The sequence below is a fragment of the Glossina fuscipes genome, unplaced genomic scaffold (genome assembly GCF_014805625.2).
Source record: "Glossina fuscipes isolate IAEA_lab_2018 unplaced genomic scaffold, Yale_Gfus_2 155, whole genome shotgun sequence".
In the NCBI taxonomy this organism is placed as follows: domain Eukaryota; kingdom Metazoa; phylum Arthropoda; class Insecta; order Diptera; family Glossinidae; genus Glossina; species Glossina fuscipes.
Window position 1 is genome coordinate 1,225,452 of NW_023998498.1, and position 109,416 is coordinate 1,334,867.

The window sequence follows — 109,416 nt, forward strand, 5'->3', positions numbered from 1 at the left end:
AGTATGTAAATGTACAGTATCGGAAATTGTTTGATCGATACTTTACGAGAAATCTATCAGTGCAGCCATCTACCTAAAAAATAATGGATTTCTTTTTCCCCAAGATAATATGTCACAATTTAATAGGATGTGCGGCAGTAAACCTACTATTGTTTGAAAAATTTTATTTAAAATTAACATACGTCAGATCAAATGAAAATTTCTGTTAGATGGTTTATTTTTTATGAGCATTTATGTAATTGGTTTTTCTTTCAGAATGGAGACTTCCAATCAATATTTCATGGACCTTTAAAAGTCCCTAGGTAAGCAAACTTAAAAGTGTTCTTTTTTCGTTTTGATCAAGCCACGTACATATTAAGAAGCAAAAGTGTTTGGTTGGTTCTCTCAGACATGTTTGGCCGCAGCTTTCTACACTTCCGACTTTTATCACCTACTTGTAATGGACAATGAAACATAATAAAATAAGATTTTAAATTATTGTTATATTTTAAGATGTATAATCTTTATTTATTTCGTGACTAGATTCAAAAAGAGTTTTATGTTCACTGAAAATATAATCTGCAAAATTATTAAATTAAATTTGCTTCTGTATGTCTTCTAAGTATATTTGTCAAAACCGTTGCTTAACATGAATGAAGGGGCTTCATTTTCTTAATGCAAAATTTTGTAACCATTTTCTTAATGCAAAATTTTGTCACAATAGTAAAGACAAATTTTTTCTTGTGCATAAATATTTTTTTTTTATATATATAGTGAGGTTTATATGTGAAACGAAAAACAAATCCTTTACGTAATAAAAATGAATTTACATATTTTGGTTTGCGGTCAGACTAACTAGTTTCCTATTTTAAGTACATATAGATGAACAAATGGACAGGCGTTAATTGTTAAACATTTTTTGCTGGGTATGTATATAAATCATTTCTCGGCCGCAGGTGAGCTTTTGAAGAATCGGGACTTAACCCTTTAGCATTAACAGCATTCTAACAGTCGCAGATTGATTAATCCGTCCGGTTCGCACTATATTTCAACTTAATCTCATAACAGTAAAGTAGAAAACGAAAGGTGTGATATCAAACTTTTTCAACCGGCAGAATAAGTCGTATTTATAGAAACTTTGATGGCATTCACTTTGATGCTTCAGCTAATCAAGTGGTATAGTTGTAGATGCTTTATGTAGCATACTGTTGACAATAAATATGTAAAATATTTAAATCGTCCCTTTTTACGCTTGGCCTCTTAACAAACAAGTAAACGGTGGAGTAAACGTAGTTCGGAGTACACATGGCATTGAAATGTTTTTAAGAGCATCAGCCGAAGCAATCACAGATGAATCCGAAACAGTACATAAGTTTAAGGGAAGAAAGCCTTTAGAATTCTTATTATTAATGAACTTTAAACAATTCTGTCAATTACACGAATTAAGAGAAAAAGCGACTAATGTCACGTTGCGTTGGCGAGTAGAGCATGAAAAGCGTTATAAAGCATATTTGCGATTTTATTAGTCAACATAATAATTCATTTAAATCAAGAATTCCACTTTGATAACATGTAAAATAATCTGTGCTCAACAATGCTACCTGCTGTTGGTAAATTGGATAATAATATTGTCCTATGTGTCGTTATAGTCTTTAGGTCTTACATTCGCTCGATGTTAGAACTTCAGCTTGTAGTAAACCATCCAAAGTAAGTAAAAGAAAGAGCAAGCAATCGCTTAGAAAGAGATAAGACTACCTTAAACAATCCCTCTTTGTCTCTATCTCCCCACAACTTTACATTGGGCTTGTCATGAATCTTTACTGAGACGGATGACGTTTTAACTTAAAACTTAGTTTCCTATAATTCGTGGTCGTGCTGTCGTATCGTACAACGTCTCCTTTCTTGTGTCCAACGTTTCAGAATCTCTCCATTTTATTCATGATTTCTTGGTTCTTCCCCTTTACTCGAACGTTACGCCATTCTTCTAATAGACATCCCTATGTAAAGATAAGCCTCCATTACCGTGAGGCTTTACTGTGTAATTGCAAGCCCAAAATGATATTATTTGTGGAAATTTCATATATTTTAATACAAAAACTATAATAGTTGTTCTTCTTCAATAATATTTGTTTTGCTGAGTTTCGAGAATTTATATAACTTTCTGCATAAACGTCATGACTATAGGCAAAGTTTTCGCATAAGGAAATAAACTGAGCGTAAAGAAATTTTAATAAGACAGCAACAACTAGACGATGGTGATAATATTGACGTTGCGGTTATAAAACTTACTCTTAAAATGAAATACTTCACACGGTTGCAAAAATTCTTTGGTTGATACGCAAAGAGTTGGTTAACGTGCTTGCAAACAACCATGCAGATGAGAAGGTGTTAACTAATATTGTTTTTGCCTGAAAATATTGTTTGCATTTGATAAAAGGAATTAGAGATTAACTTAATTACATCCAAACTAACTGATTGTATTAAAAAAAAAAAAAAAAAAAAATTGAAGGATAATAAAACAGTAAAGAAAAGTGAGGCTTTTGCTGATTTGTTCTTTCGAAAAAGTGCTAAAAAGTGTGGAAGAAAGCGGATGGATTTTATCGAAAATGTTTTCGTATCTAGCCTTTCTACCACTAGAAACGTTTCATTGCTAATAGTTTTTGGTATTTTAATAGGAGTAAATAATAGGGCGACCATGAATAATCAAATTATTTTGAAGTCTAAAACATTGTTTGTAGTAATTTGAAGTTTGTATACACTACAGACATTGTACATCCCACATTTTTTTTTGTTTTTTTTGCCCTACACTACTTGTGGCACAGGGTACATTAAATTAGTGTGGATGTATGTAACTCTCAGAAGATTTTCAAAATTTCTCGGCACAACTGGCTAAGTAGTAGTATATCGGCATTCCAATTTGGTTCGAAAACTTTAGACGGGCTAAGGCAATTTTTCAACCGGTTCTCACATATTTGTTTCTACGGAAGTGAACCTTTTATATGGAATTTCCAGAACTTCATGGTGAGAATTAACTCATAATAGTAAATCGACAAAAAATCTACATTACGGAATTTGGACCACGTAGGTTTATTTTTTGGATACCACTGCAATATAAGGATTGTCATGAAACGTAAACCTTTGCCAAGAAAGCCTAGTTAAGTGGATCTAATTGGATTCATATTGGTCCACACTTTGGCCTCACTCCATATAATATGCCCCATGAGTAGTAAGTCCTTCGGAAAATGGATTTATTTATAATATTGCATGATGAAAATTAATTCATAGTAGCGTTTCAGCAAAAAAATTACTGGTAGCGAATGTGGATCACGTAGGTCTATTTTTTTGGACTCCGACATATAAAAGCGCTATCGCGAAACGCAAACTATTATATGAAGGGAAAATCTAACCTTCCAATATGCGGGCTTTCATGACAATTACTGCTTCGCTTCAAAATAATGGGTACTTTTTGGAATATTATTACCAAAACGAGCGAATAACTGTATTGGGCGAAGTAGTGTAGGGTATGTAATATTCATTTTTGGTCGACTGTAATGTTCTTGCTTGTTATTTCTTACTTTATCATATTATTATCCACCATTGTTTCCACTGATGTATATTAATGACTTACCAGTAATAAACGAGCAGACGCTCCACATTCTCGGGCTCACGTTTTCCAACAAATATCGTTGGAAAACACATTGTCTTCGGTTAAAAAATTCTATTTTAATAAGAGTGAATTTCATACAGTACGTTACTTGGAAAAGCCATGCGCACATTAACACTGTCGCTTATCTTACTAAAACGCTTGTTTTAAGCACGATTGGCTATGCTTTGATAATTTATGGCAATAGCTGTAAATCTAATATCAACATCCTCAAACCGGTCTATCACCAAGCCCTATTCTCAGAGCAGATTGTTATGCTTTTCGGACAACGCCCATAAATAATATTATAATTGAGACTGGTCTCCCAACTTTAGAAAATAGACTTTGTGAGTTAAAAGATATAATAGTCCCCAAGCTTCTTAAATCAAACAAATCTATTCTCGGTGATGACGTGAGAAAGATTATTATTGCCAAGAAAATTCGAAAGTCACCATTTGCAATTGACTATTGTTTGTACGTCGCAAAGGAATTGGACATTTCCTAAAAAATTTCCCGCTATTTTTGTGTTAAACCTCCATGGATTTTGCTCTTTTGATATTTCTCCATCAATGCACAAGAAAGAAAATACTCCAAATTACGTCTTCAGGAATCTAATAACTGAAAAAACCCAACTACTGGAGAGTACCGTTTGGAATCTTTTATACACAGACGGCTCAAAATCTTCCGGTCTGCCACCTGCTTGTGCCGTGGTAGATGCTTCAGGACAGGTTCTTCTCAATCAGATATTTCACGAAAGTACTTCAACTTTCACAACTGAAGCCAGAGCTATCTTTCACACTGCGAACCTTTACCATAAAAACAAACTCAAAACAGTCATTATTACGGACAGTTTGTCTGCATTAAAAGCTATGCGGAACCGTTCGACTTCGAGATGGAGCACAATCGACAAATTAAGGAATATCATTCCAACACCCGGCGAAAAAATTAAAATTGTTACCTATTTATATTGGTTTACTGGGAAACGAGCAGGCTGATCGAGGGGCGAAGCATGTTGCTTTTGCACCTTTAATTATGGATGATGTCATGGAAAAAATGGATCTTCAAAGATGCATTAAAAGAAAAATTGAAAAGAAAATTACAGAAGCAAGTCTACAGTACCATCATCAGTACTACTCTTTTATTAACCTTCAATTAGTTCCACCTTTATATCCAACAAATGTTGAGAAAATCAAGATCCGAACGATTTTCGAGAATTCGCCTTGGCCATACAATTTCAACTCACCAATGGATCTTAAAGAAGTCTTCCTCCACAATCTGCATTTGCGAACAAATTCATACTATAAAGCACATTCTCTGTGACTGCCTTAACTTTTCCTTGACTAGAAGTATTCTACAATCAGCTACAGAACAGAATATGAATGCAATATATTACTTTATTAAAACTACTAGGCTCAATAGGCTCAATGTACTTTTATAAATTAGAGCCGACAGCCTGTGTTGCTAGTGCTCAATGTCCTGTTTTTTTAGTCTAAGAATTTATTTTATTAGTCTAAAATTATAATAATAATAATAATATCCATCATTGTTAAGGGCAGCTTGCTTCCTGCAAAGTTTTAATCGCCCTCTTGTAGGAATAAAGGCATCGTGAAGGCAAATATGACTCAAGGTGTCTCTCTTACAGGCTAGGCTCAGGAGTTGATGTTGAGGTTTGATTTGTAGAAAGCTATTGCTAGCAACGGCTTATGTTATCATTTTTTTTCTTCGGTGCCGATTCCCCTAAAAAGTGTATTCCCACGAAATGTGGATAGGGATGAAATACAAATTGATCGACAATGATAATTGACATATTCGACATATCCCATACTCCTTGCCCATATATGCCTGTCTAATCCCGTGTAAGTGCCTTTATATATTATTTGAATGAATTGTAAATGTGAATTATAAATTCAGACAAAGGAAAAGCGTTCACAATTCTCTTTACACTGACGCGCAGTCATTGTAGGCGTGTTCCTTGAAAAGGTTAAAAATGTATAACTTTGCTTAATTTTGACATGTTTAATGATGTTTAATAATGTTTAATGAAGTTAAAAATGTATAACTTTGCTAGCAGAGAGCACATTTCGTGAAAAGGACTTAAACATTTCCTAATCATTCATTTAGAGTATTATGGCTTTGCCTGAAGCATTTACAACACTCTTCGATTATTTTAGAAAGAATCTAAGTATTTTGGAAAAATATGCTTCGATCTATTAAGATTCATACTAATTCATTTCTCCTGAAGGTTGGAACACTTGAACAAATGCAGCAAACTTCTTGAAATTACTTTACGCAAATCGGTAACAATGAACTGAATAGTTTCCCATTGATTCATCAATCTGCCAATGCTTTAAGAATAGAAAAATTAATGAAAATCTTAACAAAGAAGTCAGAGCTGCCGAGCGATACATTCTCGTGGATTTTGGTGCCGATCTGGATTATTTGAGCGAAATATTATATGAATTCAATCATAATTATCGTATATTGCGTTTGAAGACGAATTCGTATCGTATAAGAAAAACAGCACAGCGTTTCCAAGAGACAAAAAAAATAAGTGAAAGCAAAAGTTCAATAATTTATACAAAACATTACATATCCGAAGGGTCTTCAGTTTTCATTGAAAATGTTATTATGGAAAATTTCAAATATAATTATATCATGGCGGATAACTTGAAAGCTGGTCATAATTGGTTTACACGCTTGCGCCGACTTGACTATTACTCCGAAGAAATTATTTTTTAAAATGCCGCAAGTCGACCATTTGATAATTATGCCCTGTTGTTATCATAAGCTGGAAATGTGTAATATAAGGTTTAAATTTCGTAATTTTCCTTTAAGTGAGGCTTTTAAAGATGCTCTGCACAATATTCAATCGCATATAGATGTTGCCAAAAAAAATTGTTACACTATTCGATATGGAAACAAAGTCGACATATTAAAAACATGAAAAGAAGGCGAAGAGCAAGTCTGTAAGTTGTAATATAGAAACCCTAAAGCGATGAACTCAAGAACACATCTAAAATTAGGAAAGCGGTTTGCTATTTTTATGAAGTATCTCTAACGCGCGATGTTAAGAATTAGTACACCCTCGTGTGTATATACAATACATATATAATAGCTAAAAAAATTATCAATCGAACGCAGTAAGGAAAAAATTAAGGAATTAAAAATTGCACATTAAAACATATACAATAGAAATTAACACACAATGCAAGAAGTGACTTTGACAGATTATTTATTTTTAAGAATATATATATTGTTTAATGTTCTTTTTATAATTTTTTTTTTTTTTTGAGTATGAATAAACAGATATTATTTAAGTGGATGTTTCTTTCCTTTTGAAAATTCTTTTTAAATGACTTCCTTTTTTTTAGTTTTTCTTTGCCAAATTTTATTTCAATTAACTAAAATTAAATTTTGTTTTTTTAATTTTCGTTTTTGTTTCATGGAAAAGAAAAGCAGTGATAGATGTTTAAATTTAAAAAAATCGGTGGCTGGGTTATGTTTTAGACATTTGACATTGGGAGGTTCCCTTTACTTTTTGCCCAAAGTGTCACGCCATTCATTGTATTTCTCCATATCCTCATGCAACTGTAGTGCTTCTATGCAGGCATTGAAGAACGGTGAGCCAAAGCAATCTTGTCTACATGGGAAAGATTGTTAGAAAGAAAATTAAAATTAAAAATTTGAAAAAACATTTTAGAAGTTTTGTGCAAGTTTTTATTTCAATCAAAGTTCAAAAATCTACAAAAAACTTTTCGTAAAAATTCAAGAGAATTTTTTGAAAATTTCACCAAAAAATTTTTAATTTCAAAAATCCATTAATTAATAAAAAATATTTATTAGCTTGACTTTGTGAGAGATTATAAATAGTAAAAAAATGAAATAAAAAGAAACATTCATTTATTTGCAAAAATAGTCTTGCTATAAGGTAAAGAGATAAAATATTCACAAAAATAAAACACTAGATCTTTTTACATATTATGAAAATAAAAACCGTTCCTGAAAAAATGTTGCTGACTTATTCATTGTCTATCGGCGATGATGGCTAACTATCAATTGTTCGTTCCCTATTCTTTCATCTCACCCTACTTCTTTCTAAAAGTCACCAGTGCGTGCACATTTTCAATATAATAGATTCCTTTTCTTTGCACTTGTTTCCCATTTTAGTTACAATATTGGTTTTTTTATTCCTGACTGGTTTAAACATGGTTTTCACCTTTTACTAGAGTGGTTTTTAACATATTAGAGTCGATTTTAACATAATAGAAGACATCCCATGCGTTTCGTCATCAAATAAAAGAAAGCCTTCGCCTCAAAATGGGTCGGCCTTTTTTTTTTTGTTTTTAATTTTCTTAAAAATGCTATGCAATGAAATAACCAGAGCTCCAGAAATTCTTCCAAAAAGAATAATGATAAACATGATTTGCAATATTTCTGAACGTTTTATTCATTTCTGATCTTTCAGCAAGAGTTACGAAGATGAACCTTGCTGAACACTTCACATTCATCTGTGCAGGAAACGGGGCATAAAAATTTAATGTTTTTGATAAAAGAGCATACATGAGGGCTCATAAATGTTCTTAAAGGAGAAACTCCTGCTTCCATTGGTACGTACGATCTTCCTGTCAATTTAATGGGGGCTATTGTAATCCAAATGTGGAGTTTCTATTGCCGAGGTACAAATTTCTCTACTCTCTTTTATCTCTTTTATCTAAGCGGCCTTTCTGGCCTTTTAGTCATCCACCCGAGACGGAAGGCTATACTGTGATCTGATTTTAGGAGAAGGCGATGGAGGTAATGGAAATAACGCACATGGATAGATGGGGGTAAAGAAGAACGTGTTTAACTTTGGGAAGCTAAGCCGAACTTTGAGACATCTATTCCTGGCGCGCTTCATTGAAAATCTTGATCGAAGCTTATCCTCTTGGCTGTCAGATTTAAACCTTCAGAGAGGAAGGGTTAAAGGTAGCATTTATGGCCAAGCAAGAGCCACTGCACTTTTCTGAAAAGTTGCGTGTTCTGCTTCATTGTTTTAAACTGTTTATTAATTATTTGCATGTGAGACCCTAAAAATATCAATAAGATTTGGGCAACAATGACTATAGTTTTGTACATTAATAATAAAAACACGCACTTGTGTTCAAAATTCAAATTGAAATTCTCAAAAAGGTTCCATTTAGGAAAAACTTTGATTTTTAAAAATTAATGAATAGATAATGGATATGTAAAGAATAAAGCAATAAAACATACCGCAATAAAATCAAATAACGAATGCGAGACAGCGCAATGCGTTTGCGTCTTAATGGGAAAGGAAAATTTTTTCCTACAAGCCATACTTAATCATGTGGCGAGAGCACGGCATGTATTGGTGTACTTTGCAAACTGATTTCGAAATCGTTTGCCTGATGATGAGAAAAGACATTTTTTAGCTTTGCCTGTAACTGGGTTTGCGGTAAAAATGCCTTGTGATTTATAGCGTTTTAAGTGAGAGAATTTAAACAAAATTTTCATCGTTGCTTTCATTATTTCATGAGAGGCAAAAATTGATGAGAGAAATAAGCACATATGCGACTTAATTACGACATAAAAAATTCACCCCTCATGACGTAAAATTTAACTAAAATTATTAAATGTCTCGTTATAATTCGTTATATTTTTCAAAGTTTAATAGCATTTTTTTATAGATTTTTTCTGTATATTATATTATTATGATAAAAAAAATTATAATTTACAAAATTTAATAATATTTTTTTAATATAAAACAAAATTTTATTTTGTTATATAGGGGAAGTGTGTGCCTACTTTGTATCTGTTTTCTTTCTTTTTTATAGCGTTTTATCACAATACTTGCATCAGTGTAGATTTATTATATTATATGCAATATGAGAGCGTATAAGTATAGTTTTGTAAGAGTATGAGAGCGAGTGTGTACATGCATTTGTATCGATATCAATAAACAAATTTAAGCCTGATCTCTTAGGTTTTTTTATTAAAAAAATCTTTTTTTTTTAAATATTTAATAATATATGTATATATCTATATGTATTTTGCAACTTTTTTTTTTGTGGGTAAATACTTCAAATAGTTTAAAAAAATTGTTTTCCTTAAACACGAATGCTTCGTCCATCTTGTCGGCTCATGTCTGTGATTGTTTTAATATATAATTGTTTATTTGTTGTAAGTGTGTTACGTGTTGTATATGTATGTATATATACCGCAATGATTCATTTTTTGTTTTCTGTTGCCACTAAAAAGTAAAAACTACATAATAACAATTCAATACTTGTCGATTCTAATATATAACAAATTACAATTAAATTAAAAAAAAAAACACAATAAATTATTTTACAACATTTAAATAAATTAAGGAAAAAATTGATTACAAATACACAAAAAAAAAAGAAAAACTATTAAATATAATATAATTATACAAATTAATTATAAAATAAATAAGTACAAATTATTTAGCAAAAAAATAATTTAAGCTCCATTAGTTAGTTTATCAATGTTTCTCTATCTTTGTTTTTTTTTTCTTCTTTGCTTTTTTTTTTTATTATTTTTTGATTTTCATGCAAAATAGAAAACACATTTTAACACTTTGGCGACCAGAATCTTAAATATGAAGCAGTTATGTCGGTACCGGCGGCATATTAAATGTTATCGGTGAACCATTTATAACTTTGATGAAATGTTGTAATTTTGATACTTCTTCGACCGGTATTAGTAGAACTTTTAAGCATTCGCCGAACCACTTCGAATCAAAACAGTCTTTCCTGGTTTATACGAAAAAAAAAAACGAAAAAAAAAAAATTAAAAAACTTAAAAACGTAAAAAAAGAATAAAATGCAAAATAAATTATAGCAAAAAAAAAGAGATCTTCAAAAAAAGATTAATTTTCATTTTATTCGCATATCATTGATGATAATGTAACTTATATCGTTTCTCGTTACATTTGCATTATTAATTTTATGTTAACTATATTTAGATTAATTGTGAAAAATCAAAGGGTACGGGTGACCCGTTAACGACTTTAAGAAAATATTTCAGTTGTGTAATTTCTTCTTCGGGTATTAACAGCACTTTCAAGCAATCTCCAAATGTTTCGTTTGTAAAACACTTGTCCCTGTGATGTAAAAAAAGTCAAACAAAAGTGTTTCGTGTACAAATGATATATTTTAATGTATGTACACTGCATTTTATATATACGTATGTAGAGAAACTACTTATCTTGCTAATACTAATCATATCATGCTATACTATAGAGTGTGTAAAGAATGGCATAGATTTATAATATCTTGTTTGCTAATTGGGTCCAAAATAAAGCGGTTTTAAAAAAAGTTCGAACTTTCAAAGAATTCTTTATATTTTACAATATCACTCTGCCGATGAGTACAACGCTTTGCTTTTATATGGCAGTATTGTACAATTTTCTAAGACCCTTCATGGCAGATGTAGGTGCGCGATAGCCACAGGATAACTAATTTCATTTACATTAGACGCTGATTCACGTTTTAGGTATTCACCTTTTTATAGGCACTTCAATGAAATATATGTCGTTATATGAAAGTAAGGGTTAATTTTTCGTATTTTACCACAAAATTAAATAAAGGATTGTATTGGGAGAAATGGTGTAAGGTATTCACTGTTTGGCTTTGCTCGACTTCACTTTTTGCTAAGTGTTCCTCGAATAATCTGAAAAAAGCAAGAAAGTTGTACTTAAGTCTTTCTTAACTACCAACCAAAATACATGTTTATTGAATGCCAATCGAGTTTCGAACCGTTTCCGGGATTTAGAAATAGAAATAGAAATAGAAATTTTTAGACGAACTTTTGTACATATTAACATGACTCAAATTGCTAATTCATATTCATTATAGGGCGCATATTGCGAAAATATATTGAAATTTCTGACTTTCGAGGTTAACTTTTCTAGCTGTGTTGAGTATATTTTCAAGTTTCATCTTTCTACTTTATTACCTATTGTTACTTCGAGAATTCTGATAAAGAAAGAAACTCAAAGTACTTTTAACCATTTTTTATATTTATTTCGAATTTCTAGTCGAAACAAGTATTAATGTGAAGGTTCTTCGTTAACTATACAGAGTAAGAAAATGCACTCTCGATATTCAATCAATTCGCTTTAAACACTTTTGAAAGTTTGCATTTGTACAAAATTTTCTTCAATGTAACGTGATAAGAAAACGTAATACTTTTGATCGATCACGTAGAAAAAATAAGCTAAATGGAGGGGTTTGGTAAGGTTTTTTGGATGTATGCAACACCCAGAAGGACTTGAGATAGACCCGTCTTTTATTATGCCGATCAATTCAGACCCATTTTCCCAATTGATCTAAGCTTGTCTGCCCTCTACTCTTCCTGTTTTATTGCGTTGAACCTAAGTGACGATATTTTTGAGATACTTTGATGAAATTTCGGGCAAGAACGGGCGCTATTGAAAATGGTTAAGATCCGATCGCATTCCGGAAAACTTCTCATATAATGCGCTTTTTTTAAAAGTTGTTTTGCGAATGATGTTCAGGATAATGTAGGGGATTTGATGTCGGGTTGGGCGGCCCCCTATAGTGCTTTTTCTTGCTTTATGTGTAGTTTAGTGGCGGCGCTAACACAATTGGCGAACGTCGAAGTTTTTCGTGACAAATAATAAGAAAGGCAGTGTTTCGATCTGTTTCTACCAAGATATAGGTCTTGGATTTACACAATTTAAGTCATTGCGGGATACTTTAAACGTTTGGTTTGAACACTGGTTACTTTGAAATGATATTTCGGTAATCTCAGAAAGAGTTATTATTTACTTTCGCTATCGCGCATGATGTGTGAAAGAAATAAGAAAGTTTTTCAACAATCGAAATGACTTGCTTTTCTCTATTACAGATTAAATATTTTCAATGCTATGACCTCTAAGCACATGCACATTTCTTTTTGTATGAATTGGTTGTATAAACATAATCGCTACCGATTAATTTAGATAACTATTTTACGCGTGCTGCAACGTGAAATACAAAAAAAAAAAAAATACAAAAACAGTTCGACATTGAAAAAGCTCATAACTGGAAAACTGCAATGATGTGTAGTGATGTGATTACAACACCTTATTGAAAGGTTGAAAGTGAACTTGGTTTGGTCCATAAGATGCTAATTGTAAAAAAGTCCGCTATGGCACTGGCTCGCACATGCAAATCCGGTCTATTACATTTTTTACGATTAGTGGATGTAATACAATAATATTGATCCTAAAATTACTTGGTAATGTTCAGTCTTGATCAATGTTCAGTTGCGGATGAGACGTCATACGATGAAGTCTTGCTTTTCACCTTTTTTTTTTTAAGAGTTTCATTGACGTTTGATCGAAAAGAGCGTGATATCTCTTTAGCAATGAAATTTTCCGGTCCTCGCTTTTGATATAGAGCATTTTCACTGCAACTACAACGAACACTATGGTCTTACTCGAAGTCATATTGTAAAATATAGAGAATTTCGACGGAATTACTTTTTGCTAAATTAAGAAATGTCTTAATGTTTTTCTTTTTAATTGTTTACTTTTATATGCCGCTTAGCATGGTTTGATAAAAAATCTACTTCCTCGATGCATTATATCGATAATTATTTAAGTGCAAAGGATCTTTGTAAAAAAAAAGACGTTGTGTGAATATAAATGCATTAAGCGAAAGGGTGAGGTTATTTAATGGTGTATTTTTAGTTGTTTTCACATCGAAAAACGACTGAAAAATTTTTGTTGGATTTGGATTCGTTTTTCAAAAGATTTAAATAAGCAATTACTTTATTGTCTTACAAGTTTGCTTCAAGTGAAGCTAGTTAAAGAATAGAATAGAATAGGCTCTATAGGTTCTAGCAGAACAATGTCTTCTGCCATCAACCTGTTCGTATATACTTTAACTGTAAATATATTACGGAATTTATGAAGCGATCGACGATAGATATTAATTAATTAATGAGTTACGAATCGATGATTGACTTAAACAATATACAAATGCATAAAATATTCAGCATACTCGTAGTATTTTAATCTGCCGGCGGTGACAAAATAGACCAATACCTTGAACTTTGATATTATGTGTGTAATAAATTTTCTTAGACTTGTTAAAAAATTGAAGCATGTCGCACTGTACTGAATTAAATATATATACGGACGGTATTTATGTATGTATATGTGTGTATGTGTGTGCAATTATACGGCTTTTTTTCTCTTTAAATAAAAATGTGCCAATTTTATAATAAATTTCAATTTTAAATCGTTTTTTCTTGTTGGTGTCGGTTTTTTCAGTTAATTGTATATAAACAAAAATTTTACATACATTTCCACGAATCGCGTCGGTTGTAGACGTAAAAAGAAAAAAATGTAATAAATAAATAAAATAAATATTTGAAATAAATTAAAAACACATTTTAGATGTGTATGTCCGCAGACCGATATGTGAAAACTTGTGCGGGATATGTTTTTATGCATCGCACGTGTATACTTCCGTTCAATTTTATTATTATTGTTATAGTAAATCAGGTCAATGGTCGTTGACTTTGGTTCACTCTAACACATGCGTGCCTATTTGAATTTGATCGATAAACTGACTGGCGGATTGATTGACTGATTGGCTATTTGTTTAAATATTTTTTTTTTTTTATTTTGCCAATGTATACGATTGCTTGAGCTAATGACTTACTTGCAAAGTCGATGTATACTTGTTTCACGGAACAACTGATAACAATCCTCACAGATGCGATCCAAACGAAAGAACATAGTCTTGTTAAAGATGCCCTTGCATTCCAAATCGAAAAAATTACTTCTTTTCGACAGATTGTGACTGTGAGGCAGAGCCGTGAATATGGGAACCAAAATAAGAAACAGCGCTACCGAGATCTTAATATTGCGGGAACACATCTGAAAAAATTGATAGAAGCAATTTTTATTAAATCCAGTTTGGTTAATAAGCAATTAAGTTTTAATAAAGTAATTAGTAAAAGTATTTAAGTGCTACTGCCGGCGATATCCATCCATTTTTAAACTTAAAACATTTAGAGACCCTGTACTCGGGCAAAGTGCTGAACTATGCAGCCCAGTCTGGGTTGACTTAATTTTTATGATACGCCTGACTCAACTCGCTCACATCAATACGCCATATCGAAACATTCCGCTTTTATTCCGAGATCTTTCTCGACCAATTTTGAAAAAAGTAAATTCTTTTCATATAACGAGCTTTTCAAAAGAAGTCAATATGTATGGAGGCATGATAAAAATGGTTTGATACATTTAATTATCAATAGGAGTCGTCCTTGGGCCAAAACTCATGTCAAAACAAATCAAGAACTATAATTTGTTGGTTGAACAGAAAAATACAAGACGAACAGAGAGACACGTTCAGAAAATAGTTCTCAATAAATCGGTATAATAAATGGGGGACCTTTCTGAAGACGTTCTGCAAGTCATTGACATTCACCATCTACACTTAATATATATATTGTAACGCAAGTGATATAGAGTATAGTAATCAAGCAAGTGCGCGCTTAATTTGCAAACCAAAAAAAGACGAACAAATGGGATTAAATTCGGCCAAATTGTTTTAGGGTGTATATCTACATCTACGTAGAAGTTCTGTGTCTTACAAAAAGGATACAAATTTACCATATTTGCATCTCTGAGTGGCACTGTGGAAAGCCATCACAGCAATCACAAAATTTTATCCGTTAATTGTGTGTGCACCAGTTGATGATTTGGAAGAGAGAGCTTTTGCTCAAACTTTCTCTCAATACTTTATAGATGATATTTGTTGTATCTTATGGAAAATTTGAGTAAAATTCAATCTTGAACTGTATTATATGGATCGTTTAAATTTTACCTATGACCAGCACTTTCACAATTGTTTAGATATTATCGTTATAAAATGATAAAGTTTTGATTTTGTTCCCCTATAAGGGTTTAACTTTTAATGAGAATATTTATATGAGAAAGTAAAGCCAAGACACAGGTGAATGTGGTTCAAATTTAGCTATTGTGTTTGAATACTCATAATAAATTACAAAAAATTAGACCTGTTTGCCATAGAAAAAGAGAGAAAGTCCGAAAAATGGCTCTACTCTGTGGAAGATTTTTGTGTCTTTTTGATTGGTCAATGCATTGATTTTTATGGGGAAATGTTGACTATGGAAAATTTTTATGCCAATCACCGAAGGATGACAGGTCTATTTATTTTGTCTAAACTCTTGGAATAACCAGAAGGAAACTTCAGAGATTCTATAAAGTATACATATTCTTAACCAAGCATATCCGTCTGTCTGTCCATATGTGTGATGCCTGTGGTAAACATTTTCTTGATCGCGTAAATGAAGCAGGAGCTCTGGAAGTTTTTTCCGGTTGTCATAGAAAAGGCCGATTTGGCTAAAGGCTAAGTCTAACAGTACGTGTGTACAAAGTGTCAACACCTTTGTCTCCTAAAGCAAATAATTACGAGTTTTGTTTTGCATTACCCATACATTATAACAATAATTTATTTCGTATTCTATTTAAATAAAAAGATGCTGGATATGAAAGGTTGAGCCGAATATAATTTTCTTACTAGTTTTCATATAAAGACTTTTTTAAAGTAGGGCATTATATGTCACCGTATGTCCATAAAAATGATGCGATGCAAATCATTTTAAAGAGAATTCATTTCTGCCTCGAAAACTTTCCGTGTATTAAACTTTACCAAAACATCTTAAAAGTTGCGAATAGGAGGCTGAACAAAGAGAAGCATAGATAGCCGCCAAAAGGAAAAGCAAATAGATTTATAACGCGTGGTGGCGTTCTTGGTATTACATACAACATCAAAGAACAGCAAACTTATGATTATAAACGAATGCACGAAAATCGTACTACATCAAGAGCTGAGTTTATTAGGTGGAATGATACAGAGAGAGATAGATAGATAGATGGATCGATAGATAGATAGAGAGAGAAAAAAAGAAAGAAAGAAAGAGAGAGAGAGAGAGAGAGAGCATTAAAATGTTTATGCATGGAATAACTATTTTAACTAGTATTGTTCAAAACTATTAATAAGCCATCTCTTGGACTTAGTTCTTCAACAAGTTTTTTCTTTTTTAATTAAATAAAAAAATCAAATCAAATAAATTGGTTGCTTAATATAAAACAAGTAGCGGCATATTTGCTTTTATAGCAATTAAAATATTAAACGATTGAATTGCTCTTATTGATGCTGTCACCGGTGCGATCTGCCTGAACGATACTGTTAAGTATTATGAATAAAATGTAAACAATTCGTTTATTATAATTTTGCAAACAATTGAAAAAGAATCACAATTTAATGTACATATAAAAGCAAAAATTGCAAAGAATAAAGAAAAAAAGAAAGAGACAACAGCGTAAGGACGCAAAACACTTCTTTTTAGTTTAACATACACACGGCACGGTCCAAAGTTCTTTAATTTGATTGAAATGCTTGTGATATTTATGAAACGCAGGAAAACAATCACCTATGCTTCTTATTCGATATATATTTCTAGGCCTTAAAATTCAACTTTTCTGTTTATGTTATAGTCTCATCTTCAATAGTTTTGAAACAAATAAAGTCGTTACTCGGACACTTTACATTTCGTTATTTATTTAATGTTGACATCAAGCGAACATATGCTTTCAATAAACTCTTGTTGGCTTGCCTTTCACTCGATTGTCCAAAGCCGAAGAGGAAGTAAGATTGCGTAGTCAAACCAGACTATCACCTGAATTACCATGCAAGCTAAATCGTGCTACAACAACATTTGTATATATTTTTTAAGAAATATTAACATGAACATGCCACACACAAACATATACGCACTAATGCTTAGTATTTGGTAAACCACTGTTATTGTCGTTGTTTTGTTTTATTTTAATGATAATGACCATGTTGATGATCGGCATTATGTGAACGCTTAAAATAATGTTAAACCAATATTTCCAAATATAAATATAAACACAGTTGTAGGTTTTTCCATATCTAGCTTTTAGTTATTTTTTATTAAGTAGTCAAGCTATTTACGTTCATTGCACAGAGAGACAATTGCGAATAGTTACACAATAATTTATAGATATTATAAGAGGACTGTTTCAGAGTTTGCCTATCTGCCATCCCCTTGATTGAGGTTGAAATTCGAAGAGGATTAATATTGCAGACATTTCCGTAAACGAGCGGGATCTGTGAGATCTTTAAAGGTTTAAATATCTACCTACTGTTATAATAGGAAATTAAGTCGCCAACAAGAAAATACACTGTCGTGGTCAACGGCCCAGTCATACAGTTAAGCATATATTAACTTTTTAAAATAAAATGTTATATGGATCGAAAGATGTCAGTGACTAAATTTTATCAAAGTATCTCAACACGAAAAAATCAGGCGGATAGACAAGCTTAAATTGATACAGAAAGTGATTTTGAATCAATCGAAATAGTAAAAGTGGTGTCTATCTCAAAGACTTTCTGGGTGTTGCATACTTCGGCATAAATTTAATATGCCCTTATATTACAAATGTGGTGTACTGTTATAATCTCTTATAGCTAAGGTCTAAATTATTTACAATAATGGACGAGGTTGCATGATATAACTAAAAGACGTTCGGAGAGTCAGTTTTGAAATAGAGAAGCAGCCCATTTCAGAAAATAAAGGCCTTGTTAATAAATAGTGCGATGGGTCATGGTAGACATTTTATTCAATCTTAGAGACTAATGCGCTTGAAAGGGGAGAACCGATGAGATTTTACTCAAAAACGGAAAATAGAGTTTTGAAGCAATAAAGGTATGTTATGTATGATGTACCTTCCTTAAGTGTAAGAGGGCGGACCTTAAAAAAGTATCTTCACGAACAGTATCGTCTCAATCCAAAAATGACAAAAAAGTATTAAGAAATTGAATTAGCAATAGCGAGCAAAGACGATTTTCCGTTGAACCTCGAGAAACGCGCTGAAATGGTTAAAATTCGCTACAAAATTTGAAACATTTCTCAGGGCCGTTCGTAAAACATATAGTGGTTTTTATCATCATCTATGATAAATTTAACCAAAAAATTTGGACAGGTGGGGCAAGTTAGTGATGTGAGGATTCTGCGCCAAACCTCTTAACAAATAAAGAGAAAAGACGTGTAGATTTGGTTTAGGTTTTTTATTGAGTTATTTTGTTGCGTGTATATTCTAACATCTTATTTTAATAATCAGTGTAAAGAAGCGCATAAGACACATGCTTAAAAGAAAAAAGAGTTAACGTAACAGAGGAACTAGTGAGTGTGCGAGAAATTTAAGACTTCTTCACTGACCTTCACATATGTTGACCTACGTCAGAGTTCTCCTAAACGAACGAGCGCGTTAATCGTTTCAGTGGCAAAACGAAAAGGGAAGAAGTATCCGATTTTCTATTTCTGTATGAGTTACCAAGGTTGTTACTCGCTCGTCGTACCTCCAGTTTAATTGAAAATAACTCGGGTACAGCTGAGAGTGCGGCTAAAAGCTGAGGATTATCAATTTCGAAACAATCGCAGCCGCAAGGGGACGTATTATACTTTTTCATGAAAATTTCGCGACTCAGGTATGCAATAATAATAGAATGTTGGAGCAGATACCTATGACACTATATTCATCAAAACGATAACGGCATGTAAGATGTGCCAAGAGAGACATTCTGCAGATATTGTGCTCTATTAATAAACTAACAAGTTTGCATTTTGGTTTAAAATCAAAATATATCCGCTCGCCTGTCAACAGCTGTTTTAATCTTTCCGCCAATTACTTATGTATTAGTGAAAGACATGTTTTATTCACTCACTTTTCTACTCATTTGTTATATTATTTCGCGGCATAGATCTCTTTGTTGCTCATATGATGATGGTGTCATGTATAAATCACATAACTGATGCATAAACGATATTAAAGTCATTGCAAATTTTTGTATTTTATATAGAGTAAAGTTGCGCATACGATATAAGTGAATAATTAGTATTCAATGTATAGGAGGAGTTCGAGGCATTCAATATTTTGATAACAATAAATAATATTATTTTGTGGCAGCGGATAAACTAGAATCTTAAACCAAGCATAGAAAATTTCTTTAAAATGAAGGGTTTTCGAAACTTCCTATCAGATATCGCATAAGAGCAAGGCGAATAAAGATTGAACACAAAGGTTAAGGCGCCAAAGTTTCCAAAAGAATAATTTGATATCGCTCCGTTTTATTCCAATAATTTAAATATTCAAAAAATTCAATTTTAATTCTTGCCATTGTACCCTACACCTACACAATAGTCGTTGCAGACCTTATAAACTGTTCTTGATCACTTCATGCACCGTATGAAGGTTAAGTGTTCGTCGAAAGAGATGTTACAAGTTTTCCTAAGGTTAGTAAGCAAAATTTAAAGAAATCAAAAATCTCAGCTTTAAAATTGCTTTTGTAATAATCTCAGTTTTATTCTAATATCTGTTTGTCAATACGTATGCGCTTGGGTGTGTATGTGGATCTCTGCAGGTATATTATTCTTTTTGGTTAAATTATTTTCTATATACTCTTATAAGTGTTATGTTTCCATCGCAGTTGCTTTCCCACGCCTGAATATGGTCAGTGGGAAGTGTTTCTCTGAGTTTTAAATCGCATATATGTGATAGCATGCTTACCTTGTAGCATAGCGTGCTGCGATGTATTAAACCGATTTGATATATGTCGAATATAATTTCTTTTTCGTTTTATGTATGCGTTATATCACAGGTGGAAAATCATATTAAAGTGATATTGACCATAAGAACAAGTCTTTGGAGAAACGGCGACAGCAACAAAACTAGCCGGTTTTTTCTTTTTTTATGAAAGTTGAAAACAATACCTTTATAAGCGTTTACACGTTATACGGTGACTTTCGTTATTGCGTTTAAGGATTATAGTTTTCTTTTCACAACTTGTTATTGCGTCATTTTCTTTCCATTTTTATGGTACCAAACTGTCTGCGTTTACATTTTTTTTTTCCTTTTCTTCTTTTTAGTATATATGATAGCTATGAATAATTTTATAAACTGTTGCAGAGTTCTGTTAAAGAAGATCGACATTTTTTTTAATTTATCCAATAAAAGGTGAACAACTTGAATTAAAATATGTGCAAAGGTTCACTTTCATTTCGCTTTAGGATTAACTAACGCTATTCCTATCACCCTGGGCACCATATCTTTCAGCCTACCCTTCAAAGTCAAAAATGACTAAAATAGATAAATGAAGTTTCCATCTTATAATGTGAAATAAAAAAACAACTTTCTAACTAAATAAAAACTTATTTTATTTAATTAAATAGTTTCGACTATATATGTTTGTTTGTACGTAAACGGATAGACGCCGTTCTGGTTATTACATACGCTTTTTACTTAACAAGTTTTGATAAATGTGCACATTAATGCATTTATAATACAAACATGATTCAATATATATTAGGTTGGCAAGAAAACTCTGTCGCCTTCTGAATAAAATATTCGAATTTCAAAATGTATATCGCATTATTACCCAGAACTCGAATAGTGGATGCTTAGGGATTATATGTTGGATTACCCTCTAAAGTGGACCCCAACATTATCGCCAATAGATGGACGATCTTCTTTGAGGTTAAAAATTCCGAAATGAAATTTGGCAAACCAAACAAGATCCTGTTAGATCCAAGCGTTTACAACAGTCTCACAAGTTTCTGCAAACAACCGATCCATTGCTTCCTATAACCAACTCTTACTAAGTGCGCCCTTTAAAATGTAGTTTATGTATTGCGCACTTTATTCAGTCGGCACTTCGTACTAACTAACTGATGTCGTATACCAAAAATAGTTCTACACACTGCATACGCAACTGATATGCACTAAATAATAAGACCCCACATGACGCCACAATTGCCAGGTCAAGGCTAGTAATATTATCTGTAGGTAGTAGAATACGATAGAATTTTCCCGTCATCCTAATATTTTGTGTGTTTGTACGCTTATATATTTGTGTAAGTGTATACAGAGTAGACAGGCCCCCTAATATTAGTTAAAAGCAATCGTTGATTAACAATTTTAATTAATTTGCGCATTCTTTGTTTTTTTTTTTTATTACATTGAATTCAATTGTATCATATTTTTATATATAGATTGACAACGAATATATAAGGTTGTTTATGAGTACATTTATGCCGTTCTAACTATTAGTTATTTAGTTTGTAACACACCACAAATACATTAATTATGTCTACCTAAACTGTAACTACCCCATCAAGATGATGCATTTAAATAAAGCAAATTTCTTGTAGCAATTTGAAAGAAAAAAAAATCACTTTTGTTATTAACATATAACGAGTGGATCACAGCCTCCTACAGTTAATATAAATACTCTCCCAATTCTTTTTATTTATATAAGAAAATATCTCAACAATTTGCGATCTGTCGATTGAGCACAAGAATGCTAGACGGACAGACCGATAAACCGATAGAGAAAATGATTCTGAATCGATCGGTACAATAAAAAGTGTTTCTATCTCAAATCCTTCTATGTTTTGCACACATCGTACAAACTTAATATGTCTTACTATTACAAATGTTGTAGGGCATAAAAATAAGGAATTTAGTAAACAGATATGATTTTTCCGTGAACTGGCCTAATAGATTATAGAGACCTCTATAAATGTTTCCTCTGCTGGATTTTAGTAATCGGATGCGAGCAGAATCTACTTTTGTTCACTCTTAAGATGAAATAAACCCTTCGCCTGCTTTTCCGCAAATTATTAATGCAAAAATTTATGCATCTAAAGCTGTACACAGTAGGGAAAGGAAAATAATAGCGGTGGATCGTACTAAGTTTGGCGTACTAAAGCCCGCGTTAAATGTGGTAACTTATCGGTCAAATTTATTTAAATCTAGCTGTTGTGGTTTCTGAATAACGCGCACAAAACTAATTTTTAATTTTTTTTGAAAAACTTTCAAGGTTTTTGCCCAATTTGAAGTCGATAGTTTCAAGCCAAGAGAATTTTTAGAAAAGATATCGCACGGATGGAAAAACAGTAATGCTCAAATCGATTGGAATTTGATGTTGGTCGAGAATATGTATGACTTATGCCCTAACGTCCTTCTGGGCGTTGCAAACGTTTAAAAATGTTGAGCTGATTCCAAATTTCGTGGACTTGTGATACCTATGGCCTAGTCATAAGGACTTGTAACTGGATTTGCTTATAATCACTATTGCGATTTTTGTTCATCACACTTGGCATTTATGCTTGTAATAAGACTCCCCAATATCAATGATAAGACAGGTTTATTAAAAAACCTAGAAGAAATTCATAGAATTATAATATAAAAAATATATACATATTGAGCTCAGCAACTTCTTTTACTTTCGATGAGGTATCGACAAGTGGGGAAGGGGAAACTTGCTGTGTTTGCGCCGAGGAACGGCTTAGCACGCATTATAGTGCAACCACAATGTACATTTGGCGCACATGTACATATTACTAACTAATTACATGCAAGTAAAAGGATAATATGCGACTTAATAATATAATCAACAAGTAAGAACACATATAGTAGAACGCGTCTCACAATAAATTAACCTATGTGACCCTACAGTTATTCATATGACGGCTTTTTAAAATAGGGAATTATACGAGACCGATCAATTTTAGTTCCCGTTCGGCCCCGACTCAAAACACATCACTGCACCAATTTTATCGAAATGTCTGAAAACTTATATGTCGGACACAAGACAACAAAACGGACAGATGAGCTTAAATCGTTTCCCGTACGAACTATGACATCTCGGTGGTGAGAAGCGATTATAAACTTTTTATAAAATATAATGGGTCTCCTTATGAGAGTAATTTAATTTAAAATTTATTACTTTCAACTCTACTGTGATCCATATAAAAAGTATTTTCATGTTTTCAAGCATATTTATGCCATCGTTGTAGTAAGGACGAGATCGTTTAGGTAATCACCTCAATGTTAACAATAACATCGGCCAGGATCATTCAGAAACACTCAAAGCATTAACTTTAACAATTAATAGCATTGAGTTTGTCTGCTTAATTAACAGCTAGTTAAGAGGCTTCAGAAAATAGTTCACACAGATTAACAAAAAAAAAAAAAAAAAAAAAAAAAAAAGCCGTCAAAGTGTTCACTTATTTTTAGACTTGAAGCGAATACAATTCAGTTTTTGTTTTTTTCATTGAGTATTTTTAGAACAGAAATAACACAGTTCCCAAGTTATTAACCTGTTAATGGAAGGAGCGAAAAACATAAAAAACAATAAAAATCAAAAAAAAAAAAAAAAACAACAGCCCAACTTAATGTTGTGTTTTTAATGCATTCAGTTAAATCTCAAGGTGTTGCCTTTTTAATGACTACCTACGGAGAGAGACCGGTAAGCAGATAAAGTGATAATACGTGATCGCAATTTAACGTAAGCTTTATATGAATTTTCACATTACGACTAACATGGCTATGACAAATTCTCGTAAATCTAATAAAATTAAGTGGTTGACATGCATACACACATACATAATGATCTGATAACTCAGATATATTTCATAAAGCAGCATTTCTGAATGAGACATTGGAGAAAATGCAAATTTATATATATATATATATATATATATATATACGCAGATGTAACACGGTCACTGCGGCGGGCTAACGCGATTCCTGCTGTGCAGCTATGCTGTGCACGCACATACATAGTCATATTTAATGTTTGTGGTGAAAATTGAAATTTAGTATATATGTAGGCAAACAGCAACACACAACCTACCACCGCAAACTTGGATACATATAAATTTAAAATTTAATATCAATTTTCATATCGGTCGAAGTGAAAATAGAAAATAACTGCTACTAATTGGAGTCATATAACAAAATTAATGACATTTCTTTATGCTATTTTTACATATTTTACACACTGCACTACACTACTACTTGAGATTTGTCTGAGATCATGTTCGTGTGTATTTTTAAAATACCGGCCGGTAACAAATTGAATAAATCTAAGTGTATGCGTGTGGTTAGGTGGGAGTGTCGAATATAGAGAAATAAATTTATTTCTCGAGATATTATTAATATTTTTATTATACCGTAAAAAATAATTACTAACATTGTGTACTATTAAAGCAAAAAAAAAAAAAAAAAAAACAGTAAAATTTTTACTTTTACACTCATGACCGATGGGTACGAAAAGATGCAGACAACGTAGTTGTGTCATTTCGCTTGTAATACCTAGAGTAGTGACCCTATAAGGGTTTTTGAAAACAGAAAAAATTAACTGCTCCCGCACCATATTATAGAGCATGGAAATTTTTTTTTTTTATTCTCTTCATCTTTTTCAGGTTAATGGTAATGCGTAGAAAAGATTCGGTCCCGACGGAATTTAACTTTCTTACTGGTTTTTCTTTTAAATAGATGAGAAATTCGATTCAGACCTAAGATGAAGAATGGATTGCAAATTGGAATTATTAACAGGCCAATCAATTAAGAAGTGGGAGGTATTTTTATTTGCTTAAATTCTTTACTTAGTTTTAAGATAGTTGTTAGAGATAAATATCGAAGAGATGTCGCATGAACTAACCAACTTTTCTTTCACTTTGGTTGTAATTTTCTGACATTTGAAAAAAATTGTTGTTATTTTTAATGCGCTTCTTAACGGTGCACGGTAGGCATTCAAAATATGCTGAGAATACTGTATTAATCCATTGTCGAGATACTTGTGGGGGATATTATTGAAATCTAAATGAATTTTTTCCCCTTTTGTTTGGTGAAATTTTTGCAAAGGAAAACTATTCCAGATGTAACTTCCCAAGTATACACATCAGAGATATTCTAAAATGTATACATTCTTAATACGCATAAGACGCGAAGTCAAATTAATATTTGTGCATTTCTTTGTTTATGCGACCTGCTTTCTGTTAGCCGTTGTTACGACGGATGCATTTGCGGTAAATAAGCAATGGGATTGGAAGTTGGAAAATTGATACGATACGCTAAAGACTACAACCATAGTAGACAACAACTGTATTGTTTAATTTACAGCAACTAATAATAATAATAACAATAATAAAAATAATAAGTTTTTTGTCGAAATCATTTGAAACTTGCCCTACAGAAGAAATAAACGTGTTTCCGATGAATTTCGAAATAAACCTCTAGATTGTCATCCGAACATTTACAACAGGCATTATACTGTACAAATATAGTTCAGCATAAATTCTGGTAAAGTTCATGGTTCGTAAAGGCATTATTAAACATGATATTGAGTTTATGGTTCCGAAATAATAGCCAAGCAGGTAAGAAACGCGAGTATCAAGTCGGTGTCTCCGGCTTGAAATCTCAGTGCGGTAAAGTTTATCTTGGTCGTGGCTATAGTGAGTGCTCAGTCGGTAAAAGCACAACACTTGCCGATTTACTCTTTCCTCACAATGGGGGACATCCACTGGGTGATTATTTATATAAAAAATAAAAAGAATGCACAGGTCTTCGGCCCACGTTTGTTCCAAATTTTGATACGATTGGGTGGTGTGTGCCCAAGGTATGAGATTCCTTTGATTTGACTGTGACAATTTGAAGCTACTCAGCGTCATGATTAATTAAATTTACAAATTTTTCTTTTTTTTCGTTAATTGTTAATTTACAGTAAAATAAAACTAATAAAGGTAAAAAATAAATAAATTAATTAAGGAAAACGTTCAAAAGTTCAAATGAGTCTTAAAGACTCAATTTTCACGTTAGGGTTAGGATTACAAATAGTCTCAAAAATCAATTGAGAATACATACACGAAGTCTCAACTTTACGTAAATTAACAAATTTGAAAATATAAATATTAGCAGGACGGGAACAAATGAATGAAAGTAAATCGATTTAAAATCCAATCTCTAATTATCAAAAAATACGTTCGCCTTCTGTTGAATAGCTTAGCATAATTTCCAATATGATTAAGCAAATGCTTATGTTAAGTCTTACGCATGTTACTTGTAATGCATTGCAATATTGTATAGAACAAGATACGACTGAGCCAGGTCCGCATTCTTATATGCTATTTAATTGAAAAATATTTAAATATTGGCCACAAACCTATTTTTAACAACACAATTCGAATTTTCTTTCTTTTTTTAATTCTTAGACATTAAGCGAATAAAAATAAAATATGCACCGCTACCTTAGATAAAACAAAACAGCATGCATTCACACATACACACATTCGCAAATGTACCTGCGCTCATAGAATTATATACGATATATATCTTTAAATATATTTTTGTTTATATGTGCTTTTGAGTGTGTGTGTGTGAGCGTGTGTGCGCGCACATATGCAAGCATTATAACGTACACTGTCAATGTTGCCAAGACTATTAATGTCCACCACGTAAAAAGCATTGTGAATAATTTGTATTTAAATCAGACGACTCCAAGTCTAGCAAGTGCAGTGCATATACGAGATCGCATGCAAGGTGATAGCGTCGCATGGCCGCATGGCTGCATACATGTAAGCCATATGTGTATATGTTGAGGAAATAAATTTGGGTGCAAATAACTGACGGTATGAATAAAATGCATTTCGCTTATTATTATTATTATTATTATTATTATTATTTACTTAATTTCAACTGAAAAATGCGTTGTTTTTTATGTTTTCTTAGAAGAATATTTACGAAAATATCACAAAAAGAAAAAATGGAAATTTGCATAAAAGCATAAAAGTACACTTTGGCGTATACGTCACGTTCATATAAAATGTATTTAATAAATGCTGATTAATACTAACATCTTAACTTTAAAATTATAAGCAATTACTTTTGAAAATAAGCACACACGCACGCACACACACAACTCTCCTTCGATAAGATCCACATAAGTCTGCATCGTACATAGTAGGCATACATCATCAATGTGCACAGAGCTATGTTTAGTTAAAGGCAGGTAAAAAACAAGCATATGTATATGAGAGCGGCACCACCACAGCATCGCGGCACCACCACAGCATCGCGGCACCTATCGGATCGGTTTGCTTATAAATAAAAGCAAAAGTATGAATGGTAACTGGCGGCTTACCATACCCGCCGCGAGCCAACCAGTCGGCCCACCACCGCCACCAGGCAACCAGCTAAGCAATGAACTAAACAACAACCAGCCCAAGTAGTTAGTAAGTTAATCACATTGTGTAAGAAATTAATGTATGCATGTGTACGATGGTGTATAGCATAGCATCGTGGAGGTATTGTTTGCATATATATATACACACATATACATATGTATCGGTGATTATGGTAGTAGAGTAAGCTTAAATATATACTCTATCCATGAAAACGTTGCAAGAATTTTTAATGAATTTGTTTACCAGTTCATGACGAGAGAGTTATGCCAACGATCAGTTCAGTTCAGTTCAGTTCACTTCAGTTTAGTTTAGTTTAGTTGTTTTGCTACAAGTTAGCCGACAAACAACAGTCACACATGTTGATTGCTTGGCTGCCTGCCTGTTCGTCAGTTCGGCTTGTTAAATGAGTTGCATGTATCTATATACAGAGATAGTTGTGTACATTCACAAGTTAATAACTTTGTATCTTATAGGATTGGGTGTGTTTTTTATTATGTTTTCTACCTTTTTTTTTTCCAAAACATTATATTTTGAGCGCAAGTTTAAGAGTTTACCGGCATAAACAATATGCACACGCTTACATACATAAACGTATATTATAGCCTTCTACGTATATAATAGCGTGCATTTATTGTGCGTGTATTGCGATCGCGCTAACGATATCATTGTTTAGTAAGTTGAGCTTGAAACTTGATTTGTAACCGAGGTTTGTCTTTTTGCCAATCCGTTGATTTATTTTTGTCGTTATTAACTTCATGGTGGCATGTGAAACACGCCACTAAGCCGTCGCTACACCATCAGACACATGTGAACATATAGCTGTATCGTAATAAACTTATGCATACAAGCATTAAGTATTAGATGATGATCAAGATGATGATGACGATGATGTGGTTCTGTATACTTAACTGTTGTGCAGTTGACTTGATTCACACACGCCTTTATCAAGCCTATCTGTCAGTTAGTTTTTAAGTGAGGTTTTAATTTTAGCTCAAAACTTTAGATTTTAATCAGCACTCATCGGATAAGAACATGAAAGTATAAATATGTATATATGAGGGTGTGTATATATATGTGCGAAACTTCACCTATATATACATGTACAACTACTTTTTTCTTTTTTTATGTTTGCTTTTATTACTTTTGTGTTTTATATATCGCGTGTGCGTGTGGCCCTTGTATTGCGTGTTGTTCTTGTTGTTTGCTTGCGTTCTGTTACTGCGCTTTTCATACGATCAGTAAACGTATAGTGTGTACGTGTGTGCGTATATATGGATGCATTTTCATGCTTACTTATTTATAAACATAACCATATTTATCTATCATCTATGCCACCGTGTAGCAGAAGCCAAGTTTCAAGCCAGCCATTCCGGCGACTAGTGGTTGATTTCAAGTATTATTAGATAGGCACGAAGTTTTGTTGCAGTTATTTTATTGTTTTCTTTTTCTTTTAGTTTCGGTTGAAAAAGAAAAACAACGCATTTTCTTATGTGATTGCTATTTTCTGAAAATCTGAATATTTTTCTATTATTAATTTCAATGAAAAAGAAGAAAATAAATAGAAGAAAAAGAAGAAAACAAAAAAACATATATAAAAACGAACCGGTCGGAACGGAGCTAAATGTTAAGCCGCGGTATTTACATACTCGCAAATGATTATAAACTTGTCTTTGCACATACAAGCATACAGCATGCCTACATATGCAAGGGTGCGCGTGTTATATTGTTTGACATGAAGAAATGCATATTAACGATTAAGGAAATTGCTGTCGTTGTCTTATTTATTTCTATTATTTTTGTTTTTTTTTTCACAGATTACATAGACTTAAATAAACTGTTTTGTAACACAATAGATCGATTTAATTGAGTTGTTATTTAGGGAAGTAGCAAATTAAAAATAGCAGTATATGTCATATATACATTCAGATGCATTTAAATCGTCTAAAAAATATTAAGCTTTTAGGATATCAATACATCCGAATGCAAGTTTCATTCATTCAATTGATGCTCATTAGAGTTCGAAGACTTGTAGTTCTAACGCTATACCTATTATATTATTTGTGCACTTAGCTCGCTATAGTTCTTAGATGTCTGTATAAATGTTAATTAACGGGAATGAACGGGAAGAGAGAGGTTCATCTAACAATAAGAAGCTCCGTTAAGAGCGTCCAGTGGGAGCTTGCATGGCATGGCTAATCACTCGAGGTATGTTCCCTATTCGTGTAGCACGGCGACGGTCAGAAAGAGGAGTAATGTTCGCCCAAACGACTGAACCTGTACCAATCGAGCACTCACAGTAGAATTTACCACATGTGTTGACTTCAAGCCACGAGCACTGAATCCGGAATCGCGATTCTTACCGTCTCGCCTACTCATGCGATCTTGGGTTCATCGAGACGTTGGCAGCTTCTGGCCAGAACTTTGTTTGCATATGGAAGATATCCAGAAATTACTACTGTCTTGGAGCATACGCCTTGTTTGTTTTTCTATTTATCACACGACAAATATCTTGATGCAGGAGCAAGCTGCTCATTGCAAACATCTGGTTCTAGCCTTTTCTTGCTTGGAAAAAGGCTGGAAGAACGAATGACAGGGAAATATACCAAGGTAGGTTTAGAGTGCTCCCAAGATCTATCTTGAGGAATGTTTTTGTTTGTTTGTTCTGTTTGTCCTGTATTTTACCAACGGTTTTATCTTCTCTTTTTTTTCCTATATTACGTATTACGAGGTTTTTAAGAGAGAAAACCATAACAATACAGCGAAAATATTACTATGCTTCCTAGGATAGTTTCGTTCGTGAAGTAGTCAATGAGATCAGAAAGGTCAAAAAAACCTTTTTAATTTTAAATAAAGTAGAAGTAAATAAGATAAAGAATTGCTGAAAGAATGTATTGAATATACTGCGAAAGAGAAAACGTTCTTTCGATAAGCTTTTGAATCTTTTGAATCCATTTTCGAACTTGGCTTGCGGCCCAGTTTCGGTGGTCTGTTTCGATTTTTCTCAGTTTCTGCAACATTTAATGGTTAGGTCAACCAACGAATATACCTACATCGATCCAGAATCTTTCACAAGCCAATTTTCTATATTCTTTCTGGTTTCTGAGTAACGCAATGAAAGGTTGGTTATAGCATGCTTCTACTCTAACGAACGATGAATGGTAAATTTCCACTCGCCTTGAATTGAACCGTTGCTGACGCATGAGAGTTGGTGCTTGATGATGGACGTAGCAGTTAGCCGATGAGAAGCGCTCTTGGCTAGATGCTTGTTGCAATCTCAGAATTTTTATTGATCAGTTTTCGGGGGACCTTTTGGGAATTCCGGATTCATTTATTCATTTCGTTTCATCAACTGCGGTTCATATTAATCTTATGTTTGACAATATTTAAAGCTCCGTCTGCCCTTAGGGCTCTTTAGAGAAATTATGAAAACGTTAAATACAAACCGAATCTCTTTATTTATTTTCGCTACGCGGGATGAGTACCACAGTACGAGTTGACCCCAAAGGCAGATATACTTTCTTTTTCTTGTATAAATTGCTTATGGAACACATACTTTTCACTCGTATGTTATAGATTAAAAGTTTCTTTTTTTTGCATACAAAAAACAAAAAAAACATAAAATCCCGTCGTCGCAAGGTCGCCAAGTCGATTACATATATATTTTATCAAATTCAAAATTTGTACTCTGGTTTTATTGACAAGTAATTGCTCTCAATTACGCATTTTAATTATTATGCCGTTAAAAATACAACGACACATCATAAATAAAAAATTATATGTAAGCTTAATTAAATAATTGCCGGCTATTAATGTCTGTTAAGTGAGTTGTCTATTGAAAATTTGATAAAAATAGAAAAAAAAAGCCACGTGCTGAGTTGAAGCCGTATATGTAAAACAAAAAGTGATCATATATTTTTGAAGGTCGCACGCACGAGCGCATACGTGTGTTAAGAAAACTTGGAGATCAATTATCCTCACAATCTTGTCTGCTTTGCTTTCTAAATGTCAATGCCATTGGTTTGGCTGATGCAATATCTCGATCAAGTTAAGCTAACAATTTTTTTTCTGCTTTTTTATTTTGAAAATAATTAACACGAATCACAATTGAAGCGGTCACTATAATTTCCAATTATTATACAATAATTATTTAGAGTAGAGTTAAAGTCTCTCCTACGAGTATCGCCTAAGCTAAATGTAAGAGAAGGAGGGAAGGGAAAAAGAAAGTAACAATACCTTTTTGTCATTACTTTCTCTTATAATATTTATTTTTTTGCGCTGATTCACAACTAGAACATACTAGAAAATACTGAGCCACGTCCCACTCTACACCAAGCTGCAAGTATGAATGTAATGGCTTTTCAAAATTTGGCATTATATTTTAAGTGATCGAAAATTTTGTCCCCATCCAACCATTTTCAATTGCATTTGTATTTGGGTCGAAACACGTCAGTGTAACGAATTTTATCCAAAAGTCTCCAAAAGTTACGACCTGCAGTTTGAACACAAGAAACAAGAGTGTCCGGACAGATGGACAGATCAGCTTAAATCGATTCAAAGTTACTGTCTCTCGGTATAATAAAAGGTGAGTTGATCCCAAGTCCTTGTGCATCCGCATGAACTTAATATATCCTTGGACCACAAGTGGCGCACAAGGCTTATAACAAAAATAATAAAATTAATAGAAGGAGAAACCTTATTTTATATATAATAAGGTCTAATAAGTTATTTTATCGAATTTTTTTTTGTTAAAGTTTTAATCTACAATCTATCCAAGAAGACAATAAGTGAGGCGATGAAAATAGTATAGGCTAATGTTCACCAATGGAGCATTATAACAATGCACTTATGATAATTATATGCTAATTGGATACGCAGTTCTAGAAAATGGGAGAGAATAATAATTTTGTTATTCTTTCTGGTTTGATCAATTTAACAGTTGATAGACTTAGTGCTCCAGAATACTTTCATCTAAAGTTTTTTCCAGTCGCTTTGCCGAAACCTCATCGCACATTCTCAAGAGAGATAATGATAAGTTAAGTGAAATTGTATATGAAAAACGGCTTATGGAATTTAATTGTAGAGACTTTAGTCTCTAAATACTCTTTGCTCCGGACGGTCAGTCATTGCCGCAAAAGTGCGAAAATTAAGTTTGGAGGATTGGATTAATTTCTCTACTCAAATGCTCGTGATAATCTAAGAAGGATGGACTCTAAAAAGAACTTTTGATATCGATCCGATATTATGAGCAAACATCATCACGCCTACACAAAAATATTGATTGGTTTTTACAGAACAAGGCTGAGGTGTCATAAATGTTGTCCATCCATAACCCAAAACTAAAATCACATTAGATTAAAAAGAAGTAGTGTTTGTTAGATCTATTTGTTACATTATATATATGTATATATACATTTATAAATATTTATATATTTAGCTGATACTGAAACTTTGGTACAGCCAATCATTCATGGGTTGCCATCTATTCGTAAGACACGGTGACGATCAGAAAGAAGTAAGAAAAGAGAGAGACATGGAGAGGTATTGGCCGTAGTCTAGAGGGTATGTCTCCAGTCAGTAAGTGTTGTGGTCTTTACCGACTAAGAGCCCGAATAAGGTAAGCTCCAACTGAGATTATTATTTGTTTTATCAACTTTAACTTCAACGGCATTACCATAGATCGTAGATCACAGAGATTGAGATCGAAAAATGGACGCAATAAATTTCCAAAGTTTAACACATTAGCAAAACAAACTATGAAAAAATCTATAAAAATCAAAGTAATAAAAATTAATTAATTAAATAAGTTAATTAATTAAAGCAATTATGTTTGTTTATTTATTCGTTTATGTGCTTTTTTAACATACACGATTGCTTTACTAAACTAAGTTCTGCTACTCTTTTCTCTTTCGTATGTTCGTATATTAAGAAAGAGCAAATTTAGATGTTTGTTAAATTTATTTAATGAATAAAAATTTAATAATAATAATAAATAAATCCTTAAGAGAGCAATGGCACTATAAATATTGAACTTACAAATGTGCATAAGCAGACAACGACGAAAAATACATGGTATTCGCGAAAAGACTTTGGCTGCTCACATCAGAAATTATCATAATAAATATGTTTGAAATGATATTTGAAAATTGTTAATAATTTCATGTAAGCGCAATACAAATCAGTGATTCCGCACCTTTTCAAAATAAACATTTTAGTTTTTGGTGATGGTTCTATAGGTCTGAAAAAACTTATACTTTGATGAAAGATTAGCCGTTATATGTACATTTAACTTAACTCGTACTGTCATTAGATTCATTTTGGCTTTAGCAATAAGAATAATTTACATTAGAAACATATAACTCGGCGCCATTTCGTTAATGCTTTGTTCTAATAATCTAACTTTCATAGGTAACTCTGCTTGCCTTTGCCTTTTTTCATAAGATCAATCTTTATGTCGCTCAAATAATTCACACTTAGAGGGCTACAAGCTCGCATAGAAAAACAAATAAAAACTATATTTTCGGGTACCCTACACCACTTTGACTAATAAAAACGATGTCAAGTCAGGTGGACAGAGTTGAGACGGATAAACGGACAAACAGACAGAAAAGTTTAAATTGATTCAGAGTCATTTTCTCAGTCAATCTGAGCTTTTTTGTCTGTCTGTCCATCAGTCCCTCTGCCCATCTTGTATCCTTCTGTTCAATCTAAAGGTCAACATTCTTGGGCTAAGTTGATGAAATGCAGAAGATCGACGATTTTTGCACTACGAAAGAACGCAAGTGAAAATGATTCAAATCTGACCATTGTCCATACAATGCCATACTTTGAGAAATCGTTACATGAATTTTTTTGTTGCGTTTTAGCGAAGTAACGCAGCGTGTTTAATCGTGTTGTATCAATGAGTGAACCGTTGATAAGCTCGACATCTAACAAGTTACTTAATCGATCGAAGGCAAGTGGCCTTACCAAGTGCTTGCAGCAGATTTTAGGTTAATACTTCTTATAAACTGTAAATTACACAGTTTTATTTAGTGTGGGCGTATATTTAGGCGGATCATGACTCTTTTTTGATGAAGTCAGCCCACATAAATGTTTGTTATAAGTTGCTGACTAATATTTACTAGCGGGAGTTCATACGGTCTTCAAACTTGCTTGATGGCTATCGATTAAAAGTAGACATGTAAAGTGTTGCTTTTCAATTTTTTGTATAGAAAGCATTCAGAAAGCGACCTTTTGTCGATAAACTACACACAAACTAAACACAGACCAATAAAATAATTTTTAATATTCTTTTGAAAAAAGCTCTTAATAATTTTTAGCCCTAGTGCAACACAAATTTATGAAAAGAAAAACCATCCACTAATATTAACGCCTTCAGGTGGTGCTAATATGCGATTGGTTTGCGAGTTAATTCTGAAAAAATGACACAGTTTAAGAAACAATGACTTAATTTTCTACGCTTCGCAATTCACAGTTGGAAAAATACCAAAATGTGTTAATACAAATATTAAAATAAAGAAAATTTTATTTAAATATAAGAGTGAATAAAGTAAGAAACGAAAAATTTGCAAGTGTATAAAGTACAGGTGCATAAAAATATAAAAGTGTTCGCGTGAAACTCTTGTACAGATAGGCTTTTGAGTATGTGAATTGTTTATTTGAAGTGTAAATATTAAAATAAATGATACATATAATTCTTACACGATATATTACGATAATGTACTATACATTGGGCGATGTGATTGCGTTTATCAGAGAAGAACGTGTCCACTTAAAAAGCAGCCAACCTTCACCCCAAAAACTTGTAAAATCGAAATTTTATCTAAACTTTAATTACACTTACAAGCCGTATATACATATTTACATACACGTATGTTATGTAAATTTCAAAAAAAAAAAATAAAAAATAAATAATAATAATAATAATAATAATAAGTACAGAAAAGAGCTATAAAGCTTTTTAAAAATTTATTTGAAGTAATTTTCACACTTTGGGTATCCTTGAAATTGAAATAAAATCCGCACATCGTTCGCAATATGAGAAAATCCCCATATACATTTAGGTAGGTACACGTACTTACAATGCGATTTATGATCATGAACTTGTTTGTTTAGTATTTATAATTAACTATCAACAGTAAAATTGTAATTACGATAATGATGACGATTACGATCATCGCTGTTAGATATGACCATTCATTTGTACATTAGGTTAATTGATAAAAAAAGAAATTCTTTTTTTCTCTCTTTTTGTCTTTCTTTTTTAATTAATCGTTTATGGCGGGAAACATATACAACAATTAAATCTGTGCATATGCGCATGAATTTGAAAAAAAAAAAAAAAGGAATACCCGTTCAGACGTCAGCACATGTTGATATTTGCAAAAGTTTTAGCAGCAAGAGAGAACAGTTCGTTCCAAGTGTAAATTAGACTACAATTCAAACATGTGTTGGACGTGCAAAATGTTACTTATATTTGCATATATCGTATGTGTAGACATACCACGAGAGTAAAGTAATTGTAAAATCTGAAACATTTTTATATAGACTAGCAGACGAATGATTTCTGTTCTGTGCTAGAGCAACATATAACAAAGGAACGAAAACAAATAAAAGAAAACTATATTTGCTTTGGGTCGATCGTTTAGCATTCATCACTTTAAACGGTTGTATGAAAATCTATATTTTTGTTTTTTTTTTTTCTATCATGCCCTTCTTATTTTGTTGATCGTGTACTTGTTGTTAGTAATCTTAGTCTGCTCCATGATGAATGGAAATGTTAATGTTAGAGAGAACCCGTTTCGCCCTCAGGTGGTTTAACACCTACGGACTTTTTCCTTTGAAGCTATACAACAGAGATCAGCCAAGTCACAAATTTAGGAACAGTTGAATGGGAACATCTGCCAGACTATCGTAGACACACGCCCCGTTGCGTTGGACAGAATTAATAACAATTGTAGCAATCGTGCGAGTGGGAGTGGGTTCAAAGCATTGTTGGGAACATGAATTAGATTCTGTTCAGAACATAACTACAGCGTCCAAGCTTCATTTACTTTATTATATACCCATGATCGAAGGATAAGCGATATAATTATTTTGTCAAACTGTTCGCAAACACCCAGAAGGAAGAGAATTTGATCAGCAACAAATTCGCAATTTAAGTACGCTCGTCCGTTTGTCTAGGCAATGGCTTCAAATTTGCAGAAACATAGCAAGGTGTTGCACGCATGTTGGTGTTGAAATTGGGCCAAATTGGGCCTACGACGCAATATAACCTGAGGCCACGTTTGTTTCGAAATATAAAAAAAGCTAGGCAGATACAACGTAATAATGCGCAATACGGGTGTTCGTGCATCCTCTGTACTAGAATGCGAAAAATGGCCACATTTCCCCAACATTACAGAATATTAAAATGTTATCCTTTTGTTAAAACTTCTGCAATACCCAGAAGGAAGCTTCAGAGACCCTGTCAAGTTTAGACATTATTTATTAATTCTCAAGCACTAGTAGAGCTTTCAATACAGCCGAGCATATGGTCTAAGTTTTACGGCAGCCTTTAAATCATTACTTTGCAAATTTAATTTCAAAATACATAGACAATAAATAAACAAAAAAAATTATTCCCGCTTTAATTATTTATATATAATTATTATTATTTAATTATAAACAGTCCCGCTCTGTTTGTTAATTGCTATGGCCAACGTACTCATTTCCTCTTTTGTGCTACAAGGTCAGTCACGTCCATTCAACATGTGTGGAAATTTACTTTTCTTCTTTTTACTCTGCCTTAGAGCAACGGATATGCGCATAAAAGATTCGATCCCACCTGAATATAATGTTCTTAATTTATTTTATGTAATGAAATACCTTTGCAATTAGGGTCTATGGCATGTTTTTAACTAATTTATGAATGAAGTTTATGTCGAGTCTCAGCTTTTCGTTTCAATTTTTACAGCTTCCAAGATTGGAACAGCCGATGTAAATTTGGACGGGCATAAACAGACGATATGGTTTGGACAGATGCCGATGGATGACGTCTGATGTAACTTCTTTTAATAAGCGACGACTGAATCATATCTCTTGGAACCTTTCTAAATTTACTGAAGTTTTTGACATCACTGATTCTTAGACGCGGTCTCTCTAGGCTAGTACAGCTTTTTTGGTATGTCAGGGCAGTTGTCTCTGGAACTTGTGTTAATTTTTTTGTTAACTATTTCGGCAGTGATCGTTACAGGGTAATCTAAGCCTCACATCCTGTGTGCTCTATATTTGATTGCCACATGAGTTGCCAGAAGGGAACCCAATAAAGCAAACTTTCAGCTATGAATCGCGTTATTTTTGAGATATTAAGAGGCAATACCAGTCACATACGGCAAAAATATACGAAAAAGATCGTGGTCGAAATTGGATAGAACGACACAAAACGGAGGCAAAGTCTGAATCAGATCATGGCGCAATAGATTTATCTTCATTTCTTTGACACTTACCAGGAGAAAGACCCCCACGAGATGTATATATTCTAGCCCAGCGAAATTCTGTGGGAAATTTTGAGGACATTTGTTCAGCGTTTAAACTGCCTGCTGTACGTACACTGCGACGGTGATCATGGAGAAAGGGGGAAAGAGAGAATTAAGAGGTAGGCAGTTGCCACAGTCCAGTGAATGCGTGCCCTATCGGTAAGTGTTATGCTTTTACGCCAATTGGTCGCAAAAATTGGAATCGGAAACTGAAATTTTGCGCACATAGCGCAATAGTTAATGGTCCCAAATTGAGTCGTGAAATAATTGTTATTTGCCCACAACCAGAAGAAATAGAAAGCGAAAACTTAGATTTCTTAGAAGATTATTGCTCTGCAATATGTTGCAAGCATTTTCGAAAACCACTTGTGCGATTTCAGGGGGGAATGGTCATATCTGCTTTCCGGTGTTCAAATAGGGCTTAAGAATAAGCGAAATTGAACTAGGACTACGTTCAGAATGGGATAGAAGCCCCAATACAGAATTTCAAGCAGATATTAATTTTTGAAAAATTCCCATTTGCCGCATAAAACGAGAATGAGCTGTAGGTAGTAAAGCAAATATAAAAAAGATTCAGTGAGCTGCAGTTTCATTTGATATTTTAATAATTATAGGCGAGCGTGTACACTTACTTACAGAATTGGATTATAATGCAATGCATGTACATATATGTACGAGCAAAGCAATAGTAAAAGAACACAACGATAACGAAACGAGATCTTATGGTCATAAAATTGTTCTGCATCTGCAAATAATTCTTTTTTTTTTTTGTTCCTTTTTTTAGGTTTATGTTAAGATAAAACTTCTAAAGTAAATTTTCTTATTGAGGTGTTGTTTTATTGTTGTTGTAGTTTATTTATTAATTGTGTTTTTTAAACCAATTTTTGGAACGAATACAAAACGAGACCCAAACACACACTAAAACAAGTTTTAATTACAAATGTGCTCACATTTGACCTTGAATATGGGATGCATAAAACACTGACCGAAAGCAAAGGAAAAAAAAAGTGAAACATAAAAGATAAATTGTTCCATTAATTATATACATTGCAATGTGCTTTATGTTCTAGTTAATGTCATCATTGAAAAGCTTTCAATTAAATGCTCTTTTTTTTTGAGTTTCTGCGTTTTTAATACGATTTCCTAGCGTTCGTCTCTTTTCTTCCTCTTGCTTTTCGATCTCTTGGCGGATATTATATTCTGTATCTGTTTGATGTTAAAAGTAATGAAGCAATGGCAAAGCTCTTAATTATATATTGTACTATTCTACAAGACCTATTGCAAAAGTGTTTGCTGGTCTTTAATTACGATTACTTTTCGCAAAATGCCCGTGGATGCGCTATTGTTCTTATAGTTATTGTTGTTGTTACTACTTGCTTTTTCTTTTGTTTCCCATTTGTTTTATCCGTTGGGCTTATATTTGCTAAAGTTTAAGAGGATCATTTGAGGATGATGCTCAATGATCTTAATGGGCAAATAATTGAATTTAAAGTTCGTTGACCGTAAAGTGTTGATTGATTACTGGATTCTTTATTTTGTTTTTTTTTTTTCCTGTATATAAAAACGTATATATGTATATACATAGGTATGTATATATATGTATTAATTGATTGATTGATTTCAATGAATGATCGTGTTTATGCTCAATTCATGGCAATGGTCAAGATTGACATCAAGTTGCCTTTGCATTCTGTTAAATTACTTTAACAAATATATTAATTTGCGCTTGTGTATATATAGAGTGAAATTATATTAATTATTTATCAAGCATAGGAAATAGGTTCAGGGCTACGAAGTAAACTTCAAATTGATACAAAGTCATAATGCTCTTTAATCGACATATGCATTGCACTCTCAACGAGTCCTTGACTTAGATATTGGACTTGTCAGAATTGATTTTTCTTCCAAAACTGGCATGGACTTACGTGCAATAACTATTGTACAAAGCCGAGAAAACATAGTTCAGCCTTTAGCGCTAATGAATAACGCTTCCGTTCAGAACTGCTTTGCTATAGTGGATTTTATCCATGAGAAAAAGAAGACTTAAGACAAAATAAATACAATCGCGATAAATATTAGATTTTGAGCGGATTAACTTCTGTGATTTTATCATTCGGTCCGTTCGACCGTATTTATATTTGTGAGCGTGGCAATAATTAAGAGAAAAAACTGACAACTAACACACAATATATAAAGTGAGTTGATGGCTGCATTAGGTAAATCTTAAAAGTCAAAATATGACGATTATTCACTTTTAATAAAATAGAAACTTAAAATCTTCATAAGTTTTTACACTGGACCATCCACAACCTAGCTTTCTATTTTTATTTTTAAGAAGTTTGTTTTAAGACTAGCGCTTAACACGAATTTACATATTTAGTTTGGGACGTAGACTCATTTAAGTTTCCTAGCCGTTACGATCACTAAGACAATGACGCTTAAGCCAGCTGACTCCTTAGAAAATGTAAACCTTCTCGGCAAAAAATATATTTATTTACGAAATTGGAGTAATATTTTGGCGTAAGTGAACGTAATCCGCATTACCAAAATAGCTCCGTCGTCAGACCAAGGCCACAACACAAAATCATCGAGACATTTTCGGAGGCAAGCAAATATCTAATTGAGTTTTATACACATATTCCCCATTTCTCTGCACAAATCGTTTTAGTTCCGAAGACTCGAGCTCTCATTATATACATTTCTATTCGTCTTTTCCAATAAGCAAGCAAGAACCCTCCGAATTGTGTTAATTATGTTCTCCCACACTTTCGCTCTACATCACTCTACTTTATCTAAGCTTTCCTCCTCCGCAAAGACAAAGAAACAGGAAAGTCGGATAAAATGAAAATCTAAGCATATGTATGATACGCGTAAGATTCAGAATGCCTGCGAACCTCTGAGAGTTATTTATGCTAAAAGTTAAGGTAATTTGATTAATGATTTTTTTTTCTTTTTTTTAAATTTACTTACATTTACAATAGAGTTTCTAATGTCCTTCTTATTGAATATCAAATGTACAGGCGGTGTGAAGGATACAATCCGTTAATAAAATCTTATTAAGCTAAATACTTAAGTAAACAGTGGTTTCAATAATTAAGTACGTTTGCATTAGTCTTTCACTTTACGATAATTTTAATGTTAAGTGTTCTTGGCAGAAGGCGATCCAGGAATTTTTCTTCTTAGCGGTAGATAGTAGTTGAAGGAATTTTTTCTTTTTTCTTATGAGCTTTGTATTATAACTTATCACATTTCTTTCTACGGTTAAAAATGATCTTTTTTTCTTTATTACTTCTTTATTCTTCTTATTTTTTTATAAATATTTCTAACGTCCCTTAAACAAATATAATTAATTAGTCATTAGCTGTTCTTTTTTTAACTTTGTTGTTGCTATTGCTGTTGTATAAATATGATTGTTTTCTAGATGATTTGCATTTTCTTCTTTTGTTTATATAAAGAGCATAAATTGCTTAAATACACATACGCACACTCTCCCAGAAGCATGTTTACTTGATCAACGAATTGAAGTCAGTTCTATGCCTACGCCTATTTATATGTATATGTATATGGGCTTGTTTACAAAATGCGTAAATTGTTGAGTTATAGTTATACTGTTTTTGTATATACATATTTTTTTTAAATTTTTTTTCATTCTTTATTTATATTCAATAGGCATTTACAGCCAATTTGTTTGATTGATTCGCTGATGATGAATAAAAAAATTTTTATTTATTTTACGTGCGAAGAAAATAATTGATAATTATTAGAAAAATTATGAAACGCGAATTGGAGAATTATATTAGCCACTCTTGAAACCAATTTTGAAAGCTCATAATGTGTGGTCAGCGCTCCGCATGTGTAGAAGCGAGTGCTTTGTAGGGAAATCCCTTAGGGCTTTGCCGTAATGCGAACCATAAAGTTTCAAATTTTATTTATTTTTAATTTTATAAATATATTGTATATAAGATATTGTGAGTATGCATATAAGTTTGTAATATAAGACATCGTCCATTTTCAGACATGTGTACGCAGAGTAAATTTGTACTTTTATAAATCGCTTTTGAAAAAAAGTGTTGTAAGAAAGAAAAGTTAGTTCATTGGAGCGCGCTTGCTTAGATACTTAGATGGTATGAGGGCATATTAGGTTTGTGCATATATACACAGCATGCAGAAGGGCTTAAAATAGACCCGCTTTTTATTGTAGCAATCGTTTTAGAAAGACTTTCAAAATCTCAGTACCAGAATTTCTCTCAGAGTTACTTTGTGAAGCGATTTCAGTTTTTTGTCCGCTTTGTTTTCTTGTCTTTAAGACACTGGATGCGATTTTTGAGACTTTTTTTTTTGCAATTCGGTAACCCGAAATCGCTTTATCCAAGAACGCCCCTATTAAAAATGGTTCGGATTGCATCACATTTCCGATCACTTTCCCTATAACACCTTTTGACCACGCTTCTCTGTCGTTTGGGCGGCGTGCTAAACTCAGTTAGATTAAGTTAGCTTTAATTATAAGTAACCAGATTGTGCTAAAATTGATCAAAGCAGTTGATTCCAGCTGAGGATTGGCCGTGCCGTTCTTTAGATCGAAGCAAGTAACTTTCTAAAACTACAAGCGTGGACAGCCGACACGAACAAGCGGAATTTAATGGCTTGTAAATTAGGAAATGGGTTTATGGATTTACCGTTAAGCTAAGTAATCATTTCTTTCGACACATATTAGGTAATGGAAAATAACAACAAGGAATTTTAATGCCTTTCTAGGTTGTTGAGAGTATGCCTTCCGATAATCTAAATATCCGATCGAAACCTACTAATCCGTCTCAAAAGGGATAGCCTTTATGACATTTTTTATGATAATTTTCTTTAGAGGGCTTTAGAGGGTCTAAAGTTAGATGTCTGTCAGCAAAACGTTGTCTTTGAAACCCGATCTTGATTAAACCAAAAAATGTAAGAGAATTCAACCTAAGCAATTCCAAGGGTGTTCAGAAGGAGGTCATGCTCCTCACAATTCGATCAGAACTATTTTGAGATTGAACTCAAGAAAACATGACGGACAGACGCATAGTCCTGGAATCGATCGGCATAATAAAACGTGGGCCTATCTAAAGCCCTCCTGTGTTTCGCACAAACTGGACATGCTATATGCATAAAAAAAAATTCTCCTAATTTTGGACAAATGCCTAAATGTATCGCAAGTACAAAATGTGTATTAGAGAAAAGGTTTACAAAGCTGCTTCGCGAAGTTAGCCGCTAGCGATATCCGGCAAATCGTAGCCTTAGCAGATTTCCTTTGACTTTTATGGAGTCTAAACGTAACATAACTTCAAAATGAATCAATCATTTCTGCTGAAGTAAGCTCCATTTTATTTAGGCTTTTCAAATATAAATTGCTCTTACGTTCAACTCAATATACGATACGTGAGATTATAGTGCCAGTAAAGAAATCTTTCAATGTTACTGTCACATTTTCTGATGTGGTGCTTTTAAGCGTAATTAATGATCAAATTTTCTTCTTTTTTTTTTGCTTTTGAACATGTTTTCAAAAATGCTTTTAACTGAAATCAAAAATAAGTTACCCTTTGGAATTCCTTCCCAGAAACATATCCATGCGAATTTATTTAAGGCAGATTAACGCTTGAAAAAGCTTAATCAAGAACACACGCATACACGATTATGCGTTGCAATCGAAAAGAAAAAAAAAACTTTCAAACGAAAAAATCAGGTAACAAACATTTTTGCATTTTTTTTCTTCTTATTACCTTGGGAAAAGCAACAAAACCGAAGACTCATATAACTATATCTGGAAGTAAACAAGTGTGTATATGCGTGTGGCTTACTATAAAAATTTGTTTTTAACATTTCAGTCAGATCAGTTACTAACCGAAAATTTTAGTTTCAGTAAATAATGAAGGAATGAAATCTCTTCTGGGAATTTAATTCGGGAAACTTTGTTCGTTTTAAAGCGAATTTTGAGTACTCAGCACTCTAAGGACTGGTTATCTGAAGGCATATGGGAAGAATGTACTGAAAGGAAAGGAAAGAAGTTCTCGAAATTGAACATATATTGTGGCAACCTTCTATAGTTAGACTATAAGTAAGTAGCTACAGGTAGTTAACAAGATAAAATAAGTTTTCATTCATTATAATAAAACAAGATAAAAAGTCCCTCAAAAGTATCTAGCTATAAGATATCAGCTAGTTGGCCGATTATTGGAAATGCATGCCTCCGTTCCTTGTTATATATCTTAAATCATTTAACTAAGAATTTGTTCAATAACGTTCTGAACTTTCTTCTTTTCATTTTTTGACATTGTTTTAGGCCTCAGTTTTTATGGACATAAAGCGCCTAATAGGACCTTAGACCTCTGGCATTCCATGACAAATATTAGAATCAAGCATTAGTCTCCTATGTAATAAGTTTTTTCTTCAGTTCACCTATAAAAAAAAAAACCAAAAACACGAAGGTCACCTAGACAAATATGAAGGCCCGCTAAAATCCGAGATACCGAGCTTTATTTCTGTTATGTTTAGTGTCAAACTGTTCCAAACTTTTGATTTTTAAACTATCGTTGCATTATAAAAGTAATAATAACATAATAAAGTTTTTACATAATGATACTCAGAAAAAAAGAGAAGGGAAATAAGATAGTGTCTGATCAAAAAAAAAAAAAAAAAAGATAAAAAAGAAATGCTAAGACAACTGTATACCGAAAAAAATCATCACGATAATCATGGGCTTTTAAACATGCACGCATGCCTTAGATTTTAAATTCCTATTTTTTTAACGCAAATATCGAACCGTTAGACATATTGATCATCCAAAAAGTAACTTAACGGATTGAGCAAACTATAAACTTTTTTAAAGCGATAACCCCAGAAAGTTTAAAGACCATTATGAAAAATGAAAACTGTTAAGTAATTGAAGCCCAACGCTGAACGCTGAACTTAATGCAAAGCAATAATTGTGAATGAAATACAAAGAAGTATATCCGCTGTTCATAAAACGCAATCATTTATTGAGATTAGGATTTATATACGCGCGCACCTTTATCTTTGAAGTTTATAACAGCCGTGATAAAACGGAACAAGTAAAATTTACACCAACAAATGTGCATTACGTTAATTAATAAAAAGTGAGCAAGCGGGAAAAATGCTTCAAATTATTTATTGGAAATGAGAAGACGAATTTCTACGCATACTCTGTTATATAAATTGACTAACAACGGTACTCCTTTTTGTGGAATACTTTGTTCGTATTCTTTTTTTTAGAATTTCGTGCTACTAATTAATCGCATTTTTATGAGTATCGTATTGAACGAAAGTAATTTAGAAAGTTGGAAAAGTGCGAATTAAAACTACCGATGATCAATATTTGTAAGCTGAGAAGTTATGCGAGAAACTGAGCTTAGAAAATCTACTTTCGGTACCACTTGTGCGACTTCCGACGCTCGTTTCTTCTCTATCAAAAATTCTCTTAATAGATAACTTATGAGAATTGCCTATTAAATATTCAAAGCTAGCTTCAGCAGACCGAAGTATAAAGCCGACTCGCCAAATCAAATGAAATAATGTATGAAAATAATTTCTTTTATACTCGATCCGAATTTCAATTCATAGCTTTGTTTTAATAGCAATAAGGGTAGAACTATTACATACGTTCATATCAAAAGTTCAGTTTCTTAGTGGTAAAGCAGGCACAGTGCTCTACTACTGGTCAACGAATGAGTACTGATAAGAACATAATCGAAACAGGAAAAAAAATTATATCTACCTTAAAGCGGAAGTCCTAATACGCATGGTCTTAAGTTAATACATAACAATCGCAAAGTATTTGGATCAAAGCAGGCATGTCGGTGAACCTATTGCAAGCACTACTGCGATGATCCTATGAAATGTCTGTAAATAGAAATATTTCAGTATCAGCTGCCTATTGTGCAAGCATTACATATTTGGCCTAGTTTCAATTTGCTATATTAACATGACTTTCAAGCAAAAAAGAACAGGCGGAAATTCTGAAAGCAAAGAGTCGAATTAAAAGGTAATCACAATGACACATAGACAAAAAACAGACAAAAAAATGAAATGTCAAGCAGCCGGACCGCAGGACGGACATGACTAAATCGTCCTTAGAAGTTTACGCTGACCAATGATCTGCATATGCCCGTAGTGTCGTATACAGAAGAATATTCCTAGCAAATCCCGCCGGCGGCATTAAAAAAAAAAAAAAGAATCTCATATAGAAAATCACGAGGAAGAACTGACAAACACTAAACCATATTTTCACGTTCGTCTTTGGTATACCCTTGGAAGCAAATGACTGAAATCTAAGTAAACAGTAAATGCTGAAAAGTAAACAATCACCATAAGTAGTAGTAGTAGTAGTAGTAGTAGTAGTAGTAGTGCTGGTAGTAAAAGAATAAAAGAGACGGTATGTCCACTTTGCAAGTGTAAACGCATATGCTTGACTGATTGTATACGCTTTTACGTGTATTTATTGATATTTGTTTGTGACGTTTCGCCTTCACGGTAATTAAGTATTTAAAGAGGATCAGCTTGAAGTTCTGAACAAGTTTCAGATAATATTTTTCTATATGCATATATATATATGCATATATTAATAATGTTTGTCATGTAAATCATGCAAATTTTTCGTTTTAAAAATGAAGACACGATTTTTAGTAATTATTTGAAATCATAAAAAAAGCTTCTTTTTTATTTTTAAAATTTTTATTAACTTAAGTGTAACAATAATTTTGTACACTTGTGTCTTAAGCGAATGCCGGCTTTTTGTATGTTTCTGGGCAAAGTGTGACACACACAAGACTTTCGTTTTGTTTGCAGAGGATAATTGTTATTATTATTTTTTTTTAGCAAAAAACAAAAAAAAAGAAGAAAATGCAAAATAAATAAATAAATAATGCAGATATGAGATGGTGATCAGCATATCTTCTTTCGCGATTTCATTTACGTTTTTTTTTGTTTGATTTTTTCTTTAAATTTTTATTAATAATTGTAATTTTCCATGACGTTGTTAAGCGGAACCAACACCAGTAACATGTGTCTTAAGATAATATCAAAAAGCTGCTTTAAGCGCATTTTTGCAAATTTGTCTTCAAATTTTCTCACAAGCCTTTCATATAAAACCGAAGTTTAATGTGAAAGAAAAAAAAAACAAAAAGAACGTTTTCACTTCTGTAACAAATTTATCGATTATCTAAAAGTTTATAGCTCTTTCTTATTCCTCCGCCGTGATAAGATAATACTTTGTTTCTTCACTTTTTGTAAATCGCATTTAAATGAATATTAACTCCTTTCAATTGTTAACTGAAAAGTTTTTAAATTAATTAGCTCACTTTTAGATACGTATATATTTGAATATCAACTGATTGTCAGATGATCGTCTTAACTTGACTTGACTTGACTTTATTAACAAACTAAATAAATGCGAACATAACTGATTTTCGTATTGAGGAATATTTTATGTTGGATTATCGTAGCTTAATTTTTTTTTTCCAAGTTTTGTTTAGTAATTGATATGCTTCTTTAACAATGTTGTTGTTTATTTAATTATTTTTTTTTAGTGTTTTTTTTGTTACCCGTTTGAAATTTTTTTAGTTATAAAGAATTTCACTTTTGTGCGTAAGATATTATTAATTTGTCAGGAAAAAAATATTTTGCAAATACATTTTTTTGTTATATTTTGTAAACGGATTTTTCCTATTTTACCCCCTTTATTTTATATGTATAATAATAAAACTTCGAATAGCATAAATGTACAAATAGCACTCTTTTCAATAAAATACAATTTACATATTTTTTATTTATTAATATTTTCTTTTCAAAGAGAAAAAAGCGACTGAAAAAATCTAAAAAATGTTTAGATTTATATTCATGTAAGCAATTGTTAAAGTGGTAATTCTCTCTCTCTCTCTCTCTTCTTCTGACATGAGTAAAAAGATACGTTCTCTCAGAGTAAACAAAAGTTATACAATAACAACGCCAGCAATCCCTTAATGCTCCTACAAAGTAATCCTATCTCAGAGTAAGCAAAATATTAAAAAAGCAATGCCAGCAATCCCCTGAAGGACTAAAGCGATTTACCCAACACATAAAACGCATAAAAGTTTTGCAAGTCTTTTTTCGCTTATTGCTTTAACCAATGCAAACATGTTTGCTCAACATGTTGCAGCAAAATTTGTATCAGCTTCAAAAGATAATTTATTTAAGATCACATTATTTATTTGCTCTCTTTGGGATTGTTACAATTTCGTTTTTTTCTCTTTCACTCATTAGCTAGACAGGGTTAATGGTTAATGGTTTTAGCTCTTCTATAATTTGTAACTACAAAACTGCAAAATATCTCAAGAATAAATGTTAAAAAAAAAGTTAAGAAATAAAAAAAGCAAGAAAATCGTTGATAATTTCCTGTTCGCTCTCTTTTCTCAGTCTCTCACTCGCTCTGACTCTCGTCTTATAAAACGTGCATGATTATGTCAAAGCGTATGTGAAACGTGTAAACCCACGACTAAAAAGCAAGTGACTTGATGCTTTTGTTGATGTTTCGCCACTTGTTGATTCTCTTTTGTTATTATTACTTTTTATTATTGCATGCGATGTGTACTATATACATTTCGTAATGTATGCGACATGAAAAGCACGTGCATAAAACGTTTTTTGCGATTACGAAGTTAAAAATCAATAAACCGACACAACTAAACCATGAAAGAGCGATAGCATGCCTTCTTATTATTGAATTTGACTTTACGACGATTCTTATTGCTTTTAAAATTTTCTACTCTTAACCTTTGCGGCCGACTTTATTTTACTAAAATAATGTTTTATGGAATTTCATGATCATGTTAATCGGCATAAATTGGTAAATAGATCTTACTCGTCCACTGATCATAAAAAGACGATCGACGGGTAGAGTGCGGTTGAAAAATGAAATATAGGCAAACTTGCTCAGCAGATCAGTAATGGAATGAATTTTTTTATCCACTTCCGAAGGATCAGGAATACATTCATTTTGTCAAAACGCTTGCAGCGTCCGGACGGAAATATCGGAGACCCTACATAAAGTATTTATATTCTTGATAAATATCAAATTCTGTATTGGTTTAAGCACGTCCGTCTGCCTGTCTGTGTATAGCGTGTTGCAAATATTTTCTTGGCCGCAGAAATGAAGCTTTCCACCCTAAATTTGGAGTGACCATTGGAAGTTTTTGCAGACAGATTGAAAACGGGACGAATCGGTCGAAGCACACGCCTACAGAACTATGTAAACTGAAAACACATGTCTTTTTGAAAAAGAATAAAAAGTTGGCTTTTTGCTCATTACTCACAAACTACAGCAGATAAATGTACAATAACTTGAACGCATATTCTTTGTATGATGGTGTAGTATCGAAAATTGGGAAATTTTGACCATGCCTACCCAATATTACACTATATAAAAATTCATTATTTATCTTTTTTTACACCGCGTAAAAGCAAGTTTCAAAAACCTCACGGAAAATAAATTTTTGAAATACAACTAAGCGTACTCATCTTCTGGTCTGTCTATCTGTCACCCTACCAAACTATGTATACTTCGTAGTATCTGTGATAAACATTTTCCCCAAAAAGGGGAAATTTGCTTGCAAATTTGCAAAAGAGTTTGAAAATTGACCAAACAGGCCAAAGAGCACGCGTACAACGTCCATATCTCTATTTGGATAAAACTGAGAACACTTTGCTTTCCGTGTCTTTTGCTCATTGTTCATAAACTGCAACAGATAAACGGCATAAATTCCTACAAAATTATTCTAAATAGAAAAAATTAACCACGCCCATCCAACATTATGGAGTATCCGAATTTATATTTTGCTTTTTTTTAACCTTCTATATGATAACGGAGGTTGGCATAAAAGATTGGAGTATAATTTTCTTACATTTTATGGTACGAAAGTAGGTTAATGGCTCATTGCATTTGCAACAATCAAGAGGTACAATGCTCCCGCTGTAGAGCGTTACCCAGCTTGAAAGCGATCATAGTTGGAGCCTACTAATATTGTAAAAGTCCGGCAAGATCGCTTATTAAATATAATATATATCATCGTTCAACATAAATTCTCCTTCAAAGTAAAGGCTTACTTTTCATAAGCCCGAAACATGAACTGGCTTTGTCTAAATTTAATAAAGTTAATTTTCTTGTGAAAGGAGTTACTATTATCCTTCACTTATTGACTATGTTTGAGAATGAGATTCCCAGCCCAGGAACGGGTCCGAAGAATACTATTTTTATGTTCCGAAGGTAACACTATCAAGTGAATTGACAACTTTCATCCTAAAAGTTAACTTTACTCGTCATACAAAGTACTTTTTATAAGAATGTTTACGGGGGAGGTTTTTCGAAATACGGTTCCATTCTTTTAAAATTTTCCATATTCACTTAGTGTGCCGATTTATTAGTTTGGGGAAAAAGAAATCCATTATTTTTTCGGTAGATGGCTGCACTGATAGATATCTCGTAAAGTATCGATCAAAAAATTTCCGATACTGTACATTTACATACTGTACATTTCGCAGTAAAAAAAATTCTTTTGCTGCTTTTTGTTTGGTGCATTCAGTTGTGAGTTACAGCGTGTTAAAAATGGAAGTGAACAAAGAGAAAATTCGGTACATTTTACAGTTTTTCTTTGACAAAGGCGAAAATGCAACCCAGGCGGCTAAAGATGCACCTCGCACAGGTAGGCCGGTCGTCGAAAATGTCGATAAAATCGGAGAAATGATCGAAGTTGACCGGCATGTTAGCAGTCGTAACACCGCCCAGGAGCTAAAAATCGACCATAAAACAGTTTTAAACCATTTACACAAAGCTGGATTCAAAAAGAAGCTCGATGTTTGGGTGCCACACCAATTAACAGAAAAAAACATGATGGATCGAATTTCCATCTGCGAAGCCTTGGCCAAACGGAATGAGATAGACCCATTTCTTAAACGGGTGGTGACTGGAGATGAGAAATGGATCACATACGATAACCCTGTGCGAAAATGATCGTGGTCAAAGAGCGGTGAAGCACCTCAAACGGCCAGGAAGGTTTTGCTATGCATTTGGTGGGACTGGAAGGGGATTATTTATTATGAGTTGCTTCCATATGGCCAAACGCTAAATTCTGATCTCTACTGTCAACAACTGGACCGTTTGAAGATAGCGATTGACCAGAAGCGGCCAGAATTGGCCAACAGGAGAGGTGTCGTGTTCCACCAGGACAACGCTAGGCCACACACATCTACAGTGACTCGCCAGAAACTTCGGGAGCTTGGTTGGGAAGTTTTAATGCATCCGCCATACAGTCCGGACTTGGCACCAAGCGATTATCATCTTTTTCTTGCATTGCAAAATTTCTTTAATGATAAAATATTGGAATCTAGGGAGGATTGTGAAAATCGACTACTAGAGTTTTTTGCAAATAGAGACCAGGACTTCTATGAGAGAGGCATTTTGAAGTTACCTTTAAAATGGCAACAAATCATACGACAAAACGGTGCATATTTGACTCAAATCGGACAATCCGAAGCATGTTAAATAAAGTCCTGAAGTTCATATAAAAATAATGGATTTCTTTTTCCCCAAACTAATATTATTTATCAACGAATTTTGTCGAGGAAAATGGGCTAATCTTCTGCGTGTTGGATACAACTATACCACAAGTAGCGTACGGTATACAAAATAATTAAGAAAACTAAGAAAAGGAATGCTTTAGAAAATTTCATAGAGGCGTCAAAGTTTTTGCTCGATGTTGCATAACGTATATATATATATATATTTTCCATCAGTGAAAACCAGACACAACCTAGTAATATTATTCTGTTTATTAACCGGCTCGGCTGTTTAAATAACAATTATAATCTCAATTTCTGTCTAAAAGAAGAAATTTAGGATAAATAAATAAATTTTATTTTGGACCTTAATTGTCCCATTGGCAGGTGAATGAGAGAAAATGAAGATCATTTAGATCGTCCGAGGAAAATGTGACGCAATCAATTAGCGGAAAGGGAGCCGACAATGTGGATTGGTGTGATTGTAGTAACTCGTTAGTTAGTTTTGGTGAATACGCACATGTTTAAAAAAATCTTATTCAATTTGCTTTTAGCTTGCAAGGCTAATTAATTTTTTTTGTTCTAACTAATGTAATGTTTAGAGGTTGCGTGAAAGCCCTGAAAAAGAAATATTTCTTTGAAGTCATTAAGAGGTGACATGGATATACCTTCGCTTTTAACAATTAATGCAAGTGTACTTATGCCTCGTAACAGCATAAAGATAGACGACCTCTTTGCATTATTAATTGTACTCAAATTGATAGAGACTTTAGTTTTTGCTTTCAGAGGTTTTCTTCTTTCATTTTTGTTTCTTACTTTGATTTGCACAGATAAATATATATATATGTATATAATTTCTAAAAGTAATTTCCCGAACGGGTAATAATTTTTAGCATAGATTTGCTAGAGCAGCAAAGAGAAAGCGAAAGTAAGCAAAGTACGAGCTGTATTGAAATTGGTAGATCAGAAAAGAAGAGCACCTTTAATAATATAACATAAAACGCTGTACTCTTAGTATATGACCATAGCCAAACAGAAGAAAACCGTCAGAGGGACGGACAGGCAGATAAACCTCGATTCAGAAAGTAATTCTGATTATCAAATAAGCAGAAAATAAAAGTTATGTACTATTTAGATTAATTCTATGAACACCTATTAGTGCCCACACTATACTGCATATTAATACAGACCTCTATTCTATTCTATCTATTAGTACCCATCTGTAGGAGAACACAGGCAGCAAGATTTCAGATACCATCGATTTTTATTATACCAATAAATTCAGAAATATTACATGACTCGAGTTAAGCAAAGCATTTCGTCTTATATCTGTTCATATTATTTGTACTCAACTTCTAGGCCGAAATTTTCGAGATATTTTCGTAAAATTTTGATACACGGAACAGTTTTGGCGCAAGGACAAACTCTATTAAAAATATATTGCATCGAACATCTTATGGGAGTGCTCTCCATAGAACGTCCCATTTCAGAAAAAGTAGTTACATGAAAAAAATTGGTAATTCTTAAATCTTCTCAACAATGGCAGACGCACTACTTGCATGTGGAAAGCTTGGCGAAACGGGACGATCTTTTGGATCCTCTTTCTCATTCAAGCAATAAATACAAGCATGGCGATAAGGTTTGAAATGTGGTATTTTATGCTGAATATTGATGTATTATTGTTAACTTTTCTATTACCACTAATAAATTTGGATAGTAAATATCGGATTTCTTCCTATATAAAAATTCTCATAAAAAATTCGTCTGTATAGTGCAACAAGATTTATTTTTTGGTATCTTATGACGAAAATAGGTGAGGAGTAATAATAAGGTACTTGTTAAGAAAAATTAGTTTACCACATTTTGGACCCTTTCCCATGCAAGAGGAGGTCTTGTGAAGCAAGTGAGACTATACAAACTGCATATAATTTGTGATATGATGATCAAAATGGTTGAAGAATATTACAAAGCATTTAAGAAGCCTTGCCGGACTGTAACATTTAAAACTTTTTAATAACTATTGTTATTATTATTATTATAAATTTGGCCAGAGAATAAATTCTAAGACTAAAGACTTAAATCACCAGCATCTAAGGCTTTCGGCTTTATTAAAAACTCTACCGCACTTGAGATTTGAACCCACGACCATTGAGTTGCTAGTCGAGACTCTTGCCTACTCGGCCACTCAGGCGAATTGTTTAATAACTATTGGGGAGATCTACGTCCGATTTATACGATTTTTAAAATCAACAAAAGTATTTTATTAAAGGAAAACTTAGTTTGTGTGTTCAGGCCCCTAAACTAAAATATTTTAAGAAAAAGGCGAATTTGTCGGTGCTTTGGTAAATGCGGGTCCATAAAGCGATTTCGAAGTTAATTTGCCAAGAATACGCAGAACAAATGTCAGGCTCAAGGGGGTTCTTCCAGCCAAAATGTTGCAATTATAATCATCGAATGTACAAATGAGATAGAAAACAAACAGAGAGCCTAAATTGATTCTGTTATTTACTCCGATCAAGACTAGCGCGGGCTCGCCGGCGCGTATTTCCAAGCAATGAGCATTTAGAAAACTTTCATTTATTTCTGTGCTCCTCGTCGAAAATATTAGAATAATTTGTATGAACTACCTTTTTGAACATTCACCAATGCAGAAAACGAGTGACATTGTTTGCCACGCGTAATTCATACCTTGTCCAACCATATGTCTTGACGATTTCTGTAAGCAGTTCCATTTCTTCGACTATCGTTCACGTACGCATTATATTACAAGTTAAAAGTAATTTTAGGTGATTGACGTCATATCGTTAGTCGTCTCGTTGTCCACATATGGAAACTTATTTAGAAAACAAGTATTACTATTTTAGCTCATATAAGTGGTCGAATTGAAATTGAATAATATTTTCCTTTAAATTAACACATATTTATGATGTCACGTAAAATTAATAAGTTATCGCAATATGCAACGCAAGGGGTATACAAAGTTTATGCAAAAGTTAAATGAAGACCATTTTCCTCTCCTATCCTTCAGCACAAAGACTCTACAACATTACTGTTGGTCTCAAAACTTTGCTGTTGTCTTCACTCAGGTTGTAGTTTAAATCGAGTTATCGATTAATTCTTTCACACATTTCTCATTAAAGAAAATTGGAGAAAACGGGAGTAATAGGCGGTTAATGAGAAAGCTGAAAATCTTGGGCAAAATTATTAACCATCATAAATATTTTGTAATATTATCGGAACAAAAACAAGAGGTAGAGAGGCAAGGAATGAATTGAACATCATGGCTTACCTTATAACATGTCTGTGCCGAATTTTGAAGTAACAATTGTGTTTTTCTCATTTATCGGATCGTTGAAGGCAAAGTTCACCGGTATATTCTTTTAACGCAAACATTGTCATTGCAAGATGTATTGCTATAAAATGTAAAATTCTAATATTTGACTTGGAACTCAGGCTCTATTATATAAAATATTATTCAATAAGTTCGTAGGAAGCCATATAAATGTCCAATTTCATTTCAGGCACATATATACGCATATATATATAGTTGCCTTAGCAAGTGTAACTTGTAAAGTAATGACCAGAGAGTAATGGAATTTCGAAACATTTCGGTTGAAGATTCGTACTATCTAATCACAATATGTATCTGTCAATAGTTCACCTAAATCTGCATGTTATTCCGCGGCCTTTTTGACGCTTAGCTCTTTTCGATTACCACTTTTTCGTACAGACGAAGACACGAACACATGGCCCGATCAATCGTTCGCAGCTGAAATGAAACATTTTCATTAGTGTGAGTACCAAAAATGTCTCAAAGATGCGAAAAATGTGTAGCGAGCGATACTTTGAAAAAACAATTCTTCATTATTCCTCTGAGCGTGCTTTCAAAAAAATTCACAAATAGCTTATTATGATTCTCGCGCTTTTATTTATTTAAGCAAAGCAATTTAGACAAAATCGTCGGTATAAAACGATTGATTATGTTATAAAATATTTTTTCTACTGTTTTTATTCCTTATTAATCATTAATGACGTTAATGGAAAGTATGACACTTTTAAGAATTTTCATGCATTCTTAGAATTGTAATTTTTCGGAACGATCGATAATAAATCATGTCGTTTACATAAAAGTAAATTATTTTTGCCCATTTTTAAGAATGACTAGAAAATTTTTTTTTTTAATCTTTACTCAAGAAATCTAATAAATATTTTTGCCGCGGGTCGTTATGACACATTGTTGAACATCTGTGTGTTGTCTTAGATTGTTATTGTAATTATTTGCTATAGAATAATCTTTTTTTTTTCCGTAAGCCAATTAATTTAAAATTTCTACGAACAATTAGAATCAATTGTTTTAAAATACCTTCATAGCTTCAAGCTTATGGAACAACTTCGTACAGTTGCACTTTAGTTAAGTGATTTTCTATCGTATGATTTGATTGCAAGTTAAAATCGTATCATGACATTATAAATATTTATGAAAATAACAATTATCGTACGCTCTAAAAAACCTAAATTCGTCATTTCATTTTTATAGCTTTATTAATTCAAATCAATGTCGCTTTAAGCGTTAGAGCAACTTTTTTATGCTCTACACCTCTTGTGCTGCAAGACTGTGCTATGTATGTGCGGATGTATACAATATTCAGAAGGAGTTGAGACAGATCTATCCATCTATTACTATGAATCGCTTTAAGCTGCTGTCCGTCTGTCTGTCTTGTATCCTTGTGTTCAATTTACCGGATCGGATTTGTGAGAGATTTTGACGTAATTTGGTGTAGGAGGAGCGGTATTGAAAATGATCCGAATCGGACCACGGTTTCGAACACTTCCTAAAAATAACTCTTTATTTTGAAAATAGGAATAACTGTAGTTAGCGAAGTGTTGTAGAGAATTTAACGGTGGGCCGTGGCCGACTACAATGCCTTTATTTATTACAGTTAAATGCATACGCTATTAATATAATTTTTCTTTTGCCGGATCTTATAGCTAAGGCAAAATTAAAATATTATATCAGCTAGGGCTAAACTTCTATAATTAAGTTTTAAGGACGGAAAAAGCAAATGGAAAATTTCAAAGCGATTTGCAAAAAGAATAGATTTCTGAACGAAGAATAAAAATTAATTAATATAATTGAAAGTTCAACGTTTCATTAAGGCATGAAAACTTTGCTGTTGGGAGCATAATGCATAAAGACTAGAATTTGCGCTTAAACAAAGGCACTTTTACAGTCAAGATCATTTACGAGATCAAGTGTGTATATGTATATATAAGACGCTATCCGTTAGTCATCAAAAATTGAAAATTCTCTGCTCAAATGTGTAGAAAACTTTAGATTTTTCTCATTTGGGAATGCATGTTCAGTTCTCATAAAAGGCTAAAGTCAAATTTGGATTGAGAAATTGATTAAACCCTATTAGTTTGACAAATGAAATGTAGATGTCAGTCGTTGTCCTGACGTGATGTCAGCCCAGTTTGAAACATCGCCTACAAAATGTCAAGTGTTAGCTTTCTCTCCCAATTCGCAAGATTTTATAAAACTCACAAACAAAAAGGTCTATATATAAAGAGTAAAAGTATATTCACGTGGTTTCATCATCATATAACAAAATATTTTGATTTACGATTACGCTCACAGTTTTTTTGTAGGCTTTAGAGAAAATCGCACGACAGTTACCTTAAATCAAACGATGGAAGAATTTGCTATTAAATGAGTATCTTTTCTGACGCTCTAAATCTACACCACCTTTATTTTATACGGATATATTAAGTTTGCGTGGATCTATACAGGAACCAGAAGGACTTAAGATATTACACCGATTGGTTCAGCAACATTTACTCGTTTGTCTGTCCGTCTGGCCGTCCCATCGTCTGATGTCTTATGCTCAACTTATAGGTTGGTTTTTTTGAGAAGTTTTGATCAAATTTGGAACAACAATGGGCTTTAGCCCACTGATGAACACTACGGACAATTGTTCAGCTCGAACTTGTTCGACTACTTCCCACGTGAAGTCTTATTTTAAAAAATCGTCATATGCATTATTAGTTATATGAATTATATGAAATGTTGAACGTAGTGACATGACTGATATAAAAACACATGGTAAGATGAATTAAATATTGTATAGATATATTGACCAAAAAAACAATGCTTAGGTAAAGTAAAAAGTGTTAGTTGAACTTTGAAAATCAATATTAAGGACTTCTGATCAGTCAAGTGAACAAAAACATTAAAACTCATGTGATTATGTATGAATTAATAAGAAGCTAACGAAACTTTCTTAGACGTTTCTTTTGCATTAAAAATATAATAACAATAAAATATGAATGAAAGTTCATTTAATCTAAAATGATAAACACTCTTAAGTTACTAAACGTATATAAAATTTATTATAAAAATCTTCAGTTTATTTTTTTCTACTAATTTCATTAATACCTTCGATTGCTGCATTGTGTCGTCATAAAGTCTACTGAGTGTCTGTAGTAAATTGTTATAATAATCATCATCTATCTATTATCATGCCGTCGACATGAGCAAACAACCTGATGTCTGAGTCTGGTACGTACGTACATATACATATGCATGTATATATCAATGAATAAATGAATGAATAAATGAATGAACGAATATGTTAAATGTATTTTATAAATTTGATTCATCATCGTCATCACTATCGTCGTATTGGTTACTACGGATGTGTGCGATGTGTTTTATCAACAGAGTATAAAACATTTGTTATAGAATTTAGTCAAATGAATTTTCCCACACAAACATACTCAGACAAAATAATATAATACGTGTAAGTCAAAAATTAAAAAAAAAAAAAAAAAATTAAAACGCATTTTAGTAATATATAATAATTAAGTTATATAAAATAATTAATTTAAAGGAATATCCCGAAGGTATATGAGAATATAAATCGCCTAAATTCCAAGTATTCTCATTTCTCATTTCACCGTTCGTCTAGTTGTGAATATGGCTTTTTGTGTATCTTTCGCCGAGGTCGAATTCAAAAATTGGTCTAATGTGTGCTAATGCACCCACGAAAGCAAAACGTTACAGGTTATACTATAAAATAACCAAATAAAATTATAATGGAATAATGAAAACAGTGGAATAAGTGGATTAAATGCTCGTACAGTTCAGTGAAAGTATGGTGTTGACACGCCCATAGTTAATAAGTTACATTATAATTGTTGTTAAGTGGCCTAAAGTAGTGAATATCGAAGGTTCATCATAACATAAATGTAACTTTCTTAATTTTAGTATAAACGTTGTGTTTTTACCTAAGTTGTAGGCTTCTTCCTGATAAAGGTATTCCAATAAAAAAATGTTTACAATTACTTTCACTTGGCAATAATATCAGTTTTCACGTGATGTGATATACGTATATCAGTTCAGAAAACCTGTGATAGTTGTGATTGCTTTGCCTAGGCGACGCTGGCAATGGACGGGTTAAGCTTTTAATTACAACATGGGTCGCGCACATTATAGACGAAGTAGGCTTTATGGCAGTGTATAGTGTTAAGCGAAGGACAAGAATTTCTAAAAGGCACAGCAAGACACAAGTTCGACGAACTCACAAAAAATTAGCTCTCAGACGACAACACAATCTCAGCACAAGATCAATGCAACTATACATTTTTGAATGTTACCAAAGCAATGATAAAATTAGCACAGCTTTCTGCTGAAGAGACTAATATAAAAGCTATTAGTTTGTATGTGTCACAATCTTTGTATATATGTATGTATGCGTGTGTGTATATGAAATAAACAATATCGTACGCATAATGCGCCATACCATAAGTATTATATAACTAAATAGATTTGCATTACAATATCATTCTCCGATCACTGCACATTAGTGATACGCACTGCATTGGAACTATTACGAAATTATGCGAATCGTTATGGTACACAATTTTCAATGCAAAAGCAACACGTTATACAACAAACGGAAAAAAATCTCTAATGAAATAAAGGTCCAAAAAAATAGTTTTCATTTCGCAGAGTTTATTAGCATTTTATACTACTGAAGCTAATGTTCATGCATTTGTTTTTTAATACACACATGCCAGTAACGGAAATAATGTGAAGAAGACCCATGTGATTAAAAAAAAACACTTAAAGAATTTTATATTTTTAATAAATCTTAGTACCACCTTTCTCTAATAAGGATACGTTTTGATATCAAAACTTGTTCATAATAAGGTAAAGTCCTGTGATCTATGTGTGCTTTCTAGCTTGAAAGTTATGCATTAGAATGAAAGCTAAACGTTTACTTTGTACACATACCTTTGTGTGCGGAATTGCCATATGCCTTGAGATTTGTAAGCGTTTCTTTGAAAAGATTTCTCTGAGATCTTAATGTTAAAAAGGGCCTAAATTGACCTAAGATGAATTGAATGCAACATTCGGCTCATTCGGCTAAAACAACCTGCTTAACAAACTTTTTATATTAATCATGATAGGATGTAGGATTGGACTGCACTTCATTCACCCTTACACTAAGGATAGCCTATTATATATAGCGGACTAAGGGAAAACTTCGCGCATTTTTTGCCCCCAAAAGATGATTCTAGAGTTGCGCAATTTTGGTAGCATAAATTCTTCCGAGATGTAGTATAGTTCGCGTGAAGGCCAATAGCAAACACGTAATTAAATAACACGCATACGACATTTGCAGTCAGCAACTGCGTTTTGAAAATTAAACAAATTTCTGACAAAAATCCGTATATTTTAAACACTAAAGGCGGTGATATCAATAAAACTTCGTAGACTTACGAAAAAATTCGTGGTTTCTATGGTGAAAATACTATCAAAATCATCAGCCCGTAAAAAGTGTTCGCTGAGAATTTCAACTTGCCTCGCTCTTATCGACCAGCTGTTGATAAGGTCGAATGAAATTTTTTAAAAAACGATCGCATTCCATCTTATCACATCACTGCCCAATCAAGGATTAAGCAAAAGTAGTTTTAAACTACATGATACAAAGGCATGCTCGATATTTGGACAGAAAGAAGTGAAAAGTCTAACTTCCATATGAGAATCGCTGCTGAAACGAGACTAAATCGAGATGTTGTGTTTGGTAACTTCAAGAGAATAGGTCGTGTCGTATCTTCCATCGCGATAATGCCTGACTTGGTTAAAGTCAAAAAAGCTTGGCCGTCAAGGTATCATGCATCGACCATAAAAAGCAGAAACACTAGAACATCTTTCTACATTGATGGCACAATTCAGCAGAAAGCAGAAAATGCGAAAACGTTATAGATCAAAGTCTACAAAGCCACAAGACTCGCCGTATGCGGCATAGCCAGGCTATCAGGCAGATCTTAATTCCGCCTGGCAAAGTGATAAACTTATGGACCGGCAATTTGGATGCCTGGGTTGTACATTGTTTGTCTTTGCTAATATGTCTGACTGTGCAAACCTATATTTTTAACGTACGATTGAAAGGTTCAGAGTCGGAACAATTGAATGTGGAAGGCTAATACTTGCCACGGTAAGTTCTTAAATTATGATTACCGATTGAAAATGGGCGTGATGAGCTCGCAATAGCTTAGTTTTAATAGTAATTAGCTATATAGCATAGCTGGGTATATGATAGGAGACGTGACTGCCAACTCGGCGTTCTAGGGATTCAATAAGAATACGTCTAAAGCGTCCTTTTAAACGATATTTTAAGGCTTCGAGCGCAACAGTTCCTAGGAATTTCATGCTTTTCGGTGGAGACTTTTACTATATATGTCGTCCTTTAACGTCCTTTAGCGGGATGTGATAGGATTTTCGATAGGTAATAATATTATTCAAATCCCGATGTGCTAGATCATAGTTTATTTCGGATGTTCGGTGGACGTAGCTATAGCCGATAAAGGCATAACAGCCAATAGAGGCGTAACAATTACCGATGGGGCATAAACCCTCTAGGCTGCGAGTGCTCTCTATCGCCTTCCCTGACCATCACTGTGTTAGAAGTGTAAGACACATCCTCTGAGTGATTGGCCATATTAAGAAAAAAAAACAAAAAAATGAGTAAGAACATTATAGTCGGGTAAGGTCGACCTTTAGATACCCTATATCACTTCGTCTAATACAGTTATTCACTCGTTTTGGTAATAATATACCAAAACTTGCAAAAGCATACTTTCCATGAAAGCCCGCACAATGGAGGAAGACTTATATGTGGTGGTATCCAACCTGGTCCAAATTCGGTAAAGTCAATTTCTACGTCAGTTTTCGATTATCAACTAATTTTGACCATAAAATATTAAATATTATACATTTTTACTATATAAAGATTCAGTTTTCAGAGGAACGGTTATATGGTAGAGGATTTAAAAAATTGCCGCAGCCTAACTAAATTCTTCATACCAATTTAGAATGACGAAATAATATTGTCAAGAAACTTTGAAAATTTGCAACCTTTTTCAAAAAAGGGCGTTCGTCCTCGAGTCTCTAAGCACGTTAGTGTAGCAAATTACATCAAAATATCTCAAAAGTTACAACATGTACCTTAAACGCAAATTGATATCGACAAACTACAGATGGACACACAGACAGAAAGGCAGGTTAGGTAGGTCTATTTTAGGCCTTTCTGCCTCTTACCTACTGCAAGTGGTGTAGGATATCAAAATCAATAATCCTAAGCCCGAGTACAAGATGTACTTGGATTCCCAAAATGACCTAATTTTTTAGCGCAAAAATTCTTTGTACTCCTTGCATGCCCATGATCGACATCAAATCTAATGATTTCTATAAGATTCGTCTATAGTGAACTTTAGGTTCCCTTTCGTGCGCGACATGGTGAATAATTGTGCAGCAATGCAGGCAATGCTTATAATCCACTTTTTAACAAAAAACTATTTTAAAACTATTTGGCAGAATAGTATAGAAATTAAATAAAGAAAGAAAGCTGTCTTCTTACCTTAGACTTTCCTTCATGTGACGGACTTACTAACCAATGGTTGCTGTTATAATTATTTTGTTTAAAATAATTTTCGTTTTTCTAGATAATTAATTTGAATACGAAAATAAGTTTTGAAAACTTTCCGTTCAAGTAGATAGTAGATATCCATATATATACATATGTACATATATATATATATATATCAACGTACATATATGAAGTTATGTACTGCTTGATATATTTTCACAATGATAAGAGACGAAATAACAAAACAACAAAAAAAAAAAAAAAGTAAAAGTTGTGTGTGTAAAGCTCAACTCAAACAAATTTATATCTACTGTATGTACAAAAAAAATGCACAATTTGTTTTTTTTTTTTTTACGGCACGGCAGTACGTTTATTTGGATTGTTTTTTGTAAATATATTCGTAAATTGTGTTGCAGATAATAAAAAAAAAAAGTTAATCCCCATTTTGTATGAATCTTTGTTAAATTCTTGCGTACACTCGATCTGCAATAGTAGTTGTAATAATGCATTAATTATTCCAGAAATTTTTTTCAAAGCACGTATTAATATTGTTATTATTATATGTGCAAACATATTCACTTCAGCTGATATAAGAAAAGTTTACGTAAAAATACCGGTAGAAAATGTACGAGATATGCATAAGTATTGTATTAGCTATCCTAATTTCGTTGATGACGCGATTTTACAGTGTGAAGCCGTCGAACGACTAGCGCGTAGACACGTCGGCACGACACATACAGCGATAAAACGTAGCTACGTACGTAAGCATTTATATATAAATATGTATATGATACGTCACTTAGGGATGACATTAAGAGGGATGCTGCTTAGTTAGTTAGTTATGCGAAATATAAGATTGTGCGTCCACGATTAACGCGACTGGCCGGCTGGGTGGATGGACAGTAACATTCGGTACCAGGCAATAGAGAATTGTTTTAATGCGTGTAGTACACAAAAATTACGATACACTAAAAGGGGAACACAGTAGCACATTCACTTATAGACATTGTTCACACACATATCTATATGGATAGTTCTGTGTCATATCGGCAAAAAGACGCAAAAATGTTTTAGTGAGATTACATATGTATATGTGATACCTATCTTTTGCATATGTATGCGGTTTGATTGCAAATTAAAGACTGTCTTGAAGTTTTGTTTTAAATCGAAAGTCTATAGGCGCACATAATCTTTATTACATACATGCATAAATGTATGAAAGAACAATTTCATCACCTGTTGTTTTATACTATCTTTCAATGTAGTACATTTAGTTTTACGCAAGCATTTCTAGAAACTTATCAAAAATTTTTTTAAATCATTTTTAATTGTTCTTTTTATATTTTTTATTTGTATAATTTTCACTTTTCTTTTCTTCTCTTTTTAACACAAACTAGAAACGATCAGTCCGAGTGCAATAACAGAAAGTGACTGAAGGCAACACACTATAAAAAGAGATTTAAAAAAAAAACAAAAAAAAAACTGGGTTTAGCGCAAAGCCGCCTCATTCTATCCATAGTTGAAGCATCAACAATTGTTTGTAAAATTACTTATATATGTATATGAAGCAGCATAAGTACTTACAAACATGTATATGTACATATGTTGCATGTGTGCACGAAATAATTATGAATGATGATAAAAAAAAAGTAAACTATAAAATATGTGTGAGCATGGCATTCGCCTGATGGTACTTCACTCAATCGTTGTTGCCCCCACTCAGCGAGAACCATTATGATTTTACTTTTTTCATACAACACAAAATCTATCCAAATCTAGTTACGCTCTAGCAGAGAGAGCGTATATGAGTATGCGATGATCATTATTTTACATACATCCGTCCGTACATAATAACAACCATCAAAACCGAACAGTTACATACAATACCTACTACTTTTTCAACATATTATGATAGAGAAAAAGCGAAATATTTAAGTTATGTTAATATATATGTAATATATATATATATATATAAATAAATAAATAATAAAAATCCAATCCTATCACTGACTGCGTTCTTACGAAATTCTTACGCGTTACTCGTATTACCGATATTTGCCTGGTTACGTATGCGAAGATAAATGAAAAGAAAATCAAAAACTTCGTGAACAAACTTTAGACACATGGGCTTGAGCACTTCATCCCTTGAGCCAAATCTCGGTAATCATTTTTCAATGATCTTCGGTAAGTAGCCACATGACATTCTTTATGCTTCGAATCCCCCAAGTCTCCCGACTATGATTTACTCTAACTTAAGTATTCCCGACAGTGAGTGTATGAAGTCACTAAAATTTTTATTATTTTATTAATTGTTTGCCGTTTTTTTCCTATCTATGCAAAAAAAAAAAAAAATAAAAATAAAAAAAAAAACAAAAATGTTTTAATGTGTGCCGATTATTTAATTGTTAGCAAACTAGTGCAATGAATCATTTCAGCAATTAATATGTTTAGTGTTCAGGCTACGTTTTTCATAACGTGTATGAATTATTTAATTATTTATACAATTATTTAGTATAAAGAGATACGATTTGAATTACAAAAGAAAAATTTATTTATTCATCAAACATAACTTTGGCTGCTTAGTTTTATATTTTATTTCCGACGTTAATAAATACCAAGCATTCTGATTAATCATCCAAAGGGACAAAACGCATAAAAATCTTGTGCGACTAATCTTGGTTACTCTAAGTAATTTTTATTAAAAATTGTAGAACAATATTACGGCATTAGTGTTTGTTGAGGCACAAAAAACAATTTGTTACAACCGATTCCATTTTTCATAAAGGCAATGCAAAGGATTTATAATGAATTCAATTTAAAACATAGAATAAAATACAGAACATATAAACTAGAAGAAAAACAACGCTACGAACCTTTTTGTTAACTCAAAAGTTTAGTCTTACACTAAGCACATTAAAGATGCGCCATGTACCGTTAGATCATCTGCTATATTCTTCAAACAGGTATCCCTTCAACTAAAAGCAAGCTCACCCGTATCAACCATTTTGTGTTAAATGGAAAGTTTACAGAGACCACAACGTAGGCGCGTATTTAAAAGAGTTCATTGAAAATGCCTTAAAATTGAAACGAGTAATAACATTATAGTAGGCCAGTGTCCATCATCAAATATCTCATATCTTAATACGAATCTGATGACCTTTTGGATGCTGCATACATTTGCTTAAACTTAATATATCCTTCTACGGCAAGTGATGTAACGTATAAAAATAAGCGGAAAAGCTTAATTAACTTATGTTATAGATATATATATTAGTTTCGTTATGTCCCCTTCTGCGAACTTTTCAACTGAACTTCTAGACTTTTATAACTTAATACATGTGCAACGCTCATATATAAAAACAATTGATGTTTAAACTAAGTTTGTATGTTTGTAATAAAAAAATTTTTTAATTACAAAATATTCCATTATTTAGTAAGGTATTTAGCATCTATTTAATGAATGGAAAGGTTTAGGAGCAAGCATATACATGCAGAGAAAATGCCGTAACTACGTGCCAGCCAGCCACTCAAGTGATTAATTATTGCAATTGATATATAAAGACAAGGTTACACAATAAATGGAATTTATTTAAATTATTTATTATATTTGTATATTCAACTAACTGCAATCTTAATATGCTCAGACATATAGACGCTGGTAATAAACATCTAGAAGCGCATCTAAATTGCCGGCATTTAAGTGGTTTTCACATCGTACCGCAAAGGAGTAAACAAGTTTGCTAAATAATGTGCAATAAATGAAAAGAAAAGGTAAAAGCATGTTGGAAGTATTGAAAGCGATTAAGCAATATGTCCGTCCATACAAATGTCTGCACATCTCAAAATTTTCCCATTTCTAAATATTTGACATTATCTTTTTTATTTTTGTTATCAATTCCGCGGCCACACATTCTTCACTATCAGCGCCGAGGGACGGACAATCTCTACTTAAGGTGCAGAACGCGATTCGAAATAGCTTTTTAACTATTAACTACAGTAATGTCCTACTGATCAAAAAACAAAATGGATACACTATTACATTACAAAATGTTTAGTATTTAATAATCTTTCACTTTATGATGGAACCTCATGCTAAAGTCAATCAAGCTATAGTCTTCATTGCTGCACAATCTTCGGATGAGTGGCAGGCATTATTACCATTGTTTATTTTGTAGCGTTTTGCCTTCACTACTCGAAAATTGTTCAGTATAAGCAGTCAAATAGATAGATTTAGCATTATTTGTGCTCTTTCTAGAGCGGATAACTTTATAAGTGTTAAACGATTTTTATATTGTCAGAAACGGATGTTGCGATTTCAAGGAAAGGATGCAAGTAAAGATCGGCTTGTGGATCCCAGATAATAGAACAATATTCTCGACTAGACACCTCGTTAACGCTACGCACAGGAATCGAGCAGCGTAATCATAGCGAAACTCTTTTGACCAACGCTTGCTATTGACTCTACTTTCTCTACGACCACTTAATATGTGCGTTTACGCCTATTAATCAATCGAGCTGATTGGTTCAAAATTCCAAAAGAATTATAAGAAAATTTTGTAAAAATATAAAGAATTGAAGAATCAAAAAATTACTTTGCTAAATCATGAAGTTTACTAAAGTATAACCTAACAAACCATGTCTATATATAATTGATTATGAAACGAAAGTTGTATCTAAAAATAACTTCAGCAGAAACCGCAAATCGAAGTTAAGCGTTAACAAGCAAACGAAGTTTTTTTTTTTTTTTTTTTTTGTCTTGTAAATGTGGTTTTCATTGAGCTCGTATTCGTTTCTAGATTTTAAGATATTTTTTTTACAAATTAATGGTATACCACTATCCATGCATACTCCCGCGGTAAGCCTGGCGAGCCTACGAATTCGTAAATCGTATTCCATAAATTCCAATTGGTTTTGTAAAATAAATTCTATCTGGAATAAATATCTGAAAATTTTACTACGACATGGCCTCCTCTTATGGTTTTCCAAATAAGTTACAATTAATCAACAAAACTATAAACTCATGGTACTTATGTGTAGGAATGAAGTTAAGTTTTGACATTCATTTTGCTTCTTTTTTTTTTAAGTTTTTATCAGCATAAATGTACGAAGTTTTTGTAGTGAATGCATGCTTACAAAGCAGCTCAAACAGCTGGGGAATTTTTTTTGAAGCGAACAAATTAAAGTGAGAAAAATAATCATTGTGAGACAAATTTTGAACACATCCTGATAAATTTGCGCTTACAACGCATTTCTTTAAGTATAACCTTTCCTAACCACCATTCCTGAGTAGCGGTTCACATAAACCGAAAAAAAAATGATACCTGTAGAGGGTGATAAAATTATGAGGGAAGCTACCTGCGATAGGCTTATGTCGTACACAGCATGCTATTACCTCCCAGCGAACGATTATCACAAGAAACGTCAATTTTCTTTGCGGATCCTAAACATTATCATCAGTTAAACGTGTTTTTTACCCAATACCTACGCAAATAAGCAAAACGGATGCTTTTAAACGAGCCCTAAACGAAATGCAGTTTACGCCTGCGATACTGTTGGGAGAACACAAGTCTTTCCAGCACTCTTGCGGCAAGTATAAAAATTTCATATTTGTAATATATTTGACTTTAACAGGGTCGACTTCACATTACGCCATAAATCCGGCGAAATAAGCGACTTATTGAAAACGAAATGCGTCCAAGAAGGCTCTTAATGAGAATTTTATGCTTTATATTTATTTATCGTCCAAGCACCTACATAAATAAATAAGTTTTCTGTTCGCATAATTAAAACTTTGCCTCTGAGTGGGTCCCTGAATAATCATACTATATTGGCTAGAATGCATGGAACACGATTTCTTCTACTGCGTAGCTTTTATGAAAATTGATTAAATAACAGGTATAACTAAAGACAAAGAAATAAAGAGTATCGCACTGAACACTGAAAGAAATGATGTTAAACGATTTTGAATATTTTTATGTAAAAAAGTAACAAACATTCGATATGAAGGTTAGGGTGTAGAAAAGTATTATAGAGGCAGTTAATCTTAATTTACTTATATGATGTGGTTTTGTAAGTGATCCGTTAAACAATTTTATATAAGACAATTTCATGATATGTATCTCTTTGTCTCTTTTTATGTTGGAAGTGATTAAATAACAATTATAAATAATTTATGGTTTAACAGCCTAACAGCTGGAATTAACCGCAGTTACTATTAAACTTTTGACTAAAGAGGTAAAATAAATGCAAGACTTTTTTTTTTATGAATTCATTGCAAGCAATCACTGAAATCATAAATAGATGAAAAAATAAATAATTATTTAACAATTTGCAGAAAATTGTTTTAAAATCTTGTTCAACATGTGCGTTCGTGCAATGTCCTTGAAATTAGATAAAAATGTTCTAACCTTTTTGATTAAAAACATTGATAAACGCTTCTCTTTTTCTTTCTTTTTTCGTGTCTTTAGCAATTGAATGCATTGAATTTTATTACCATTTAAAAAAGTGTTTTGCAATTGATTTATCTTGTCCGATAATATCATATATGTATATGCTATATTATAAAGCATGACATAACCTTTGTTGCTAGTGTTCACTTCTTCATACCTTTCACCGCTTACGGCGCCAGGGAAAGCAATCGGTATACTGGTGTTTTTTCGAACAAGAGCGAACGCCATTGAAAATGTTTCGGAAAGCACTTTTTCGACCGCTTGTCTCACAGCAACCTACTTTGAAGAGTCCCTATGTGAATAGCTGTAGATTGATGTAGGATATTTAATGGTGGGCCTGGCCTATTAGACTGTTTTTACTTCTTCTCTTCTAGTCTAATTTTTCATTAATGATTTCTTTAAGTTAAAAGCGATTGTAATAATGATTAATTTTTATAATTTTTCCAAATTAACTACAAATATCTAGAAAACCTAATTGAGACTATTTCGAAGAGGAGCAATTAAGACATAGTTAAATCACAAAATTGAAAATCGATATCGAAAATTGATAAATAAGATAGAAAGTCTTATCATTTATTTTTTACTTTTCAATAGACTTTGCTTGTTTACAAGCATTTTCTTAACAGCTTTGTCTTGTGATGCAATTGGATGGGATGTGATGGATTGTCGATGATCAGAGGACAAGTCATTCGATGGCTGATTTTTCAATAAATGCAGAAAAAGTACAAGATATAGGAACGCTTGAGACACACTTATCCCAAAAGTTAACTCGTTAAGAAAAACTGGCTACAAAAAGAAGATTAACATTAGAGTCATGTGACTCAAGAAGACAGCGTTCCTTTTTGACTTGCTTTTTTAAAAAACAATTAAAAACATGATAGTCGGGCAAGAGCGACAATTCAATACTGTACTCTACCTTCATCTAATGAAATAAATTCTTAGACTAAAAGAAACAGACATTGAGCACTAGCAACACTAGCATCGGCTCTAATTTATAAAAATACATTAGATATTGAGCCTAATAATTTTAATAAAGTACAATATATTGTATTGATTTTTTGTTCTGTAGCTGATTTTAGAATGTCCATAGGATTAGTCGACCCAAATACAATACTTTTAGCCAAGGAAAGGTTAAGGCAGTCACAGAGAATGTGGTTTATAGTGAGAATTTGTCCACAATTGTAGTTTGGGGAGGAACACTTCTTTAAGATCCATTGATGAGTTGCAATTTTATGGCTTGGAATTAATTGAGGTTTAATTGAAGAATTGTGCTGAAGATGGTATTGTAGATTTACTTCTATAATTTTCTCTTTAACTTTTCGTCCAATGTCTCTTTGAAAATCCAAGTTTCCCATGACATCATCCATAATTAGTTGTGCAGAACCAGCATACTTTTCCCCTCGATCAGCCAGCAATAAACCCATAAGACTTGGTAACTAAAATAATTCTTTCCCCCGGTGTTGTAATGATATTCCTTAATTTGTTGATGGTGCTCCATATCTTAGTCGAAAGATTCTGTATAGCCTTTAATATAGGCAAATTATCAGTAACAATGACGGTTTGTCTTTATGCGAAAGGTTCGCAGCATGAAGATAGCTCTGGCTTCGGTTGTGAAAGTTGAAGCACTTTCGTCAAATACGAGATTAAGGAGAAACTGTGCTGAAGCATCCACCATGGCACAAGCAGGTGGCAGACCGGAAGATTTTGAGCCATCTGTATATCAAAGATTCCAATTGACTCCAGCACTTGAGTTGTTTCAGCAATTAGATTCTTGAAGAAGTAACTTGGATTGTCTTCTTTTTTGTGCTTAGGCAGCTAAATGTCAAAAGAGTAGTCTTTAAAAAAGCCAAGGAGTCTAAGACCAAAATGGCGGAAAATTAGTAAGGGAATGTTTAATTCCTTTGCGACATACAATAGTCAATTGCGGATGGTGACTTTCGAATTTTTTTGCCAATAATTATCTTTCTCACATCTGCACAGAGAATAGACTTGTTTGAATTAAGAAGTGTGAAGCATAAAGTCTATTTTCTAAAGTTGGGAGATCAGTTTCATTTATAATATTGTTGATGGGCATCGTCCGAAAAGCATAGCAACTTGCTCTAAGGGCTTAGGTGATAGACCGGTTGAAGATGTTGATGTTAGATTTCGAGCTATTGCCATGCATTATGAAAGCATAGTCAGCCTTGCTTAAAATAAGCATTTCGGTAATATAAGCAATAGTGTTAATGTACGAATGGCTTTTCCAAGAAACGTATTCACGCTTGTTAAAATGGAATTTTTTAACTAAAGACAGTGTGTTTTCCAACGATATTTGTTGGATAACCTGAGCCCGAGAATATGGAGCGTCTGCACGTTTAGTACTGGTAAGTCATTAATATGCATTAGCCGATTTCCTGGATCATATAGATCTCCCGTCCAATAGATTCGAAGATATTGATTACCTCGGTACACGACAAACAATTTTACTAATTTCATTGAAAGCGATCTGAAAAAGCGTGACAGAAAGAGGAGTTTCTTGTGGAATGCCATTCATTAGCGAAAAGGAATCAGAGAGATGATTGTTAAGTCAAACTTGAAACCGCCGATGCGACATAATGATTTGGTGTATAACTCTGTCAAATGCAACATGATTTCGTTCAGAAATTGCTTTAGTTGTAAACTAATTAGTATGTAAAAGAGCTTCGATGCACCCTCTACCCCCTTGAAACCACTTGTTGTTTTGTAATTAGATGCCTCGACTCAAGAAACCAAGGTAATCTAGATAATCGTTTCTAATACTTTTGAGAGGCAAGATAAAGGAGATATTGGGCGAAAGTCCGATGCGATGGAGACTCGATTTTGTCACCTCCATATAAAGCTTATCTTGCGTGAAAATCCTTATATGGCATGGGATCCAAAAAAGTAGACAAATGTGGTCCCAAAGTTAACTAAGTCAATTCATATGTAAAATGACCGATTGAAAGCAGCTTTCGCTATAAAATATAAAGGATCATCTCTTTTGATCGTACAGAGGCTTTCTTTTTGTAGATAAGGTTATGTTGGTAGGGTTCCAAAAAGTTCTTATCGGGTCTAAACTTTTTACATCAATTTGGTATCGGTCACCAACTTTTGGCAACAAGTTTTGGTAATCATGAATTTCTCTCCGTATATAACGGTTTTTTATTAATAAGGTGTTATATGATCTGATTGACGACTTGTACAGACTTCAGATGTACGGATGGATGTATGGAAATGCAGACAGACAGATGAGCTTAAGTCGATTCAGAAAATGGTTTGGAATCGGTGGGTATAATAAAAGATGCTTCCTTCAAAGTGCTGCATACATTTGGGCAATTTTAATACACCATGTACCACAACCATCGCTTTAAGACATAATAACAAGACGTCTCGAAATGAACGGGCAGAATTTTATAAACTACAATAGCAGTACAAGAAAACCACCGTGATCCGAGTTATTTAATTTTTATAAATACGCATATAATTCATTTTAAAAACAAAAAATCAGTAGAAAGTGGGGAAGAGAAACGCTATAACAGACCATTTATAGTGTGAAAGGAAAACTAATAGAACGTCAACGAACAAAGTGATTCGTTCATGCGATCCATTATAAAATTTTTTTTTCAATAAAATCAAGTATACTTTTAGGGTTAGTATTTGAATAAACTAAATTTCCAATTTTTTAAATGAGTTAAATAACTTCTCTCTATTACAAATATGGTGCTCAAACTTACCATCTTTCGAAGAAGTTTGTATTTCTCCTTCAATTCAATGAAAAAGAAATTTTTGAATTTTTTAGTAACTTGCAACACGACACTGATGATAACCTTCTGTTGGATTTTCTGCGAAATAACAAACCTTATATAGTCTGAAAAGCGGTATTTGAACTACAGAATTTCTTCTCGACGCACACACAAATTCGCTTTCATCTGAAAATTTTTTCTTTTTTTCGGTTATATTACCATTCAAAAAAAAAAAGGAAAAGAACATAATGCATGGCGGGGTATAAATTTACGTACATACATTCCTGACAATGTATTCATAGAGATAATCACATTGTGATTATTATTATTCAATTGCAATAATGATTAGAAGGCATTGCGAATAAATGAATCCTTATCTTGCGGTTGGCCTGTCATTAGCAATATGGTAAAACGACATTGTGCTCATGTGCTGTCAGTACAGCTAACCTATCTATCTATGCTCACAACTAGTACCCTTTTATTTATTATTAACAATTTCCTTGCATTATATCTATCTATCTATAATTGCGCTGATAGTTTTTTATTGTTTGTTATGACAAAGAATAAATTTCAAATTGAAAAACAAATGCAAGATGTTTTCAGTTAATAAATTTGTAACAATTTATACAATTATTGATTGTTCCAAATTATCATAGAAGAACACGCCTGCAACCGCCTATATGTTTATGTAACAAAAATTGAAAATTAAGCACTTTTTTTCCATGTTTTCTGCTTGTTACTCACAAAGTACGATACATACACCATATAAGTGTCCACTTTTAGTTTGAAAATAGAAAAGATCAGCCGTAGAATATAAACATTTAGTTCTTTTCCTTTTTTTTTTTTGAGTCCTCGATGATCGGTACAAAATTTCATTTTCTTACTTATTACACGTCCAATTCGGATTCTGCTAAGTTTGAAATTTTTCAGTCGCCGGATAAAATTTAGCAATCATGCTTCGTATAAACTCGTAAGTTATTTAGATTTTATAGCATATATACTGTGAGGGCTATTTTTGGCCAAAATCTGGTGCTGGGGTAGCTCGGCGGTTCCAGGTTTTATTTCACAAGAAATTTCTTTAATACAGATTTCATGGCTTCATTTTCTAAATAAATATATTTCAGTCTTCTTTCTTCGACATTGTAATTTTGCTTTATTCTAACTCTTTACTTAATCTTAACTCTCTTAGCCTAACTTCCTCTAGCCTAACTTCTTCTCTTAGCTTAACTTCATCTAGCACTCCGGCGGAATCCATTTTGGGGCTTACTCTGTGTAGGAGTTTTGCGCACACTTATTTACATATGATGGTCATACCTACCTCCCATACGGCAGGGTGGAAGGGCTAGTTTCGTGTATTAAGATTTGGATCGCATTTCCTATGTGTCTAACAAGTTGCAACTGAATATTGGTAAGACTAAAGCAATGATTATTTCGCCACTCACTTGTCAGACCTCACTTCCTTGTCATTAGTTAAGGTACTTGGGAAAGCTGTTGAATTTGTTAGCGTAATCTCTAACCTTGTTTTCTTAATTGTCGCTCAATTTTACGATATTGGGCTTCCACAGCATACTAAGGAAGCTATGGCTTTCTCCATCTTACATTCTTATGGTATAGCAAAAAATCGAAAAATTGTACTTCCTTATTTATATGTCGCCTTATTGTTGACAAAGAAGAAAGACCAATAGAAAAGATATATTCTCTTTAGGAATGAATGATGAATAAACAATTCCATACACTTCCGGATTACCCCATCTTTAAATTGTATAGTTAACCAGTGTGGAATATATGTGCCAACGTTCTGTCTGCGTTTTTGCGACAATAAGTGTTCCAGCAACAAAAGCTACATAAACGAATGCTGGGAGAAATATTTTTTCTTGGGAAAACAGCTGATTATTGTATTCCGCAACCAAATGGCTGTGTTTACATATTGAAAATAAACATTGTTGAAATGAACATTGTTATACAATAGTGCCTTTGTTTTTCATAGGTTTCATCCCAAAACTAAAGAGAAACTTAATTAGTCAACCAAGTAAGAATAAATGTGAGTTTGTTTACCTTTTCTCTTATGGCTCTATATTCCCGGCCCAAGTTGTAATATATACGATTTAAATGCTGCTTAAATTAAAAAATTTATATAAAACTTTCGCATTTTAATAAATCAATAAAATTTAATGAAAATATCGAAACAACATTTTGAAATTGGTCATAGATTGGTGTGTTACTCGTGAACTAAGCCGAATTTAAATCTTTCACTGGCACATGATAATTGCAAAGTTTACGATCACGGAAAGCAGCGCAAGCGTAAAAACCTTCTTCCAGATCTTCGTCTTTCATATAAAACAACAAAGTTGGTCCATGTGGGCAATGAGGATGACGCGTTTCGTCTTCACAGTTGATTAATAATTTGTCGGATTGTTCAGTTGATTCTACAAAAATACAATTTATAATTACGTATAAGGACACTTACCTGAAGTTTAATAAGGGTGGTTTAACTGTCTTTGTAATGATCGATTTGCCCGAAGCTTCTGATACAGGTGATCAAAGTTTGCTGTTGCAGTTTGCTGACCGGGTCTTACTTCGCAAACCGGTATCAACGTGTGATTGCTGGTAATACTATACCATTGATAACGATCACTCCCGCTCAGAGACGAAGAACCTGCGAGGCCAAACCGAGGGACGACTTTGGTTCGTCACAATATGTATACATTAACCGCATCATCTCATTAAAAACCAATATATGACCTCTAAAGATATCGACTTCCTATGTTGAATTTTTATAACAAAAAACCTCTCAAATTGACAGGTGTCCTACATTAAAGCACTGTCAATGCTTTGAAGCAGGCTTAGGAAAGACGTTTGTTTGGCCGGTGTATTTCGATGTTGGAACGAAAATTATTATCTGATTTTTCTTAATATGATTTCATAACAGATTTTTTATTGTGCATAGATGGATGACCGTGACTGGGAAAACTCCTATGTACGTTGGATTAATTTTCACTTGGCGATGGAATTATAATCTAATACTCATCAATAATTTAATTGCCATATTTCAGAAATTATTTGTGGAGTTTGTTAATAATTTTTTTGGAACCTAAAGCAAAAAACCTCTCGTGGGATCAAATAATTCTTAACACTGACAAAAAATTTCTTAACAGTGAATTTAGAAGATTTTGGAATGATCTATTTTGACTTATATGCAAAAACTTTTTTGTCAGAAAGACAAAATCATCAAACCAATTGAAGCTACCTACCGACTAATTCCTGAAAACTCTAAACATAAAATTGATGTTTACTCATCAACCGTGTACTCATACATTTATCGATTCTTCCTATTTCTAGGTTTGAGAAGCACAAACCCCTTTTGATATTTAAATAATTGCTTCAGGTCTCTGATAGTATTGACTGACTCTCGTCCTATGGAAAGAAATATCAGGACACAGTCTCTCGTTAAGAAATGTAGCTCTAGAGAGCACGCTCAAATAGTTCTCTGTATTTTCTACAAATAGGCGGCTGTAAGTAATATCCTTTAGCTTAGAGCACTCTCGTGAGAATACATACGAACTTGTTTTGAAGATGTTCATCGAAAAATAATAACAAGAAAATTATTCTTATACTATTCTTTTATTAGTTGTCCTCAATGTCTTTTTCACCAAACCAATAGACAGGCAAGCAAGCCTAGATCGATTCACAAAGTGATTCTGAATCGATCGGCAAAATGAAAGATAAGTTTATTAAGTATTGTATACATCCGCACAAACTTCATATTTTTTTGTACTACAAGTGGCGTGTGGTAGAACAAGTTAAAATTTATCACGTCATTTCGTTTAGCGCACTTTTTCCGCATTATAAAATATTTAAAAAAATAGCTCAAAGCGTGTTTCGACATGGTTTCAACCCAATAAAGTGAGTTTTCTCGTCAAGGAATTTTATTTTTGTTCACTTACTTTTTTGATGAAAAACTACCCAACACCAAACCTTATTAGCATTCTCGTGAGACTGCTTACGAGAGACGGAATCTGAAAAATTTTTCCTTGTTATGCAAACTGAGCGCTATAGACATAGATGGCTCAATTTTCGTCAAAAAATAAAAGTATAGAAGCTGTTGTTTGTAAGAATTTTTATATGACGTAGTCTTCAAAAAATTGTACTAATCCCAACGTTCAATGATTCTATTTATTTATTTTATTAACTCGATTATTTATTGTATTCCTTTGTGCACATAATTAAAGAAAAATAAGGTCCTTAATGATGATGATGTTTAGGCTTTTTTGGGACTTTAGCGACCGTAATGGTATGTTGCACCACATTGGGTTTTCTAACCACAACCGGTTCGACAATACCGGTTGGACCACTACGGGATATATTGGCTGCTGAACAGGAGCTGCTTTATGAGATTGTGCCGCCGTTGCTTGCGCTACCGTTAATAGCAATAGAGAAATCTTTAGATTTTGATAATACAGTTTATTTCCGCAAACAATCCTTTATCTCGGATATTATTTTTGTAAAACTGAGGCTTTACACAGATTATCGTCATGTTTTTATAACGGCTTCAAGCGTAATTATGTTTCATTAATTACAATTGATTGATTATAATTGATTAATTATACTTAAAACTAATCAATTGTTATTAAATATCTCATCAGTTTTATATACTTTCGAAAGCAATCACTAAACTCAAGTTCTTTAAATTTTCAATCGCAAATTTTTAAAAGATTTAAATAAACATTTGCTACATATATTTAGATATATTGTGAATCTTAACATGAAGAGCTTCCCGTACCTGGCTCATTGAAATGTAAAAAGGATTTTCTTAGTCTCATTATTTTATCTTCATCACTGCCCTTATTTTACTGACATATGCTTTAGTTTTTTTGCAAGGGATTCAATGAAAACCAATTACCTTAATTAATTAAATCTTCAAAAAACAACTAACGCGCATGCGTTTCTAAAAGCAAACCCTTTTCCAATGTCAAATCTCAATCAAGCTGCTCCTAATGTCATCCTGTTGAAGTCATTTCCTGCTATCAATTAATGCAACTTTATGAAATTAGTGGTCCTATTCTTAGCAACGTGACAGGAACATCGAAAATCACAAGACTATTTTTTTATGTGATATCCAGGACTTAATATATATAATTTATAATAAATCGGATATTGGATCCGTTTTCTTGTAACCATCCTTTCGGAACATCAAAAAATGAAAACATTCAGTATATAACAAAAATACATATTGTTTTATTTCATGATTAGTGACCGAAAGTAATGTCAAAATTTATCCCTAATTAAATTGTGGTCAAGAAAAACAACGAAGCAAAATTTGTGATTTTCTTTTTTTAATAGACCAAGAATAATTAATGTAAAAAAAACATTGACAAATTTATAATGATATTGAAAACAAAAATCAGTTTTATTCGTTCTTAAGCCGCCGATAGCGCTTTTGGTTTTGGATAATGACTTGAAAAAAAATTGTTGTTGAATTATTTCGAAAAGCCATCACGTTGTGTTTTCGCACTTTAATGACGTATTCATATCAATTAGTTACATGCATACCCAAAAAGTATACTGTAGCACTCTCAGTGTCAGGACCTCATATATGCAATTGAATTTAAGATAATCCACATCTTCGTTTTCAGTTGCAACGGGTAGCTATCCCAGCTGTGCTTGCTCTCTACGTGAAGACTTATGGATACCAGAAAATTTCCATCTTATTTCATACAATACAGACAGTAAATCTTAAATTAATTAATATTAACACTTAGTATAAGTACAATAAAACAAATAAGAAGGAAAAAATAAGAAAAAAAACATGTACACAACTAACATAGAGCCACACCCACCCGATACAGGACCAAATTGCAAATGAACCCCTAAGCCATCGCAAACATGCATAAGCTTGGCACCTATAACAGTTAACTTTCGACTCATCGTGACATTTTAATGTTAAGAGCTACTTTAAGTACGATATAGGTAAATGTCGCGCATTAAGCAATGTTGCTTTAACGGACTTTAAAGAGTCCGATAATGAGAATAAGTGACAGACATCATTTAGGTTCTAGCAAACAACTCTGAGCATATTGAACAGCTCATAATTATATTTACATTGACTAAGCTTAACCAAGACAACGTGCCTAGAGCAGCGGTTAGAAGCATTAAAGCTTATCTCACCAAGTAATGTGAGCGAGTCAATAGCACTATTTATTGCTTTGATTACGAAGGAAACGCCAAGAACAAATCTACGTTTCTCGAGAGACGGTAAGGACAACAGAAGCAACCTATTTTCTTAGGGGGGAAGAGAGGCAATCGAGTTCCAACCCAAATTTCTAAGGGCAAACAGCAAGAATTGCTTTTGAACAGATTCAATTGAATCTACGTAGCACCTATATGAAGGAGACCACACAACTGAGGCATACTCGAGTATGGGTCTAACCAAACACATGTAAAGCCTTTTAGTATTGTAAGGATCATCAAGCTCTTTGAACCACCTCTTTATAAAACCAAGCACGGACCTAGCTTTGCTTAACGAGAGCTCAATGTGCAAGTTAAAACGTAATCTATGGTCAAATAGAGCGCCTAAATCTGTGAACGTATCGACGTCCTCCAACTTATTCGAATCAATGAAATACTGAGTAATGAATGACTTCCTTCTTGAGGAAGAAATCTTCTTACATTTATTTAGATTTAGTTTCAGAAGATTCAAAGAGCACCATGCAACCAAATTATTCAAGTCACTTTGAAGCTGATGTGATTGCGATTCTAGAGAGAAGGAAGAAAACAGTTTCACATCAGCGTACATTAAGATCTGACTGGAATTAATCACCGATGGGAGATCATTAATGTATAAACTAAATAAAATGGGACCTAAGGCTGCCTTAAGGTACGCCGCACGTCACGGGGAATTCATCCGAGGTGATGAAGTTGAACAGAATCCTGAAGGATTTATTGTACAGATAAGAGCTTATCGACTTCACTAAATAGAAAGGGAAGCCGGAGTCTTGGAGTTTAAAGATAAGTAAGTTATCGTTAACCAAATCAAACGCTTTGCTTAAATCTGTGCGAGAGCCGCAAAAAAAGCCTTGAAAACATGACAAGTAAACTCTAATTAATTGGTGACCGTAGATCGTCCTTTCCGAAAGCCATGCTGGTGTGGAGAAGTATACGAATTAATGGCAAAGGCCAAAGGCTGAGTCAAAATTCGCTCGAGCAACTTAGGCAAGACACTCAACTTGGCTATGCCTCTGTAGTTCTCAACAAGTTGTCAACTTCCACTTTTGTGAATGGGAATAAGGAAGCTACTCTTCCAACACAGACGGAAAACACCTAAATTCAAAGGTCGGTTATTATTCTTAGAGATAACACCATATAACTCGAGAGCGCAGGATTTAAGTACACATGATGGAATTCCATCAGGTCCAGGCGCACGACTATACTTTAGAAAGCTCAACCCTTTAAAAACATCATCTTCAGCAATAACCAAATTAGAAATTGGAGCCAAGTTAGTTATAGGATATGGGTAGTTTGCGGATAAATCGAAATTAGAAGTCGAAAAGTTTCGACGGAAGCACTCAGCGAACAGATTTAAGATTTCAAAATCATCCGAGGAATCAGATCCATTAAAAGAAACATGCGAGGGATGTGTGGAAATTTTTCTTTTTGAGTTAACACATTTAAAAAAGTATTTAGGATTAGCGAGCAGAGAGTATTTAGTGAACTGAAGGTATCTGCAATATTAATGTTGCTTGAGGGAGTTAGAACTATGCCTTGCCACGGAGTAAGCGAAATAGTCAAGAACAGCGCCACATTTCGAATATTTTTTGAATAGCGTGTTTTTTCTGTTCTTGTAATATTTAATTGTCTTATTAAACCACGGGGGACACCTGCTTCGAGTTCGGGACTGCTTGACCGGAACAGATGCAGAAATAGCTAGATTTAATATATTGTAGAGCGATCACAGTCAGCTTTCAATACTTCCAGTTAAGAAATCAAGCATAATATGTGAAGGATGAGATATTAGCAGTAAAATTTCGGGTATATGGAAGTCACAAATATTTATTTGATTAAGTTAGATTTGGAACATCAAAACGTTTAAACGAACCATCATGCTTGTGATAGGAAGTACACCAAGTTACTTGAGGAAATTTGAAGTCACCCAACGCAATGACTATATCGGTTTAGATTACTTGGCCACTACGCAAACAACACCACCACCATTGCGTTACAATCGATCATTTCTGAAAATCTGAAAGGAATTATGGAAAAGTTCCGACGATTGTAGATTAGGGTTTAACCAAGTTTCAGTGAAGGTCAAACAGGAAAACTCCGTGCTCCTTGAACTTGGGAAAGTAGAATGAATTTTTGAATTTAGGCCACTAACATTTTCACAAATGAGAGATAATGAGCCTGAAGAAATATTTAGTTTTTTGAAGGGGAAGGGCTATCGCATTAGTATTACGGGGTCGATCACGAGGGATAAATTCCTTAATTAAGGATCCAACCGTCCACAATGGTTTAGAACTAGTATTTTAAAAGACGAGATTGCTCTAGATTGAGAAGGAGCCAATTTGAAAATGCTAACAAGCTTTAAATTGACAATGGGGCTTTCACCGTCAGATAACTTTTTATGTTATCTACAGATGTATCAGGTGTCAGTCTTGACACAAATATTGCCTTTCTGGGAGGAACTGTCTTCAAGTAAATGTCATTTTTACTAGGAGCAGTAGGTTTCACGAATGTGCGACGTGCTCAGTTTGGAGACCAGCGTTCACACTCGAACAGTCAGAGGGATAGGACGATTTACTATTCTCATTATTAGTCTTAGGCGATGACGCCTGCGTAGGTTGAGCGACGCCAATAGGAGGAGATACTGTTGCCAATGCAGCATAGCTCAAACCAGAGGGACTTTCCTGCTTATTTGTAACTTTATTGTTACCGACCGACTCAACATTAGCAGAAACGCTAACGTCCTTTGTAGACTTTGAGGAAACGCTAACTTGTATCAACGAATCAGACTTGTGGGGAAGGCATCATGCAATACAAAAAATAAATTATAACGTGCAAGTGAGAGCGAGATCAGCAAATACTTAGCTAAAGCTCTAATGAGCACACTAGCGAACATAAATGAAAATTTTGTTATGGTCATGATCGTCTTTCTATATTATTTGCGACTATTTAAGGGCAGGACTCAATAAAGAACAGATTAATTTTCAAAAGCTTACCCTTAAATTATTGAAAGAATTCAATGGCGGAGGAAAAGAGTTCAGTTTTTGTATTATCTATTAGACATATATGTGTTGTAAAGCCAATTTATAATTTTTGTTGCTTGAGTATTCTTAAGCCTTCATAAATTAAAAGAAAAAACAGGATCGGAAAAGTCCTTAAGCGGGAGTCGACATACGTAAGCGAACACTGTCGTCATAGCAAGATCGTTAAACCTGGCGAGTTTTAAGAAGTTTGCCCACTCGAATCTGAAATAGTAAGACCACAAATATTTTTCTTGCCATAACTGTGAACTTTCCTTATTATTCAACCAGTGTAATTTCATTGAAATCATACGATTTTCATACATTGTAGGTTATAAAAAGTTCACAATCATTTTTCGATATCGAAAGTAAATTTGAAACATCATTTCGCTTTAAGAGACCCTGTATTCAGTTGTAAAATGATCAAAAAGAAAGTTTATACAGTTATTTGAGCAGAAAGCAAGGGAACATAACCGAATTTGTGGAGAATCAAACGTATGAAGTCATGATAACAATATTGATGTCATTGTCAAAAAACTAATCCATTCTTTTGAACAAACCAAGAAAAAGAAGAAATTAAATTTGAAAGAAATGGGAGATATAGTAAATGTAAGAGCAAATTTTGTATTTTTTTCTTGGATGTTGAGTAATCTTGCATTTATACAATTTTAAATACGCTGCTGATTAATTTTAGAATATAGAAATTTTTAAAAAACTTAATTTTGATACTTCAAACCAATTAATATTTTTTGACAAGCGTTTTCACAAATTTTTTGATTTTTTCACGAACAACATCACCGATTCCAACATATTGACTGAAGCCGACACTCTAGAACAAGAAGAATTGTTAAGGAGGAATCAATACGATGGAACCAATGAAAAATGTGCTAAACGTTTGTAGAAGTTCGTATCAAAATATCGTGGTCTACTAATCGATGCAGAGGATGATATTGTCAGCCTGCGACGATCTATAGACACTATGAACAAGTTACTTCACGGTTACGATGAATTAATTAACCACATGAGGTTTGTATTATTGTTCATTCCTCAAAATTGTGAGAGATGTGAATGGTTATTCAATACTTCATCACGTATGACAACTTACTTGTTCTGAACTCAGGATCGGCGTCCTGATCGGAAAGGCCATCATCAGCGTCTGGTGGCACCTCAATTCCGCGTTGACAAGCTGCATGAGACTGAGATCTAATCCGCAAAACCATTATTATAAAAGATAATCTTAGTTTGTGATGGTCGCAGATTTTTTCAAAGTTGTACTCTTACCTGCAATGCTTATACATATTACTCTTAGTTTTGAAAGCAATACCACATGTATCACAAGGGAGGGGATGTTCGTTCGTATGAGGTTTTGCAGCATCGAAGGTTTTTGTACAGCTCATATTGCAATAAGAGCATACGTAGCGGCCAATACTCTTAGCGCTGATATCTGGTGTCACTAAATTATTGGGTTCGTTAGAAACTTCAGCAGTCTGTTGTTGCTCTTGTTGTTGTTGTTGTTGTTGTTGTTGTTGTGATAATACATACTTGCTGCTTCTGACGTTTTTGATGCATGTTATGTGATGTATTGCTCTTCGCTGTCCGCTCAGTGCTAGGCTGATGCTTTGATTTATTGGCGAAACCATTTGTTAACGTGACTGGATGAGTTATAAAGCGCGTTGTAAAAGAGTATGTCATACCCACCATACGTAAAATTACACCCGATCATATGGTCCCGAAATATTATTAAATTACGCATTTAGCCATAGCATATATATCGCGGCAAAGCAGCCATGAAGGAAGGCGATCGTTAGGCTTATTACGGTAAGGTTCTAATTCATCTTTAGTTGAGATCGTTTAGCTGCGCTTTTAAGCATAGGAAATTTTAATTTATTCATTTCATTCATTCATATTATTTATTTATTGTCTTTAATAACACCGGCGAATTTGGTTAGCTAGGAAATTCTGCTCTTCTGTGATGGGTGTACGAGATCCGGTCCCAGCCGAACATAACTTCCTTACTTGTTTTTACTTGTTATGAAAGAAATTTAAAGTGTATGTCAATTTTCCGCAGTCTTCATGCTGTCGTTGGGATGTATGCAACCAACTTCAGCATGTTCCTCAATTGAATTAAAGCAATTTCATCACCAATGAGTCAAACATAACCTAGGAAGCAAAAAATCAAAAATTTTAGTAAAAAATATTTCATCATCACGTGAAATTTTGAATATCATCAATGGATTTCTATAAAGTTACTGGAGCATGGATCTAAATTTAAGTTAACAGCACGTTACTCAATTAAACTAAAACGATTTCATCACCAATGGGTCAAACATAACCTAGAAAGCAAAAAATCAAAAATTTTAGTAAAAAAGCATCATTATTTCATCACCACGTGAAATTTTGAATATGGATTTCTATTACGTCACTGGATTATGGATCTAAATTTAAGTTAACAGGTCTAATCCATATCTAATACAAACAAAAAAAAAAAAAGAATGTCAATTTTCGTTGCACCAATTTTGATTTATTCACTATTATATTTTACACATTGCAGTAGCACAAAATTTTTTTCTATAAATAGCACTTCAAACGCATAAGAGTTTTTTTGATATTAAAAAGAAAATGAGTAAAATTGGTACTATCGGTTTTGGCCGCATAGGGCGCATATTTTATCATCGTTGTCTGCTTAAAAATGCAGAAGTGTTGGCCATAAATGATCCAGGGTTATTCCCGGGTCAAATGGGTTATTTGTTGAAGTAAGATTCGATACTTGGACGTTTAAATGTAGAGATTGAAAGTGGCAAGGATTGTTTAATGGTTAATAGTACAAAGATCACATTAACGAAAGAGAGATATCCCAAGAAAATTCCCTGGGCAGGCGTTGAATGCGTGGCGCCTTCACCACAATTGAAAAAGCGTCCGCTCATATAGGTGGTTCGGTGAAAAAAGTCTTTCTTTCATATCCGCCAACAGATGACCCGATGTTCGTGTGTGGTGTGAATTTAGACAAATATAAATCAGATATGAAAGTGATTTCAACTGCTTCTCGCACAACAAACTGTTTAGCTCCGTTAGCAAAAGTTAGTCATGACAACTTTTGTATAGAAGAAGGATTAATGATAACCGTACATGCTTTTACACCTACTCAAGTTGTGATAGACAATGCTAGAAAGAAATGGCGTAGAGGCCATGCCCTGAATAGAAGTTCTAAATCAATTAACCCATGTCCGTCCATCGGTGTGGTGTTGCTCAAGAAACATATATTATAACAATATTATTCCAGCTAGCACTGGCGCATCCAAGGCTGTTGGTAAAGTAATCGCCGATTTAAAAGGAAAATTAACGGGTACGGATTTCCGCGTACCTACGGTCAATGTGTCAGTTGCCGACTTGACAGTACGTATACAAAACGGAGCCAACGGAGCTGACGGAGTTAAAGAAAAAATTAAGGAAGCTGCCAATGGACCGATGAAGAGTATTTTGGGGTATACTGAAGATATGCATGTATGTACGAAGATATGAAGAACGTTTTCGGATTAAAATTATAAAATTGCATTTGAAAGATGGGAAAATTGAACCGATATTAATAGAAATAAAGACTAGTCAAAATTGCCCAAAAACTCGGGAAGAAAAATGTTTCGTAGTGGATTTGGTTTGGTGGCGCTTGGAGTAAACCAAAAAACAGGTTATCGTTGGAACATCTAAAATATTAATATAGTATTAAAAAAAAAAAAATACAACGGTATCCGAGAGTAATCGTTAAGAAGTATAGCGGAAATTTTAATATGGGGTGATCAACACGACAGTTCGGTTTTCGAGTAAACAACGTTTTATAACTATGTATTAATTATTTTCCTTTTTCCATCTTTTTCTTAGAGAAAAATATGGTATCATACTTTTTGCATATAATGCGTTTGCGGTTCTTCTTATTTAAGTTTTGTCAAGCGATTATACAAATATCAATAAGACATTTGATCATTCGTGTGTACGAAGATAATATGTAGACTCAGCCGCTCAATAAAGAAACACGGCTGATTATGCGCATAGTCGACCATCACAGCAAAAACACAAGTGCCTCAAAAAGATCATTGCATCATTTGCCTAACGCGATCGAATTGAAACAGTTACTTTATGACCTGTATGAGTTTTTTCATGTGACGAATGCTTTTCGTTAAATAAAGAACTAACCTATTTTCATAGGGGGGAAGAGAGGCAATCGGATCCCAACCGAAAGGGCAAACAGCAAGAATTGCTTTTGAACAGATTAAGATGTTACTTATCTAGACCACTGTCCTGGTTTACATAAAAAAACCATGTGTTGAAAATAGACAGGGAACAGAGTTGCTTTCAATAAATGGCAACGCGTTGCTATGAACAAAAAGAATGAGAAATCACATGTTCACAGTATTCTGTTAGACTATGTTAAACTATGTTAAAGGTATCAAATTAACTTTTGTTATATATAAAAATCGAGTTTGGAAGTGTGTAATAAATATTAAAATCTAATTAAAATGTAGCCCTTAAAGCCTTTGGAAAGAACAGCTGTAAAAAGCCTTAGCGATCAGTCACTAGTCCACCATTTACACATGTTAATAAAAAAGCGCATAAATCAGCTAATAACGGATATTGGAGGGATAAAAGACGAGATCGTACAGAATTTTTAAATAACCAACGCAAAGATTTATTAAAGTAAAATATCGTATACAACATATATTATATTATTAAAAGGTAATCTTTATAAATTATTAAAATTAATCCAAGGATATTTATCTCCTTAAGATCTTCAATGTTACACATTTTTTTCAAGCTATATGAATTAAACAAATAATAATAATATATAAATAACAATAATTCGTAGAGTAAAACTTAATAAATAAATCTTTAAATTATTGTTTTGAATTAATTGATTTACTTGAGATAAACCTACTAATAATTATTATATAAATTTTGACCTCCTAAAAACTCAGACCATTCTTGGTCAAATGATTTTAGAACCATCCTTATCTAATAATCCTATAAGTACAAATATAAGATATAAATCATATCCCCCTAAAAAAAAAGAAATTTTAATATTCAAGCAGTTCTTAATAATAGGGCTACATCTGTTAAATGAGAAGAAATAACAAAGCAGCAGATATGCAAATACAGAGGTGTGAAATCAGAAAACGTGACATCGAACTAAATATCTTATGCGGAATGCACTCAAAGCCTAAAATGTTACCCTGTTCAAAATATGGAGTTCATTTTCCAACAAATTACTTCTATCATCGGCTTACGGCACGCTATTGTAAAAGTGCGATTCAATCCACTTTCTATAAGGACAGCCCTTGCACCAAGCCAAGTCACTGAACAGAAAAATCTCTGACAGACAAGCTTAAATATGCTCAAAATGGGGGTTGAAGTGATAACTCCCCATTGCTTAGCGTAAAATCTTCGATTTTTTTTACTATGAACCGCTCAATTTTTTTAAACGTCTTTACTGTCACTTTTAGTGCGACATTGCTACTATTCATTTTCGGCTTGCAGTGCTTTATTTGTTTTATATTTGTTTTCTTTTTTACATTATTGTATATATATGTTAATTTTACTTAGGTGTATTTACATATATAACAGCGCTTGGACTTTCATTTCACAACTCGTTCTAGTTCAGTAGAAAACCGGTTCATGAGTATGACTGTGAACGGGGTAGAAATCCCATGGCAACCCCGTTGGGTCCGCGGAATACAATTGGGACATTGATCTGCCCCCCCAACATGTAGAATGTTTTAGCCGCTGAATTTATAACCTTGCATCAAATTGTTTAAAGATATAAAAATTCGTAAAGTATTTAGAGATCTCAGTTACAACCGTGAATAATATATTTTATTTTTTTTCAGACGAAGGAACATATTGTGGAAAAGAACATTTGCAAACACCACCTAAATCGCTACTGTTGGCCCAAACCGAAAATTATATAGAGTATTCGCGTAGCGGCAAAGGAATGGAAAAACCAAAAGCTCGTAGGATATATATGAGGATATTTATCTTAGTAATATCTTAGTAATATATAAACTGGGATTATCTGGGAAAAATGAAAATCTCATATTAATCACATGTTAATTCTATATATATATATATATAATATATAATCTTTTTTATATAAATGTATAAAAAATATGCATTCATCTCCCCTTGTACGTCTCCTCAATAGTTTTATACAATTTTTATAGGCGTGGCGTTCGATTCATGTATTGTGTGACTTTCAAGAATAAGCGCATACAAGTATCAAGAATTTTGCATGTATTGTGTGACTTTCGCGCATATTCGTTCTCAGTAATTTAACAGGACTTTGTAAAAAAGCCATCGATGCGAGATTAAGCGTATATATTCTCAATAATTTGTAATTTATCATCCACAGGTAGTTTCATAATGCCCGGATCAAAGTTTATCCTCTTAACGCATTTCATGTAAATGTTTCAATCTGCCAATCGAAATGCAAATAACAGTCATACCTTTTTAACATCAGAATATATAATCAACCCAACCATCGTCATCAGCATCTTCGTTACATAACTTTATGTGAGCCCACGCATCATATACACAGAATGTAGCAAGTAAGCAAAAGCCCTCTCCTTACAAAACATAACGAACATAAATGAAAAAACCGTCAGTCATTATTTCTCACATCTGTTGCATGCTTTTGCACATCTGTGCACATCTGCCTTTTCTTTGTGCTTTGTTTATATATTTAGACTCATAGAAGACAACATAGAACAGTACCTTGTATATCGACTAATGAAATGGGGTATGTTTGAATACCATCTATATGTCGAAGACACAACTACTTTGTAACATTCCAGGGAGATTGGTTAACACAGCTTTTCAGCGTTCAGGACAATAGACTTAATGTCGGCTGCCCAAAGAAATGCTAATTAAATTGCTTGAAATTCCTAGAGTAATGGCGACTTGATAGAAGAATAATTGTTCTGGGCATAGCTTATATGTGAGGAAATATTACGAAGTAACAATTTAATGTACATTTAGATTCAGTAATTTAATTAAGAAGAAGCTAGCAAAAGCTATTTCAAATATTAAAGCTATTTCTGATATCTGCTATCGGTACATGTTCTTTTTTTCATGTTACGTTTTGTGCAAAGGGAAAATGTGTCGAGAGTTTCTTCGAAATTCTTGTTTTTTGTGCTAATTTTCTTGAACATTTCTAACGCAGGGAAATGCGCCGAGCCTTTTGATTAAACGCACCTTAACAGCGATGACTGGATTCTTTACCCATTTAGGTGTAATCGTAGGTATACGTATATATATATATATGTTTATATATATATGATATATTGATGATATGTTGATGACAGTCAAAGTGTTCCAAAAATCATATTTTAATTTTGTTTTAATTCAGAAAATTTCATTTTATTCAAACTTTAAGGAATCTCCTTCGAAATTCATAAATTATCAGAATTAAAAATATCAACCAAATATGTGAAGGCAAGAATGGTGTTAATCGCCTAATTGGTAAGTGCATTTGCTCCATCCAATATATTGCTGAATTTTAGTGAACTTTTATATTATTGCTCGATCGGGGATAGAACGACAGAAGGCCAGCCAACGTGTAATAAGGGCGTATCCTAGAAGAAATTAAACAAACGTGTAATTAATGGTCGCCTGTGTCAGACTACAGTTTCTTAAATACCTTTTGCATCCATTATATGGATTAGGGCATAATATACTCATGCAGGCTCATAGCCTATAACGGGAATATACCTTTCTTCCATAGTGTCCTGAAAGTGAAATATGCAAGTGAAGCAATAATATTCGTCTTCGAGCGAAATCGAGTACCCACTATCACTTTGCGTATTAAATCTTCCTTTGAAATCTTTCGAATTATAGAGTTGGAGTTGTAGCAAATGTTCCGCAATTTTCATTAAAAACTTACCTTGACTGCAAAGAATCATTCAAAAGCCTCCTTTAAAGTTATCTCTTGGCTAGCACCACCTCTAAAAGGAACCTCATTACAACCTGTATTACAATTTTCGCAAGGGAACTCTAATGGAGGTCACGCAAGAACTGAATCAATTATCGCAGATTTCGAAAGATATGAATATTTTTGAAAGGGAGGATTAGTAGAAAAAGAATATTTGAGTTAAGCAGTCGAAAGTATTGCCAAAAATAAATTGTGAATAATCCTACATTTAAAGAAATATAATTGTAAATAAAAGGACTTTGAAGTGTATTTTTCTTGAACGAAATGTGAACGGTCCAGTGATACGGACTGTATCTCACGAAGACGAATTTTATAACAATAATATAAAGACTTCTGCTTACTTGATTTTAATGAAATTTTCTTCTACCAATACACGAGATGCGCTTCCTAATAATTTATTGCGAAATTATTTTATTGCTTTTCAAGTTTTAAAAGCCTCTTCTTTGGTCTGTGTTAGGCACTTCCTTGATGGATTTTTCATTATTCTTAGCCTTTAAGTCCACCCACTCGCTTTCCTTTGTACAAGCGTTTAGCTAAAAGGTGCCGTCCATTTGATTCTCGATCGCGTATTGCTTCGGATGGGACATTATTGTTAACGCGACCTTCAAGGTCTCTAAACAATGTGAAGAGAACGTTCACAGCGGTTAAATTCCTGTTATGGATGAAATTGTACGAACTGCTCTGTGGATCATTTTGAAAAACCATGTTTTGGGAAAAGCGTTTTTGAAGTTTTTGTATGCGTTGGTGACATATTTTCTTAGTATATACAATCAATTTGTTATTATTATTTGCATTAGGACCATAAAAATGCACTTCGCTGCTTAAATTTTTTTCCCTATTATTTTTGCCGAAGATTTTTTCGCAGAAGGAGCCGTTTTTGCCGCAACCGTCAAAGACGGATACGCACGTTTCACATTGTATGTTTGGAGAAAAGTTCTACAGCCGCATTCGTAGCTAAGGTGAAAATATTCATCAATACCATATGAGTTAACTGAAATGTTATCTCGGACCGTTCCAAAATCGCGCTTTCTTGCCTGACAACAAAAGAAAGGTTTCCTGTAGCGTTTTGTAACTGACGATGAAAAGCTGGTCTGCTGCGACAACCTCAAGCCCAAAATATCAGATCTGTTCAGAAGAGTCATTTACACCGGTACGGAAGCGTACAGTTTTGTCGTGCACATAATGGGGCCAGCACGATGTATTGTACAACAACAAGTTAACCGAGTTATTGTTGCAAAAAAGATCGGCATGACAACACTCAGCTGTACACTATTGCAGCTCGAATGAGAAGTTCTGCTTCCTCAGACCTATCGAGCACAGCTTGGCTGGCTCGCGATTTCGAAATGCTGAAGTGTGAAAATGGGTCGATAATTGGATCGCTGCAAAACCAATATCGTTCTTTCGACACGGTACCGTCACGTTGTCAAAGACGTGGGAAAAAGTTGTAGCAAATGATAGAAAAAATTTTTATTATTATGTATTATACCAATTTTTCTCAATAAATGTCTTTTTCAAATGAAAAACGGACAAAAATACATGCAAGCGCCTAATATGAGTTAAATACAACTAGCAATTAAAGTGTAGAATGATAGAAAAATTTGTTGTTTATTCATTGCTTTACTCTATGTTAATGAATAAGGGAATAAAGGAATGTTTCACTTCTCTTACACTGCAAAAATTTTTGGTAGGATGTCCTTTGCTTTCATTAGGTTTTCATTGTATGATTTTTTTGTCATCTCTCTCTCTTATTTTGGTGATAATAACATGAAATTGCCTTTTTAGTTCGTCTTTGCTTGTGTGTGTGAAATTAATTCTGAGCTATATCTGGATAGATATCACAATATTTGCATTTGATTAAAAAAATCCTATATTAGGACAAAGACTTGTCTCTATTTTTTATTTATTACAGATCCCGTTCCACCAGCTCTGGGCTTAATAAATAATGGATAAGTTAAACCATTCATTATTATAATTATTTGTATATGGTATTAATTATATGATAAACCCACATAAAAATAAATGTGCAGTATAAAAATATAAATAAATAAGAATTTAATAAGTAAGAAAATTATATTCGATTGTGACTGCACGTATATGGCTGTTCCTAAACTTGATCAGGGGGTCTCACTAAAAAGGTTTGCTTCAATTTTTTGTATTAAAGCTTGTCTGCGACTTGGTAAAACTTGATCAATGGCAAACAAGAAAGAATATATTTCAATTTATGACGTTTAGGACGCTAGTATGTTGTTTAGATTACAATTTTTCTTATAGGGAACGAATTTGGAAAATTTGAATTTTGAAATGGCCCGGGTGTATCTCAGTGACAATTCGATTCGACATGCGAGCTTATCATGGGCTTTTGATCCACAATTTCAAATTTTGAGATTTAGTAAAGAACTCGGCTATTTCTTTTCAGTCCTTACATCGTAATTAATCTCTTTATTTTTCATCTTTGATTTACAAATCTCTACCCTTTAAAATAAATTATTATCTAAGAAAAAGATTTCAATTACTCTAATATTTTCAATGCGATCTTCTATTCACATTCATAACCTATTCGATAAGGAAATTAAATTCGTATCATATTTTATTTTTTTATTCTTAGTCTGAAAAAGTTAGCTACTGTAAGTCTACTCAGGTCGGCTAACTAGGTTTGCTTAAGGCGGAGAAAATCTAAAACACGCAAACGCCCATATGTGTATGCGCTCTTGTGTATTTTCAAGCAAGAAAGCTCTTGTAATCGATCAACGGCAACATATATATACAATAGACGATGAGGACGATGAGTTGTGCTGATATTTTATAATTGATCTTTCTTTGAGCGTCTAAAACGCAACGAACTATTCTAGAACCTTATCATAATAAATGAAAAGCAACTTCAATAATAAAATGCTTTATTCCCTTGAAACGCAGCAAACCGGTTCCTCCATGTCCATAAGTCTATATGTGAATGAGCACAAATTTCCAAACAGGCCTATATAAAAGAAAAGTAATTTATAAAACGATTTTCAACATGCTAATGTCAGGCAGATTGCGCACAGTATCGCAATTGTCGGGAGCTATTTTAAAAACTAAAATCGATTTGCCCATTATACTTTTCCTTCATTTCTTCATTTTTTCATATTTTTCGCTTACGTGCATATCCAAGTTTTGTTTATCATTGAAGCTGTCAAAAATATCACCACATCCGTATATCACATATTTCGGGATGTTCCTTTACCCACTCCGAATTAAAATTTTCTAGTACATCTAAACTAAAATTTGTAAGAAATTGCTTTTAGTCCCCTTCATTCACATATGGCAGTAAAGTTTTATACGTATCCTCACATAAATCTAAAAATTGAAGACTCTAGTATACAACCAGAAAAGTATAGTATACAACCAGAAAAGTAAAGCATACGACGAAAAAACATTTCGCTTGCTGCTATTTTGGCAAGAGAATTTTTCCTTGCTGTAATAACAAAAGGTTATGTAACTTAACATAACAGCTGCGAATAACTACGGTAAACGCAGCAAATGCTTATAATATAATTTTTTAAGGGATTATCTTACGAAAAACCCTCAACTCGATAAGTGTTTAAGTTTCAATTAAGCCTATAGAAAAGGTGAGCAATAGTGCGTCGCTAAGAGAGAACTAGCGAGCGAAGGATCACGTTTAAAATTGAAGTCGACGTGCATCTCGCATTAAGTCCTGAGTAGCCCAAATTAGGGTGAACCAGAGTAAATGTATTTCTGGCATTACGCAATTAAAGTATTGATTAGGGAACAATAGACCCGGACCCAAACGAGACCATTCCAAATGTTCCAAGAGGCAAAAAGGTCGAAATATTGCACACAAAAATTCTAATTCCAACAAGAATAACAAACGCCAGTTAAACAGCTGACTTCTTGAATTATTCTCAGTTGTAAACAAATACAGACGCTTACTCTCATATACGACCAAATTCATAGTCGTTTTTTCAATGCAAGAGCTGTTAAATGTTGCGGGGAGAATTTTTCTGAGCTTTTGTATAGATTCATCGATATTCCACCAACTTTTGTTTAGATTCAAAGAACAAGTTGTACCTTACGCAAATGGATGAAAAGAAGTTGAATTATATTATTGAAGGATTTTTGTAAGAAATAACTTTCTACAGAATCTTGTTAACGTATTATGAAGATTTGGTTACGATTCCCTCTATGTATGGGTTTTATAGCCAGTCGTGTATGCAGTTGGAGTTCGCAGTTAAAAACGTTTACGTATACGGTAGACTAAAACGAGTTGGGCGTTGTGAAAATCCAAATGAAAATTTTCACACAAACTGCACTGCTATACTTTTGTGGTTGTAAGCTATATTTTTGTGGTCGCCGCAAGCTATACTTTTGTGGTTGCAAGCTCTACAAAACGTTAAATGAAGTGTGGCAGAGAAGTTTTCAATTAACAATAAACAAATGTTAGTTTTCTGAAATTCAGTCAACATTTTAACTGCAACGGGTAGATAACACGTTATTTTTCCATTTTTGTTTTTTTTATTTTGTTTCTTTCCACACATTAATTGAGAGTTTTCTTCTTAATGATTTTTTTTATTAAATTTTTCTTTTAATCAAAATAAATCTTACTTAAGTACATAATGACAATTATTATCTATAATGTTCTCTAAAATAGTTTGGACAACAGCTACAGACTGATAAGACATTGGGGAAAAAGTATAGAGAGGTCTTTTTTGCATTTTTATTTTATTCAAAGTAAATTGTGCTTAAACACATAAGGATATAACTATAGTCTATCTAGTCGGACGTTTTGCAACTGATTTGATAAAATCATTATGTTTTCTTTGTAGAACTTCCGCGACTTCTGATCGAAAAAGCGGACTAAGTTATCTTGCAGGGACGTGTCGTGCTCGATGCATGTTATCCAGCGTATATAATGCGTATTAATTTGACTTATTAATCGAGCCTCGTTAAATTAATCAAGCTTTACCTATTCGCTTACTTGTAAATGAAGTCTGGGTAAATATTGTAGTGTACGAAATAAAGTGTTTACGTTTGTATAGGTGCAGCCAGCCAAAGGTAAGTATTTGAAGGATTACGTTAATATCAAGCAACAACAGAATACCATATTATAATTAAACAAAAGTTAAGATGAACAAACAACTAAGTACGTAATGTGGCACACATTGACATTGTAAAATAAGCTCATTCTTGATTATGGGCATCATTTTTTTCTCTTTTACTCTTTTATAATGGAATGAATCTGTTATTCAGCATTTGCTATATTTTTGGAATTTTCATTGTTTTTTGAACCAGTGTTTGATTTGTCTTTATTTGGGTGATGCTCTAGCAGTGCCCGATTATTAGAAGATGAATACAAATTATTGTTATTAATCTGCAAATCGCACAGTGAGCGAGTGCACAGTTTCGTAAATTTATATGAAGTATTTGGACATTTTAAAGTTGCAGTATTTTCATCGCTCAATTGTTTTGTACGTTTAGCTTTTTAGGATATTTTGTCTACTTTATCTAATTGACTCTCCGGTGATATTAGTTCAGAGCCATATAACGCGTAACAATTTACAATGTGATAAAAAAAAAAGTTTAATAATATTTTGCGTAATGGTTGGTTGCAATACTGTTATGAAATTCGCTTTTCTAAGATACAGTCCGTATGACTGGATCGCGGATAGTTCGTTCAAGAGAAATACACTTCAAAGTTCTTTTATTTACAATTATATTTATTTAAATGTAGGATTATTCACAATTTATTTTTGGCAATACTTTCGACTGCTTAGCTCAAATATTCTTTTTATATTCTTTTGTCTTTCACAAATATCCTATTTATATACATTTTTGCCATCATATTACTGGTACCTAATTTTATGACTTGATTTTTAATTCGTTAACCTGCTTTTTTTTCGGCTTGCAGCTGCATGACGCGCCTGCGAATATGCACTTTGTTTTTACCTGTCCGTTTACTTTTCCGCTAATCGCTTTCATCGGTCTGCAGCTGCATGACGTCTCGCGAATGTACATTTGGTTTCTGTTCTCTTTAAGGAATTTATTATTTTAGAAAATGGCTTAGCTGGAATCAACTCGATTTAGGATGCCCGCAACACTATCCCCAACTCAATCTTGTTCGTCCCGAACAAGGTCGTTTCGTTATACGGTCAGTCGGTCCAGGTGTACCACTTTGAATCTAGTTTTGCCTGCGGGAACCTACCGTATTCGGTAGACCACGTCATTTATCCCTGTGATGATTTTGTACAGACCCTCCCAGTTAGATCGCAGTTTTGGTGACATATCCTTTTTACATAAAGGATTGTGCAATAGCACTAAATCCCCTTCCTTAAATCCGTCAACGTTAGCCTTCAGATCGTATCTTGCTTTCATCCTGTCACTTACGATTTGCGTTCTATTTCGAACCTGTCGGTGCATGTTATCTAATATCACTCTCAATCTAGGAACATATTCAGTCTCGGCCCTTTGGTCATGCTGATTGTCGTCGATCACGTTTTGCAGATGTTCTTCGACCATTCCGTCACATTGAGAATGCAACGAAGTCGTTCTAGTTTTATTAACGCCAAATATTTGGCTAACCTCTTGAAAGATCGAAGATTCAAAGTTCCCACGTTGGTCTGAATGCAGCTCGATGGGGGTTCCAATCCGCGTAACCCAATCATTAACGAATACTTTGGCTAATGTCTTTGCTTCTTGGTTAGCTATGGGGTATATTTCTGACCATTTACTGAAATAATCAATGACTACCAGTACGTATTATTTCCTACATTGCTGGCTGGAAATGGTTCAGCAATATCCATTGCGATTCTTTCGAACGGTGCACCCACGTCTAAGGCCTTTAATATAGCGTTTAAATCTTTGTCGGCCATTTGAGCACTGCGCATGTCTTCCTTCGAAAAGCTTCCGTTCGGCTCTACGATAGTCCGGCAGATGACGGCATCTGGACATAGCATCCGGATTGCCATGCAATTTGCCGCTCCGATGAGAAATCGAGAATTGGTAAGTTTGCAGTTTTTCGATCCACCTGGGTAATTGTCCTTCTCGTTCTTTAAAGTTGAGTAACCATCGTAGAGCAGCATGATCTATCCTTAGGTGAAATTGTTACCCATACAGATATTTGCGGAAGTGCTTGACAGATTGCGTTTTTGCCAACAGTTCTCGTCGCTCGACAGTATTCGGCTCGACAACCCATATCTTACTTAGTCTTAGCTCTTGGGTAGCTGTGGCCCACACTATTGCTTCGGAGTTTGGAGGAATCTTCTGTTGTTATTGTACTGCAACTTGTAATATTTCGGCTTGTCTGTCGTATCGCACAGTCAACTGCAAAGCCGCATTAGCGTATTGTAACACTTGCCTTTTCATATTCAGCACGAAGCCGTGTTTTGCCATAAAATCCATCCCCAATATTATCTCGTGCATATCTACCACCAGAAGTTCGTGCTTCATCGAAACATCGCTAATCGAAATATTTCTAATAATTTTACCTTTAATAGCAGCTTCCTCACCTGTTGCAGTTCGGAACAACGGGTCGAATTTTTCTTTGACTATTGTACTGTTGATAATTGAGAGAGAGGTACCAGTGTCCAGCGTGATAATGCAGCTAAAGCCCTGGATCTTCCTATCGATCGTTAGGCTGCTGCTTCTCTTTGCTTGAGTAATAACGACCATAGGGGTACTAAATTTCTGAGTCAGCCGTTGCCCGGCTGTGTTGACTCTTTTTAGTTTAACGCCTGTTTGTTGGATATCTTGCAGGCACCTTCAGTAATAATCCGTGTAGGTGATGCGGAGCGTTTTTTTTTGTGTTTGGATCGGCAGTCCCGTGCAAAATGACAATGTGTTTGGCAGACATAACACTTGCGTGTTTTTATACCCGGCACTTGCTTATTTTCGCGCAGGACTTGTCGAAGCGCCGCGCAGACCACATCCAAATTATGGTTCTCGCTGGTAACTTCCGTGCGTCTCACCTTCATGCTTAACGTCCATAGCACACTACCTGCTTCTTGTGTAAATGCGAAGCCAAGGGTTTCCGTAAACGTCGTTTAAGGTGACGTCCGCATAGTTTCTTTTAGCTCCGCGTTACGAAGTCCATTAACAAAGGCGTCGATTTTCAATCATTCCAGCACGTCGTTAGGCACACCGATATAAGCGAGATTGGCCAGGCGTTCGATTTCGGTAGCGTAAATTTGGATTCTTTCGTTCAGCTTCTGGCAGCGCGAAATCAACTCTAGATGGCTTACCTCCTTCACATGTTTGCTACCATATATCCTTTCCGACGCATCCATAATTTCCGCGAATTCGGTTCTTTTTCCGTCCGGGATTATCTGGGTAATTTCAGCTGCTGCTCCTCTTAAGGAGATTATTAAGGCGACTGCTTTCTCGTCATCATCCCACCCATTTTTTGTTGCAACAACACCAAATTTTAGCTTGAATGCGTTGAAGTTATTGGTGCAGTTAATTAGGGGTGTTTTTACTTTGATAGAGCTGGCGGTTATGTCGTTAGTTTGTAGCTTAGCCACTTCTTTTTTTAAGGCTTTTGTTTCCTTTTTAAAGGCATTCTCTTCCTGCGCATTTATTCTGGCATCCAATTGCTCGTGTGTTTCGTCTTCATATGTTCCCAAGATGCGTTGATTTTCCTGTATTTTCTCGTCAATTTTTGATTCTATCTGTTCCGTTTGTTGCTGCATTTGTTGCGTTTGTTGTTGCATTTGTTGCGTTTGTTGTTGCATGTGTTTTTGATTTTCCTGTATTTTCTCGTCAATTTTTGATTCTATCTGTTCCGTTTGTTGTTGCATTTGTTGCTGCGCTTGTTGTTGCATTTGTTGTAAAAACTGCATAATATTTGATATACATGCACTATCTTCGCCTTTTCCTTCCCTCTGTTTTGCAGCTGCATTTTCTGTTTCTCCCAAGTTGTCCTGTCCGTCGTTCTCTAGCTGTTCGACCAGTCTTTGTTTTAATTCAGCTTTGGTACCGGTTGTACGAAGGCTTCTTTTCCCCAGTTCCTCTTTGAACTGATCCACTTTGAGTTTCCACGATCTCACTTCTGACACCAATTGTTATGAAATTCGTTTTTCTAAGATACAGTCCGTATCACTGGATCGTAGATATTTTGATCAAGAGAAATACACTTCAAAGTTATTTTATTTACAATTATATTTCTTTAAATGTAGGACTATTTACCATTTATTTTTGGCAATACTTTCGACTGCTTAACTCTAATATTCTTTTTATACTCTTCTGTCTTTCACAAATATTCTATTTGTGTACATTTTTCCCATCATATTACTAGCACTTAATTTTATGACTTGATTTTTAATTCGTTAACCTGCTTTTGTTAGTAACCGTTTTCATCGGCCTGCAGCTGCATGACGCGCCTGCGAAATTTACATTGTAAATTGATAATTGATAGTTCTGAGGTAGATATGTCATTTAAGAAAAAATTATCTGGTTCCTAATCAAGTGCACCATGTTTCTAAAGGGTTATTTAACAACCAAAAAATTTAAATCCTTCGTCTATAATCAAAACAAGTCCTAAATTCATAATTGATTACTCTATTAAGAGTACAAAAATAATACAGATAACGCTACGGCGTTTAAATATAGTTTAAAAGTTTTTTTGATTAAGGTTAACTATAACGCTTTTAATTTCTGTGTAATTACGTAAAGCTTCTTCGCCATTATTCTCTAAAGGCAATCCAATTTCTAGAGAGAAGTGTACCCTTATTCCAGAAAATTCGATCGTGCTGTACAAAAACTGATGAGTGGAAATACATGAATTGCTTGGAGGTTTATACACATCCACTTAGGGAAAAAGATTAATAATAGTTTCAAATTCCAAAACTAAGAAAATTTTCAAGTTTTAATGGATAAAATGTGAATAATGGGAACTTACTTTCAGCGAATTTGTGCCATCCATTGACAGACAGTTTGTTGAGTTTAAGGATTTTGTAGTGGCTTCGAGTGTTTCGTTGTCATTTATAAAACTTTCTAGGTTGATGCTTATTGGATTCTTGGACACTATTTGATTGCTCGCAATGTCGATATGTGAAGAATGTGCCAGAAAAGATAAAAGTCTTGGATGTTGGTAGTTGCTTTAATCCATTTGCTAAAGTATCATATTTTGAAGTGACAGCTGTTGACTTGTGTCCAGCTACTGATGATGTTTTAAAAACTGATTTCCTAAATGTTCAAATCAAGTCAATAAAAAATCCTAAAATTGGGTTGGAAAATAATACAGTGACCTATTTACCGACTATATATTACGAATGTGTTGTGTTCAGTTTATTGCTCGAATATATGCCAAGTTCGGAGTAGCGCATCAATTGCTGCAGCAAGGTTTATGAACACTTAAGACCAGAGGGCATCTTAATTATAATAACGCCTGACAGTGACCACGTCGGGAGAAACGCCACTCTAATGAAGAACTGGCGTTACACCTTAAATTGTTTGGGTTTTATGCGTATACGTTTCGAAAGATTACCACATATTACATGCTTGGTTTTCCGGAAAGCAATTGATCCCCGCATATCTGAAAGATGGTCCATAAGGAATCTTATATGACTTTCAGTTTAAAAATACCACAGGATAATAAATCTAAGACACTTGCTGTTCCATCCCGAAAAAAACCGAAAAGTGCATACTCTCCAGAAGTGGTACTCTCCAGAAAAATGGAAGACTGTCGCGTGGATTTGTAAATTGATGAAGGCGTTATGGATATACCTCAATTATTTATTTCAATTTAATATGAAGGTCGGACACCATAGAAACACTTAAAAACCAATACGCTGGAGCAAATGCATTATCTTCTAAACTTGACTGAGACGGTATTGCATGAGGTGCTAAGAGGCAGCAACACTAATAAAGCAGCAATAAAAATGTCTTCACTTTTTTAACAAATTCTAAAAGTGAAACATAGGAAGTAATAAATTATTTTATAAGAAAATTGAATTTTGGAATTTTTGATTAATTTTGGGCAATTGAGTTTGCGATAGCTTCTGCTTTATTAAATCAATTCAAGATATTACGTTAATCAAGTCATATATAAAATCAATTTTTTAATGTTGAAAATAGAAGCAAGCGTATAAAAAAAATAGAAAAAAGTAATCTCAGAGGTAAGCAAATTACATAGCAAAACATATGTGTAAAATACGAATATTAAAAAACTAAGAGAACTAATATTAAACGATTTTATTTTACTACTGCTTTTTACAATATTCTCAGAATTAAGGAAAAGACCAATATTTTTCTTTTTTTCAATTAATTTTTTATCATTTTTGGGAACAAAAACTGAACTTCAAAGAGTAACATGTGCGCTTATTATCTTTGCATTAAATTTGTATACGGGTCACGCAATGATTCATATCCTTTTTCTTTCTCTTTCCATCTTTCAGTTATGTTTAGCAAGCGTGCAAAATATTATATATATAACCTTTCCCTCGTTCAGCAGAACGGGAAGCGCCGAGAGAGCTGGGATACAAATGACGGCGGGGCGGCTTTATAAAATGCTACGGCAATTGGAAATGCCCCTAGGAATTTTAATTTGTATTTGTAAGTGGTCGAGCTTATCTTCCTAGTGAGTTCTTCTCAAGGTGTGAATGATCGCATAAAATCAAGTTACTCCTACTCTTACGACAAAGCTCACAGAGAGCCGGGAATGAGTATTTCTTAATAATATATCGCGAAACCAGTTTGAACTCTTTCCTTTCATTACGGACGCTGTCAGATATGAATTTCGTTTTTTGATCAATGTCAATCATTTCGGGCACTGAGGCTGAGTGGCTGAGGCTGCCGAATATTTGCCATAATCGAAATACGATCAAGAGAAAATCACTTACGAGAATGTCCCTTGATCGCGAATACGAACAGGTAGTTGCTGTACTAGTAGCCGGCGTAATGGCTATAGATATAAAATTTTAATTGTCCGATGTATGATGTTAATGATTCAAACATACGTGTAGAAATCCCACGAAACTACTATTTCGAACGTAGTTGTAAATTGCGAAGTACACCTTGTTCTCTTTCGTTCTCATTTTGTTTTACCTTAAACTTAATTTAAAACGAGTTAGAAAGAAAATAATTTTCGCGATTTTCGACAATCCATAAATTTCATGGATGAATTTTTCTGATGATTTTTTTTATTTGTTTTTAAGATTTTTTCATTCTCACTCACAAACATGCATGAAATCCATATTATGCAAAGTTATACATTTCATAACTCAGTAAGATTATGTCCATTAAAGGTGTCCGCAAAGTAAAGAGGTACTGTACTATTTACGCAATTAGCTTCGTTTTACAAAATATAATTTTTTATAATTTGTTGTTCAGCAAATCAACAAACGAAGCTTCACTGTGATGTGCAGAGAAAAGGCCCAACGTGAACACGATGTTCTTTGTTTTGCGCCTCAATAAAATATAGATATCTTTTTTGTTTAGTTTATTATTTCTTACATTTCTTAATTAAATTTTCTTTAAATTAATCTCGTGTCAATTTTTGTGTGTTACTGTCTAAAGTTTATTATTTTTACAGTATATTTAAAGATTTAAAATGTGTAAGCACAAAATAAATTCTTAAGTGAACTCTAATAAGACCTTTGTAGTATCGTTAATTGTACTTTTCAGTTGTCTTTTTTAGGTCGGGAGCTAATCTATTAATTTTTCCGTATAGCCAATATGTTTCCTTACACGAATTTTTTGGGAACGTGTCTATCGTGTAAAAAGAGGATTAGGTATATTTTGTTATTTGCGGGTGCACCTGATCGCTAGTAATTTTCCTTTTTTTCACTTGAATTCGCGAAACATTCCGTTTTTTAATTTTATTAAATTAATGTTGTTTGATTATTGCGCACTTTTGTGCACTTTTTCAAAACTTTTGAGAAGAAAATCATATATAAATGAATTCTCCTGCCAAACCGTGCAGTAATTCTTCTTGGAACTATATAAAATATCTTAAGCAATCCATATGTGTACATTTGCACTATGAAACTCTCTTTGTCAAATTTCGTTAAAATCTCAATTGAAATGAAAAGGTGAGAAGCGCTCCATTTACTTTTGTTTGAATTCTACGGCTTGAGAATGGATGCGCTTGAAAAATCCATGAGAAATAAGCGTTCAACGGTTAAAAAGCTTAGAAAGATTATAAAAAAGAAGTAAGAACATTATAGCGGGGCAACGCCGTCCATTACTTACCCTCCACCACTTCGCCTAGTACAGTTATTTTCTTCTTTTTGATATAATGCCCTAAAAGTATATATTATTTTCGTGCAAAGCCACAATTTTTATAAAAACTCGCATACAGGAAGATTAGATTTTCTCTTATATATATAAGAGCTGGCTTTTCCTGCTAACGCTTATATATGTTAGAGGTCAAAAAAATATACCTATGTGATCCAAATTCTCTGCCGTTCATTCTTTCGCTCAATTGCTACTATGAATTAATTTTCATCTAAAATATTAAAAATTAAGCCTCTTTCCGAAAGGCTTACTGCTCATAAGAAATCTTATATGGGGTGGGACCAACAAGTAAACCCATCGTGTTCAAATTAGGTCCACCTCATTTTTTTACATTAAATTACTATGATGAACAAAATTTCATAGCAAAGAAATTAACAATTACGGCTTTTTGACATATAAGCATTACGTATCTAAAAAATATACCTACATTGTCTAAATTCTTTAAGGCTGATTTGTTTGTCAATTTGCTATCATGAGACAATTTTTTCTATGAAATGTTAAAAATTAGACTTGTTTCCACATAAAGATTCAATATTAGTGGGATTGGTTACATGAGAGGGTTTTCAAAAAAATGCTCCAGCTGGTTCAAAGTTTTCACACCAAATTAAAATGTCGAAATACTATAGCTTAGCTAATTTTGAAAGTTGAAAATTTTTATCTCAACGATTTTTCGGAATAGGGCGTTATATGGGGGAGTGACCGCTAATGCGGACCGATCCGAACAATTTTCAACAACGTTCGTCCTTAGGGCAAAGAACGACACTACAATAAATTTCATCGAAATACCTCAAAAACTACGATCTGTAGCTTGAATAGAAATTTAAATCAGACGGGCAGACAGGCTTAGATCGATATAAAAAATGATCCTGAAATGATTATGAATCGGTCGGCATCATAAAACGTCTATCGCAAGTCATTCTGCGTGTAACATCCGTCGACACATACTTAATATTCTCTGTACCACAAGTGTTGTAGAATACAAAAAGTAAAGGGCTTCACAATCTTTGGAACTGGAAAAGTTAGAATGGCGAGTATTCATAATTTTCTTACTTCTATTTAGAACGTTATCATCGATATTCGAATTCCTTATTTTCTGTTCTGAACTGTTTCGTCTTCCATAATTTTTATTCTTATATTGGTTTTCTTTTTTTAGATTACCGACGGATCGTAAATTGCAGCAACATTTAAAAAATGATCATGGTCCATAAAAACTATTTATAAGTGTGGTAAAATTTTTAAAAATAGTTACAATTTAAAAAAACATAATGTCACGGAGCATACTGAAAGGAAATTAACGCCGGAACGGCAACAATGCAAGCTTTGTGGTACATGGTATCGTCATTTGGCTGGTTTGAAAACGCACATGAAAAACATCCATGAGAATACAAACGATGAACATCGTTGTCATATATGCAGTAAAGTATCAACTACCGAGAGAGCTCTAAAGCGTCATATATACTTGAATCATAAGTGTGTCCGCAAATTCAAATGTAGCATGTGTTTGAAAGCTTTTAAGCGTGGCCAAGATTTAAGGGTTAGTTTTACTTTCAACTTAATTTTTTTGTCTTTTTCTATAAGAGTTGTCTTCATTTATAAGAACACATTTCACTACATACGGGTGAGGCGTTGTACACTTGCCCTAATTGTCCAATGACTTTTGCGTCCAGTGCCAATTTGTATAAACATCGGCAACGTTTGCACAAAATGGAATATGAAGCAGATCGTCAACAAGCCATTCCTCCGCATATCATAAAACAAACAAAGACTAGTACAAGCAAAGTTCGCTCTTTTGGTGTATCTAATGCTCTTGCAAATCCGCAGATAGTAATAAATTAGTTTTTACTATGACACTAGATTGAAAAGTTATAGTATACAATAAATCCGGTGCGACTAAAACGAAATTTCAAATTATATATTGTAGGCGTAAAAGGGAATTACTGAAAGATAAAGCGGGCGGTAAATACGAACGTACAAGTTCAGCACCTATGCCAAATTTCTTTAAACTAAGTTTCTCGACTTCTCCTTCTTCGCCCACACAACATAATAACAGAAACTTAAAGTCAGGGGGCGGCGAAGGCAAGAAGTTACTTGGATCTGCCTTGCTACATCGTATTATGTTCGGCCATCATCATGATGACAGTAATAAATTTGAAACCCTTAATTTAATTGTATGAAAAAACAGTAACTTGTTTACATATAATTTTTGCTTAAATAAAATTGAAATAGCAAGATTTTGCTTGTATAATAAAAAAACGAGTATAATCTCTTTTTTTTGCCATTTTTACCAAAAGATTTCAGATTAGTTCATGCTTTGTAGCACGCATTAAAATATTGTATACCATTTATTTATTGAAATGCTTTTGGGCATATGTGCCCTTAGCCTGTCGTATTCGGGGTCTTGTATTGAAGGCACGATAAAACTGTACGACCGATTCCGATTTACCTATAAATGTGAGAATAAGCATGAGCGTATATGTTTTTTTACTTTTTTCAACAATGCCTCTAGAGAAAATAGTGCATATGTTCGCAGTATTTTGAACATTTTGTTTACGTTTCCTGACTAGTTTTATTCAATTTTTAGAGACCTGGCGTTCGATTTTTTGAGACCGTGCGGTCTCTAGGACCTCTGAAAATAGATAGAAATAAAACTAAAGATAGAGGGAAAGCTGTTTAAATTTATAATATGTAGAATTAAGTGTATTACCATTCATTCATTTATGTCGTAGCTGTGTAAAAGATATTCATAAAAATCTTGAAAAACATGTAAACAAATTGTTTTGCTGATCCTGCCATTTGCAAACGTATAACATTAAATATCCTCGGTTTTGTAAAACTCACGCGTCGTACAGATTATTGGAAATCAAGAAATAATGGCCAGCGTACTACAAGAAAAAAAAAAAATTTTTTTTATATTAAGTTTAAAGTAAATTAAATAGATAGGATTAAATTAATAGAAAATAAATGAAAGTATATAAAAAATATATGTACAAAAACTTGAACACACTCCGCTGGACATTCAATCGACGTCTACAACCAGCTCGGCCACCTCTACCATCACCACCACAACTACCTCCAGCAAAAAAAAAAAATCTCTTCTCCGCAAATGGTACAATCTAAACCCATACCTAACCATACAGATTAAACATACTATTCCACATTCACTCGTCATGACGCATGTTAACTATTATACTGAGGTCTCTTCATAGTGCCCAAGGTATAACTTTGACTCAAAAGTACTGTTAACCGTATAATACGGTTTGCTGAAACGACAATTTTCAAGGTCGAATAGAAATCCTTTTATATTAATACCACGTATTTCCAACTCATCAGTTGAACGATCTTTTACTTTAGGCAATAGATTCTCCCGTGGCATGCCATATAACTCCATTGCACGTTTTGCTTGGCAATTATATTGAGTCATTGTTTTGTTTCAATGGGTCACAAACGCTTGACAGGAAAATATTGAGAAAGGTAGTCTCCATTTGTTTCCAGTTGAGATTAATTGAAGGAGTGAGCCTGTATTTGTTTGATGATAAGTGTTTTGGTTGTAGTTGTTCTGCAGAAGGGTGGTACGAAAGAAATATACGAAAAACATATTAATTCAAAACGAGGTATGAGAGAAATATACGAAAAACATATGAATTCAAAAGGAGGTAGGAAAGAAACTAACGAAATTGTTTACAATTCAAGAGGAGGTAGGAAAGAAACATACGAAATTGTTTACAATTCAAAAGGAGGTGAGAAAGAAACATATGAAGAACATATGAATTCAAAAGGAGGTAGGAAAGAAACATACGAAAAACATATGAAAATATGTTAGGTTATGCTCTAGTAGGTAGTGTTCATTCAAATAAAAACGTCCCCGACTTTCGTGGGTGCATAATTGACACTTGTATACAATAATTCATTGATTCATATTAAACAATGCTCTTTAATTTTTTGAGCGAGCTTACCTGAATCAACTAAATAAACAATAAGGCGAAACGATCTTTTTATTGCATACATAGATGTCATCTATCTGCCTATCTGTTTTGGCTGTTTCGTGGGCATGTATTGGATGATTTTCAAAGGGATGGTGAATAAATTGCTACTTGCTAGAAGTTTTAAAGAAGCATAAATCGCAAGATAAACGTAGCTACGTAGACTGATTGATTCCTCTATTAAAATAAAAATATATACACTAACTTTTTTTTATTTTTTTTTGTATGTTGAACAGAGATGGACTAAGCCAATATTTGATATACGTTAATCTGCCATCTTTTAAGTTGTTTTTAAATAACACAGCTCAAATCAGCTGTTTATTGAAAAAACCTGCACTCATATAAATTCATATACCATACAATTTAATTGTCGAAGCGATAAAAAACGTGGGTTTTGTAGTCTTTAGTGCTTTGTACGAAAAAAAAAAACTATCATCCCGAAGTTTTAGCTTCCGCAATAGGGAGTAAGCTTTTCCGTTGGTAACCATGTGTTGACCAAATACAACATAATACGGTTCTTTACCGGTTGCAGAATGAATGTTCGATCTCAAAGCACAAGCTATTCCACTCAGTCCTTCATCCCAATTCTTCTGATCTGCATTCACATAAGACCTTATAGCTGTTATTATAGTTTTGTTGACTCGTTCTGATGCACTTGCTTGAGGTGAATAGACTGCAGTGAAAATTTGTTTCACATTATAACGTAAAAGCAGAGATTTGAATTTTTTTGCAACGAATTGAGCTCCGTTATCCGTTACAACAGTCTCCGGTACTCTAAAGGTATGGAATACCTCTTCTTCTATGAACTTACATGCCACATCAGTGTTGAGTCGCTTGACAGGTTTGATAAAGGGAAATTTAGAAAAGTGATCCAGTACTACCAGTATTCCGATATTTCCATTACGAGAGCGGGGATAAGGACCAACAAAATCGACGTAAAGTCTTTGGGGAAACCGGTCTGTGTCGACAATTTTACCCATTGGTGGCCGGAGAATTTGGTTAGGATGCTTGTTAACTTTGCAGGCTTCACAAGAATTTTCTTAAATTTTCCAAGGTTTTATTCATCCCAGCGTGCACAGCTGAACAATCTGCATGAGCACGCCATAATGCTTCATTCGTCATTTCGCTTGGTAACCAGAGCTTCCAGGAAAATTCGTCATGCAAGGAGTCGTTGTGATTTCTGTTGTTACGTCTATAAATACGGCCTTCCATTATTTAGATATCTGGAAAACTTGTGAGGTTTCCTTGGAAATTCTTGATCAAATTTATGTATTCGTTTGATTCAAAATACGGAGATTCCAAGTCAACAAATATTCCATGATCTATTTCCGCAATGTAACAATTGTTTATTCTCGATAATGTATCAGGACAACGTTAAGCTTACCTTTGCGATGTATAATTTTGAAATTAAAGGCTTGTAATTTAAGTGACCATCTGGCTAAGCGTGAAGAAAGTTCAGTTTGAGACATCAACCATTTCAAGGAAGCATTGTCCGTAATTATTGTAAATTCATATCCTTCAATGTATGGCCTAAATTTTTTTACCCTTAGTACCGCAGCTAAGCATTCCTGCTCAGTGACTGTGTAATTTCGTTGAGCCTTATTTAATTTTCTTGACATAAAGGCTATGGGTAATTCATCACCTTCCTCATTCATTTGTATCAACACTCCACCAACCCCAGTATTACTCGCGTCACAATGAATTGCGAACGGTTTAGAAAAATGAGGACTGTGAAGAACAGGAGCAGTACTTAATTTAGTTTTCAACACATCGAATGCTTTCTGCGCTTCTGGTGTCCAAAGGAACTTTCGTTTATTTCCTGTAAGATCAGACAACGGTGTCGATATAGTAGCATAAACTCCAATGAACTTCCGATACCAGCCAGTCATTCCCAAAAATCGTCTTACCTCTTTTATGGATTTCGGAATTGGAAAGTCACGTATTGAAGAAATTTTTCTGGGTCGGTTCTTATTACTCCTTTTCCAATTATGTGGCCTAGATATTTGATTTCTTCCATACAAAACTTGCTTTTTTCTACATTTGT

At 33.5% G+C, this 109,416-nt stretch overlaps 2 protein-coding genes and 2 pseudogenes across 7 annotated transcripts; 3 read left to right on the top strand and 1 right to left on the bottom strand.

Moving 5' to 3' along the window:
- Positions 1-7,019: 7,019 nt before the first annotated feature.
- On the bottom strand, positions 7,020-73,007 carry LOC119641614 (ion transport peptide). Of its 6 annotated transcripts, XM_038040387.1 has the most exons (4): positions 41,233-44,082; positions 40,807-41,174; positions 14,320-14,537; positions 10,037-10,395 (listed from the first exon to the last, which is right to left on the bottom strand). In XM_038040387.1, the coding sequence occupies exons 3-4, from the start codon at positions 14,535-14,537 to the stop codon at positions 10,251-10,253; spliced, it is 363 nt and encodes a 120-aa protein (XP_037896315.1). In that variant the 5' UTR covers positions 40,807-41,174; positions 41,233-44,082; the 3' UTR covers positions 10,037-10,250. The 6 variants fall into 6 exon arrangements, with proteins under 6 accessions (XP_037896318.1, XP_037896315.1, XP_037896313.1 ...); XM_038040390.1 differs by lacking the exons at positions 10,037-10,395; positions 40,807-41,174; positions 41,233-44,082 and adding exons at positions 7,020-7,262; positions 72,952-73,007; XM_038040385.1 differs by lacking the exons at positions 40,807-41,174; positions 41,233-44,082 and adding an exon at positions 72,952-73,007.
- Positions 73,008-84,815: 11,808 nt separating this feature from the next.
- LOC119641611 lies at positions 84,816-85,866 on the top strand (annotated as a pseudogene).
- Positions 85,867-100,161: 14,295 nt separating this feature from the next.
- LOC119641612 lies at positions 100,162-104,600 on the top strand (annotated as a pseudogene).
- Positions 104,601-104,620: 20 nt separating this feature from the next.
- LOC119641613 (zinc finger protein 90-like) lies at positions 104,621-105,228 on the top strand (the record flags this gene model as incomplete). Its single annotated transcript, XM_038040383.1, has 2 exons — positions 104,621-104,930; positions 104,990-105,228. Coding segments are annotated over 2 exons (549 nt in total), but the record flags the coding sequence as incomplete, so codon positions are not given.
- Positions 105,229-109,416: the final 4,188 nt, after the last annotated feature.

Coding starts and splice junctions, on each gene's coding strand:
- LOC119641614 (XM_038040385.1), bottom strand. Junction 10,396..14,319: donor AGTATACATCGACTTTGCAA/GTAAGTCATTAG, acceptor CGTATAAACCAG/GAAAGACTGTTTTGATTCGA.